Source organism: Sander lucioperca, chromosome 18, assembly GCF_008315115.2.
Source record: "Sander lucioperca isolate FBNREF2018 chromosome 18, SLUC_FBN_1.2, whole genome shotgun sequence".
Taxonomy (NCBI): domain Eukaryota; kingdom Metazoa; phylum Chordata; class Actinopteri; order Perciformes; family Percidae; genus Sander; species Sander lucioperca.
In genome coordinates this window covers 14,878,521-15,021,581 of record NC_050190.1, presented here as the reverse complement: position 1 = coordinate 15,021,581, position 143,061 = coordinate 14,878,521, and the positions used below count along the sequence as shown (strand labels likewise).

General features: G+C 41.6%; 8 protein-coding genes across 21 annotated transcripts; 2 read left to right on the top strand and 6 right to left on the bottom strand.

The window, feature by feature from the left end:
- Positions 1-4,434: 4,434 nt before the first annotated feature.
- Positions 4,435-41,077, bottom strand: akt1 (v-akt murine thymoma viral oncogene homolog 1). 2 transcript variants are annotated; one of them, XM_031279116.2, is made up of 14 exons: positions 40,818-41,077; positions 35,524-35,709; positions 20,335-20,463; positions 18,645-18,756; positions 18,205-18,331; positions 17,510-17,641; positions 17,315-17,380; positions 16,715-16,783; positions 16,446-16,571; positions 13,294-13,422; positions 8,563-8,777; positions 8,283-8,370; positions 7,981-8,083; positions 4,435-6,357 (listed from the first exon to the last, which is right to left on the bottom strand). In XM_031279116.2, the coding sequence occupies exons 2-14, from the start codon at positions 35,567-35,569 to the stop codon at positions 6,278-6,280; spliced, it is 1,422 nt and encodes a 473-aa protein (XP_031134976.1). In that variant the 5' UTR covers positions 35,570-35,709; positions 40,818-41,077; the 3' UTR covers positions 4,435-6,277. The 2 variants fall into 2 exon arrangements, with proteins under 2 accessions (XP_031134976.1, XP_031134977.1); XM_031279117.2 differs by lacking the exon at positions 40,818-41,077 and adding an exon at positions 40,761-40,780.
- A 6,548-nt stretch (positions 41,078-47,625) lies between these two features.
- zbtb42 (zinc finger and BTB domain containing 42) lies at positions 47,626-54,907 on the top strand. 2 transcript variants are annotated; one of them, XM_031278930.2, is made up of 2 exons: positions 47,626-47,881; positions 49,179-54,907. In XM_031278930.2, exon 2 carries the CDS (start codon positions 49,193-49,195, stop codon positions 50,786-50,788), a length of 1,596 nt encoding a protein of 531 aa, XP_031134790.1. In that variant the 5' UTR covers positions 47,626-47,881; positions 49,179-49,192; the 3' UTR covers positions 50,789-54,907. The 2 variants fall into 2 exon arrangements, with proteins under 2 accessions (XP_031134790.1, XP_031134789.1); XM_031278929.2 differs by lacking the exon at positions 47,626-47,881 and adding an exon at positions 48,528-48,776.
- Positions 54,908-58,726: 3,819 nt separating this feature from the next.
- siva1 (SIVA1, apoptosis-inducing factor) lies at positions 58,727-64,561 on the bottom strand. The gene is made up of 4 exons (XM_031279169.2): positions 64,310-64,561; positions 63,752-63,940; positions 61,150-61,303; positions 58,727-58,961 (listed from the first exon to the last, which is right to left on the bottom strand). The coding sequence occupies exons 1-4, from the start codon at positions 64,428-64,430 to the stop codon at positions 58,913-58,915; spliced, it is 513 nt and encodes a 170-aa protein (XP_031135029.1). The 5' UTR covers positions 64,431-64,561; the 3' UTR covers positions 58,727-58,912.
- Positions 64,562-64,965: 404 nt separating this feature from the next.
- On the bottom strand, positions 64,966-69,332 carry adss1 (adenylosuccinate synthase 1). Its single transcript, XM_035994697.1, has 13 exons — positions 69,061-69,332; positions 67,922-68,024; positions 67,768-67,830; positions 67,621-67,671; positions 67,464-67,530; positions 67,212-67,319; positions 67,049-67,130; positions 66,840-66,966; positions 66,567-66,721; positions 65,859-65,983; positions 65,578-65,675; positions 65,323-65,472; positions 64,966-65,079 (listed from the first exon to the last, which is right to left on the bottom strand). The coding sequence occupies exons 1-13, from the start codon at positions 69,247-69,249 to the stop codon at positions 65,027-65,029; spliced, it is 1,371 nt and encodes a 456-aa protein (XP_035850590.1). The 5' UTR covers positions 69,250-69,332; the 3' UTR covers positions 64,966-65,026.
- A 401-nt stretch (positions 69,333-69,733) lies between these two features.
- Positions 69,734-82,144, bottom strand: inf2 (inverted formin 2). Of its 9 annotated transcripts, XM_031278912.2 has the most exons (23): positions 81,932-82,143; positions 78,550-78,951; positions 78,001-78,116; positions 77,583-77,742; positions 76,745-76,778; positions 76,358-76,499; positions 76,070-76,202; positions 75,226-75,774; positions 74,630-74,775; positions 74,461-74,522; positions 74,272-74,374; positions 74,066-74,151; positions 73,857-73,957; positions 73,684-73,754; positions 73,489-73,596; positions 73,326-73,396; positions 73,091-73,211; positions 72,824-72,988; positions 72,608-72,710; positions 72,342-72,494; positions 71,227-72,018; positions 70,901-70,954; positions 69,734-70,130 (listed from the first exon to the last, which is right to left on the bottom strand). In XM_031278912.2, exons 2-22 carry the CDS (start codon positions 78,944-78,946, stop codon positions 70,902-70,904), a joined length of 3,666 nt encoding a protein of 1,221 aa, XP_031134772.1. In that variant the 5' UTR covers positions 78,947-78,951; positions 81,932-82,143; the 3' UTR covers positions 69,734-70,130; position 70,901. The 9 variants fall into 9 exon arrangements, 6 of the variants coding, with proteins under 6 accessions (XP_031134772.1, XP_031134773.1, XP_031134770.1 ...); XR_004101425.2 differs by having other exon boundaries at positions 70,518-72,018; XR_004101426.2 differs by having other exon boundaries at positions 70,901-72,018.
- A 4,534-nt stretch (positions 82,145-86,678) lies between these two features.
- dnajc17 (DnaJ (Hsp40) homolog, subfamily C, member 17) lies at positions 86,679-119,598 on the top strand. 2 transcript variants are annotated; one of them, XM_031279243.2, is made up of 11 exons: positions 86,679-86,920; positions 92,375-92,444; positions 94,416-94,474; positions 94,566-94,653; positions 94,921-94,997; positions 95,683-95,794; positions 96,666-96,715; positions 99,056-99,133; positions 100,947-101,027; positions 101,708-101,827; positions 108,632-108,796. In XM_031279243.2, the coding sequence occupies exons 1-11, from the start codon at positions 86,840-86,842 to the stop codon at positions 108,677-108,679; spliced, it is 864 nt and encodes a 287-aa protein (XP_031135103.1). In that variant the 5' UTR covers positions 86,679-86,839; the 3' UTR covers positions 108,680-108,796. The 2 variants fall into 2 exon arrangements, with proteins under 2 accessions (XP_031135103.1, XP_031135102.1); XM_031279242.2 differs by lacking the exon at positions 108,632-108,796 and adding an exon at positions 119,309-119,598 and having other exon boundaries at positions 86,680-86,920.
- Positions 105,841-110,391, bottom strand: LOC116035883 (cdc42 effector protein 3). 3 transcript variants are annotated; one of them, XM_031279245.2, is made up of 2 exons: positions 109,941-110,391; positions 105,841-108,283 (listed from the first exon to the last, which is right to left on the bottom strand). In XM_031279245.2, the coding sequence occupies exon 2, from the start codon at positions 108,117-108,119 to the stop codon at positions 107,496-107,498; it is 624 nt and encodes a 207-aa protein (XP_031135105.1). In that variant the 5' UTR covers positions 108,120-108,283; positions 109,941-110,391; the 3' UTR covers positions 105,841-107,495. The 3 variants fall into 3 exon arrangements, with proteins under 3 accessions (XP_031135105.1, XP_031135104.1, XP_035850876.1); XM_031279244.2 differs by lacking the exon at positions 109,941-110,391 and adding an exon at positions 109,695-109,871; XM_035994983.1 differs by lacking the exon at positions 109,941-110,391 and adding an exon at positions 109,276-109,647.
- Positions 119,599-124,533: 4,935 nt separating the features above from the next.
- On the bottom strand, positions 124,534-126,328 carry gchfr (GTP cyclohydrolase I feedback regulator). The gene is made up of 3 exons (XM_031279246.2): positions 126,069-126,328; positions 125,454-125,548; positions 124,534-124,779 (listed from the first exon to the last, which is right to left on the bottom strand). The coding sequence occupies exons 1-3, from the start codon at positions 126,102-126,104 to the stop codon at positions 124,650-124,652; spliced, it is 261 nt and encodes an 86-aa protein (XP_031135106.1). The 5' UTR covers positions 126,105-126,328; the 3' UTR covers positions 124,534-124,649.
- Between the last annotated feature and the right edge of the window lie 16,733 nt (positions 126,329-143,061).

Sequence of the window (143,061 nt, the reverse complement as noted above, 5' to 3'; positions counted from 1 at the left end):
TCACTGATGCATTAACATAAGCACCATTTTAATGTTGAAGTAGAGATAACTGTAACTGCTTTATGATAGAGCTGGAGTGATAAATCAGCCGGGCCGATATATCGCTGGTATTAGCTTATAAAATATCTCGCTCAGTATGTAGGCCTATTGGTCCCAAAAAAAAAATCTGATGGATCCATATCAAGATTATTTTATGTTATGTATTTATATTTTTAAAAAAATACTAATGACTGATGTATTGTTATTGACTATTTAACCCCCCAAATATTGGCATCGGCTCAAAAATCCAGTATCAGTTAGTCTATACTTTCTCATTTTAGAAGTTTATTATATGTTTTTAAAGAAAATTTAGGCTAGTAGGCTAACTAGTCCATAATGTTGAGAGCCTCCATCTGTTTGTGTGAATGGGTAGAATATATTAAAAAAAAATGTTAATACTCAAGTAAAGCTCAAGTATATATCAAAACTGTACTTAAGTGCAGTGATTGCGTAAATGTACTTAGTAAATATACTTTATGTAGTAAAGTACACTGTATGTACTCATGCAAGTAATCTTGTAGAACTCCATTATATCTTGTTTTATCTGGTGATATCTGATAAGGAGGTTCTTAAAGTACCCGTATGTGCCGATGTATAATAAGACTGGTGTATGCCTGCTGAGGATACTTTAAGTGCAAATATGGTGCTACTGACAACATCCTTACTAAGGAGATAGGTTTTAAAATGTATGCTGTAATATCTCAAAATCCGTGCACGGAAAGCTGCCTGGTAGGCTTTGGGCTCCAGTAGGACTTTATAACATTATTTTAAAAGATAAAATTGCTGATGTAGAGCGCATGCGTACGAATTACAGAACACTTGTGCAGACCGTGCTAGAATTTTAACCATTTGATTCATTGCCCGTATAGACGATCTTCGCCTCTATTCACGGCCATAGGACTTTGTTTATCTTGTGTCTCACGCTGGCTCGGCCGAGACAACAGAAAGGGAAATAAATAATCTTTAATTAAAAGAAAATTAGTTAAAAAATAGTAATTGCTACTTCGTTAGGAATAGACTGGCTTTGAGATTCAAAAAAGTTGATTTATTGTTGTTGAAAAGTGTGTAGGGCCTAGAGCGAATGAGGCACCAGTAGCATAATTACATCCCATTAAAATATCATACCCCGAATTCAACATGCAGAACGCAGTCTATATAATCATTTGCTCTCAACTAATCAAACAAAACATCTGGTTATTATGTGTGGATATGGAATATTAATCCAACGGAAATGCTTTTTACATAAGCCTAATGCCCGCTAGATGGCGCTCTAAGTCCAATTTAACGTAGGCCTACTGAGCTCCAGTAAAACTTCCATTTTTTATCACAAGATTAATTCAGGATGTTAAAGGCAATTTCAAGGAAGCCACAATGTCACGATGTTTCCCTGTGTTCATATTAGATACACACCAGCATCATTCATTCATTTCTCTTAACACACACTGATGTAGAAGTAAAACAGGAGTAGAATGATTACCTCCTGTCAGTATCCACGTGAGGAAAGGCATCTCTACAACGTGTTAAAATAATCATCCCACATAAAACATGGCTTGTATTGCTTACAGTACATACGAGAGCTATTAATTCATAACTATATCATTCTAAAAAACAAACAAACAAAAAAACGTTTATTTTACAAATTAAAAGGTCCTTACACTATGTTTGTGTGTGTTTTCCCCTCTACTTCACCACTTCTCTAGTGTTGATATGAAGGGGCTTGTAGTCAACAGGTTGAACCGGTTTCCAAGGGCCCTGACCTTATGGAGCTAGAACAGTGACAGTAACCTCTGTCACACCCTCATTATGAAGAAAAACAATGCTCCTTCACCCAAATCATGACACCAGTTTCTTCCACCAAGCCCTATAAAACAGCAATAAGACGTTTTCCCAACGAAGACACAGGCACACTCTTAATGTTTTGAGTAACAACTGTGCTTTCCTACTATGACAATCTATTAAGCCTAGTACTTTTAGTCCATGTTTAGATTTATAGGCCATTGGCTGTCCTGGGACCTCTCTCTCTCTCTCTCTCTCTCTCTCTCTCTCTCTCTCTCTCTCTCTCTTCCTCTCTCTCTCTCTCTCTCTCTCTCTCTCCCTCCCTTTCCCTCTCTCTCTCTCTCTCTCCCTCTCTCTCTCTCTCTCTCTCTCTCTCTCTCTCTCTCCCTCCCTTTCCCTCTCTCTCTCCCTCTCTCTCTATCTCTCTCTCTCTCTCTCTCTCTCTGTCTGTCTCCTGGCTGTCAGAGCCTCATTCCAGATGTTTGGATCTGGATGTTCAGCTTTCAGGAGATCCAGCCGCTCCTATTGTCTCTCTTTCCCCTCCCTGTGTGTGTGTGTGTGTGTGTGTGTGTGTGTGTGTGTGTGTGTGTGTGTGTGTGTGTGTGTGTGTGTGTGCGCGTGTGTGTGTGTTTGTTTCCTTTCTCCTATCTGTGTGAATGGTGAGCTTGAGTTTTGCCTCTTGTGTGTTTACGTAGTTTGTCCTCTTCCAGCTCTCCACTGTGGAGAGGAGGTTGTGTAGCTCAGGCCTGTTTGGCAACACCTGAAGTTGCTTGACGTCCTCCTGGATCCTGGATATGTTTGCAATCAATCTATATTTTTGTTATCGTTCTACACTGTAATTTTACTATGTTGGTCTATTTTGTACACACATCTAATTGCATGTCCGTCTTTCCTGGGCGAGGGATCCCTCCTCTGTTGCTCTTCCTGAGGTTTCTTCCTTTTTTTCTTCCCTGTTAAAGTTTTTTTTGTTTTTCCTTATCTGAATCGAGGGTCAAAGGACAGAGGGTGTTGTAGCTGTACAGATTGTAAAGCCCCTTGAGGCAAATTTGGGATTTGTGATATTGGGCTATATACAGGTATATAAAAATTGACTTGACTATCTTGTCCTGTTAGCTCCTCATGCTTTCACTATATCCTTCAGTTTTTTATGTTTTGTTATGTTTGTTTCTGCAGTTGCAGAGCCGTCACTAAGGAGAATGCAAGTTCAGGCCTGCCTCTGCAGCTCTCACTACTGAGACATTAAGGGACAAAAAAGATTTCTATATAGTGGTACATATTAATATAGTTTCCAGTAAAGCATCTTATACTGAGAATTTAATCAAGCAAAAATTGGCAAAATAGTTTATTAGTATATTGCATTGTAAGTAGAAAATAGATGTAACATCCTCTTGATTTAGATTTGCAGCTGCTCTTGCATCTCTCATGTCTCTCAAAGCTTCAACATCTTTATATTTGTCTGCCTCGCTACAACTTCTCATTTATCATTTTCTAAAGATTCTAAAAGCAAAATATATATGAGATAGTGGCTTTTATCTGGATTCACTTCATCACTGCCCTCCTAATATTCCATACACTTGAATATCAATGGCAGCCTCCACTGGCTCTATATTTTGACATAAGAGGAACCATGTTTGTCTGTAGTACAAAGAGGAGAGGAGCTCTGGCTTGTATGCTGTGTGAGTGACACTTTCCTCACACAGCACAACACCACATCACCCAGGGGAGTCCTGTGACAGAGCCACAGCCCCAGCTCTGTGGTGTGTTTTGGGCAGTGCATGCTCGAGTTAGGTGAGGGATGGTTGTCAGGTGAGCGCCACACTGGGCCAAGCCTCGGTCTCGCTGTGTGGCGCCGTGTATTGCAGCTGGCCAAAAGACAGACTGTGAGCCCTGGCTGTCAACATCTGCTCCAGAGACTGTACCATCTGCCCGAGGCCCGGGGGGACCATCTCTTCTGACTCAGACCAGCTGCAGAGCCCCAAACGTGGACCTGAGCAGTCCTGCAGAGGCAGAGAACCCGGCCAAGACACCGTCAGAGCCGCTGTGTGCTGGAACATTTGTCTCACACACTTAGCCATGTTGTATCTGTAGGGTGCGATCACAGTGAGGTTTAGATAGACAACGTTGCTGCTATTGAATATTCTTTTACTATTTAGTGGCAGAGAGTAAAAGCACAGCCTACTGATGTATTGCAACCTAAAGGAACTCAAAAGTCATATATCTTGGATAGCCAAAAAAAAATCCACATTGATGTGGGAAAATTTTCATGAAACTGAAGTAACCTTTTATGAAAAGTGCAAGATTAAGAAATCAGGGAGAAAAACAAGTAATATAAGACTGGAAAGGACATTTGTGTGAAAAAACAATAGACGTTTCTTAAAATTGTAATCAATAAAGAGTATACTGTACATTATAGAAATGTAGTTAAATTATAAAAATGAAAATATAAAAACTTCTCAACATTGTCATTTCAATAACAGTGGGAATGTTTAGACACATTAATCCATATTTCACATTGTTTATTTAGCCAAAAATGAGATTAGTTAGTTAATTCTTGTTTATTTGTATGCCTTTGAGGACAGAGCTGTAAGATTTTGTAACAAAAGTCTGAGTCTACACAGCTTTTTGTTAAGACCTTTTATTTCATCAATTTGAAAGAAACAAGTAAAAACAGTGTACAAAGTTTATATTATTTGTTTACTAAAGCTGGTGTCCTTAGTCTCAGGAGTAATGGGAGGGCAGGTACAAAACAAGTTGAAATAAAAAATAAAAAGTATAAAAATGAATTTCCCTATTTTTAGAAGGTGACAGCAAAAGGGTGAGCGTGCATAGGAATAAGTAACAATCAAAAACTGAACAAAAGGTTTGCAAACGACTGAAGTGAAAACAATATCATAAAAACCATTACATTCAATAATGTATGATGCACTTTTGAAAAATGATTATCTGTCTTAAAAAAAAAAAAAAAATACTGAAGCGCTTTTGGATACTTCTTAGTACACTTTGAAATAGGAGTTTCAGTTCCCAAGAGTCTCAGCTTAGCCTCAGCCGTCTGTAAGGGGGGGGGGGGGGTGTAATCATTTAAACAAGAAATTCTTGTTTTATTTGTATGCACAAATTGAATTTATATTATAAAATAAGCTAATTTAGTCTTTACCAACCATAAAGTACAAATAAAAGTCCAAATACAATCATTTTGAGGCAGCAAAGTACATATCATTGGCACAGTAAAACTCATTTTAGTCAATGCTGGTCTCATATAAATAACTCAGAAGCTCGTGAATGGACAGAAGTCCCCTAAAGTAGCATATCAAAGATGACTCTTTGTGTGGGTTTCCCCTGAAGCCCAGTTTGTTTGCAAAGTATTCCTAAAGAAGTGCATTATGTTAAAGTGACCTCATTGAGGCTGCAGTGAATGCACTGGGTGGAAAACACCCAATACTTTACTGTACATGGAGGAAAACCCAGAGAAGAGAAGAGTTTCTGATGGGTCAGCAGTGACTGACCCTGATCAGAGGGAAACCAGGAGGTGTCTGCAGCACAGCATCGAGATAGGAAGGCATCAGGAACTATAAGCACTTACTTCAGGGGGGATGGAGGCGGTATGCATTATCCAATTGGTGGTCTCTCAGTGACCCTAATGTACAAGAGGAATCCACTGCTTTTACCTTAATGATTAATCGCTCTGCATTTTTTTTTTTTTTTTCCCATTCCTTATATCAGACTGTATTGCACAATTGATTCATCACTCATTGTGGTGTAACATTATAATACAACAGACCGATTTGTGTCAGTTTTCCATCAGGGTAGTAGAAAAGTGATTAAAAAAATCCTCCAGAAGATGGTTTTTCAGTCTTAGGAGAATCAGCCATGTGTTAAAACACGTACGTATGCAGAAAGATTGACTTTATTTGATACGGTACATTCACTTTTGAAGCCAAAATTGTCTCGAAGTCTGAATGGTATTTGAATTGTTCAGAAGTCTTAGAGAGGAAAACATGGATTTATTACCCACTCAAACAACACACTCTGCTCACATGATCTTTTTGGTCCACAGTATGCCTATTTCTATTTGAAATGGTTGATTCATTTTCAGTTGTATGTTTTCACTACAAAATTCACATCAGTGGCCTAATTTGTGCACAACATAACTACATTTCCCCATTCATTATGGTGTATGGATGCCTGCTCAGTATACAACATAACAACTAGGAGATGCAGAGCAGTGTTAACTCTCTCTCCGTGGTCAGTCTTCAAAGGCCTCACAGAACAACCACAGTTATCTTTGTTTTGTCTTGAATTTCCTCCTTCCTGGAAAACACAACTTGCAGATTGGAAATGTTACATCCACCAACGGCATCTGCAGACAATGCTGGGAGGATGGGGCTGTGGCCCCGGTCTTTTGAGAGTGCAGTCGGGTGGGGTGAGGGGAGATGGTGGGACCGGAGGAATGTATGAGAGTCGTTTAGGCCGTCCCACTGGCAGAGTAGGAGAACTGGGGGAAGTGGGGTCTCCGCTCGCTGTCGAATGACTCCATACTGTCATCTGAGGATAGAGGGCAAAGAACTGCTTATTTCTTGTACAACTTAGGGGTGGGCGTGTGACAATATATACTGTGAGACAAATATACATTTGTCTACTGTCAGAGATTTTGCCACACCACTTATACATTGGAATCTCCCCCTTTAATATCTCTGGGTGTATTAAAACCATTGTGAGCAATGTTGGCATTTAATTTCCTGGACAGACAAAAACAGGCTTTCTTGCCTGGTTATTTTATCTATTAACAGTCTAGATTAACAATCTAATATTTTATTCAATCATTTTTCAATTGATTCCAGAAAATTTACAATATTCCAGTAAATGATACATACTCTGATATTGGATACATAATTACATATACAGTTAGGGCTGAGTGATATGATGATATATATATTTTGTCATTTGGATGCCGTTTTACGTTGTGATCCTTGCACGTTATGTTCGTTTTTATATGATTTTATACATCCTTACCGAGATATGAAATGATCTATATCAGGGATAGAAGATTTCGGCCGTATTGCCTAGTCCTACATACAGTAGTGTGACAGAGGATTTTAACAATATCACCAAGTAGAAGTACATATGAATCTAAGTATTCCTATTGCTGGGAGATATAATGTTGCATTGTAATATCAGACCAGTTATTGTCTTAGATGTTGCTTATTATACTGTTGTAGTAGGATGTGGACTTTTCCTAGTCTGCGTTAAAGTAACAAGTAGTGATGCACTTTCTGAGCGTGTTTTAGTGTCTTTGAAATACTCTTGCTTGGCCTTCATATCCACATTGCTAATCATCATTTCTAAAACTTTTTTTCTCTGTACCTTTTAAAAGCACCACGTTTTCACCCTAATAATATCAAAATATTCATTAAAAAATATAATTTTATTTGACTTTGTCAATATCACACACTCCAAATCCTATATACTGTAAATCTATTATCTTGCTATTTCCCTTATACAGAGTCATATTTGCATTTACACACTGGCTGCAATTTTGATGATGATTTTGATGACTTTGTGAAGCATGATCATTTTAATGGCACTGGTTCTCCAGGAGAGGGGAGACTCCTCTCAAGGGAGCTCTGTATGCTGGCAGAATGATTTCTTAACTCACATTTATAAACTCCCCAAAACTAACTCAAGCCTCACACCAAGAATGCAGCTAAAGTTCTGTACAGGGGAAAATATGCAAGATAACCTTTCTGACCAAATTAATTTTTCTCTGATATGAACCTGACAGCTTATGTTTTAAATGAAAATGAAAGTGTTAGGGTTTTCACATGAAAATTGATTCAGTAACCTTTTTTTTTTTTTTTTTATAAAAAAGGATTAGTAATTCAGTAACCCTTGGGGAAAAAAAGTCTGCTTTCATCTTGAGTAAATTGAAAGTATAATTCTTCATTCCTAATAAAGTCTCACAGGAGGTGCAGGGAAATTTATTATACAAGTTAGGTGGCAATTCATCTTCTCTCGCACAGTCCACAGCTCACATCTGCCTTACTGCCACATTCAAACACTAAAGCTCCACAATAAAGGACAGTCTGATGATTTGAAGTAATGTTATACCACATAAGCAAAGTTGTATCAAGTATACAGTATCTGTGGATGTGTATCGTTTGGTGCTACCTTGTCCGGGTGGCGTAATAGTGATGGTCTGTGCTGTGAACTCCTCGTCAAAATATCGTGTGTCCGTCTCCGAGGTAACTTGGGGCTTAAACGGCGGGACCAGCTGTTGGAAAGGAGAAGAGATACAAACACATCAGCACATCAGCGGCGTCAGTCAGTTTGGTAACAGTTGTCCTGATGACAATCTACATCTTTTCTAGCTGGTGGCCCTACAACCGACGTAAGTTTATTGATCCCTGTGGGAAGGAGAGAGGGAAAAAGAAAGCAACATGAATATTTGAGAAAACATTTTAGAAACTGACCTTCTTCTCATAAACATCTTGCCATTCAATTCCTGCAAAGAACTTGTGCTGCATGATTTCCTTGGCATCATCAGGCCCTCCACCTAACCTGGAAGACAAGTATAAAAGGATGCGTTATGACAGAAAATAAAATTTCTTTCCACTTTTCCAGTTATTCTATCATAACAAAAGCGCATAAGTTTGTGTCTGAAATACATGTTTGCATCATAAACAACTTGAGGACACCCACTTTGAGATTCACTAATGTAGATGATAGGAGGATAGAGTAAAGGCTCCTCACCTCTGAGTTGGTTCTTTCTTTAGAAGGCCAGAGAGCAGAGAGCGTGCCTCGGGGCCGAGTGTCCGAGGAAAGCGGATGTCTTCCATGAGGATGAGCTCAAACAGCTTCTCATGGTCCTGGTTGTAGAAAGGCAGTCTGCCGCACATCATCTCATACATCACTACCCCCAGACCCCACCAGTCCACAGCACGGCCATAGTCGTTGTCTTCCAGCACCTAGGGGATGATGAAGGGGGTAAACATTTATTTAATGCAGCTGGGGGGATGCTCATGAGCTATTTTAACTCCTTGGAGAAGGGGTATAGTACGTTATATTCTTTAATAAGACACTTAACTGTCTTATAATATAGTAAAAAAAAAAGTATAACTTATCTACCTTTTTTCACAGAATAATTGTACAACAAGCTAAAGAAAAGTTTAGTTGCTACGTTTGTGTGGCTACAGTTTAGAGTTCAACCAATAAGGTTGTTTGGACATCGCAACAACAGAAGGCTGTGAAGACAGCAACTCTTTAGCCTGTACTGTACATACAGACCCTAAAGCAACTGTCCCCCCATCACCCCACTCTGGTCTGGGCTTTTGAGGCAGGTCCAGCCAGCACTGACTCACATCTCACATTTGGAGCAAGGATAGAGTTTCCCCTGGAGCCCTGCATATTTAATCACCACAGGGCCATCCACACATACACAAACACATGTACAGACCAACAAGCAGCAGAGGTGTGGGTCGCTTAAATAAGCAAATGTGTGGCAACAAACACAGACCAGTCCTACAAACAAACTGCTCAATGAACACAACCAGAGTCCAACTAGAGAGAGGGAAATATTTAGTCTTATTATTTCCATAGGATGACTTTTCTTGACAGTTCTTAATGAGACAAACTCTTCCAGTGTTGTGCTCACTGAACAGCGCAACCTGTTGCATGACTAATGTGCTGCTGAGCAGAGTTGTTCCAAGGTCTCAGGGGACATGTTCTGGATTCTACCTCGCCAGGCGGATGTTGAAGGTGAAATCAAGACAAGGAGAACAGTCTGTTCTCTCAAACCTCGGGCAGCGTGATGCTAGGCAATTCAGACCTAAGAATAGAAACTTCGGTAAAAAGACGTGGGCGGATTAATAGAATTAGATATGGACACAGCAGTGCACAGGCAGAGAGAGAGTGCCCTGGAAAACAGATGGACGGATGTGTCCGTAAAAGGAACAAAACTACTGTGTGTGTGCGTGCACGCGCACGCAGCTGCGCATGTGTCTGTGGGCACTCCGTCTGGCGCTGCGGTGAGTGGTGAGCATCGAGGAGGAGGATTGGGAGGACAGGGGGAGTAACGTGAAGCCGGTGTGGGGCTAGGATTACTGGGCCGTCTCTATTTCCAGCGCCGCTGTCGTGTGATTCACACCGTGCGACAGCTGGGCCCGCAGCTGCCCCATATATGTAGAAGAGCGCCACAGCTGTGAAGCTGCCAGGAGCGCAGGAGCCAAGCTCATCCCTCATATACGTAACCAGGACTGCTGGCCTGCCTGCCTGCTTGGGCCCCAGCCCCAAACTAATACTGTTACACTGCCCCAAAGGAGCACAGACAGGGGGAGGAGAGAGCAGATAAAAGCACAAACACTTGCTGCTTCTCTGGAGCTCTACTCTGTATACTGCTTTTTTTTGCTCACAAAGTTCTGCACTGACAGCCATTAATCTTCCAAGCTCATGTATCCAAATCAGTTTCAGTGGCTAGATTAAACCTGTCCAGTTTGTTTTGTAGATATTCCCTAAAAGCAAATTCCCTCAGCCAATAATGGTTTTCTTCTTGTAACAACTTAATAAAAGTGACAAAGTGAATTTGTCCCACTCCTTACTCCAGAGACAAACTGGTCAGGCAGATTGGGTCTCTCCTCCCTCTCCCTCCCTCTCCCCCACTGCTCTGGGTGGAATATTCCCAGACGTTACAGCATTCCTGTGCAGCATACACAACAAGGTCATTGTTTACTGCAGAACAACCTGTAACACTGCCTGGCCTGCACTCCATAGAGACACTCGCCAGCGACCCTGTTTCCATGGTAACGCCCCCTGATGTCTCTTTGCTCTCCACTGCTGAGGCTGGTGCTGTCATAAACTGTGCTACTCTGTGGAGGAGCGAAGTGGGCTCGACAGAGTTTAGGATGGACAGGTGGGGAACTCCATAAAAAGGTTTATAGAAGTACAGAAAATAAACATTTGTCCAGGTGTGAGTAAGTAAATATTCAAATGCTAGCATAGCCCAGTCCTTTGCCTTGATGCTCATGGTTAGAGGCAGGTTTGGTCTGACTGATGAAGATAACTATGAGGGAGCCTGATGCATAGTGGGGTATCGTGATCATGACAGCTCAGGCTCTCCCCAGGTCAGGCGAGGCATCCAGGTCAGAAGTGGGGCTGTGGCTCCCCTGGTGACACACAACAGCTGTAGCCAATGTGGTCCTTTTGTTTCCAGGGGCGGAAGCTCACGTTTCCTGAGGCACTGCCAGCCAATCACCCATCCTCCTCCCCCAAGCAGAAAATTCCAAATGGAGGCTAAAAACAACGATACAGCAACTGTGTCAACATGGGCACCCTTCTCCAAGAAAAACATTTTTACGGGCAACAGACAAGGGCCTAGCGCAAACACTCACGTACTTACTCTCATACACACACTGTCAACACTCACAATGCAATATCGGGTTACACAGCCCACTCCAACACTTGTCATACCTGCACGCAATAGGGAGCAGCCACACCCCTCCCCATACAGCAAATATGAGAGCAGGCTGCCCAACCCTGGGCACACGGTACACTCATTAACTCACAGACTTCAGCTGGAGATTAGATAGGCATTTTGGGACAGCTGCCCTTTCTTCCACATGCTTTTCATCCACTGATGTCCAACAATACATGTAGCACTTTTGTTTGGAATATACTCAAAATGACCTCACTTTATTTTTGTTTATTAAGTAACAGGTAAGGTAAAGAAACATATTGAATGCACATGCTTCCTTGAAGGGCTCAAAGGGTCACTTGATGGTTTGATCTCAACCAATTCGAAGTCCTATGTTAGACATTGAAGAATGGTGTTCATCCCACCACAGTGTTTCAGAGACTCTGGCAGCTCTAAAGTGACCTGAAAGATTACTTCATGTTTGTTTTTCCTTTAAAGGGGTGATAGAATGCAAAACCGATTTTACCTTGTCATAGTTGAATAACGACAGTTCGGTGGGTAAATAGGACATACATAGAAGCTCAAAATCCCATTGATACCCCTTTACTATGCAAATGTCACATTTTGAAACTTCCACTGAAAACGGGCGAACCTGAACAAAGCTAAAAGTTTACGTAAGCATCTCAACTCCTAGTCTTTGTCACGCCCCAACATTTGCATAGGCTACACCACTGACCTGAGGTCAGCTTAGTCTTCTGAATCTAGCTAGGTCATGCAGATCTCCAGAGGTCCGCTATTTAATTACTAAATTCACTTCTGAGATTTTTTTTTTATGCTTGAAATCAACTATGTAGAGGTCAAATATGGGCCGTTTTACGAAAATTGATGGCTAATTGCACATTTTGTCCGACTGTGTCGCAGTTCAGCAGGAGCTCAGCAGGCTACGTGACAGCGGCTGGTGCTGCCTTGCCGCCTGGCATGTCCTACTTCATAGACTCCGGCTCGCTGTGAGCTAGCTAGATCTCCGTCACGAAGGGAAGCCCACTGCGCTCCATACCCGCACAAAGTCACCGTTTCTGGGTTACTGGACTACAAAATGCCGAGGCCCTGATGGAGCTCCAGGGCCTGCAGCTAGCCGCGATCTTTACCCATAGGATTGAAGGGAAAGTAGCAGCTAACGAAATCCCTAATGTTCACAAAAATGCATTAAATTGAAATCAGACACCATTGTTAGCTTTTATAAGACCTTGGGGTAGATGTTACATAAGTGGCGTAACAAAATTCAAACTGTAAATATACTCTAATTATGCCGAAAGTGAAGCTAACTAGCCGCGATCTGTACACATAGGATTGAAGGGACAGTAGCAGCTAACGAAATCCCTAATGTTCACAAAAATGCATTAAATTGAAATCGGACACCGTTGTTAGCTTTATAAGACCTTGGGGTATATGTTATATAAGTGGCGTGACGAAATTCAAACTGTAAATATACGAAAGTTATGCCGGCAGCTGGCAGCCAGCCAGCTCCGCGGAGCCCCGGTAGTCCAGTAACCGAGAAACGGTGACTTTCACTGAGTATGGAGGTTGCCGTTTTCTCGTCAGACTGTGTGGAGCTCCTAAAGTCCGACACGTCTTACCACATTTGCAATTAGCCATGCATTTTCGTAAAAAGGCCCATATTTGAGCTTTATATAGTTGATTTCTCGCATAAAAAAGTCTCAGAAGTGAATTTAATAACGAAATAGCAGACAAACCATGTATAACTTTGCAGTGTCTGAAATATGAGACCTGCTGTCTAGTCTCCAATGGATGTGTATGTGGTTCGCTCAAACCAATCAGCGCGCAGCTCATATAAATATTCATGAGCATACCATATTTGGAAGAAAAGCTCTTGTTACAAATAGGGCCATATTCACAGGGTAGTTAAGGACCCATAAAATAGTATTCAAGCAATTTTCAGCATCTATCACCCCTTTAATTTGTCATCCATCTGTATGTGCCTACATGAAACTAACTTTGTTGCAAGAAAGGGGGAAGTCAATATTTTAGGTAGACAGAATTACTGTAGTGATTACCTCAGGTGCTAGGTACTCCGGCGTCCCACAGAAAGTTTTCATGGTGGCACCATCTTTGATCCCCTCCTTACACAGGCCAAAATCTGTGATCTTTATGTGTCCGTCTTTGTCCAGCATAAGGTTTTCCAGCTGAGGAGTAAACAAATAAGACAAATACTAGCATCATCGTAAAATGACTCAGGAGAGTTAACAAGCAAATAATTCTGGGAGGTGATTGGAATATTAATTCATAAATGAACAAAAATACAGGCATCAGTGTAAGTTATGTTTCTATCAAATTATTGGGCAAGTATTGAGTGAATTTTTGAAATTTTGGCAAAAGTAAAATCTCAATCAGTGCCTGCGCTTCCAAAAATGATCTTTATGCAAGATAACCTAATCAATCGAGCACCAGTAAGGGACTGTTCGGTATTTATGGAATGGACCACCGGAGGAAAATAGGGGAGGGTCATGTCTTTTTATTCTTTGTTGAGGGGAGGGTCATCCAACATTTTAAAGTTCATGAAAAGAGCAAAATTTCAAAGTGGCTTGTTTGGTGCATATTTATCCATGTAGCTCTCAGTCTCGGCCCCCTAGCAGATGGTCTGACCGCATAGGCGGAGTTTGCTGGGGGGGCAGGAGGAGCACTGCCCCCCTGGTGGCTCAAACGGGTAATTGCATTGTTTAAAAAAATGAGTGGAATAATTACGTCTGGCATGACCAGATATTTTATAAATATCTTAAATAACACAAAACAACTAAACGGTGGTAGATAATACATCAGATTTCATATACTGCTTTAGTAAAAAAAATATTACCTGGCTGATGATGGGAGCAGCAGGACGCAAAAAACGAAACTTACTGTTGCGCTGGACATCTTGCCGTGCCAACCTTGCAATAAAGGTTTCCTAAATGCCATGTATATAAATGTGATGTCAGCTTACTAATTGATTGCGTTTTTTGTGTAGATTTGGACTTTATAGGTTTATTCCACTTTGTTTAAACGGCGAAGTGGAGAGGCTTCGTTCACCTGTTTGGAGCTGGCTGGTGAATGTGACGCTCGTCATTGGATTACAGCAAAATACGGATCTTTTTTCTTAACGTGTCTTAACGTTTTATGGTGAGTTTGGAGAGGCATCTCAACAGACTAGGTCGAACACTGATTGTTCACTGTTAAATTTTAGTTGAATTTATCGTCTGTCTATTGAGTTCCAAAACAGCCGTGCCGCGATAAGGGCGAATTGTTAAATTGTTACAATGTAATTTAAAATCTGCTTTAAAAATAAACATATGTGTTTTGGAATATAATGTTCCGCTTCGGCACCTTTACCTATGTGCTAAAATATACAATGACGAAGCCTAGTGACAAGTCCATAGCAACCAGTTTTATTTATAACCAGGTTATTTCCCAGTGTCATTTGCTGAATGGTCTCAATGTTTTATTGTTTTATTTCATATGAATACTAGTTTACTAGAGGAGTAACTTAGTATTCGAAGTAATGCAGTAATGCATGAAGTGTGCATTTAGTTTCCATGCTTATTGTGTTTCCACAACAATATTAGTGAGTAAATCTACCGAAATGGCCACCACACCATAACAGAGGAGTGTGATGTGTAAGATGAGAATGCAGAGGTTAACTCCTGTACGTCATGGCTGTAAAAATCAAATGGCATCTGTACTTCTTTGCTAAGTGCGAACTTGCACGCAAGGGGAAGGTCGTGCCTCTTTTTCAAATTATTTTGGAGGGTCATAGAAAAATTATTACTGACGAGGGGAGGGTCAAGTCTTTTTGGGTTAGAGGCCACAAAACTCCTCCGGTGGCCCCTTAATTAAATAACGAACAGTCCCTAACTTTGATGACATTTCATTGCTGCTTACCACCCAAGTTGTCGTTTGCGTTTTCTCCCTCTTTTTTTTTTAAATTAATGAATTAATTGGTCACTTAATCCATGTGTACATTGTGTTTTTATCTGCTGCTATGATGATAGAAAGAGGTGAGATGCAAGTTCAATTTATTCTTAATTGTATGGGCTTCTTAGTGTAGCTGAGGCATGTAATAATGAATGGTAACATGTTATGAATGCCTTTTCTGTAGTATAATAAATTGATGGAATTACAATGACAAAGGTCAATCTGAAAAAATCTGTCTATCAGCCTTTATCACATCTTCACTTTTTCAACATGCCAAACTTTTCCACCGCAGTCAAGCATTAAAACTTTTATGCAAAAGTTGAAAATTCCCTAAACACAGGTGCATGGAAACATACCTCGAGATTACATGTACAGGTAGACTGACCTAAAGGCCCTAAGGATGTGCATCATGCAGTGTCATGACTTAAGGCTGCATGGCCTTTTAATATCAGTGTGTCCTCCCTCCCTCTCTGTCTCTCTCTCTCTCTCAGTTAAAGTCACCTGGCAGCTGTAGCTCACACGTGGCCAACAGTGCCTGGCCAGAGTCAGCACATCCTCCAATCCTGCTACCCTGGCATTTTCAGGAGAACCCTAGCAGGCTGGGAGCCTGCCTCATAAACCCAAGGGAGAGGGAGGGAAGGAGGGAGGGAGAGAGTGCTGACCTGGCTGGTATAGTTTTATCAGCTGGAAGTAGTAGGGCTACATATGCCCACTGCAACACCGATAACCCCCCACAGCCCTCCTAAACCCAAACATTTCTCTGATCCCATCTCTGGAGTATTAACAGTTTTGTTTTGCTTGTGAACGCATATATTAAAAAAGGAGAAGCTAAAACCTTGCCACGTCTTTCCTTTAGGATGACTGACATTTTCTTGTTAACCAATAGTGCTGTACTGCCAGCAAATTACATCAATCACGCACAAAGTGCACAAAAATCACCCACTGAGAACACTGTGCTCATACTGTAACAGGAGGCGGCGGCAATGTGTTCAAAGAGACAAAAAAGACTGGTGGTTATTTCTGTCTAGCTGCAGTAAGCGTATGGACCGAGCCTTCCTCCAGCTGCAGTGAGGTCTGGAGACTGATCTGGGGGAGGCAGATCAATAAGCCCTGGCCACTGCCACTGCTCTCAATAGAGGCAAAAACTATTTATATCCTGCCAGGGGAGAAATGAAGGGAAGGGGGGAAAGGAAAAAGAGAAAGACAAAAGAGAGGCTGACAGCGAAGATGAGAGAAAGTGAGGACATGTTTCCAAACCTACCTTTAGATCTCGATAGACCACGTTTCTTTCAGCATGCAGGTAGTCCAGCGCTGACACTATCTCTGCACCGTAGAACCGTGCCCGCTCCTCTGAGAATACACGGTCCCTTGACAGATGGAAGAAAAGCTGAGGGGAAACAGGGGAGATTGACAGTAAGAAAGCAGAGGACAGACAAAGAAAAAGTTGGTTAGTCCAGGGAAAATCTGATCAGTAACACTGTTCAAAAGTATTCCAAAGGTGCAGATTTAGTGATGGTTAAAATGGTTTACCTCACCACCGTTTGCATACTCCATGACGAAGCACAAGCGGTCATGTGTCTGGAAGGAGTATTTCAGTCCCTGCAGAAAGAAGCGAGAACGCTCAAAGCAGAACTTGATGATGTTTCCAGCTAATTCAAGAGGAACCTGGCATTTAAACAGCTGATTGTAACATGAAACATCACAATGTACTTTGCAGCTTTGACCCTTTAGTTACATTTTTAAAAACAAATGTCTAATGAGAAGATAATATAAAAAATACAGCATAGTGTATCCAGTGTGTTGAGGCTTTTCAACAACTGTGGAAAACATTGGTCCCATTCATTGTACTGAGTACATCACATTATGTGTTGCCTCCACCCACCACTTAAGCTCCTTCAAAATGTCTTTCACTACAACCCACCTCAGACTTACAGAGAAAGAGTTAACTGATAAAACAAAAAAGAATGTCCAGCGTTGCTATAAAAGGCCCAGCTCGACTGCAGGCTTTGTAAAAACAGCTCTTCAAAACATTCCTGGTAAAATTCTGAATGGATGCTGCTGAGTTGGATTGAAGAGGATCTCTGCGAGTTAAAATAAGGTTTGGTTTAGGTATATGGAGGGGCTCCTTACTGTCAAGAACGGATGCTTTGAATTCTGGAGGACTCTGTTCTCTGTGAGTGTGTGCGCCACTTCATCCTGGAAAAAAAAAAGCCACAAAGAGTGTTTGTACAACTCTCACAATGGCTAACCATTTAGGTATCAGTCATTGCTCCACTGCCCCCAGTGTCTTTTCCCCACTTTACTTGCTCATTGGCATCCACTCACTTTCGCTACGATGACCTCCTTCTTTAGGATCTTCATGGCGTAGTAGCGTCCTGTGGCCTTCTCCTTTACCAGGATAACTTTGCCAAAAGTGCCTTTTCCCAGGAGTTTGAGGTATTCAAAGTCGTGCATAGTCTGGAGAGCCAGAGGAGAGAAAGTGGCGTCTGGTTACAAACAGAAGCATTAACAAACTCATGCTCTAACTAGCCAGGGGACACAATCCCGCTGACAACAACACAGAAGCATTTAAGGCACTATTTCACCCACCATGCAATTTCCACTCCTCTAATGGTTTGGCCTATATGTGGTTGTGTCTCAGTTAACCTCTGACCCCGGCGCGGATTGGATGTCCCCCCCAATGGTTGTGTGGGGGACATCCAATCCAGTAGCCTTGGACCTTTATGTCATGACACATGTGGGGGTTGTGAAATCTGGTGGACATACTATCTGGTGCTAAGCCACCCACGGCTGATGTTGAGAAAGTAGAAAGTAGCTTGGAAGAGGCAAAGTAAAGTGGGCTAATGTAGTGTAAGTGCAGAGCTGCAGGAGCAGAGTAATGGTCAACTTGGAAGACCAGGATATACTTAGGGTGGGGAGGAATGAAGGTGGGTGACTTAAAAGTCTATGGTAATGCTGAGGTGTGTCAATGTGAAGACAGCAGGGAGTAGATGATACACAGCAGTGTAAATGGGCCTTACCACTTTCTGTCTGGGTTTGGTCAGGTAGACCTCCATGTCCATGGGGTCTGGAGAGGAGTCCATCATCTCCTCCTCTTGTTTCTGCAGGCCTTCAGCCACTGCTTGGATGGCTTTAGTCCATTCTTCCCTGAGAGAGGCACAGGCAGCAGAAAGATTACATCTGCCCATTTGCAATCATGCAAGCCCCGCAGCCCAATCATGTAATTGTCTTCTTATCAACAGGAAGGCAATTTCAAGCACGAGTTCTGCCAATAGCCAGTGGACCTTGTGCGAGTGCAATAACAATGATTAAATGTGTACGTTTGTGTGTGGTGCTTCTTCTACATGTTAGAAAGACAGAGCTGTTAAACTGCTTTCTAGCAACAGGGGCAAATTCTCGGAATGTAAATGATTTGTGTGTTACTGCTCTGTGAACTGAGAGGTGTGTGCTTCTTGCTTGCCTCTCCTCGGGGGTCTCCACGTGGAAGGTGCGCTCGATGACAGTGGTCCACTGCAGGCAGCGGATGATAAATGTGTTGGGCTTGGGCCGTTCCGTCTTCATCAGCTGGCACTCTGACCACAGCCAGGGAGGGAGGGAGGTGAGGGGGATGGCAAGAAGGGCCAGTGTGTGGGGAAGCAGAGGAAAGAGACAGACCCACAGTTATAGCCATTTATCTTTATCGCCACCCTAACAGACACTGTCGGCCAATTTGGAAAAGAACAGGTGCACTTTGGTGGAGGAAAAGAACTCCAATCATTAACTTGTCAGCTGCTTTAAAACTTAACATTTGCTAATATAGGTTTTGATAATAATTGGATATTGTGTAGTATAACATAAATCCCAAAACTCCTTAGAATTATTATAGCACTTATACATTTGAAATTCTACAATTAAACACTTGTTTTTTCCAAATATGAAATCTAAAAATGTCAGAAAATAATTAAAGTGCTAGATTTCTCAGACCAACACTTCAATGAGTGATGTAAAACAGCAAAATAGAAGTGCACACTGAAAATGTTTGGCGTGTACAAGTTTGACTTATTTCTTTAAGGATTTATTAAAAAGCAAATCATCACACCCTTTTCCTCCGTATCACTAAATTCTCACACTTTTGCAGCAAACAATTGTCTTGTAAGCAGTTTGCAAAACAATTACTCACAACAGTCTAATAACTGAATTTAGAAAGCAGAGATTTCCATCTGCACCTCCTTCACATTAACATCTGTTCCCAAATGAAACATGTCAGCAAATATGTCAGAATGTGACACAAAATGGCCTCTGTCTGATAGATGGAGGACAGGGAAGTGGACCACCACTGAGATCCAACATGGTTCCATCAGGCTGAATATGCAATCCAGCTGCAGCAGCCCCGTCAGCAGCAATGCACCATGTGTCCTCTGTGGTGGGGTCGCAGTGGTGACAAAAACCAAAGCCACCGCTGATGGAGACAGAGCCTCAGAGCAGCGCACAGATAAATACTTGAAATCAGGCAGCTAATACCCACGATAAGTCAAGAGTGTCGGAGAGGAAACATTTAGTTAAACAAACAGTATTTTGTCTAACTGCTGTGTTCAGTCATCTGCACAGCTTATCACAACAACTTTCACTGATTTGAGATGGAGTGGGCTGGCTGCTCTTGGCATTTCTTGTTGTTGTTATTTTCTGTCACAGTATTAAAACTGAGTTTGGCGTAGACACACAGAGAGTAAAGGAATGGCATCCGATGTATTAATGTCAGGAGCAAGACATCTTGCATGCATGTTCAGTGGCAGAGCTTGCTTTGCCCTGGAGCAGTGCCCCCATTGAAAGAAACTTGCAGTGAAGCCATTGAGATGATACTAGAGCCAATTTGCCTCTATTCACAATCATTTACAGTGACATACAATAAAGGGATACTTGATTATAATATTAGAGTATTAGAGGACTCGCTTTCGTACCTTTACCTCTCAGGCACCTGGGCATGCTTTTTTTCCTGTTAATAATTACTTTTCAGAGAGGATAAGCCAGATACATGTAAAACCAAAACAAGTATGTGAACATATTTGTTACAATGCAAGTAAAAACAAGAAAGCAGCAAACAAAAAAGGGTAAAACAAGCTGCCAAGAAACAGGGGAAAAAATGCAGTGGTTTCTCTCAAGCAGATACTCACGTGCGACAGAGAAGTTATTTAAGGGGGTTTCCAGCTGGTCAACATCTTGCGGTCGCTCTTTGTAGCCAATGAATGTACCATCACTCTTCAGAAGAAAATACCTCGGCCTCCAGGTCTTGATGTATTCTCCTGATATGAGAAAGAGATTAAAATGACTGCTGAGTTATATGAGACAAGATAAAAAACAACTTGTGACAAAGTAATAGATATTTTCAGAGGGTTTCTGCTCACCTACAAACCAAAGGAACGTCACATACTTTCACATTCTCAGAATGCTGACCAATGCACAACCATTTTGTTTACACTGTAGTTTCATGATTATTGACAAAACAGTGTTCTTTCTCTTTCGGTTTTAATTCCCAGAGGTCCAACCCCTTTCCTGCAATCTAATTGCTATGCTGTTCACTAGTGCACCTTAAAATGACCACCTTGTCACCATCTTTCTTTTAGTGTAGGTCAGCTGCAGGACAAATGGTGGCTTTAGTAGGAGTCGGGACCCTTTCCCCTGTCCCGTCTGCCTCCTTTCCAGCGGTCACTTGCAATGTAGACTCTTAGGGAACATTCAAACTGTCCAAAAACTTTTCTATCCTCCTACCATTTCTTTGAACTGGCAAGCTAAAAAAAAGGTCTGTCTGTCTACTTTATACAAAAAACTAACTTATCCTGTATACTTAAAAGAGTACTATTATCTTAATCAATGCAGCAGAACTAGAGATGGGCGTTTTTATGTCACACAATCTTCTTCCTTGTCAAAACTTAAGGTTATATTCATAACCCCAGTTCTTTGAGTAATATGATTGAGATGTCTCACTATGGGAGCAAGCCTCACTGTGACCCTCACAAGCACTCTCTGCTGTCTTCTCTCATTAGGCCAATCCTGATTGGCTGGTAAACGCATGTCTGTCTGCACCAATCTAGTGTCCAGCAACCTGCAGGAGAGTCACCCTGTTCCAGCTAGGACTCCAACACTGCTTGAACAGACCTAGTAGGGATCTTACAAGATTTTTACTAGATTTTTTTTCCACAGCGACAGATGTGGGCCCCAGAGTCTCAGTAACCCCTGGCGTGTGGAGTTTTGGTCTCCATCCCAAGCGAGCTGGAGTGCAGGCAGGAGCGGAGCAGCTAGCTGGTATGCTAACTGAACAGCCTAGAGATTAGCTGGGATGCTAACTCTCGGCGACAGTCGAGCAACCGTGGAGAGAAGCCGAGATAAAAAAAAACAAAAACACTGTGTCCGATATGGTGTGACCGGAGAAGCAGAATCGCAAAGTTAGCTAGCGCCCGGTGACAGAAGCTAGGTAAGATCCGTCTGCGGACAGTTAAGCTAACTAACCTTGATGTGATGCGACATATGCTCCAGATGAGAAGAGGTTTTTGAATGACGCTGTGCCATCCGCACACACTATTAGGTGTCACTACCTGGTGGAGGCAGATTTTCAAACTTGTAGCCTTCAGCCCCAACCAACGTTGCCTCAGTTTACATCAGTTGAGGCAATTTTGTGCAGCTATATCTGACTGGAATCACAAAAGGGTTTACACAACTGTGTAAGCTTTACAAATGCTCCTTAAAACCTGTAAAAAGACATAAAATCAGTGGAGTTCCCCTTTGCATTTACACTTGGCATCTATCATTTTATTTATTCATTTATTTTATAAATCACAACCACTGTTCTGTCTCTTTCCTATCAATCATTTTGTAACACCAGCATCATGTTTGCCAAAGCCTCAATTCGATTTTCAAATAAATTAAAAAAACTTTCCACAATTCCAATTTTCTGGACAACACCCATAACCTCAAGCCATGCGTGTGCATCCCATTCGCTTAGACACACTAGCATCACACAAATGAATCTCTCGTAGGCAGACAAAACTCAATTTATTCCGGTGATGCTTCAGGAAATGTCGCGCCAGATGTTGTGCAGACGGGGGGAAAAAATAGCTTACATACCATAACAAGGCAGTGGCACACAGTCGAGAGGGACTTGAATATTTATACAGGAAAAGTGTAATTTATTTTTAATTACGGAGCTACATATTAACCCCATGCAGAGCTGTAGCAAGCTGTCCTTAATTGCCCCATTTCCTCTAACACAGAAGTGTGGTGTGTGTGCGAGAGAGAGAGAGAGAGAGAGAGAGAGAGAGAGAGAGAGAGAGAGAGAGAGAGAGAGAGGATGTGTGTGTCTGTAGGGAGAGGTAGGAGATCTGTCAATATGAGCTTCTGTTACCCTCCTTCAAACAAACACTTTTGACTAATGAAACTGATAACAGATCATGTCTGAGACAGTACAGACCAAACTGCTGCTAGTAATGTCTCCTCTGCTTAGTGTGCGTCCTTAAAAAATATATAAGGAGAGGACAAGAATTTACAACACTGGCTAAATGTCACTTTTCGAGATATGTCCCTTTTGACATCTCAAAAGTATGAACTTCCTCTTCCTGCTATTTTTTTTTTTTAAACTTTATTTTAGGAAAGTGATGACATGAGCAGCAAACTTGAATATGACACTTCCCATATGGCTTTACTCTGTCAACATAAAAAGGTGAGGAAAAAAGGAAAAGGACACTTTAGAAAAGCACAGTCATTCTAGTTGACTGCAAACAGCAGGATGAAGCCTTGTAAAGCAGGCTGTCTGTACATCACGTTCCAGCAGAGCATCAAGCCCTCAACCCCAGAGCAAACATTCAAGTGTAAAAACACCTGATTTACTACAACTGTGGTGGTGGTGGCACCAATCACCACAGTAGAGGAAACATCTGCCCCAGAGCACAATATACTGTACTTTAGTCTTCAATCCACAGCAGATGTCCAATATGTTATTACATTTTTCATCATGGCACAGGAGATTTTTCATCTGGTTTTCTGCAGTGTAAGTGTTTTCACACCAAACATAGCTCATCTAGAAATTAGCTCAACTTTAGATTGCCAATCTTGCCACCTTCCAACAAAGCCACTTGTACTAGCTGTCCTAATTAAAATACACAACGGCAGGGATCCGTTTGGTGGATTTCCCTCATGACTGTTTCAATGTAACCCAATTACCGTGATGAGTCATTTGTTTTAAACTACAAGCCTCACCAATCAACTTCCACATCAGTCACCCACCTTTCACGCTGGTCTCCAGAGAATCCACATGCCTAGCATTATTTATCACAGGCCTTCAAGAGAACTAGACTTCCATACCTCAGCATAAAATCTAAATAATCAAAGCACAGAAGAGGTGCCATTTCGGAGTACATGTAGCCATACAAGTATCAGATGCAAGTTACCCCAAGAGCCTGTTCAATCCAAACGTAAGTTGCCTAAATCTTTCACACAGCGGCCAGAAAGTCTCATGAGCCGTACCGACCCTTGTTTTCCTCAGCTGGGCCCCAGCCCCACCATATGTAATTTTTTCGACCGGATATCTTTTACCTAACGCTTCCTTTGTGTTGGTGTGTTGGAATTCTAAACTCCGGTGGATTTATGATGACTATGGTTAACTGCTCCTCAGATCTCTGCAGGGTAAATCGAAACGTGTACTTACGTACACAGGTTCCACCAAAACAAGTTCCTTCCCGAGGCTATTTTCCAGCGGCACGGGGCTCCGTGCAGCGGTTAGCGCCGCCCATGACGATTTTGATTGGTTTAAAAGGTGCCGTATAGCCTAGAAATCTAGACGCACCCTAGTGGCAGCAAATGTAATTTGTATGTAATAGCGTCAGTCTAGCAACTCTCCGTTGGCTTGCGGGCTGGAAAAACCAAATTCTGGTCAGGCCAATCACATCGTGTATAGAGTCGGTGGGCGGGCTTAAGATAAGGACGGCAAAGTTGCGACGGTTTCGCGTGACTTCCCTGCTACTTGAAAACAGAAGATGGCTGCTCCTGGTGAACAGCGGTCTTTCGAATCGGCTTTGGCCGCGACTCTGGAAGACTTGGAGTTAAGCTTTTCTTTGAGAAAAGAACAAAGAACGGCATTGAAGTCATTCTTAAAAAAGGAGGATGTGTTTGGAGTTTTGCCGACCGGATACAGCAAAAGTTTAATCTATCAACTAGCGTTGCTCTGGTTGGCTATGAGTACAGAGGGAATTTGAAAGACAACCATTTATCCCGCCCCTCGGATTGAGCCCTGCCAATGGTGAGTTCCAAGACCCAACATCTTGATGTGGGTCTGGCTTGTAAGGCTAGGTGCCATAGGTAGGATTGCGAAGATCCAGGACTTAGCCAAAAAATTTGAACATCAACAACTTCTCAGTCCCTCCCCCATTTCCGCTAAAGCCCAAAACGGTCCCCTAAGCCCCCCCCCCCCCCCCCCACAAGGGAGAATGAATGCGTGTGCATGAGCAGTGACTGACACGCAGTTAGACACCCCCCCTGTCTCTGATTGGTGCATCTGCAAATCACTTTTTGCAAATCACACTACAGGCTTTAGGTGGTGCCAGAGGAGCCAGATTTTTTTTAATTACCTGCTTCATGTAGTTCTACTCGAACATAGGGTCAGTTTCAGCAAATATGACAGAAAGTTAGTTTTATAAGTCTTACCTACTGCACCTTTAAAGAAATGCCAATATAGAATATTAGACTCAACTTTAAGTTTTGAACTTTGGGTTTGGCAGCACAAATGCAGCAAATCACTTTCAGACTGAGTGAAGACATTTCATACATTATAGCATTCAGATCCTGACGGGCAGAGACAGGTGTTTGTGTACGCATGCATGTGCTTGTGTGTAAATACACTTGTCTGTGTACACTGACCTGTAAGCAGTGAAAGGTATTTGTGTGTTAACAGATTACAACAATATCCAGTTTGGATGGCTCTGAGCTTTCCCTACCAGCTCCACTGACGCACATCACCCACCAGAAGTAGCATGGGTGGTCGTACGTGATGCAGCAGCACATGGCATGGTGTGTGTCAGCAATACATTCTCCCACACTGAGGTGGTCTTGGTCACATGGATGTCGGGAAGATGACAATGTCAGCTCACAATTCTCAGTCACTAGACTGTAAACAACTGACTTTCTTGAATTATGTAACTGCGATATTAAGGACATCATGACAAGTCTACATGGTCACTAGTGCGAGGCCACAGAAAACACACAAAGAGGTAAACAAGCTTATGAAGGAATGTGACACTTGAGTCTAAACCCTTTCTGCGATTAATGAAACAGCTAATGTAATACTGTAAGTGTAAAAACTTAAATCACAACTTTCACAGGTGGATGTAAAAAACAAAACAAAAAACAGCATTGTTTGTGTGAGGCTTTTGTCATCTTTTTCTAAACTGACACATCTTTGACTGTCACAGAGATGGGGCACCAAGAAATGAAGTAACTTCACATCTGCAATGGACATCCTTAACTAGTATTACATGCTCTTTCTAGACAGGAGGACACTACAACTTCCTCGTCTGTGACCACAAACCTCGTCACATGACATGAACAGTGGAAGCAGCTATATCCGGTTGTCTGTGTGTCTGTGTGTGTGTGTGTGTGTGTCTCCACCACTCTGCAGCGCAACCCCCCGCAAACAGTCTGCGCTCAGAGCATAAACAACAAAGATGACCCTTGTCAGCTTCCTATTTACACCCATTTCCCCTTCTACTTTTATTCAGTTCTACTTTCCACATTGTGGCCTTTCTTAAACACAGACATGACGAGAAAGTGAAACTGACAGCCATTATGAGAGTAAGTGTGGAAACAGCATATTATACATGTAATATAGACCAGCAAATTAATCAAGAAAACACTATACTACTAACTAAATATTAGCCCTACTTTTAATATTTTATGACTTGACTTTAATGCTTTACAGAGTAAATACATCCTGTGTACAGTGAGAAACAGTACAGACTGCTGACAAAAGACAATGGGCCTCTTAACAACACAGGAGAGCCTTTTGCTTTTAAGTTGGTTCTTCATCACTGATGTAAACTAAACCCCTTTGAAGTCAAAATTTTCTCCAAAACAGGAAACTGGCCGACAGACAGACTGACCACAACATAGATAAGTTAAAACCTTCTTCAAGTGTCAGGTCCTACTCTAACTACCGAGACAAACAGACACACTTTGCTATGAGGAAATCCATGAAAGATCTGCATCCCAGAATCAAAGATTTTCTAATAAAAGTCAAGTGCAGTGACAGCAGACATGGGGCTGAACTCAACCAAATTAGGGGAAGGAGTTGACACCAGATGAGAGATGAGGGAACTAGAGGGGATGAGAAAGCTACGCAGTGTGCAAAGAGTTGTGCTGAGCGGAGTGGTAGTGAGACAGATCACTACATATGTTCCCCACATATGTAGGACTGTGAGTGGGGGTGTGAGCTCAAGTGAAGTGTGTATGAGCCATGCGTACTGTGTGCATGGGAGGAGCTGTCAGGGCCTGATAGAGTGTCTTTACATGACAAGCAGCTGCTGAGGTCTGGGATGCGCGCTGGGCAAAGTGGAAAATAATGAACGGAGAACCGCTGCCAAATACAACAGAATTCATCTTTATTTGCCAACTGCTGCATGGCCCTGTGTGTGGACAGCTCCAGCCTGCCGCGCACGCACGTACGGACAGCTCTTAAACATATTTTAAAAGTGAATCAAAGTAAATCATTGTATTCCAGATGCTGACTGTGTGCAACTTTACAAATCTAAAAAGGTTTAACCTGAGTACTCAAGGACTCGCACGAAAAACAGACCCACTGTGATTGAAAATGTACATTCACGTTTTCTTTCGGGTCTGAAGCCATTTGCAAGACAACTTGGCTTATGAGGCCTTAACAGTAAGGGCTGGCCAGGCAGGCTCATTGAGGTGTCAATAAATAAAAAGAAAAAGAAAAAAGTGGAAAGTTTTAGACAGAAGGGGGAGAGAGAGAGCGACAGAGGTTAGTGGCTGTTTCCGAGGAGCATCCTGTACTGTCCGTCTCTATGTGACAACGACAGGAATGTTGAGGTCCCAGCTGCAGTGGCTTGTTGGCTTTTAATAAGAGACATCGTGCAGCATTCATCGTGCTGCCGCCAAAAGGAGAGGCCAGTGTCTTAACAATGTGTCCAAACTAACAGCTCTTTCGCACGTCATCCCTTTCTCTCCCCTGTTCTATCTAGTTTGTATGATTTTAATAACATTTCAAGAACAATAATTTAAACAGTTCGTTAACATGTTTGAAACAGGATTATATTCGGGTTAAGGCATTACCCCGGTTTCTCAAACGCCATGTAAACACCTCACTCCAGCTAAAATCTGAGTTCTCATACCCTGGTTAACAGACCTAGATAACTCCTTTGGTAACCGGGGTATTCGTACATGTGTACACATTAACCGGGGTAAGATTGGGTTACACGTCTGCGTATGCTCCATAGGTTATAACTGCCCCTCCTAACTCCACTGCAGTGGTTTTTGACCCGGAAGTAGAAGAGCGCAGTTGGAAGCAACGACGCCAAAAACAACAGCAACAACACAAACTCCCGTCATTCTTCCCGGCTCATGTATACAGGGAGAACTAGCATAACCTGGTTGTTCGCTTAACTGGGGTAAGACCATAGCCCTACTGTGCATGTAAACACAATGACAGAGGCCCACCTTAGTCATCTGGCACTAGATAAACTATACACACACAAGCCTCTCTAATGTGGTTGAGTGTAAGCACACACACACACACACACACACACACACACACACACACAGAGAGGAACCAAGAGAGAGGGTCAGACAAAATGCGCCTCTCAGTGCCTGTACCCAGTGGTTGGACTTCCTGAGAGGGCTGCTGTTGGGTTTTGTCCCCGTCTGGCCATTCATGGCTTGGGGATGGGAGGAAGGGAGCCAGTGGTAACTGCATGAACTGTGCATGTGTATGTGTTTGAGTGGTGAGAATCGGATGAGAACGGGGGGTAGGCGGAGGTTGAGGATTAGGGAATTAGAACTCCAAAGCGAGGGAGGAGGGGGGAGTGGGCTGCGCCTTTTGTTGGTTTTTCCTCTGCCCCCCCCCATCCCTTCAGCCCTTTTCTGCCGGGTTCTGCCTGTAGGCTGCAGCTGCGGCCTGCCACCCTGTGCCCTGCATCTCAATGAGCCATGGGCCGCCCGCTCCAGAGGAGAGGGGGCTCCCTGATGCAGGGGTCACCACTGAGCCCCAGCAACCACAAACTCCACCCCACACCATCCAATGCTCTGAGCCACAGAGCTCTGGACTGGGCTTCTCGTGCTGCCCGGACACCGATATAACCATTTGCCCCTTTCGCTGTGACCATATAAGGTAGCACAAGGCTCACATGGCATCCTAAAGTGTCCAGGAGTTTGGGCTCCTACATCCCCCCCACTGCTTTCTCTTTATGTCTTCCTGACATCCCCCTCCTCTCAAAACCTCTTTTGTTGGCCCCTCTCTCTCTCTCCCATGCAGCTGGATGGGGGACTGCATTGCCAGGGCTTTGGCAACAGCATCAACAGGTTGCAGGGAAGGGCCACCCTGGCCTCCAATGTAGCCCTCTCTGTCTCGTCCCCTTATCCCTCTCTCTTTCTCTCTGTCACTGTGGTTGCCGCTGCTAACCCAACAGGGAAAAAAGCACGGGGTGGGGGGGGAGCAATGGAGGCAGCCTCTCTTTCTCACGCTCATAAGAAAGCCCTCACTTCTTCTCCATGGTGAGTGACACCTGCTGATTACCATAGAGACACTGTGGGAAGTTCCCCCCTGCCACACTGGGGCTGAGATTTGCCCCCTCTCCCTGGGTAAACAAGCAGTCCATGGATTAGTTAACTGGGTTACTGCATGGCAAACAAATAAACACACATTATTTAGAGCAAATTAGTGCCAATGAACTCTCAATGACCAGTGTAAGATCAAACACCCCCAAACAACCATGGAGTTAATCCAGAGGATCCATTTTTCCTGGAGATAGGCAGTCTCCAGCTGAGGAAAATTGTCAAGACAAACTTCCTTCTAAAAGTATGACCAACTTTTCTGTATGGCATCTGAATAACTTGTGAAATATGTTCTGAGCAACACAATAAAGCTGATGTGGAGGATATGTGGACATATCTGAGCATACGGTCAACTCAGTCTGCAGACAGCTGAGCATCCCCTTCATTTCTCTGTCTCCCCTGCCCTCCCTAAACTGGAGATAGGTGCCAGTTATGTGATTGATGCCGGAGACTGGGAGCTTTTCGCTGGTCCATAGCCGCTTCCGCCATGGGTCTGAGTTGTCAGCAGGGTCATTATCCTAGCAACAGGATGGTGGGGCTGTGGGTGAGCAGTGTGCGCTGGAAGAGGGGGAGGACCAAGATGGGGTGAGCTTGTGGGGGCAGACAGAGGCAGAGAGAAAAGAAGTGAGTTAAAAGAGACAAGGAGAAGAGGAAGAATGTGGGAGTAAGAAAGGAAGAGAACAAGAGGAAGGACAGTTTAGAGGAAAGCGTGGAAACAACAAAGACAAAAAGGGGAAGAGAGTAACTGAGATGGAGTGTGCTGCTGAGCACCACAGTTGTGGCGAGCAGGCGGACTCTGCACAGCAAAGTAAGCACACAGCGGGCTTGCCGTGAGAGGAGGCAAGCGGTGGAGGTGCCACCTCCCTCAGCCTCCTGCTCCCCCCACCATGCCAGCCTGTCTGCAGACAGCTGCACCCCAGTAATTTACTTCTCTCCACCACATTTAGCAGGAAGACTGCTTCCCATTACCCAGAGCAGGGGGTCCGCGCTGACGGCCAGATACCCGGCCAGAGCGCTGGCTTCCTGGTGTGACACCCTCTGCTGCTGGACGCTGCCTACAGGGGCTCCATTCCCAAATCTGCCTGGCACTGCTACTGCTACTGCTGATGATCAACTAGGTAGTGTCTGAGTATTTAATCACCAAAGTTGGAGTTATCTGTTGTTACTGTAAGTTAATCACAAGAAGTTTATGAAGAGTAAAACATGCTACATCTATTAGTTTCAGTCAAACCACTAAATGACCCATCATCACAGAATGATATCCCCCAGTTTACTCAGTTTTTTCCTTCTACAAAAATCCCTTTTACTGTATCTCTCACTTAGCTTCTATGGTTTGTTTTCCACACACACATTGCCCTTTAAGATTGTTCACTGGTTATAATTAATATTGTCTGGAAACTCAGGCGCTGACCTTCCAGCTCCTAATTTTGAAGAAAAACTATTACATCTTTAACATGTCTCATAAGTTATATTTGTTACAGTTATTTAATGTACTGTTATTTAATGTTTAGTGCCCATCTATCAGTTAAAAAATGTGCAGCAGACAAAAGTCTCTTTAATTTGTACTTAACAACAACAACATGGAGATACACAATAGGTTTAATTATGCATATAACTTTATACATAATGCGATCACATTACAACAATTAAGTAGTAAAGCACTGCATAACTTTGTTTCTGATTAAAGTAACTTCCTTAACGTGACATATTATCCACAAGATTCAAGATAAACATTTTGTGACCAACTTAAAAAAATCTCGTCATTCGAGACTTGTTTATGTGTAAAAGCCTCACAATATAGGTGAAGATATTTGCAAATTGGATGAGGTTTTGCTCTAGTTCTGCAGTACGTAATGTGTGGGTTTGCGTGTGTGTTGCTGCAGCAGTGTGTGGCCCATGACAGCCATAATGAGGGGATGTGTAGGAGCCTGGGCGAACCCAGCAGCAGAGCTGGCAGCCAGTCAAAGTCCTGAGACAGTCAGCATTGCAGCATCATGAGACATTCTTAAATCAGGTGGGCCTGCTTCTTTGAAGAGCATTTAACTGTGCAGGAAACACCACATTCCCTTGCTGAGATCACTAATACAGAGGGAAAACTAAAACAAATGTGAGAAAATGTTGGCTGAATTACTGGACGCCTGTTCACCAGATGCACAAGGCACAGATATTCAAAAGATGAAAAAAAATGTTTCATCTACACTGACTACTGTGTCTGGTGTTTCACAAAACCCATGCATGCTTTTCTCCTCTCTTCCCCCTCTCTCTCATTCTCACTTTGTGTCTCATGCACTTTCCTGGACCACCAACAAGGTCTCGCTTGGGGGAGCAGCTCATGGGTGTCCTTCAGCCGCACGACCAGCAAAGGAGCCAATCATGAGCTCCAAACCAAACTGCGAGAGGGTCTCTGTGGCATGTCACACACAACATCCATCCACTCCTCCTGAGGCCACCTAGGTCACTGAGCAATGTTCTGGGAACATCACAAATCTCTCTCTTTCTCTCGAGCCAGCTGAGAGAGCTACCCAAATCCAACAGTTGTTGCGGCCTTCGTTAGCCTAACGAAGGGGCCAGCTCTTTATACTTGTCAGGGAGCAAATGAGTCAAACAAACAAGGGCCATGGAAGAGGGGAGGACAAGCGAGCGCTGTTCTGTTGAGCTTCACTGGGTTCTTGGCCGCAGCACTTCCCTGGAAACTAGGGAACCCACAATCTGCCTCTTTGATGTCTGATGATGATCTGGCTTTGATGGAAATTTTGGAAAAAAAAAACACACTTGCAATAAGAAATAACATGCTGCTCGGTCTCTGTGGCCACTAGAGGCCGTAGGCACATTCAAAGTGTGTGGGTGCACTCTGTGAAAGATCTAAAAGGGAAGTACCATTTGGGGACGCATAACAACTGGTTATGATAGTAACAACAAAGTTACAGTGTTTTTGCAAGCCTGTACTTGCGATGTGGTCTGTGCATAAGGGCACTGGGTAATGTCCTGCTGGCAGTGTAACTTCTGAATAAATATGCTTCACACTGTCCATTCACTCACACATTTGCATAGCCATGTCCAGACGTACGTACACACTACTCCCGTCCTACTCGGCTGCTTTGTCTTGCATTCCAAAACTGTCCTTCTATAACAGACATCCAAGATAACAGTCACACACCAACACATCCCAGGCAGGGTCGACAATCCAGACACATTACTGCAGCACAAGGCTTAAGGAGAAAGTATGAAGGTGTGCCCTTCAGAATGAGATCATTCCATTGAGTGCAGCCTGTCTGGAACAAATGTACAGAGCACTCCAAGGCTGAGAATTTGCAGCTATAATGACAGATTAACTCTACTGGGGGGTTTACCATAGATAGTTAAAGGAATTGACCAACAGATCCCGTTGCTCTGGACAGAGACCAGTGAAGGATATTAGAAGCACTTTTAGGGTGAGGGCTGAGCGTTACTGCACAGCCTCCAACTGAGCTTGAAGATGTAGATGTGACGTGAGCAACTTGTCTGAAAGTTGTAAGTCTTCTGGTAGCTGTGCAAAGAGAAATCTCAATCATTCCCAATCTTGCAGAGACGGAGAGCGTAGGTATACGTAAGAAGATAACATAGGCACAGGCTAATTATTGCCAACTAAAATGCTAGTTAACATTAGTAATTAAACTTAAATAGCTAATGTAAGTCGAAACTGCCTGCAAGCTTCTCCTGTACTATATGGTAATTCCTCTACTATGCGACAGTAAGTCGCGGTTATGACACAATCATTAGCCTATTTTTACAAAAACGTCTGCTACAGAGCCATAACGTGAGATACAAGGTAATGGAGCCTTTTATACATTGTCGTGTTTCTTTAGATATAAACAATGGACAAATGAAGTATTTAAACGCTTCAGATGTAAAGTTATTCGCTGTCAAAGTGACGTCAAAATGAATGGCAGTCAATGGAATGCTAACGGCAGGTGAGTGCTTGTTAGCATCAAAATGGCGCCATAGGAGCTACACATTGTGGAGCGAGGCTTACCCCCTTGGGGTTTACAGGCTACTAAGGCACAATGCTTGCTCTACTTTCATTCAGGAGCCTCCAAACAGTTTACACATGCATGCTGAACATGACTAATCAGACAGGAATCAAGGAGCGAGAGTCAGTGACATTGATGTGTTCAGCTGACATGCCAGAGCTGCTGTGCTCTGTGCATGTGACTGGCCCACCATGAAATCCATTCATTATGTAGCACCATTAATTGGGCATTACTGGAGGAAAAGGCCACACTTTAACTGTACCTGCTTTTGTTATGTCCAATACGAATGTCGTTTGTTACTAGGCCGTGTCCATGGAACCCACACAAAATGTTGATAGAAATATGGAGGGCTATCTTTTGTAAAACATTAAATTGGTGTTTTGAGTGCACACATGGGAGTAATGAGCATGCTGAACACACTTGGAAGCGGTATAAGCCATTTATTATTACGCCCACATGGAGATGTGAGTCACTTGGGTGGCGCCACCACACAAAAAAACTCCACTCAAGGTGCAACATGGGATGATAGTGGTTGAGTGGGGGTTGCCTGGCTGAAGGTGATGGACAGCAAGACAGGGCTACTGCAGGTTCACCTTCTGTGCAGTGGCTCTGGGGCAAAGACTGCATGACAGTGACGCGACACTAAAAGCCTTCCTGTCAAGGAGGCAGGTGGACGCCCTCCAATCAAAACACAGAGGCTCTGGGTGACATTTCACAGGGCACAGCTGCTGGGCTGCGACAGCATGCCAACTCACTATTCCTGAAGGGTTGTTTGTTTAGTGTGTGCATGTGTGCAACAACTAGCAGGGTGTCACTGCTACAACTCTGTGTGTGTGACGACCTGACTGTTTTTCTACCTGTCACTATTTGACTACTTTTAAAGTTATGTTTTACACTGGCTCTCAATCAGAATAGTCCATTCTTATCAGCACTGCTGAAGGTGTGGAAAAATTGACCTGGGCTGTTTTGTGGCACAAATAATATACAGAGAAAGGAACAAGCACCAGGAAATAACAGTTTACAAATTTATAGAATAAATGACACTGAAGCCCAAACCTTTGACTGTCATGACTAACTAATGTAATTTTACATGTTCCTTTCTCAAGAAAGGACGTTCCTGTTGTCGTTTTTTTCCCCTAAAGAGAGACACAAGATCTAGAAAAAGCTAATCAATTACAAGAGTTTTGCTTTATAGATTTCGACGAAGAGCTGTAGGAAATAAATTCAAGATTGGGGCTAAGATAAAACTATTTTTTGTCAACTACTCCCTAACTTTGCTATACTCAACAGAGCTTCTGCAAATTAAACACTATTAGCACCCAACATTTTATTCTTTCACTCACTGGAAGGACCAGGGTGTGTCTGCCTGAGACCAACTGAGCCAAACCAGGCTGACCCTTTCCTAAAACAGCAGTCTGTTATGCTCTTAGCCCAAGCCTTGAGGAGGGGGAGCGTGGGCTAACACACCACAGCAGCACACTGTTCCCCCCAAGAGTCCCAGGAACTCTCCTGGTGACCTGCTCCCATCACCTTATCCCCTGAGTCAGAGTCTTGGTTTCCCCTGTTCCAGTAAAAGCTTGGTTGCTTGACACTAGGCCTGGCAGCCTTCAGTGGTTTTAGAGAAGTTCCTTATCCTATTTTGCCCCTGGTGGTGGTGGAGTGGGCTCCGTGAGGCAGCCACATTTTGAAGGCAGAGTTAGTATGCACACATAAAGCTGCTCAAAGCCAGCAGGTATGTGAGGAATGCCTCTTCGTCTAAACAACAGGACTCGCGCCCGACACAGAGCCATGCCACGCCACACAGCACTGTCAGAGCGCCTAAATGGGGCCCACTAGGGACTCTGCAATTGGATGGCTCTTTACATTAGATCTGGCGTACAGCCTGTTTAAATACAGTTACCCGGTAATCAATCACCTTGCACATATGTCATTCAGTTCAGCCCTTTCTGCAGTATTTAGAAAACAAATCTGTCAATAGTGTACTACAGTAAACTCTTGCTAAAGTACTTCAGGAATGAAGGTAATGTGGATTTGTGAAATATTTGAACCATTGGAGTAAAAATATAATTTTAGTGTACACCATTTATGCCCTCAAAACACAAAGTAGTTTGAGTATATGAAAACTGCCATATGCATGTATTCCATGAAACCCACTACTTGTTTTGCAGTTTAAATACATTTCCATTTATCAGGGGATTTTGAAATATTTGCATAACTAACATATTTGGGGCCTTTGCATAGTATGTGTTCTTTGCCAACTTGGTTAACCAGAAAGTTTGCACAGTTGGGGTTTCTAGTACATGAGGTGATGATAACTATACATCTTAATTGAATTGTAAAAAATACACAAAAGAAACAAGAGCACATAAATAATGAGGTGCATACAGAGATGATCTTATTTCACTTTGGTTTTCAGCACAGCAAAGGTTCAAGTGCAGTTAGATTTGAAACAATCAATAATAAAACTGTTTACAACTGATAATAAATACAACTTTATAGGTCAAACTTTATCTGTACATGTACCTCTTTTATGCAGCCACCCCTCCTTGACAATTACCACATTGGTCATGTTGGTGGGCAGGGTGGAGGATCCAGGTTTCCCACAGGGAGAGAGACAGCTTTGTTTCCGGAGTTTCCTTCTCTTAGCTCTGTGCAGGAGCCTGGAGACAAGGTCCTGGGGTTCACAGCCTCCTTCTCAATGGTGGTTACCTATTAGTTAAAGAAAAGTAAAAATTAGTCCCATATTAGGGTGAAAGATTTTTTCCACTTGTCTTAATATTAACCCTCAGGTCAACATAGTAGAGGAGAGGCAGTGGAATCGAGAGGATTCTAGTGTTTTATGGCCCAGTTAGTGGAGGAAATGCTAAAACCAACATAGTCCCTTTCACACTACAACATTGCAAGGTTCATATATCTGTGTAAGGCCGTGGTTTTTGGCATTCACAATGAAGCCTCCCCCCTATTGGAAAATTCCATGCTGTTCACACACAACCATTCCTAAAACAATTCTCACACAGGCTGCCTAAATAAAAGATTTTAAGACTTATTTTGCAGTTGCATTGGCTGTTTATCCTGATGGTTTAGCCAAAAGTATGTGTTTGTGTCCCATTTAATCATATGTGCCCATGATGATTTTTGTAACTTCATTCATTTTGCTGGGTTTTTATCCTGTAAGCAGGTAGCAACAGAGTTCAAAATGTAAGGGCTCTCATTAAGCAGTTCGATGAGTATTATGTTTTTGTTTGTGCTAAACATACTGTAGGATGTGAAATTGTGAGGGTGTGGCAGTGATTATTATCCCACTTGTAGATTTGCTTTTTGGCTAAAACTGAATTGGATGTTCTGAACAGAACATACCCTCAGGTGCTCTATTGCCTACCACAGCGATGTTCAGCATGAACGTGGAAGGTGATTAATAACAATTTCTTATATTATATTAGACACTGATGATTAAATTCACTATATTATTTATGATGATTTGTAATCATTATCACAGAAAAAAACTTGAGAACCCAACAACAATCAGATACATCAAGGTAAGGCTGGGCGATACAGCCAAAATCTTCTATCCCAATATAAGTAATTTCATATCTCGATAACGATAAATATTACAATATAGAATGTTTCTGGTAATTTAATAAATAGTCAATATGAAATAATTACATGGTAAAGCCTATTTTAAGAACTTTAGTGCAAAATGACCATAACATGCAAGGATCAGAACATAAACGGTTATCCAAATGGTGTATTTATTGCTGTAACGCAGTTCAGCCGCTGGTTTTTCCGACATCACGATAGAAACGATATAGAAAAATATATAAAAATTTAGGTCGTTTTGACAATATATATGGTCATATTGCCCAGCCCTACATCAAGGTTATCAACCACAGACAATATAGAGAGAGAGAAAAGATCAGTGAACCAATGGACATCACAACATGTTTTCACATCTCCTACTACTTGAAATCTACTCTTTACATTATTTTCTTACTAAAGTAATCTAGATGTAGGCTATTTAATTTCCTTGTGCTTAATACTTAAATGTGAAATCCATTATAGATTTGCTGTCTTGCAGTGATTGTGCCCTCAAAAATCAGAAAAGCCCTTTGTGTGTGGCATTATCCAACCAGATGTTTGTTTAAAAAACACAATACAGTTGACATTCAAATATCATATCACATGATGAAGACTGATGAAGATCATGTGATATGATCAAAAGCTCCAGACCAGCTACCAAATGGGCCTCAAGTTGAGGTTGTTCGGTTAACAAACTAAATATGTTGTGAGGTGAAGGTGCACTGCATCTGTGGGTGATGCTGTTTTTATTCACACCTGACCTGTGGTGGAAGCAATAGGGAAATGTTACTAGTTCCTGGCGAGGCAAACTGCCATGCTGATGTTAACAACATGGGCATCTATTTACACATAAAACAGGTATGAAAAACAGCCTGCAGCAAAGTAAGTGAAGCAAAAAAAAACAAATATGGGTAAAAGATCAAGCTAAACAATAATCTTACCATGTATGATAGAAGACAGGATAGAGATAAGAAACCAAATGAGGCTGAATTACATCACAGACTTATCCGTTATTCATCAATGGCACATACTAAAAAACTGCCGGCTATCACAACTAAAACACTTAACCTTTTGATTCATACAGTACTTTTTCATTTTACAAAGACGGCTTTGAATGCAGGGCAGAAGCAAAAGAATGATCAATTGCCATGCTTGTTCACACAAATGTCACATATTGCACCAGGCAATCTCTGACCATCAACTGAAATCAATTTGTCTGCTGCTGCTCCGTCAGAGTAAGGCCATCAAAAGAGTGCTCTGTTTGAGTGGCCTCATCCAGCTTACTGGTGGGGACAACAACAGGAAGTGGATGTGACTATTGACAGACTTTGAGTCATATCAGTACAGCCCCAGGCTCAAATACATCTCTCGGTGAATGTGCAATCAACGTGCCTTTTACTGCCATTCTGCTCGCTTCCATCAATGAGCAAAAGTGAGTTTGTGAAAGCACAGTTTATTTTTGCTCAGTGTTTTTGTTTATTGCACTGGGGTTGTGGTGCTTGTGTCACACAGTCGACGTTGGGAGGATCTTGGAGAGGGATTTGAAAAAGCACACTGAGTGCTATTCAAACTAGGGATCACACAAACTGTTGGATCTCTCTGGCATCTTAGTGTGTACTCTGTGACACAGGCACACACACATTATATACACATTGGGATACATCACACAAACAAACTTGAGCGCACACACCACAACCAAAAGAGCAACACATGCACAAGACCGGCTCTGGAGCCACAACAGAGCGCTGCTGTTTTAATGGGAGCGACCTGTTGCTACTGCGGGCTGTGTGGAAAAGCTGGGCTGCTGCCAGCGCTGCAGCCAGCAGCCAGCAGCCACTGAATGAACCCAGTACCCTGACAGTGGGTCACATGGTCCTCAGGCCTCTGGGCCACCGCCTGCATGCCTGCCTGCCCTGCTGTCAGGGCGGCTTTCAATCATTCATCTTTCTGGCTCCAGCACCAGGGGCCATCCCATTCAATGCAAATCAGTTTATGCTGCAAAGATGCCACACACTGAGCCCGTCACTGGGCCACAGAGGACAGTCCCATGTGTTTATGGCAGGAAGCAGAAAATCAGGCAGACATCACCACACTACTTCCTTCATCATAGATAGATAGATACAAGTCTGTTTTTGCTCTATTTTCTGCTGCTGCTTAGGTAAACAAGAGAGTCAGCAGCTGGTTTTACATTCCTCAAAGATAGAACATCACACTCAAATATTTAAAATTAAACAACAGAATGGGAACATCGAATATGCTCACCTAGTGCTGGAAAACAGTCCGTGAAGCAAAAATTGGTTTGTGTTCAAATGCCACAATGGAACCAGTAGTAGTGTGATCTACTACACAGTGCCAGGTTCCTCTTTCAAGTTCCCTGAAAACACATCACTAATGATAAGAATATTATGGGTAGGTGTAGCGGAGAACCAAACCACAGCTACTGTAATTTTGAAAGCCAAGTAGACTCGCTGCTTTAATCCTGCGATGACATGAACAGCAACTTCTTTTATGACTCATGTTGAAAATGTATTCATTTCCATTCAAGACAAGACATGAACTAAATTATAGATAGATCACGCAGCTGGATGTATTCAAATATATACCAATCATACTCATTCTGTCCTTAAAAAAAAATGTTGATAACACGCAGAATGAAACATTTGGTCTGTTGCAAATCAAATGACCTGGCTGTTGATGTGAGTAACTGACGGGATGAATGAAGCAAAAAGTATGTTTGTCTGGGTCACGAAACTGGGAGCACTCCAGCCTGAGAGGAGTACTGTCATGTGACGCTGACAGTGGGCTACCATCAATAGAAGCGCACCCTTCTTGATGATAATACATCTAAACTCCTGTGGTGCAGACAGGGTGACAGGCACAATAAGTTTGCCTGTGTACAGGGGCAAAATTTCAAACATTCCTCAGATTCTGCATGCAACTGGTGGCCCTTTTGCGTCAACGGGGCTGCGAGGGGATTGGGTGGGAGGTGACTGGTATTTTCTAAATAGAACAGGGAGAGCCAAGTAGTCACTGGCTGCATCATTACGCCAGCTTGTTGCGTCTTCTCCAGTCACATGCCAAGTCCCCCTGCGTACACACACTGGACAGATGTAGTCTCATGACTAGTAAAAACATTTTGACACTAAAAGCGTTACGGGTACAACATGCCTGGGGACAATGTTCTCTTTCCAGACTATACAAGTAACTTCTGGGAGGCAAACAGACAGTAACATCAGTAAAGTGAGACATTTAAGCTTTGCATCTTGCATGTCCATTAAACTTGTGCTGACAAACCTTTTCATTTTTGACTCCCACATCAGTATGCTTCACATCACAGACTCTTCAAAAAATAAACCTTCTTGACAAAATGACTGTAGTTAACAATGATTAAGTAAATAAATGCATAACTGTTATCATTGTAGGTGGGTTGATAACAGTGAGGACAGTAAAACCTATCACCAAAACAGCTACTCACATACATTTTGCAATTGTACAGATTACAGGGAAAGAAAAATAAGAATATAACTCTATTATACCTTTCCTTTATGACTCCCCTGGTGTGCAAACTGTGGACCTAAAAAAGTCCTTGGGTCCCATTTTTAAAACCTCTAAAAAGGTGGCATCTAGTCACAATAAAAATGTACTACTTTGGATCACTGAACGTGAATGCAACAGTTACAACAGAACAGCAACAAGCTAGCAAAGCTAACGACTGTACAATTATTGCCTGGCCATAAAGTCCTCACTCAAACACGTAAACAAACGCAGTGGTAGTTAATAACAATGAATGAGCTGCTCTCCTGTTGAGCTCATTTGTTTTCATTTGCCTCCTGGGTCATTAAGTACAAGCGAAAACAACTTTCTCGTAGAGGTGAACCGTTTAAAGTATCATGACTGCAGATATTTTGGCCTGAGGGCTGTGTCTCAAAAGTGGTCATTGTCAAAAAATGAATGGTTAACTGAAGAACACTGGCTGTTGTTTGTAGAAAAAAAATAACAACGCATTATTTACTACAGGACGTTCATAAGCCCTTGACTTTACGACTAAATAACTTCTACGGCGAAGTGAAGTCAGGAAAGCAGCTCATTTCAGGTTTGCTTTTAGCGATAGAAAGGATATGGGGCCTAGCAGGGCAGCTTGGGTGAGAATAACCGCATCCCATGTAAGTACAATGGGGACCTACCCTGTCTAGCTGTCGACCTCTTGTAGTTAAACATGCGAAGGAAACGCGGACATTTACCTGGGCAGGAATTCAACAATGTGTCCGTCTCATTATAGTGAGCTGTTTCGGCGGTATATTAAGTTGATAAGTCCTTCAACAATCTGGACAAAAGTGCTCTCATTTACTCCGTTTCTTTGCCTTTCTTCCACTACACCTCCCAAACGCGCTGTCTGCAATGCCTCTGTGGCAGCCTGCTCTCCCGGGTCCTAAAGCCGACCATTTTAAGAGTCCGACTCATAGGAGGAGCGGTAGGATGTCAGCCGTCTCATTGAAAAAAAAACTGCGTGGCCTTGCTGAACTCTGCGTTGTTTTATCTGTGCCGGTGGTTTCCAAAATAGGGTCCTGGGACCTACAGAGGCCCTGTTAGGGTTCCAGGGGATCCTCAGTACAATGGGGGTATCTGTTTTTTCCTTCCTGAAACATTCAGCATTAGATAATGCTACAAGACTGACTTTTTTTGTTACAGCTGTTCATTAGTGATTTAATGTTTGTACTACCTGCTGTAGCCTACAATGAGCTGTAGTTAATTATCAATTAATCTGCAAATTATTTATTTGGTCTGTAAAATGTCAGAAAATGTTAAATGGAAAAGATGCTCATCATCATTTCCCAGGGCCCAAGTTGGCATAGGTTATTTATATTATAAATTATTATAAAATCCCAAAATATTCACTTTACTATCATAGGTATAGAAGATCAAGAAAACCAGCAAATATTCACATTTGAGGAGCTGGAACCAGTGAACGTTATTATTAGTTATTAGCTAAATTAATTTCCAATACTTTCTGCTCGAGGCTGTAGACAGTTGTGTAATACCCCTTAACATTTTATTAGAACAAAATCTTATCGATAGTAATTTAATCATATAAATGTAATTTAATCATGTAAAAGTAGTGATGTAAAAATAGTACAAGCAGCAACAAAATTCCGTCAAATTGTACTGAAACACAAATACTCTACATTTAAATACACAAACTAATACAAAATGTCCACCATAAAACAGTGTAGAAAGGGGAATTCCCAAAATGTAAATATATATATATGAAGTGTGTATACAGTGGCTATAGTTTGGTCAATGCCACTGTGCAGACTGCCTAATGTCATTTTTGTGCTATCTGCCTTCAAAGCGTTATTTGTGTGGCTTACCACTTTTTGAAAAATCAACAAAAATTATAAAAAATAAAAGATTAAAACTCAAAGTAAACGATAAAGGATAAAGTAAAAAGTAAAATATTTCTGACAAACACTAGGCCAAACAGGACTTCTAACTCAGATTTAAATAAGGAGGCCTGGCTTTGGTTCTTAAAAGTGTTTCAGACATGTAGCTCTGTATACTCTAGTAAAATTATTTTGAAATTAATTTGAAAAACTAACAGGTTAGTAGTGTAGCATGAATGTGATGTTACTAGTCTTCAGTTGTTTGTCAGCACTCAAGCAGAAGGCTTCTGCTATTGGTTTGTGGCCTATTTTTGGAGACACCTGATTGGGTAAAATTACAGTAGTCATGTTAAAAAAAAGACATTCTTTCACTTTGAAGTCCTGTCAGGTGGAAAAGGCCATTGACATTTGTAATAAAAGGCACATCAGCCATGAAGTGAAGTTCAGATTCGAACATAACCTTTAGATTTCTACTGCATCACATGGTCATCATCAGTGAATGGCGTAAAAGCATAACTACTGAGCTTGCATATGAACAGATCCATCTCCATGATAAATGATCCACCCACTTATGAAAACTGTGTGGAAGCTTCAAAAAAGCTAGCAAGTGGACCTTGAATTATCATGGTTTTGTCAAAGAATTATTTCCAGGGTCAATACTATACTCTCTGGCTTAATATTTAAAAATGGCATCAGTTGTGTCAACAGAAGATGCAGCATAAACCTTTATCTGTGAGGTTATATCAGATTATTACCCTGCTTGTTATACCACATTATATTTAGATAAACAGTCAAAAAAACGGCCTACCAGAGAGGTAGGAGTCAAATCAGTTTGGTACAGGCTCAGTCAGACTCAAAAGAAGTCAGGGATCCTCTGTATCAAATGAGGCCCTCATATGACTTTGTGTAATATATTTTTAAATTCACATTAAATGTTTAGATAACCTCTCTCCATCCACACCATGTCTGTTATTCCTATAACCTTGCTCTATATACAGTTGTATTTGTGATCCTTTCACAGTTTACATTCTTTAAAGACACATTAAATATATTTTTTATCTATAAGCACATCTTCTTTATCAGCGTTGGTACACTTGTAGTGAACTACAAATGTCTGTGATATAAAAAAGCAAGACAATGCTTTTGAAAGGTTACGCAATAACCGATAAATAATGTTACAAGGACAGGAAAGCAGGGACAGCTGCCAACTTTCTCTCCATGATGAAAAACGTATTGGCTTCTGCCCTCTGTCTCTCAGCCTCCTCTGTTGTCATTTCCCCTCGTTGTCATTTACACTGTAATGTGTTCCTCACTGCTACTATGTGTCAGCCTTGCCAAGCTGTCCCTGTCATACAAACGGAGCTGAGTGAGGGTATGCCATACTTTCTGCTGCTGTTATTCAGTGGTGCTCTCCTCCTCCTCCTCCTGCTCCTGCTCCTGCTCCTGCTCCTGCTCCTCCTCCTCCTCCTCCTCCTCCTCCTGCTCCTGCTCCTGCTCCTGCTCCTGCTCCTCCTCCTCCTCCTCCTCCTCCTCGGCTGTCTCTGGTCCGGTAATGGGAATGCCTAGCCTGTTGTTTGGTCGGTTCAAAGCAAAAGTAGCAAGATCAAAGAGTCAAAGTGAGTTAATAATGTTTTTCCTGTCAAAGACTCACCTGATCTCTTTTCTTGTCTGCTTGCAGTATCTGTACAGAGTATAACAAACAGAACAGAACTTATTGGGCTGTTGAAGGAGAATACTATAATAGGGTCAAGTGGTGGGGGGGTCTGACCAATACAGCATTTCCCGGCTACAGCAGTGTAATGTTGCTACTGTCACATTATTTTATAGGATGTATTACCACCTGTTATGCAGCTTTGCCTACAGTGCCAAATATTCAAATATTTAATGCATAGAGAGTTTGTTGCATTGTATAATGAACTTCCCAGCTTGCCTTTCTTTAAGTTTGCCATACATAAAAGAAACCCTTAAAGGTCCCATGACATGGTGCTCTTTGGATGCTTGTATATAGACCTTAGTGGTCCCCTAATATTGTATCTGAAGTCTCTTTCCCGAAATTCAGCCTTGGTGCAGAATTACAGCCACTAGAGCCAGTCCCACAATGAGCTTTACTTAGGATGTGCCATTTCTGTGTCTGCAGCTATTGAGGAGGAGAGAGGGGGGGGGGGCAAGGTGGAGAGTGGGGGTGTGGCCTTGACCAACTGCCACTTTGCTTATTTGAAAGCCATTATGCCTCTCTCTCATGGGTGGGCCAAATTCTCTGGGCGGGCAAAGCAGAGAAAGGGGAGATAACCTTGCTCCTTATGACCTCATAAGGGGAAGATTCCAGATCAGCTCATCTGAGCTTTTATTTTCTCAAAGGCAGAGCAGGATACCCAGGGCTCGGTTTACACCTATCGCCATTTCTAGCCACTGGGGGACCATAGGAAGGCTGGGGGAACGCATATTAATGTTAAAAAACCTCATAAAGTGAAAATTTCATGCCATGGGACCTTTAACATGCAGATGCAACAATTGATTATTAGCAGTAATCACAGCTGAGGCTGATGGGAATTTCAACCATTTTGCAGGTATTTGGTTACTAACCAAATTATTGGACAATAAATTGTTTTAACCAGATTATGGCGGGAGAGTGCAAAGTTGTTACAATACATCCTGAGGGGGACATGAATGTGTGTACAGAATTCATTTCATTTATATAGCCCAACATCTTTACAATCTGCACAACATATGTCATCTTCTATCCTTTTAGACCCTTAATTCAGATAAGTATTATTTTTTTAAATGTCCCATATTGTAAAAAGTGAGATTTACATGTCTTTTTTTGATTATAAAGCAGGTCAAGATGCTTTAAAAATACTGTAAAAAGTGTTAAAACAATACTCAATCCATGAGAAAATGCAGCCCATATTCAGAAACTGTGTGTGGTATCAATGCATTGAGATATAAGTTTTGTCCACACAAAGAAGAGGCAGAGCGACAAATTTTGAAGATTGGGTCGGTCGTCTCTCCAGATATCCATGGGTCTGTAAATTGATGCTGAAAACTCTGATGTAATAAATCTTTTTATACCAAGAGCAGTGTCTACGAAGTTCCTTCTCCATACAACGGCAACACAGTGCTGCAACTACAATATACCACATGTGCCTTTAAACAAGCTGTCAGAACTTCCTTAAAGTTGTGATGTCACAATGGTAGAAAGTGCTGCTACAGTGCCCCAGCTGCAATGACAGTGCAGAGATGCCAAGAGCGCAGATGCGGAAGACCCAAAAATGCTGACCAATGAGAGCAGGCTAGGGTTTTTTGTAAACATGTTCTAGTAGAAACCCAAAATACAGTATGAACCTGAAAATGTGTATAATATGGGACCGTTAAATACTTTATAATTTTTTTTTATTAAAATGTGCAAAGTAGTGTTATATTGTAAAGTCCAACAGTTTAAATCTAGCATAAATCGAGTGTGCAACGATGTATGAATACAGAACAGTACAACACAGTGTATGTGTGTAAAGAGTGTAAAATACAAAAACAAATCACAAACCAAGAACGAATATAAAGGGATACTCATGTTATTTAACCTGTACAACAGCTGTTGTGATAAATCAACCAATCTTGTTGAAGATTAAACCCACTGACCGTCAGTCATTATAACCTCATGCTGTGCAGCCAAACATTGTTCAAACTCACAACATTTTATTTCAAATTCTTTTGAAGATCCAAAACTTTTCACACATACTGAATATGTCCGGCTAATTTTTTGTGGAAAAGTTTATAAAATGATGTTCATGACATCAAAGATATTTCCATTTGATGGAATGGTGCAGCTGTTGGGTTTAAATATTAAGAGCTGGAACAAGCTGATACACAATGCAGTCAGGAAGTGTGGCTTCTTATGACTTTAGGGGGGGAAAACAATGGAGGAGCTGCATGTTGAGGGGGTTTAAGATGATTTTCGATGCATAAGGATGCATTACAAGCATCCTCAGACAGCCATCTACAACACAACTCAAGCCCACCCCTATGGTGAGACTTGGTCCAGTGGGGAGAGTGATGTGGTTCAACTGTGGCTGGATGGCTGGCTGGTTGGCTGGTCAGGCTACACTGGAATGCAGGGTCTTTTGTTTGTCTGAGAGAGGAGTGGGTCAGGGGGAGAATGCCATTGATGATTGCAGAGAGGAAGAAAGAACCTCCAGGAAGTGTTCTCTCTCTCTCCCCGCTCCCCCACTCTTATTCTCTCTCCCTCTCTCTCTCTCTGTTTCTCTATCTTTTTCTGTGTGTGAGAACCTTCACCGTGCTGAGCCTCTCTCTCTGAGGCCATGGTCCCCAGGCACAACCGCTGCTTTGTCTTGCCCTGTGAACACACACCCCTCCTCTACTGGGTGCCTACGTTTGCCAGGGAAACACAGGGCCACTGCTCCTATTCTTATCCACATCGCTGCTCCTGCATGGATGGTGTGTGTGTGAATGTGAGTGCTGAATGGTAAATTGTTTTTTTATGTGGCACACTCATCTGATACGTTAGTATAAACATTTAGCTTACTGGTGTTTTGTCAAAAGTTCATCTTTTTGTTTCTTGCACAGCACCATTGAATTTTTTAGACCAAATAAAGAGAGTTTTTATTTAGAGAGCATGACACTATCTTGCTTTGTGATCATCTGAACATGACTAGAGTGCAAATATCCACCCTCTGTAACAGTAACAGCCAGACTAAAAATGGAATAAAGCAGTAAGTGGATAAGAATCTAGCTGGTGGCCCCTTCCGACCAGTGGCTGCCGCCTCCTGTCACATTGCTCATTCCCCTCTGTGTCAGAAGGCTGTGAGGAGCTGCAAATGGCCCTTTCAAAACACACGGCAGCTGGAACACAGGGCAAAGGTGACTGAAGCAGTTGGGGGAGCACAGGGAGGGACAGGAGGGGGGGGGGGGGGGCATGAGATGAGCAGCTGCAACCTCGAGCCCCTGTTTCTCCACTGTGCCACCATCAAAAACAGAACACAGTCCGGAGACTGTTTTTTTTGTTGTTGTTTTTTTACAGTGCCTGATAGTCTAATCAAATGTGTGACTTTTTTTTCCAAACGTAGTTCACATAAACCAGCATAATTTGTATCTTCAGACAATTTAGGCTAAATAAGTCACAGCCTGGAGCTGGTTTGGTCTGAGAAAACAAAGGCACTGGGTTGTGGTGCCAGGGAATTCCACAACCCAAAGCAGGATTAGGGAGAACAGCTCTTAAAAGTTCCCAATAGTCCATTGACCCTCCAAATTAACAAAGCATGATTTATAATTCTCAGTTTTGGATACTTTCAATATCAATTATTTGTGACAAAAGGGTTTCTTTTATCCACAGCAGACATTAAAAAAGGCAACATTTTGGGAAGCTTGCAAATCCAATTTACATTCTGGATTGGAACTTTTTAAATCATATGATCTTCAAACATATCTGGATAGAAAAGGAAAGAGCAGACAGGGTGCGTTTTTTTCCAATCAAATAACACATTTAAACACGGAACTTTGATGATTAGACTGTCTACTTGAAGCCATATCTTACAAAAGTCATCAATAGCTCTATTTGTCCGTTCCTCTACTTTGCGATAGGCTACTTCCGGATTTATCACACTGAAAGTCATGAAAGTTCATGGGACAGGTATTGTAATAAGACAGCCAATTGATGTTCCCAGTGTACTCTGCTACTTGCTGCCGCTGTGTGAGTTCACGGAGTAGTACAGAACTTATTGTGGCCGCGCGATATCGCGAGACTTGTGCCATTATCAACCTGCTTGACACACAGCAGCGCTGAGTGCAGCCTGCCTTGCCAGGGTCGGACTGAAGCTCAAGAAACGACAAGGAGAAGCGAACATCTGGCCGGACATCATGAAAGGACGTGGGAGCTTCTAGGAAAGAACACGACGAACCGGGCAGAAATAAATGTAAGTACAGTGTTTGTGTGCTTTTAAAGCGAAAGTTAAAGAGTGTCCCCTCGCCTCTTCGTTCAGCGCAGTTGCTGTGAGTTCCTCTGCTGTTTAAAAGGCTCCTAGCAATGCGTTGCCCAACACGGACATGGAGCTCGGTTTACTGCGTCCTTGGCTCTCCTGTATACTCTTTACACTTTTCTTTCTCTTATTAAAATAACTACTCCGCGCAAAATTCTACATATGCACATTTTTTTCTCGACAGCATCAAACTTTAATATTCAATTCACTCGACTTTTTTTCTTACCATCTGCCTTTTTTGCTTCGAATTAACTCCTTTAAACAAATATTTCACAGTTGTGCGCGTGTGTCTGATGAGTGCGTAAAAGGGCCACAAAGCGTTTTTATTCTCCTCCGCGGTTGTCGGCTGCATTTTTTCTTTGGTGATAAATTACCCGATTAGAAGAAGTTGGAAATTCCGTGTAATCTTGTGACACTTGTGAGTCCATTCTTTTCTTTTTTTACAAATCGTGTGTGTAGTTTAGACCGCCTAGCACAAAGTTAACATATGGCTTAAAGAGGAGCACAGCTGGAGGTAGCGTTTCCATTGCGGTGATGTCAGAGCAGCTGACTCCACAGCTTGCAGTGTAATTAGCAAACAGAGCACCAGTTTACTCACTCTGCACTGCTCTTATTTTTTTCACGTTAGCCTCCTTCCCCCGATGGACGAGTGCTATCATTCCCAGTCCCGCTTGCTTGTTCTGTAAACACCGCTGTTTTCGCGTGCGATTGGGAACGCGCCTGTGCGTCACTTATCGCAAATTTTGGAAGCTCAAGAAGTAGGCTGACTACAAGAAACACGGAATACTTCGGTTAATTTGGGGAGTGGATCCGTTTACACCGTAATACATGGGTGGGTGAGCGCAGCGTAGCGTATCCTGCACCACTGGAAAGAATGTGGGATTTATGTTCTCAAGTTGGATAAAGTTATTGCTGTAGACCTTTAGGGGAATTCATTCTTTCTGAATAAAGTTTTGTATTTGTGAATGATTTCGCGAACTTATATATATATATATATATATATATATATATATATATATGTGTATGTATATATATGTGTATATTTTACAGGTTTATTGTCTTCCAGCCTATGTTTGCTCATACTTTTAAATTATTTGGCTTAAGCTATTCCTTACATTGGCTCTGCTTTTGGTTACTTTGTATCTGCCTCTGATATGCGACGGCAGCTCCGCTGTACCCTCTAAATGGCTTCATTTCGTTTATCCAGTATCCTGTTTTTCCTGTTTTTCATCAGGTTATGAAGGAAGAATGGAGTTCCCAGACCATAGCCGCCAGTTGCTGCAGTGTCTGAGTCAGCAGCGTCACCAAGGTTTCCTCTGTGACTGCACTGTTCTTGTCGGGGAGGCTCGATTCAAAGCGCACAGAGCCGTGCTGGCCTCCTGCAGCATGTACTTCCATCTCTTCTACAGGGACCAGCTGGACAAAAGGGACGTTGTGCATCTCAACAGTGACATTGTGACAGCCCCGGCTTTCAGTCTGCTCCTTGAATTTATGTATGAGGGGAAGTTGGAATTCAGCTCTCTCCCGGTGGAGGATGTCCTGGCAGCAGCCAGTTACCTCCACATGTATGATATAGTGAAAGTGTGTAAAGGCAAGCTTAAAGATAAGGAACTCTCCTCTCTGGATGAAAAGATAAGTGAGAGTTTGGGACTCGGCTGTCTGGACAGGGAAAATTCCTCCGAAGGCGAGCTGCACAGTAAGCAGCTCATCCGGCGACAGGCCCAGGCACAGTCTCAGGGGCTTCACAGACCCCCCCCGGCAGACGAGTTTGACATGGACAACAGCGAAGTCAGGCTGGCTGTCACAGATTGTGATAGGTCTGCATGGAGCAGGCAGAAGGCAAACGGTCACTCTGGCAGGTCCCCGGACCTTGTAGGTGTCAATTATTTGTCAGCAGAGGCCGAGCCCTGCGTCCAAACAGCTGGAAAAACAAAAGCTGATGTCAGTAGTTCCACCGTATCGCTGTCCCAGAGGTCCCGGGCTTCAGATGACATGGACTGTGCACTGGATTTGTCTTTCAAGCCTCTGTCTAGCAGAGATCCCTTACACCCCTCCTACGTCTCGGGACAGCTGGCCCTCGACAGCCAGCAGCAGGGCACTGAGCCACTTGTTAAAGACGAACACGACTTGCTGTCAGAGCAGGAGGACAGTGAGCCGATGAGCCCTGAGAGCCAGCGCTTTGGGAATAGTGCCAGGAGCTCAGTGGTGACAGGGTTCGCTGCCCTCTTCCCAGGCAACAACGGCTCCACAGCCGCCCTGCTCTCCCAGGAGGAGGACCTGATGGACGAGGAGGGGGAGGCCTGCAGAGGGAGGGAGGGTGCCCCAGGCAGGGAGGTAGAGGAGAGGAGGGGTAGGCTGCTGGGGGACAGCGAGGAGGAGGAGGAGGACGACTTGGCCTCTTCAGACATCTCCACCTCCAGCGGGGTGCTCCTGCCCCCGGGGCAACAGGTGTGCGTGTGCCCCCTCTGCAGTAAAGTCTTCCCCAGCCCCCATGTGCTGCAACTGCACCTCAGCTCACACTTCCGTGAGAAGGATGGCGCTCGCTCCAAGTTGTCCCCCGACGGCTCGGTCCCCACCTGCATGCAGTGCAACAAGACCTTCTCTTGCATGTACACCCTCAAGCGTCACGAGCGCACACACTCTGGCGAGAAGCCATACACCTGTGGCCAGTGTGGCAAGAGCTTCCAGTACTCCCATAACTTGAGTCGGCACGCTGTAGTTCACACACGCGAGAAGCCTCACGCTTGTAAGTGGTGCGAACGGCGCTTCACCCAGTCTGGGGACCTCTACCGCCACATCAGGAAGTTTCACTGTGGCCTTGTCAAGACTCTCGCCATTGGATAAAACACTTATCACCAGTGCCATGACACAAAGACCAAATGTTGTTTCATACACTGAAAACTACTACTGAACACTTTCCCCATTAGTACACACATGTTGGCAGTTTGTTGGAGATGTTTTTGGATTCTACCACCCCATGTGGCATTTCTCAGTTAAGGATGTAGCAATGTTAAAACTGGAGCTGTTTTCTGTGTCATAGGCATACATGATGGTCAGAAGAAGACAGTTGAAGGTGCACAGACTGTTAGGATAAACATGGGTGATGTGAAACCCAAGCTGGATCTGTGTGGACGAAGGTGAACAAATCAGATGATGCACTTGTTTGTTTCTCTTTTGTTTGTGTCAATCTGTTGAGTTAATTTAAGGAGTATATTTGCTGAAAGAAAAAGCATCCTATGTTCGTACCCTATGGGCAAATGGGTGATAGCTAATGCTAACACACGTTAATACAATCGTCAGAGTGAGTGAGACTTTTATTTGTGCACGTGGGACATCAGAACCGTCCGCAAGTAGCAATATATGATTTTTAACTCTTACATTATTATTATTATTATTATTATTATTATTATTATTATTATTTATTTTATTGTTTAGTCCTTAACAAGTAAACTACTATAAGGCAGCAAAACTAATGAAGTTTGACTACTGGAAGTATAACTATTTTTTTCATGGAAGTAGAATGTTTGTTTGGTTGAAATGAAGTTGGTTAGTTTTTATGTTGTTTATAACAAGAGGCAAGCAGACCATCATATCACCATATTTCCTTTCTTTTTTTGTTGCCTTGGGGTGAGATACCAGCTCTTTAGTTGCTAATGTATGTGAGCACATATCGATGGAACGGCCTTCTAATTTGCTACTTAAAAATAAGTTGTATAATCAGAGGAAGGATGGAGAGTAGTTAAAAGCTAATGCCTGTAACACTGGTGCCTACTAAAATTCTTATCACTTCACCTAGTGTACTTACTTAGACAAGAATGAGATATATCACTATGCCTTCTTGTAAAGTTCTGTGAGTTTTCAGGCCTTTAAAAAAAAAAAAAAAATCTGGAGTACACTCCACATACCAGGCGGTAACAAAGGTAATTGTCTACTCTGGAATGCTAATTGATCCATGAGCGACCTTAGTTAAATCATTTACAAGAATGTCATAAAAGTGCGTAAATCAAGCTCTCGTCAATTAAATAGTTATTGACTTGTTTGGGTTAAAAAAACAGTTGCCAGTAAATGACCTTGTTATTTCGTGGTATGGCGTAAAGGGTACACTGACACGGTGTTTAGGGCAAACCCTCAGCAGGCAGGCAGGCAGGCAGGGAGGGAGGGAGGGAGACAGGTGGATATTCAGTACTCTGTTGGTGTCATCAAAGCTGTGCTCCAAGTGCCATTCAGCTGAATCTACTGACTTTTCGTTCTTTGAATTAACCTTTTCACATCATAACATCTTCTTACTGTACGTGTGTACGTTACTACTGATGATGAAGCTGGAGCCTTTAGAGATGCTTCTCCTTGAAAGAATCTTTGGGCAGGAAATTAACTGCTTCTGTCTGTTCACATAGATGCTATCTGGATTCTTAGCAGGGGGCGTATTTGTCTAATCTGTCCTGAGAAGACTTGACCAGAATTTATTTATTAGTTTGACTTGGTTCAGGGTTTACTGTAGGTGTACTTCTTATTTCTATAAGCTTGAAAGACGCCGCGTCTTGCCTAGCGATCTTGGTACTCATTAACTGGTATTAGGGCTGTCTGTTCGTTTTCTCTGTGCAAATCGAGTTAATGTAATGGTATTTTAATATACCGTGTAGAAATCTCTGCAGAGTGTTCAAGATTTGTCACATGGAACATAGAGAAGCACTTGTTTTAAGCATGCATATAGTTTCAACACTATTGTCTAGGCTGCTATTTCTTACTATGTGTATATTTAATGTAAATATATATTCTATTTATCAAACTGTTTTTGTTTTTCCGTGTTACAACATGTGTAAGGTGGAGAGAGTCAGGTGTCTTATCAAGACTGCAGTCTCTTAAAGTGTCACGTCTTCCCCAAGGAGTTTGGTTCCTTCTCCGTATTCAAGAATTGATTGGACTCACTACAAATCAGAACAGTTAATACGCTAGTACCACTCTGACTGCTGTTCTGCCACAGGAAACAGTTGTTCACAAGCACAGCCACACTGATACGACATTGGCTACCTATAGAAAGGAGACAATACAGGCATTGTGTGTCTCTTCCCCCCCCCTGACCACCACCAAATCCCAGGTAATTCTTAAGGGATCATTGTGTATCTCTGTGCTAGCTGTGGGGAGAAAAGGCAGCGCAAGTCTCTCTTTGCACTTTTCTGTATTGAATGGAGCCATTGGAATGTGAGAAATGTATTTAGCAAAGGGAGACCAAGGACACTGTAAACAGGTGTATTGTTTTGGAGGCATCAAAGAACAGCCCCCCCTCCATCCCAGCATGCAGTAGATAAATGCTTCATTGTTCCTCTACATGGAGGAGATACCACAGTGATTTGATTGCACATCCATCCGGAGAATATCAGAATTATCAGAGAATTGTTTTCCAAGTGCTAGATTTAAAAAGACTAAAAATATGTCTGGCAACTGTGACAATACAGGTCAAATGTAAGTGCTGACTACCTATCCATTTCAGCATAGCACACCCTAAGGTGTTTTTTTATGTTAATCATCAAGACTTCTTTCAGGACACGGAAATAAATTCACATTTGCAATGGTTTGTCAACATTTCTAAAGGAGGAGCCCAAGTCGAGAAACGAGTCAAAAGCATTTTCTCTGAGAATTACCGCAATCTGTTTTCATTCTACTCCCTGACCTGCAGTCAGCGATGGGGCTTGAATGAACAAGGCTTGTGTGTTACTTTACAAGAAATGTGATCTGGCTGTTGCACTAACACTCGTGCCGTTCGCATACCCTGAGAGTTTAATCACTTCAGTAAGAACAATAAATGTCAGATACGTAGCTGTTGTGTAGTGTTAATAATGTCTATTTCAATCAGAACACAGGAATGTAGATTTTGTCACTGTTTCAGTTTTTTAAAGGAACGTTTCTTATATGGTGCAAGTTAAATTGCTTGATTCTTTAATGTACATGTGTACAGAGGTAGAAAAACTAACGATATGTGAAGAATTTCTTTTCTTTTTATTGTTTGCCGTCTTTATTTATACCTCCAGAATGATCACCAAATGTGCCTTGTAGACACGACTAGGTGTTGCATCTGGAGAAGCCCTTTTTCTATATTGTACATTTTTGCCCTTGTCTGCGGCGGTAAAGTTCACATCACAGCAACAAAAACCCATTGAAGTGATTCACAAGTGTTGTTCCTATTTTTTCTATCATGGTCAAAAATCTGAGTAAGTTTTCAAGTCCATTTCTTTTTTGCTGCTTTGCAAGAGATTACATTGAGATTTATTTGACCATTCTTGTGAATAAATCTGTATGTGTTAAACTGAAGACATGCATTTTTGTGATTTGGCTTTTAGTGGCCAGTACTACTGGGAACTAACAGTATGTTTATTTAGTTAATGTCACTGTTGAATGTGAAACACTTGAGATTTTGACTGTTGACTTCTATGGAAACATCGCTACTCTTGATCGAGGGCTACGTATGTTTGCCTAACTCATGCTGTATGATCTTTAAGTCTAAAAAAATTACTTTACCAATACTGGAATTTTGTCCTCTGCAGGTTACAACTGTGAAATTGTGTATAATCATGAGAAATATTTATTATTGCATTTGCTTCTTGTGCAACGTTTGACTGTCTCAGTTTTAATTTGGTAAAGAAAAAAAGCTTCTAAATGTCAAACGAAAGTCTTTTTTAATAGAATTTGTAGAAGTGCCATTAGAATTTAATATAATTTTTTAATAAAGGTATATTTTATAGTAATCAAATGCTTCAGTGTTAGTGGTGTAGAGATTAGAGGACAATCTTTATGCAGAATTGACATTGCTTAGATACTGAGGCAATTTACTCTTGATCTATAACTGTATGTGCATTTTCTTTGTTTTGCGCTTTTGGAGTGTGCTTGTGTGCGTGTGCTGTGGAAATGTGACAATCTTGATTTAGATCTTTCTTAAGATTATGCATAGAATTAAATGGAACAACTTTCTCTCTTTGTGTGGATTTTATTCATTTACTAATCTTTTTTTTTTTTTTTTGCACTCACACTAGTTTTCACACCAGTCAATGTATCAATGTCAGACAAAATACTTTAAGCAGAAGATGAGCTTTGAATTTAATAAGAAAAGTCAGAGTAGACCGATACACTAACAATGACATACAGCAGCAACTATCGGCCAGATAGCGTGTGTGTGGGCAGCACTGCAATGTGTACAGAGACAACAGAAAGTGATAATACTGCTGGTCTTACAGGCCCTATCCCTCTGAAACCATAAACTCAGCTCAAGGACGGAGCAATTTCAAGCTGGGCTCCTATTGTTCCTGACCTGTTGCCAATACTCTCCAAAAGAGATAAACCTAAGATAACAAAGCCAGCTGACTTTGTTCTGTAATTATTACTAAAACTTCACTTCATTATATTTTCTACACACACACACACACACACTCAAACACATCTATATGTAAGTAAACAAACCTACCAAATGTGTGTCTACTTGAGGGATTCATGCCCATTCACTGGACATTTTCAATGGCGAGAACTTTTAATTATTTCCCCGCAGCACCATGAAAGAAATCCAGCTGCTCTGCTACGTGATCCCAATGGGGATGTGCTTGGGTTCCCACCATCCTCCCCCAATCCCAGCTCACCCCTTCTGGGAACGCCATATAGACAACTGCCCCTGCCCCCATTTATCCTACCTCCACCCCCACAGCCCCCAAAACCACGGCCCCAAACCTCGGCCTCATCCCACCACTCTATTGTGTGCGTGGGTAGTAGCTCAGCCAGGCTATTGTCTGGCCCAGCTCCACAGCACGTACTTTATGCACAAACAGACGACACAGCGGCGCTGGCCAGGCAGCTCCAACATAAAGAAAACAATGTCCTCCCAAGATCATTCATAAACACCCTGAACAGCCCCAGCCAGCTCACAGTAAATATGGGCCCTCTGCAATGCTGTGGCCACCTCGCACTGTAAACATCCACAGCAGCAGGCCTCAGAGCGCCTGCTGGCACCAACATCTCACATCTGCCTAACGGGATCCAGGGCTTAGACTGCCTGGTGTGTGTGCTTTTCTTTATGGATCCAAACCTTCACATGGAAAGTAGGGGCCATGTGATAGGGCTTAGCTGCAGGGTGACGAGCTGCGATATGTGCAGTGTAACTCGATGGTGTAATAAAACATTCCTCTTAAGAGGCTCAAAGCCTGGCTCATTTGGCTGTGAGTGGTTGTGTGTGTGTGTGTGTGTGTGTGTGTGTGTGTGTGTGTGTGTGTGTTTAGAGGTACTTGAGAGAAGTTGAGAGGAAAGTTGTAAGTGTCCACCACCTCAACAAGGCCAGCGGTGGGAGCCCTTGACCTCTGAAGGGACGGACTGCCAGGGACAGCTGGTGTGGCCTGTGTTTATTTATTTATTTCTTAACAAAAGACAGGTGGTCACACTTGAAAAGGGCACACAAACAGTCACACATGCACTTGTGTACAGACAATGCACACACACACACACACACACACACACACACACACACAAACAGGTAGTTTTCTTTTTCTCTCTCCGTATGAACACATGCATATGGTTATCATCCACTTAATTTTGGAGGTGCAATTCTTTTGACTTTCAGAAAATCACATTGTGCCCAAGAATAAAGAATAATAATTTAATTCCCAATTAATAATAATAGTGTGGCGTAAAAAACAACCTCAATATGTGACCATTATTGCAAACTTGTAAGGCTGCATTCACATTTGAAGCAGTTCTTAATCACAATCTAAAGCTACAATCAATTGCTACAAGTGCATAAATACATATCAACTAGTGCTCTCACACTGGGTTTGCCTTTTTTGGAGTGGCTCGCCCTAACAGTGCCAAGACAGTGTGTCCTTGGTCCACTATACAGCTGTCACTTACTCACACTCGTTGACGCATATTTATAGCAGCAGCATCACTGGGCTTGACGCTCGCCACACTCAGACCACAGCTGGTCCCCACAAGAATGGGTGAAAGACAAAGCCACGTGCTCCCGCTGGCCGACTGCAGTTGGTCCTGTCTGGAGCTCCGTGAGTGATTATGTGGCCCCCTTCTCCTCACAGACACCCAGCCCATACATGCACCAGGGAGAAGATGAGGACCATTCGTGGGAGGGCGGAGGGAAGCACACCGTGACCTTTTTTTTTTTTTTTGAATGTCACGGATGGGGATGTGCTGAAAACCTTGACAGCTGTGCTATGTTGTTTTGAAGGTACATAAACACATCATTATGGGGTTAACAGAGATCAGGGAGGGGAGCCTGAGCATCAGCATTCTTCCCTCTAATAAGTTAACAATGAATATGGTAAATGTTTTGGATGACAGACAGGCGAGTCATGTCTAAACCACTTCTGTAATGTTCTGTATCTGAAGTCCAAGTGACATTTTTTTTTTACGCCTTATTTTTCAGATTTGGGAGACATACAAGACAAGGGATACTTGTATCACCAATACTGTTTTCTTTAAATATTGAGGCAATAGCTGAGTGAATAGTAAATGAATCACAAGACTGTGTTCTTTGCATACACCATTTTATCCGCTGGCAAGATTTACATTACTCCCCTTTCTTCTAGATACAAGGGTACTAAAGGGAGGTCCCGTGCAATAATGCAATCACAGGAAACTGGCTGAAACAACTGGATAATGAAGTGACTTTCTGATGGTCGACACAGGGCTTCGGAACAGCGTTTCTCAGCTGGTAAGACAAACCTACATTTGAGAAGCCGGAAATAACAAATATTCAATAACTTTACTCAATAAACCTATATGAAATGTTCTAGATCGTTTCAGCCATGTAACTCAAAAGTATTACCATTAATAGGCTCAAAACACATCCTCTAGCTTTAGAATAACAGACATCTAGGTAGATTTTCATGAGGTAATGATCGTTTTATCTTCAAAGCAAAAAAAAAAAAAAAAAAGTCTTCTGTACAAGTGTTTGACGTCCACTTGTGAGTTCCTTAAAGCTTTATCAAGAAATGTGCAGACAACTTGACGCCTTGTCTGCCAGCAGCTGTCTGTTCATTCAGCCAGAAATCAAGCGATGCCCTCGAACACCAACTGCAGAGCCACCCAAAGACTGGAGCCACAACTGGCCTGCTGAGCAGGGGATGTGACTCAACAGCTCATAGGCACACTTGCAGTAAGCTCCAGGAAATGCACTCATCCAATCCAACATCCTTAACACAATGTCATGTGATTGATGTCTATAAAGTAGTGTTCAGGACATCTGCCACCAAGAACAATTACTCAGTGTACAATACCTGACCCTGAAAGCAGTTATCATTAGTGCCTGAGCCAACACAAAGTGATGACTGCCCCTCAAGGTCACATCCAGAAGGGAGAATTGTGGCCAAACTGTGCTGCAGAAGCCCTGCTACTGTTCAACCGCTGGGTCTTCTTTTTTTTTTAATAAATACATTTGATTTAATAAATACATTTGATAGCAGATTCTCAAGGTCAGTTGTGACATGCTGGATTGGAATTTAATTTTTATTGCCAAGCCAAAACTTCACTCAACTAAATGGCTGAAAATATGCTTAATAAGCATAGTGATAAATGTGTTCATCCAGCGAGGAAGCAGGGTTTATGTATTACCCTGAACATGGCCCAGTCTGAAAGGACCTCATCCCTCAGCTGATACCTTGAAGTGTGCTGCCACCTGCTGATGTATCTACACCACATTTGGTTGGGTAACTTTTTAAACTAATTGGCAGATTTTTTTTATTTTAAGTTTCCTGCATTATTCAACAATAATGTTACTGTGCCCCTACAGATCACAACTTAACTGTATACAAAAATTGTTTGTTTATTTGTCACTTTTGGAACGCAATACATATATACAAGAAAACATTTGGATTACATAAAAAAGAAAGAAAATCACAGGTATAAAATGCAGTCTTAGTAATATCATGTGAGGCAAGTACATATGTTCGAGGATAAACTCCTGATCACTCCGTTGATCTCTCTTTACGTCGAGCAACTGCAGCACAGTACTTCATCATATTGTCCGCTGTAACTGTGGATTAAAGAGAAAACATTACAGTTACATTTATTTAGCAAACACTTCAAAAACATTTTCCTCACCATACTACTCACATTGTGAGCAATTTGAGTTTCAGTGTCTTGTTTAAGGCATGAAGTGGAAAGGATATTGAACCACCAACTCTTAATAAAGCTGTGTTCACATACAGTCAGGTGGTCGCGAGGCGGTCCGGCGAAAACGCAGCGTTCTGCGGCAAAAAGTTGAGACCGATTCAACATTTGAAGAAACGCTAACCAGACATCACCCTGCAGTGTCTGTTTGGAGGCGGTGTGAGAGTCCCATACAGTAAACCTCACTGCCTCCATCACTGCCACAAGAATGCTTTATAAAAAAAAAAAAAAAAATAAAAACTGAGCGTAAAAAAAACAAACAAACTCCTGGGCAGTTAAGTACTTTTAACAGCTGACTTTTCCTGCAACAAGTTCCAGCACAAAGCAGAGTCGCACGTCTTTTCTTTCTCTATGTGAAATGTAGCTGCCTTCAAGTGCGGTCAGAAAAGTTGAGATCTATGAACGAGCTGACGGAAAGTCTACTTGTGCTACTTTGGGGTTTAAAAGAACACAGAAACAGGACATACAAATGGGCGGCGAATCACTGGACCGACTGGTCTAGTCTGAATGAAGCCTAACGGCTGACCTGCTCTACCACCTTAGCTAAAGTTTAAAGCAAGGCAAACTATTTCAAAAGGAACACACACATGCTGCACCAATGCAAAATGTGTGTTCAATGGAATGGTAAACCCTTTAGGGAACAAGGCTTACAATGATAATGGAGCCTGCTTAGACACGAGTAACTGAATAGAAATTATTCTTTAACAGATTACATGCTTGATAAAAATAACTCGTACCAATGTCCCCACCAAAAGTTATTTAAAGCATCAACTACTCACCCAGTTGGCTTGAAAGGTGGCTGTAGAAGTGTGTAGTTTGCTTCTTCATACTCAAAGATGAATAAGCAGCTATTTATCTGCCTGCTTCTGTTGCTTTTTGATGTCTTAACATCCAGCAAATTCACTTTTAGGAGCTCCGTTTGCAACTTACTGGCACTACCACCAAAACTGATTAGAACCCAACAAGGTTCCGGGTTGAGTGGGGTCATGGTTTTGGCCTGTCTACAAGTTATTCAGACATCCGATTTTCTTTGTCAAATACAATAAATCTATAGGACATTTTTGGTCCACTGACATTTATGCATAAAACCCTACAGCACTGCAGTCTGCTGCCAGAGAGGAATGCCTTTCCCAGAACAGGTTAGAAAGAGCGTGCACCCCAGATCTCATAAGCATGTCTTTAATAACAAAGAAAGTGATTTTCCAAGTGACACCTAATCAACCGCACAATGTACAGTCTGAGTTTAAAAAGGGATCTAATGATACTTTACTAACGACTAGAGAAGGAAAAACACTGCAGCTGAACTCCAGCTAGGGATGCACTGAAATATCTTTAAGACCAATATTTTCCTGCCTACATTAACTGATAGAGATATTGCATTTTAATGATACAATAACACAAATGCAAGTCCAGCAGAGACGAAGCTTTGCACACATGCCTAGTTTTTTAAAATATAAAATCTATAACTAATTTGACAGTTGTATCTAGGGCTGATTAATCGAACATTTATCAACATCGAAATTCTGAAGCTGTTATCGGCGCATTTTTCCCATGACTATAATTCAATAATTTATTCCTTTTGATGGGCCTTCTTTCTCCTTAAAAACATTCTTCCGTGTGTGTAGTCACATGACTTCGCCCGGACCTGTCAGCCGCATGGATGGAGGGTTACTCAAACACCAAGTCCGAGTCAACTGAGTGACTTGTGCCCCCCCCCAAAAAAAAAAAAAAGTTCAGTTGTCTGGAAACATTTTGGCTTCAGAAAAGATGATTAAGAACAACGTGATTGATTATCATTCATTTATCGTTAGAGGTAGAATGTGCAATTTATCGTGATTTTAGGTAATATTGTGCTGCCCTAGTTATATCAAAAAACCAAAAAAAAAAATTACAAAAATGGCACTTTCACAATTAGCCATACATAAGGAGTACCAATAACCCTAATGTAGATATGGCTTTTTAAACACATTAATAGCTTGTAATACATGTAATATGTCTGTGCATTAGTATGTGAGTGAACTGATAGAAAAGGAAATCAAATTTGGACTTACTCTATGATGGTGCAGACCGAGCAGCAGAGGCTGGAGCAGCTGGAGCACTGTCGAGTACAGGAGGAACAGACTAGACGGTCACATTGGGAGCATGGTGTCCTGGACCCCTGGCTCTTCTGACATACACAGCAGCCTGTAGGAGCCCCTGGTGCACCTACACAAAAAGCACACATCCATACAGCACACCGGGTGAGCATTTAGCATAAAAAGTAACCAAACCGAGTATCCAAATCTGCGACAACCCTGACACCTGCTGGCGAAGCGCATGAACTGAACTAACCATCCACTTAAAGTGACCTCTTGTACTCTAAGACAAAAAGCTACTGTAATTGCAGTTAAGTGATCTCTCTGGTCCAGTTCTGAAAAACAAAAACTGTGTATATGTGCTTTGCGGCCCTCAGTACCCAATGATGGTGTGTCAGATCCTTATTACTCAGTAAAATAGGGAAATTTGACCACATAAAATTCAGCATGTATTTAGATGGTCATTAAAGGGTAACTACCGTTTTTTTCAACCCTATATCCCTATGTTTGTGTCTAAGTGACTGATGGGAACAACAATCTTTGAAATTGGTCTTAAGTATTAAGCAAGATCGCTGCAGTCGGCAGCGGCGAAACAAGCTACAATGTATATATTAATGGGCAATTGTCCAGCTTGTATTTACATTCACAAAAGTGCTTGTTTTGTAACTGACAGGCTAAGATTAATATTCTAAGTGTCTGACAACATTATGGAAAGGATTTCTAAAGAGGCCGACCTTTCTGTTGAAGAGTAAGATCCTTTTTTAAAAACATAAAAACATCCGCAAAATTGCATTCACTAAACCCACCAGACTCCATGTAAATAAACAAAAATAATTTTAGCATTGTAAAATACACTTCAAAGTCTAACACTAACTAAATAAAACTATGAAAAGCCGTTTTGGGTCGTCTTTCCACTTTTCCAACCATCACAACTCTAGTTTTGGTTGAAATAAACACAGTTCACCGATTTACATGTGAAAATATGTTGGATTTATAGACGCTACAAGTATTGCTTTTTTTTTTTTTTTTTTTTTTTAAAAAGGGAGTGTGGTGGGTTTAGCTCTAGCAACCAAACATCTCAAAAGAGGTTTTATAGGTCTATATCTGAAGGGATCCTTTCCACAATGTTGTCAGTCACTAATTATAATATTAATCTGAGCCTGTCAGTGGCAAAACAAGCACTTTTGTGAAGGTAAATACAAGCTGGACAATTGCCCTATTGACCTACATTATAGCTTGTTTCGCCGCTGCCAACTGCAGTGATCTTGCTTAATACTGCACCAATGTCAAAGAATGTTGTTCCCATCAGTCACTTAGACACAAAAAACATAGGAAAATCGGGTCCGGTTGAGAAAAAAAAAAAAAAAAAAAGAAGTAGTTACCCTTTAAAAAAAGGGCAGATTTGATAAACTGTGAACCTATCTTTAATTGATAACGCACCCTCAGTTTTGGACTTTGTAAAGGTCTTGTTTGGGGAGTGCTTCAGGTACTCTTAAAAAGGATCCACTTTTATCGGTTGCCTTTAGTATGCTTTGAAGGACCAAAGTACTGCTCTGCTTACATCAGTAGATGTCACTGTTCTTACATATTTTTAGACTACTTTAGTGTCAATCCCACCAATGTTTTCTGTTTGACTACCTGCCCTGTCATAGTTTGTGGACCTTGCCCATTACCATACCACATTACACTACCAAGACCTGGCCCTGCATAGCAGCCCGATTGGTTGAGGTTAGGCAATGACCTCGAGTGGTTATGCGCAGGATAGCCCATTGGTCAGGGGATAGGACCTGAACAATTCAGGTTAAGGTACGTTGCACAAGCATGGATGCCTGGCCAATCATAGCGCTTAACTGCTATGCAACTTGTTGCTGGGGGGTACCCATTTGAGTAGGGTTGTACAGTGAACTCATTGTCATGTTCAAGAAAACATTTTGAGATGATTTAAGCTTTGTAACACATCTGGCTGGAAGTAGCCATTAGAAGATGCACTGTGGTCATAAAGGGAAGGATATGGTCACCAATAATACTCAGGTAGGCTGTGGTATTTAAACAATGCTCAATTGGCAGTAAGGGGCCCAAAGTGGGCCAAGAAAACACCTCACACACATTACACCACGCCAGCAGCAGCAGTCTGAATCGTTAATACAAGGCAGGATGGAGCCATGCTTTCATGTTTACACCAAACTCTGACCCTACCATATGCATGTTCAAAGTACCTTAAATCACCTTTCTTCCCCGTTCTAATGCTTGGTTTGAACTTCAGCATGTCATCCCGACCATGTCTACATGCCTAAAGGCATTGAGTTGCTGCCACGTGATTGGCCGTTTAGACATTTGTGTTAATGGACAGCTTGACAAGTGTACCGATTATATTCCCTGTATACTATTCTTGAAATAGATGGATGAATGCTTGGCTGGCTACTGTGATTGCTGAAGAGGCCACATGCATCCTTTTGACACATCAGAATAGCTTTGTCATGCGGTCTTGCCATTCCTGAGTGTGATAACATATTTTTCTCAAAATATATCTGGAGTGTAACTTCGTGATCCTTTCGCCTGCCTATCAGTTCAGGCTCACCTTGTGCAGCGTTTGCTCTTGTCAATCTCCCATCATGTCCAATCAGTGTCTGTCCTCTCAGCAGTGTCTGGCTGCATGCAGGTGTCTCAAAAAGTCCAGTGGGCTGCGGGTCGGTGCATCTCTCCTCTCCAGTCCATATTTTGCCCACCACAGCCTTGGCACCGTTGAAGAGCAAGTTCTTTGTCTTTGCTATAAGAAAAAATAGACGTGACTAACTAAGCTGACCGCGCCGGGGAACCCTAAAAATGATGTTTACAGCACATTAAAGTCAGGCAGCATTGTGACGTTAGTTGTGTAACGTTATGGCGAGTAAACCAGGACTGTAAGTCTTAACGTATGTTTTCAATGTCAAAGGCCCAACTAATAAGGCCATATACTAAGTATAGTACACTACCAATCTGTATAGGCACACGAACAAATGCACCAAAAGTGACCACCGCAACCGTTTTATGGCTGTATATGGGTGATTTGTAGCCAACGACTACAACGCAAGCAAAGACAACTAACGTTAGCAAACGTGTACAACGATGAAGCTAGCATTAGCGTAGAGTAACTTACCGTAGATTTCTTGCCTGTATTTGTTACCAAACACACCATAATTATTCAGCTCCTGTTGTCCAACATGTATTTTGTATTGGGAAGAGAAGGTTTCCGGAAAAGGACAAGCGCGTTTCGGCATTTTCTCAGCAAAACAAAGTCCCGCTGTGGTACTACGGATTTCACACTTGTTTGTTGCGGGAAAATAGCAATGGAGACAGCAACGAGCCAATCACACACAGCTTTTATTGTCACATGAAAGCTCAGAGCCTATCCGACAACTGTGTTGCTGTCACGTGATGTTTGGTTCTAAATTGACAACCGTGCTGCCTTCACGGGCTGCCGCGAATGTTGTATATCCTGTTTTTAATTAAGAAGAATAAATAGCTGAAGATTGGTGTCCTAATACACACAACTCTAACAGTGTGTGGTTTATGGATTCTTACATCAACTGATCATATTTTCAACATTTGTGCTGGTGCTGGTTTAATTTATGATACATAATAGACTGAGTTACCTTATAATTAAATCAAATAATTGTAATACAAAAGAACAAGAATATTTGACTGCAACAAAACAAATATAGCCAACACTGCTTAAAGGTGACATTGTCTTTATTTTTTGTTTATTAACTAATGAGGAGAAAATCATGATGGTCATTAGATCATTAGATGATGAAAAGATGAAAAGATGCCACATCGTCAGTGCTTCCATCAAGGAGGGATAAAGGTTTTCCTGTTAGAACATCTGGATCATGCACTCTCTGGATTTTCCAACACCAACCCATTTGACTAAAGAGAGACAAAGAAAAAGAGAGACAGATTAGAAAAGTTGATAAAACTTTAAAAGTAATATCTATCCATATGGGTAAAATGCTATTTTTTAATACACAGTGCCTGCATTACTGTTTATTTTGATTTGGAGGCCTTTAGGGAAAGTGTTGACAACAGTTCTCTCAATTCTTTTATATTCATTTGTGTGCTCTGCAAAGTAAAATTAAGATATGTAAGTTTGTCATTTTGTGTCAAACATACTAGGAACTCCAATGTGGTTCTCAATGAAGCGGATGTAGTTTTGTGCCTTGGCTGGGAGGTCGTTCCACTTCCTGGCTGCAGACGTGTCCGTCTTCCAACCAGGGAAGGTCTCATACTCAACCTCTACTTTGTGCAAAACGTCCATGTTTGCTATGGATTCAAAAAAATCAATTAATACCAATCTTAACTAAATGTTATCTGTCATCAAACAAAGCAGATGAGTTTGTGGGTCTTATGGCTTTTTTGTTGAATTACCTGGGAAATGGGGAATTCTTTTTCCGTTGAGTTTGTAGGCGACGCCAACTTTAATTTCATCCAGCACATCCAGAATGTCTAGTTTTGTCAAAGCAATGCTGTTGGACAGGTAATATGCAATAGGGTTTAACATGTGCTGTTAATTATCATTATGACGTGATTTATGATTATATTATGGTGGAGAAAAAAAACATATGCTTTAAAGGTAAATGTGCTTCAATATTCAAACATAACAACCATAAAACACCCGATGATTTGCTTAAACTGTTGTAGCCACTCACGCAGTGAAGCCGTTAATCATATGAGCGTATCTGACAATGACAAGATCCAACCAGCCGCAACGCCGCTTCCTTCCTGTGGTTACACCCACCTCATGACCCCTCGTCTGCAGCAGCTCTCCTACTGCCTATGGTAAACAGTGGGAAAAAAACAGCCCTACATGTGACTTTATTATTCATGAACTTAAATGATGTCAGGAATTTCATAATTCTACAGAAACCTATACATATGCAATCACTGCACTAGTTAGAAACACAGCTGAATACAATAAAACATTACGTGGGCTGGAGGGATTGATTTTTAATATCTTGACCTATGTTCCTATGGTCAGCTCCCGTGACAAGTAATATAACTCTAGCTCACACAGTAAATATATCCTGAACCCGGACTCTGGTCCTAAATTTATCCCTGTGTGAATGTGAGACCTGAATAGGAGGTAAAGAGTGTTTGAGTCCGTCTCTCACAAAATTTGACAGCTGCACTCAGCCAGGGAACACCCATTCCCCCCTCTTCTCCACCAGCCCTGCTGCCTGTGTGTCAGCCACATGATCTCAAACAAACTGTACATGTCAAGTTCAACATCAGTGAGTTACATAACACGTCATGTGTCTGTTCTTCATACAATATGAAGGCCAAGACAGCAAAAACGCGACAACGTCTACATGTCACAGTAATCTTAGTATTTTCCTTAAGTAACATCAATATTTTACATTGAGTTGTTCTGTTGGGAAGGCTCCAATTCCCACTCGGGTAGTGTAGGCCTTTGATACACCAAACACATCACCAATATTCAGCGGAGGGATGCCAAGACCAGTGCATGCCCCGCCCACAGTGCAGTTTGATGACGTCACAAAAGGATATGTGCCTGAAGAGAAAAATGTAAAGGTCACTATAGCACTGACTCCTTCTCAGATCCAGCAACAAAAACACATGCTTTTAAAAAAGCTACAATCAAAATCAATTTTTATCGCTGCTGACCGTACCAAAGTCAATGTCGAGGAGAGCCGCATTAGCACCTTCTACCAAGATTTTCTTTGGAGATCCATGAAGAGCTTCGTACATGTAATAGACCCCGTCTCTCACCATCGGCCGCAATCTCTCAGCGTATTCCTGCGCCAAACAGGGAAAACAGAAATATATATAGTTGATGGAGGTTATGACAATAATTCCTCACTGTTTCATCAATATGTACCTTGAGTTTTTTCAGTTGGTCCTCAACATCAACTGTCAAGGCTGGATACATGGATTGAAACTGGTGGACAAGGTTCTTGAATCTGAAAAGAAATCATGAATCATGTCACAACTGTATGTTCTAGTATTGGTCTCGGTGTTTGGCATAGTCCCATGATCCCTACTTCATAGAGAAGTCCTTAAAGTCACCCAGGAGGTCACACACACGTAGGCCGGTGCGAGATGCTTTGCTGGAGTATGCAGGTCCAATGCCCTTCTTGGTTGTTCCAATGCTGTTATGATGAAACAAAAGCCAAAGTGAGTGATGTTAAAAAAAATGAATGAATTAAAGTAGATGAATTTGTTCTGACTGCAGTGTACTGTGGCATAGTATCTTTTGGCAAAATGTTGGCAGGGCTGTCCTCCCCTATCCTTACTTCTTTCCTTCTTGTGCTTGTCTCTCAGTTTCCTGTAATCCATCGACAACCTGGTGGAAATCAAACACTGCGGAGAGAAAGCAAACAAGGCCTCATGCGCTTAGGCTGTACTTATTTGAAGTAAACCTCTATAAACAATTGCATATACTGTACATACCAATGTGAGCTCTGTCTGAGACAATTAGTCTCTTCTCCCAGCCTTTCAGACCTGGTTAGAGAATAGAAATTACATCTAGTGTGAGTACACACTAATGTTAATTTACACTAGCGCATTATGTGTGAAGTTCATTCTTTCTTAAAATACCTTTCTTTTCATTTTTATCGCCTTCTTCAAACAGGCCGGGTAGATGTATAACCACTCCATTGCCTACAAGAGCAAGGAAGAGGAATATGTAGACTCAACTGCACTAATATTCTTCATCATGCTGTCTCAATAAACTGAATATTAAAGCCATTACCGATGAGTGATATGCTTTTGGAGTTGATGATTCCACTGGGGAGAAGGTGGAAGTCGTACTCCTTGCCGTCCACTACCACTGTGTGCCCTGCATTGTTGCCCCCCTATTAATCAAAGCAGTGTTCATATTGTGATACTTTATACTGTCATTGTTTTGATGACGATATAATCGAATACAGTATGACCTTAACATCCAAGACTGCCACAAAAGATTCAGCCACATACACATGTCTCATCTTATTTTCTTGAGACTATGATAAGCCACCCTCTTCCCAATTCACAGAGCTTTTCCAGCACCTATTTTAATAGACTTGGCTGCTGCTGGTGGATTCACCACTCTGTTCCCCCTGGCTAAGTCCTGGCCTTCTCACGTATCAAGCCACCCTGAGAATGTGACCTCTCTCTAGCCCGGTGGGTGGGGCTCTCAAGCCTTCAGAACACAGGGTGCTAGTCCTGTCAGTTGAGAGAACACACACACACACACACACACACACACACGCACAGCAACTGTTGGCAGGTTTCTCTGCCTCCCAGTGCAGGAGTGACCTCTGATTTCGGACCAGAGGGTTACAGAAAGTCACCTGTCTGGAGTTGTTTTTATTATGAATTCAATGCATCCTAAATTCAATCTCTTTGTTATCAGCCGAATGAGTCAGTCAGAGCAACTTTACACTATATTTAGAGGTGAGTACAAGACTTAAGAGAGAAATCAGGCTTAGAAGTTGTAGCCTATACTTGATATACTGATATACTATACTAAAATGATAAAGACATTTGGCATCTGACATTTGGCAATGTTTTGAAATTTTAGATTAATGGCCACAATTCCCCTATCCCATCATTCAAATCATTAAGCCCACCATTATTAAACTGCTGTACATACTCAAATATTAGTCAAACAGGTTTTCCAGCTAATAATTTTGCACAGCAAAATGAAACTTTCCAGGAAGTCACCACTTATTGGACTTATTCTGTTAGGTATTCCCCAGATCACAGAAGAAGCGTTTTCAATCTGAGCACCTGTTGTGCTTTAACAAACTGCCAGTTAGGCTACAGCAGTGACAGATAATGACATTCAGCACTAATACAAGGACACGCCCCTGTGAATGCTCATCTGAAATCACGGATCAAAACATTTACCTGACATCTGCAGACAACGTCAGCGTCAGTCGCCAACAAATCGACAACTTTTCCTTTGCCCTCGTCTCCCCACTGCGCACCGAGCACCACCGTCGCTTTGTTCCCCGCGTCGTTGCGCGATCGTTTCTGCCCGGTCGCGGCGGGTTGATTCATATTTTTGTGGTCTTTTGCTGACCAGTTGAGCGACATGATGGTGGTGGCTTTAGTCTGCCCGTCTCAAGACTAAGCGGTCTCCAAGAGGGGCAATGCCATATCTGTAACTTCATAGCCGATGATGTCAGAGCCAGACGCACAGAAGTGCGTAGCTGTGCTCCGGCGACTTGTCTCCAAGGCTGTTAAAGCAACGAGAATAAGTCTTCACACAGCACTCATTGGGATGGATGAAGGTAGAGTCACCTATAAAAAGCCCATTGTAACATTTATCGTACGCAGACTGCATAATAGAGCTTTTCTAATTGATTGTTTGCCTCATTACCGCCATCTGTGTAAATGGGTTGATTGAGTTAAAATGATTTAAAAAACAAACAGCTGAACAGTAAAATTCACTTTTATTAAAATATATTTAACATTAAAAGTTACAATCCATTAGATTTTGTCCTAGTATCCTCTTAAAGAGCATCTGGGTAATTTATGAAGAAATTAAGACATGATTTTCAAGCAGTTGTTTTGATGAGTTAAATTAAATATCTTGCGTATTTTTTCTTTTTTACAGGTGCTTAAAAGTAAATAGAGCATATAGCAAAAACATTCATTGTATATTACAACAATTGTACAAAACATAAGAAATATTCAACTTTTTTTTGAATAGCTTTGAATCCAAACCACTCATGTACACAAAAAAAACTAGAACTCATTCCTTTAAATAAAGCCACATGTTGACATCCATGCTGTGAAGATCCCTGCCATAGATGTGTTTACCCTTCTTGGACTTAAGACTTCTGCATCCCTTTGAAGGAATCAATGCTCATGTAGTCTCACACAATTAATGATACTGTAGTCCTTCCAGTTCACAACTCCTGCGTGAAATTAACATTTTCTTTTTCCTCTTGATATCCTTTTTCTGGAGTCACCTATGGAAACAAAGACTAAAATGAATTGATGGAATCCAAATATATCCAAATAAAATACTTTAATACCTTAAGTATTTTTTATATTTACATCAGGATAAAATGATTGTCTCAAAGACGTTTGGCAGAGACATTTTTACAGGATTGTTTGACTTACAAACATGACTACATCGGCTTTAAAATTTTAAAAGATTTCTTTTAGTGGTGAAAAACATCTTTAATGCATCTCATATTGCGTCTTTCATCAAAGTCAGATTAACAAAGCACAGTTTATAGGAAGCACACAAGACTGTTAGTAGGTTGAACAGTCCCAGTTGCAGATTTGGGGAATGGACAAGAAAATATGGAAGAAGAGACACAAAAAGTGGCGGCTTTCATGAAATAACTCACTTCACAATGACTCCACAAACTGCAAGAATGCTTGAGATCACAAACTGATGTGAGATCACTTAACCACTTCTTAAAGAGGATTATTTGCTGTAAATAATAGTATTTTCAAGGTTAGTTTTCCCCAGGTTTGATTGACATTAGAATCACCGCAAGACACATGTGCGTTTGGTCAAATGCTGTTAAGATTTGGGCCTGATAATTGAATTGGAAAAGTGTTAAAGAGAGAGCAAGTGTTAAAAGCTGGACAACAGATACAAATGAAAAATCCAGATTCCAGTTAGACCAACAAATGACGTGTTATTTGGGACAAAGCTGCGATGGTGATTGAGTTCATTAGGATGATGTTTCTGCTTACAGTTTTCCATCCCATCGATTTGACCTACCTCACTGCAACACACAGCCTGTTTTAGGTTTAGTGTGTCCATTCCCACTGTTACCTTGTGTTTCAGAGAGTCAGAATGGAAAACAGAGCATTCAAACAAACTGTCCATAGCTTCAAATCCATATTAAATCTGCAAATTGCATCCATAGTCTTTAATAAAATGCATGTTGTCATGCAAAAATACTTAATACACACAAAAATAGACCATACATAAAATATAAAACGTTAAATGCAGTAAAAACAAAACAAATAAGGATTTCCCTTTAAGACACATCAAGAGACTAGCATTCCAAACGTGATCTTTATTTAAGTCAATGGATTGGTTACCTTGATTACTCTTCTTTTTGTTTCGTTTATAGAAGCTCTGCTTCTTCTTTGGTTCGGGCTTAAGGGATGGAGGCTCAGGCACTGCTCCAGACACTGATGGCAGATCTTCTGATTGCAGTCCATCTGGGACGTCGTACCCCTCGATACCCTCACCGAGTGCAGTCATGGACGTATTTACAGTAATGCATTTCCGCTCTTCTCGACCCTCCTCTTGTCCTACAGTCTCTGCTAAGGGGTTTATTTTATTACTAGTTTCACCTTTCCCATCTCCCATTATACTGTCTGCACTACTCTGTGTCACTGTGTCTGTATCAGGTAAAGGACTTTCCTTTATCTGAACATTCACACTAATGTCCGCTGGCTCCTCAGCCATCAGCTTCTCAGACACCAGGCTGGAAGTGCCATCTAAGACAGCCTCTAACAGGTCAGAATCAGAGAGGGAAGATGGGCTGAGGACGCTGGTTTCAGTTGAGTCCAATGAAAAGCCACTTGTGGGGAGACATGGTTGACATGATACTGCAGGTTTCTGTGAGTGTTGCTCCTCCTGCAGTGACGCAGGTCTTTCCAGGGGTGTCTGCGTTGTCATGGCTGGCTCTCCTGGGAGTGCCTCGGGGGGTACAGCTGGTCTGTCTTGCATCCCACTCTGTGGTGCTGGCGGAGTGTCTTCTGATGGGCTGATGAAGCCGTTCATTTCGCTTGTGCTGGCCTGGTGACCCTCTGTCTGACGTTTGCTGGATGCGGATATGGCGGCTATTTCTACGGCTTTTTCGTCTACAGGCGTCACACTTGATCCTGAGGGGGAGAAGTAGGTAGTATTGAGACAAAAAAGTATTGAGAAAAACAAATATTACCCCATTTCAAAGCTATTTTTAGCTTTTTTTTTTTACTTTTTTTTTATTACAGTGAGCAAAGCTGCATGAAAAGAAAAATGCTCTGCATGCAAACAAATGCTAATATAGCTCGAGTAAGCGACGGAGTAGCTTAGCAAGGTGGCAGTGGTGTTCAAGCACAAATAAAATAGATAAAAGCAGCAAGGCTGTGTTTTGGCTCGCAGTTAAGCAGCTCAGGAGCGGAGCGAGGAACTGCGGATGGAGGCCACAGTCTCTTGTCCTTACCAGATGAGCAGGTATCCCTACGCATTTCACTAGAAGGGAGGCTTGCCGAATCGCACCTTGGCCTGGTCTTTCTTAGGCTGAAACCTTTCTTGATATCCGCCAGGAGGTGGTCGATGATGCAGCCGTCATTTTGTGGCACGAAGCCTTTCTTGACTGTTAACAAAGAGGTAAAAAAGAAAGAGGGCTTAAAACACATGCTATTCAAATGATTTTGGTTAGGAATGTCTAGTACTCCGTGAAAGAAAGGAGGGCTGTTCACAACTTACAGATTTTTCCATTCTCTCCTTTCTGTCTCTTGGACTCCTCCTCTGCTAGCTGCTTCTTCCTTTTCTCAGCCTTAACTGCCTGCTCTCTTCTGGTTTTGTTTTCCTGTTACCATGAAAGTAAGGATGACACACAGAAAAAAAGTCACACACACACAAAAAGTCACACACACACACACAAAAAGTCACACACACACAAAAAGTCACACACACACACACCTTCAGTGCCTTGAGGAATAGTCCCCTGAAAGACCTGATGGTTCCGAAAAGTTCCTCAAGCGACAGCTGATTGGCATCTTCACATAGGTAGACAGCCAGCTCACTCTTCTTCTTCTCAAGCGCAGTGAACCTGTCACTTAAAGCTTGACATGCCTCCAGACCTTCCTGCCACAGAGAAAATGGGGAGTTTGGATTCAGCTTCCAAAACACTATTGAGTAATCACATTTTGGCACAAATTGTAGGCAAAGCAGAGATCATCACCTTACCTCAAGAACTTTAGCATATTGCTCCTTCATCTCTTCGACAGAGTTGGAAACCTTCTTGGCGGTCTCATTAAGTCGTTTTAGTAAGGCACTGGCCTCTGACTGAGCGGAGTCCAGATTAACTCTGAGGACAAGGTGTAAAACATCTTATAAAAGAAAAACACTAGGAACCAATTTAAAAAAAAAAAAAAAAAAAGGAAGAATGTGAGCTAAATTAGACATGAAAAGGTTTCTATACCCCGCTGCTTTTTCACAGATCTCTATATCATCTGGCAGGGTCAACAGCTCTGGGTGGTTGGTCTCTGCTTCCTTTGCAAAACAAGCCATGCAGTGGTTAATTAAACGGGTTCAGAACAGAGGGAGAACAAATAGTTATGGCAGCTGTGAGCCACTTTGTGTACCTCCAGGATGTGATGAAGCAGCGTAATGCGGCTCTTGTTGGCCTTGGTCTCTGTAAGCTTGAGCAGAGAGCTGAGCTTGAATCCCTCAGCGTTTCCTGTGTGACTTCCCTGGAAGTAGACCGATGATTAAAAATGCAAGCTCTGTCTAAATGTCAGCTTAAAGTAAAACATACATTAGACAGAAAAGGTTCTTACATAGTTGAGAAAATTCCCAACGTCAAGGATGAGCTTGCAGAAACTGGGCACGAGCGTGCTCTTTCTGAGAGCTGAGAGATTTGTTACATGGTGTTAATTTGATTATACACAAGTTGAGAAAGAATGAATACTGCATGCATGTGAATACAGTTGAAGGCCTAGGGTTTACTTACACTGGCAAGCCTCCTCCACCAGCTTGACTTTAGGTTTGAGCATATCCACCACTGATGAAGTCTCCTCACAGAGCAACATGCACTCAATCCTCAACTGATAACTGAGGAAACGAGCCAGAAAGTAAATAAGGAGCCAAGTATGAGAAGAGCAAGCACGCACATAATTAAAAAGTTAAAAACAGAACTGGTGCAAAAAAAAAAAATGTTACCATGGCACATTGAGAAGGGAGGTGTAGAAGCGGTCAACATTTGCCAACTTGTCTTTTTCTCCTTGGAAGGACTTCAAATTTTCAATCTAAGTGAAAGCACAAGACAGTAACTCAGACATTTGCTATTTTAAAGTGGGCCCTTGATAGCAGATATAAATGCAAACAAGTCTCTAGGTAAAGATGGAGAATTGTTAAAGAGTACAAACCTCATGCTTCTCTGGTAGGAGCTTAAGAAGCTGTTTCAGCACCTCTACATCAAACCTACTACGATCCCCATTCTGAATCATGGCTACAAAGTCCTCATTTGTGCTGGACAGAGAAAATGAAAAATATTGAGCTGGAAAATGGAACAAACTATATTTAAAAGAAAATCTAAATAATGTGCAACATCTTACCATCTGAACTGCTTTAGGAATATGTTCAAATTCAAGTTTTTCTTTGGATCAATGAATGTAATCTATAGGACAAAGAGAGGCATATTGATTATTCAGCTTTGATAATCAGGTGCGTTTGTTCTGAGTGCTACAGCTCTGAGGAGCAGCGTCGAGTGTTGACCAAGCACACCTCTTTAGGCTCCTTCTTGACAGGAGCAGCTGCCCCCTTGTCTTTGTGTTCATTCACCGGGAGACAGAACAGCTGCTCGATACTGCCGTAGTTCGGCTCCCGAGGATGAGGCGCTTTTTGAACTGATGACCACATGGAGTGACCATCTGTGTGCGCGCAGGAAAAGAGAAAGAGAACCTGTTATGAGCTCATGTGGCTCCATTTTGTATCAACATCCTATCATGGCTAAAATTCATTTGACAGTGATGTTCCCTCTTTCAAAAGTCAGGGGACTCCTCTGCCAACACACATTTGTAATAATGGTTCTGTATATATCATAGCAATGTACCATCCCCATCAACTATTCTCTACACAGATGCCTTCTGCCAATGTCCTCACTCACATTTCCCATAATGTTCTATTTAAAACATACAAAATGGCCTGAAAAGAGGTTAGTAATATCTTGACGGATGCAGGCAAAAAAGATATTTAGCATATTCAAAGTCAGCTTGACACTCTTGAACTTAGATTCAGCCAGGGCTGCTGCCTTCGTAATGTGAATGACAGATTGTGGTTGAAATAATTTCAGCCTTCGCAAGAATGTGTTATACACTCACCAGTAACAGTGCGGAGTTTCTGCCAGTTGAGCTTTTTCATCCTCAGGGTAGGGCATCGGTTTGCCTTTGTGGGTGCAGCACACCCCAAGCCCTGGCTACTCTGAGCCACTATCATGCCTGGGGGAGGTGGAGGTGGAGGTGGCATGCCAGGTGAGGGCAGTGGTGGTCCGCCACCCATCCCTGGTAGCGGTGGTGGTGGTGGTGGCATTCCAGGCAAGGGAGGAGGTGGAGGGGGTCCACCAAACCCTCCAGGTAGCGGTGGTGGAGGAGGAGGAGGAGGTGGGCACTGGTTAAAAGGTTGGTGCGGGGGACCTGTCATAGGGGGTAGAGGAGGTGGTGGTGGTGGGGGTGGAGGGGGAGGTAGAGGAGAGGCACAAATTGGCTTCAGAGAGGATGTTATGCTTTTCTCCTTCTCCTGATGTTCCAGATCAGTCTGCACGGCCTTATCTACTTTCACAAGCTGCCCGTCCACCTCATGATGACCGCCAAAGCTCTTGCCTTTGGAGAACATCAGCCGCTGCATGATCTTCTCACAGGATTCCATCTGAGCTGAAACACACACACACACACACACACACACACACACACACACACACACACACACACACACACACACACACACACACACACACACACCATTTGAAAATACTTTTCTCACTAAAATAAAAGCTTTCAGCCACCCTGTCAACAGCTGTCTTTCATTTTATTTCATGGCTGTGATCGTTTTTTCTTGGATAACCACTCCACTTCACACATGAATCACTGAGGAAGCCATTAGCTAGCCATTAGCCTCTCCAGAGAGTCGACCTAAAGCGAATGTATTGCTGCTTCAGTGCTGACTCACAGTCCTGGGCCAGCAGTATGGCTCTGTTAGTGATGGCCTCTAGAGCCAGCCAGATATCCGAACGGCTGGGCCCCAGCACCAACAACGTCTGCAGGATGGACAGCAGCTGGAGAGACGCTGGAGAGCTGCTCACCTGCACAAATTAAGAGGGCTTGTCATGTTTACATACTTAAGTCTAGCACCACAAAAACTTGATTGAAACGGTTTCAATCAGAAAGAGGTATAAGAGGTATTTTCTTTACTGTAACCAGACATTGATTCATGATAATAAAGCCAGTCAGGTCTCACTTTGTTAAAGAGCGTAGTAAAAACCTCCATGTGATCACTCATGTCAATGCCCCCATAGACCCGCAGCAGCTCCTCCTCATCTTCAGCCATTGTCTCTTCAAAAGTTTCACATTGAATGATCAAGTCTTCATCCTCCTGCTCCCTGCACACCACACACATACAGGTCACTGGTGGGGACATTTCATTGCATTTAAATGGCATTTTCAGTTTTTAAAAAGCAATGACAAGGGCCTCTAATTACTGTCAATTAATGGACACAAATAGCATCATCCATGATTATGGACTTTAAAATGACTTCAAATTTGAACTTCACTTGTTGCATAAAATCTGCTTTAGAGACTTAAGAAACTGACAAAATGAAATGTGAACAACAGAAGGAAGGCTCACCTTAACTTTGGCAGAATATCAAGTAACTGGAGCCCTGCAAGACAACAATAAAACACAGCTCAGAGTGTTACAAATATCAATAATTGTAGCTTTACCTCCCAAATGTGTCACACATCTCTCCACAGTGGCATATCTAAGTTTTTGAAAGAATTGGCAGGAAGTCACAGGTGATCAATCACGCAAGAGGCGTGGCCAAACAAATGGCTGATTGGTCCAATGTGGTGGGTGGCATTTTATTGAATTTAGGATGGTTTATATAGCTGCAAATATGACATATTTGTCAAACTATCTTGACTGTGGTGATCGGCAGGCAGCTTTGTAGCTCAGTGCTTATCACTGATGCCTCATAGGAAAAGCCTAAGTCCAATGTTAATCCTGTTTTAGTCCAGGGCTGGGACAGACTCCACAGGCCATAAGAAAGAAAAATCACCTATAAATAAAAAGGATGGATAGTGACTTTTATTCAAATGGCCAACTTTCTCACAAAGATTTCATCAAAATCTCATTAGGTCAGTGTGATTTAATTAATGTAAGAGTGATGACATTTTCTTCAAATTGCAACTTTTGATAGTCACTAGTTATGGTTTAAAATGCATGAATACACAATGTATACACTTAAGGTTTGCTTAGTTCTCAGGCGTTTGGTCAAAGTGAGAATGAGGCCATTAGACCTATTTTTAGACAGACCCAGTGACAAAGATATTTGTAATAGAGCTCCTGCTGATGGCCCGCTTTCCCATCTGCATTTACTTTCAGGGAGACCACAGTGTGACCTTACTTATGATGGGACTCTAGACTCCTGATTCATTGTTAAGTAGCAGCTGAATGGAGAACCAACCGATAAACTGCTTTCTCATCTTATCTCTCTGCCTGAGGTCATCTGTCCCGAAGATGAGGGCGTTGATGACACTGAGGAGTGTGACCATGTAAGGGACGTTATCTGTGGCCTGCAGCTCGTTCATGATCACACTGAAGCGATACTGCTGCGTCTTCACGCCCTGAAGGGGAAATCAAAGTCGGTTTGAGTCATCATCTTCATTGATAGGTGAGGAATGATGAGGAACATTGTGATTTCACAGGGTTATGATGCCTGTGCATGCAACCCACCACTAGGGGGCAATGTTATGGTATGTATCATTCAGAGTGATGATGTAGTATCATGTAAGGTAAATACCACAACAACTTAACTTTAAAAAAAAAAAAAAAAAAAAAAAACAATAGTTAGAAGTATGACTTCTACATGTTCATCTACTTGCCTTGTAGTGGTCCAGGGCATCCAGTGCCAGACGATGACCGTCTGTAGAGAACATGCTGAGGGCAGCAAGTAGCTCAAACACCTGCATTTTCACCATGATGTTGGAAGTGTCCAAAGCTGCGGAGCATCATGATCACACACATCAGTACAGGTTGAGCGCTCATATTTTCCATCAGTTTCTCTTAAAGCAAAACCCCCTATCTCTATTCTTTCCCCTTTGTGTGTAGACCCAAGCAGGATGCTTTATTTCAGCCACTTAACTTGAAATTTGCCCTCTGAAGATATCGCGTTGTACTGTATCAACATGTGTTTTTTTTGTTTTTGTGTGTGTGTGTGTGTGTGTGTGTGTGTGTGTCAGAGGTGGGGAAATATCCAATATTCACAACTCACTGTGAAACAAAATTTTTAGGGATGTTGCGAAGCAACCCTTAATAATTCACCTCTGTACATAAAGCTGGAACTGGAAACTTCAGCTCAGCACAGTGAGTCAAAGAGACTTATGTGAGTTAAGCACACGGATAATTCTTCACAAAAATGAAGGGTGGCCAACCTTGGGAGAGCTTCCGAATGTATCCCTCATTGTCTATAATGAAGTGGATCCCTGCAGAGGAGTTCATGACTGCCCGGACGCAGCTGACACACGTGAGTTGCAGAAGGGCGTCGGCAATGCGAGAGCATCCCCGGCCCGAGAGCCGGTCCAGGGCCTCCAGGAGGAGATCCAACCCACTCAGCTCCAGGAACTGGACCATCCATGTCTGGTCGCTGCCCTCCAGGCGACGCCTTAGCCCGGAGTAGTTGACCACAGTGGGAACTTGCAGCAGTCTGATACACAGCTCTGGATCAGCACTCTCTAGGTTGGCCTCTGGCTGTGTATCTGAGTCCTGCGAGGAGCCCAGGCGTCCCCTGACTGCCTGCCACTTCTTCTTCCCATCTGACTTCCCCGACATGATGGCTGTGGAGGAGAGATGGGAATCATGTTCAGTTTTTTCAGTATTAGTGTGTATTTTTCAGAAAGAAAATTCTGCTTGTTTGGACTGCAGATGGTGTCTGTTTGCAACGATATCCAATGATTTTGCCCAGTATACAGTGTTTTCGTTGCTATCCAGACAAGAGGAAGCAGGCCATAAAAATGCCTTATCATAAAGGAAAGCAGAATAGGAAATGATAGCTCTGCACTTTTGTGGAAGAATAAAAGATATGTCAGCCATCCAGTCACCACCAGCTCTGCCAAACATTCCTATTTAATCCTGCTTGAAAGAGAAGATACTCGTTGTCAGCTCTCTGCAAAGCCGGGTTCAATGTTGTCTGGACAGTGCGTATCGCAATTTACTATATAAGTACATGTATTTTTAAGCTCATTACTGGGATATAAACACTGGAAAACATGCACAATGTACACTTGTGAAAAACGAATACACAGAAGCAACTGTGCAGGAGGAACATTTCACAAACATCATACCATCATATCTGACATTGACATGATTAAACACGTTGATTCCACAAGTGCCCTTTTCTGGAGAAACTTCAGAGCACAGTCCCCTCTTTTACCAACATGTTTAACCACCAAGCTTCTAAAAACTATCCACTGCAATGCATGCTACTAGTATAAACATGTCCCCACTCTGAAAAAATCAACAGGATAAGGGTGCAGTCCAAAAAAGGGGGAATTCTTCTCCAGAAGTCTAAAAATATGTTCTCTCTGTGCTGGAGTTGTGATATTAGGTGGTTCAGCGTAAAAGAACAAGCGTGAGTGGTTCTTCTGTCTTCTGTTGTTGATTTCACACTTGGCAAACGTTAAGATACAGATGAGGCATTGAGTGATGAGCATGAACAAACACAATGCTCTGTTCACAGTGCCAGCCTGGAAGGAATTATAGCTTTTACAAGTCCTCTATTTTACCATCTAGACAATGTAAGGCCCTGCTCAGAAATCTTGCTTGTTTCCGCTTCATTTTGGTTCTCTTGTTTTAGGAGCTCAGTAAACTAAACACAGTAAAAATCTAATTTTGGATTTCTCTCTTTTCAAAAGGTAATTCGCAGAAGTAATGACTGTGAAAAATCTGACGAATTGTTTTACTATTCGCTCGACAGATTGAAGGTAAAATTAGGCTTTTTCTTTTCTCACATAATCTGGCAAAGCATTTGTCAGCTCTGACTGCGGTATTTTAGTCCTGCTGTGAGTGTGTTACCGTAGCAGCAAGCAGACAGACAATGGTGTTTTACAATAGGCCTTCTCAATACTCTTCAAAGAGCTGTGTCAGCCACAAAATGGATGGAATGATCCCTGCCCCTCCTTTCAGGCTAATAAGAGTTGTGGCCAGCAAACCAGTTAAACACTTTCTTCAGGAGTACATTTGGGCTTCATGTTCAGTGTGAGTAAGGAACAAAAGTTGCAAGTTGACATTTGTAATCTAGGGACATTTTTCACAGTCATGGACACTTGTGAAGCTACTGAGGAAGAATTGATTCATGCCTTGCAAAGCCATACGTATGACTAAGACATTGTGAGAAAATAGTGTGCATACACCGGACTCTCCAGTTTATACACTTCATACAGGAACTTTTCATAAGGAAGGAAAGGACTTTCCCAAGACAGGAAACTTGGCTTGAGATACACATGCGGGTGTGACAGCTCATGATCCTCTTTTGAAATTGAAGTTTAATTTTATCCCAAGATATTTTGTCCATGTGAAAACATCTGGGTTACATGCCAAGCAGCTTCAAAGTAACTGTAATGGAAAAAAACATTTGCCCATTATTTCATGCATTTCTCAAATATAAGCAACTTTCATTTCCCGACCTTGTCTGCCAGATCTCCCACATGTACCACTAATAGCAGGCTGATTCACTGCAAACAGGACAAACCTACTCATCTGTCCTCTGGTTAAACCGCCCACACAGCAGCCCACTGTTCCTGTACAGCATCAACACTTGTGAAAATGCAGAAATGTCTCCACTGATTTATTTCATCTGAGACATATGCAAAGCTTGCATAATTAATGTTATCTACTCTCTACAAGTCAGCAATAATAAACAAGTAAAGGGAATAAGTTAAATGGATGGGTTGGATATTATAAAATTATTTTTTCTACCTTTTGAGCACTGAAATTATAACAGTGGATTTCATGGTACAACATGGTAACACATGTAACATATGATGCTTGGAGAGTGCATATTTACAGATAGTAAGCTTTATCCATGCCATAAAGTCATAATATTTGCAGAGCAATTAAAACAACATAGAACATCTGGTAACATTTAACTGATATCCTAACCTCCTTCTCTTCCACTCTGCTATTTAAGGGAGTGACCGACATGCCTGCAAAGTCTACAAGCACATTTAGCAGTTGCAGTCATTTTAGTTGTAGTTTTCTGTATTCCCAGACTGTTTCTTCAGCCATTGTCAGAGTGATATAACATCTGCATATTAACAAAACATTGACAGTGACAGCCCATATGTTCCAACACACAGACTTAAAACTGGAATCCAATACAAGTGGAATTTGGCAACACAGGCTGTTTTTTTCCCACCACCGCCGTCTTCCTCTTTATTCTGTCCGAGGCAAGGAGGTTTGAGGGAACAGTCGATTACCACCTCCAGGATGGATCGACAAGACTGTGACACCAGAACACAATTGGCGATTTGTCGTTATGCATTGGTCCATTATGATTAATAAAACGGATCTGAAATAGCGACATTATGAATGCAATACGATTACTTTGCACTGAGATTTTCCCCACATAACGTTACCAGGGGACATGGCATAACGGGACGTATATGCTACCGGACTAGTCACCTCACACTGTGACGAGTAAAAGACAACAGAAAAACAAAATGATAACGCTTATGATTAAGTACTTTCTCTACTAGACATGTCACATCTTAATGTCCTGTTGCATTGATCACCTATAAGCTGACTATGACACCTTACCTGATTTTATCCCATAAATATGAAGACACTTGAAGAACCGCGTCTTCTGGTGTGTTTCAGATAGGGGAGCGCTTTGCAGTCATCCCTTTTATTCTGCCAACAAATTAAACTTGGACCGCTTCAAATTTCGGCACAGCGTAGCACCTCAAACCATGTGTGGTATGCGGATGGTTCCAATCGATACGGCCCTCTAATACTTGAGATCTGACCGTATCAAGACAACAACATTACTGAGCTATAGACATCCGGTCAAAACTTTCAGAATAAAAAGTAGCCTGTGCGGTATGCCGACAGGATTCAGTTATCAAGCCTAAACATAAAAATCCACAAAATGAATTAAAAAGTTTGCTAACGTTACATAACGTACCCAGAAGACACGTAGGCTACACAAGCTTAATTAACATTTAGTAGTATGGCTAAACTAACGTTAATCACAGAAAAACTCATTTAACATCTCAAACACAAATGAACAAAAAGCTATTATAAATGGAGTACAGAACACGCTCCAACGAAGGTAGGCTATGTGGTTACAAGATGTTAATATTCGCTTATTGGTCACATTTATAGGCCTATATATATATATATGCCTTGCTAACAACTAGGGGGTTACTAGCAACAGGTCATTAAACTGAAAATAACTGCTGCTGGAGGAATGACATATATCAAAGCAGATATATCCAAATATGTTCCATTACACATTCATACTCAAAGGGGTTTGTATGGTCAGCGGTTTATTTTAAAGGCAGTTTTGTCTGATTTCCGGTCTTAATGTGCCTGCTGTTTTCTGGCTTGTAGCTGTTTGTGACGCTGAATGCAGCCAGTGGTTGTGGGCCTTCCTCCCACACTCCCCATCCCATCAGCTGGATCTGACCTCGGGCTACAGTCCCTGCTGGCCCGAAAATTAACTTGGGTCCCTTATTCTCCGAGTCAGTCAACATTTTTTGACAGTAAACACGATGCCTGTCACAGTGTTATCTGATAACTACAGACACAATGTCCAAACCATCAGGGTGCATGGGTCTGACTGCCCTCAAGAGCCTTGTGGGGAATTAGAACATACTCCCAATTTTTTAGTTATACATTAGACTTCAGTTCTCTACAATCTAGACCAGTTCTCTTTCTTTTTCTCAGTGGAATTTCACATCTTTACTTATAACTAAATCCAAAAGTGTCCTTAGAATGATCAGAATCCAAGATCCACAATCTGATTTTGAACACACCCAGGCTTCATCATTCATCTATTAGTCCAGTCATTTTATGAAAAAAGGTTGAAGAAATTGCAACAGAAGCAAACTCAACTGATTTTGTATCCTCAATATGTCCTGGGTAAGGAAAAAAAAGCCCCAAAGAATCCCATTAGGGGAAAGTTTCGAAAAAGACCCAAGCCTATCCAATACGCCTATTCATTCTTTTTCTCACGTGAATAGGGTAACAATTTTAACCTTTAGATATCACCATGAAAATTACTGAGTTGATTATGTACACCAAGACAAACAAAAAATGTATTACACGTTTTTTGAAATTGTTTGTTAACATGGGCAAACGGTGCATAATCTAATTATGTATGTGCTAATTTGCATAAATACCACAACAGATCTAAACATTGGGTATAGCCAGGTGAAAATGTCTTGTTGAACCTTGTTGACATCTTACAGTAAAATACTTAATGTTAAGGTCTGAATGGTACCCATTTAGGCTAACCATGAGCATTAATATACATAGAGGCAGGAAGAAGTACTTTAAACCAGCCTTTATTAATTATTATTGCAGAGATGGGGTTTGGGGCTGGGTCCATGGGACTGTTTCTGGGGGATAAGTCTGAGGGAAGAACAGGAGACATGGGTAAGGAGAATGCAGAAGACAAAAGGCAGGTCCTGTTTAGATCTGTTGTGGTATTTATGCAAATTAGCACACATGTAATTAGATTATGCACCGTTTGCCGATCTTAACAAACAATTTCAAAAAACTTGTAATACATTTTTTGTTTGTCGTCATGTAAGTAATCAACTCAGTAATTTTTATGGTGATATCTAAAGATTAAAAATGTGACCCTATTCACGTGAGAAAAAGAATGAATAGGCGTATGAATAGGCTATATTTGGGTCTTTTTCGAAACTTTCCCCTAATGGGATTCTTTGGGGCTTTTCTTACTTAGTACATATTTAGGATACAAAATCAGTTGAGTTTACTTCTGTTGCAATTTGTTCAAGGTTGACCCCCATTTTGGCTTAAAATGACTGGACTATATGATTCATCTACATGGCTTTAGGAGTTTATTGATAGAAATAGGGGATGAGAGGGCATACGGCAACATGTAGCATATACATGACAAAGTAATAATAATTCAGTAATTTCTTAATTATCTTGAATTTAAGAGTCAAAATGAGCCTAAATGTTCCTGTGACTAAAAACACTAAAAGAACACACAAGATAAGCATGTTGAGATGAAGCAACAGATATAGCGTGGTTATTGTGGCTTTTAATTAATTCGCTTTTTATAATTATTTTTTATTTTTTATTTCTCTTATCACTGTTTGGTATATGCATATAGCTATGAATTTAGAAAACCTTTACTGTCAGAATGACAATACGGCATATTGTTTGGATCTCTGGATATTTTGTTAAGAATTTGTAGTACTGTGACCTGAGGCTATTTAGCTTGCTAGAGTTTCACTACCTCCGAGAAAAGCATAGCTATACGGTAGTTGTATTGTCGTGCTGCTTTAGGTCCCCTGAGCCAAAGATGTTTTGTTTATCCAGAGGAAAATGCGGCTTCTATCAGGGAGAGCACTGAGAAACAAGCAGCATGGGTACTACTAAGTTACAACACCAAATAATATGCAGGATATATAGCCTACTGTTGCTGCATTTCCAGCATGTCAAAGTGAAAATAATGGCTACATGTGAGACTGCTTTGTTTAAATGGAGCAACAAAAACTATTGACCAAATATCATGCACTCATCAAAGTCCACAACTCTCTTGCTGAGCTAGTTGAACAGGATCATGTTGGAATCAAGCTCCCAATTCTTAAAAGTCAAAGTCAACACGATTTCCATTTATTGTTCTGAACAATTGTTCTGTATACATTTATACACAACAAGGGATTTCTGATTGCTATGGTTTTAAGCACAAAATAACCCTTAATCTACTGGTCCTGCTGCGAAACCTTTTACCATATGGACCTCTAGGGTGTGTCGTAATTATAAGATTTAGTTCTATGTTTGTCCAAGGTATTCTGAAATGAGGTCATTACAAATTACCCAATGGGCAGGACGTAATGTGGACGTAACACAGCTCTTCAGGATGAACATCTTTTTGCACACACCCTGTAGTAAACGTTTGCAAATTACATAGAGCTTTTTCATAACCTTTAATTTACCTATTTTATATATATATATAATGAGATGAACTGGTGTTTTTGTTTTCCGGTCTGTGGTTTAATGATAACTCGGCCCCTGTTGTAGCATTTCCTGTAGGCAGTGGGATCTATGTGGGATCTATGCAGACAGGACATGTTCCTGATTCTGCATCACTGTAGATCCCACTGCCTACAGGAAATGCTCCAATAGGGGCCGAGTTATCACTAAACCACAGACCGGAAAACAAAAACACCAGTTCATCTCTCTTTTGGAAGTTTCATTAGGGTTATTAAATGAATATAGAATAAAAATTGCACACACCCTGTAGTAAACGTTTGCAAATTACATAGAGCTTTTTCATAACCTTTAATTTACCTATTATATATATATATATATATATATATATATATATATATATTAGAAAAGGAGAGCTGTTCTAAGACATGTCAGGACATGTTCCTGATTCTGCATCCCTATAGATCCCACTGCCTACATCTTATAGCTACAACTAAAAAACTCAAATGAAACACAAATAAAATGGTCCTGGGTGAAAATGTCTGAACAGTAGATTTTTCTGTTTACATTTTACAATTGATACAAGGTGTTGTCAGGTTTAGTTAAGTAAAAGCAGACTACACCATGATTCAAATGCAAACAAAGGTGTAGCCTGGATCATCATATATGTCTATGGCCTGGATGCCCCAAATTGTCGTAATATTTCCTGTAGAACTAGAAGTTGACTGATCCTTCGCCAGGCTGCTGTTATAAGCTGATATTGGCTTACCACAGATATATGAGAATTGGCATTTCTGTTGGCAGTTTTGCAATAATTACATGTATGCAAAATAGCCTACTGAAAGCCTAGGTCATTTTTAGAGACAGTGCTGCTGTTACATAATTTGTCCACCAGAGAGCACTCTGTATTGCCTATAACATTCCTTAGTAAATATGTGTTATTGTAAATGGGTTTATGAGAGAAAAAAAGCCTAATAATAAAGGCCAATAGGCTACATAGTCCTTTTTACTCCCAATTATAATTGTTTGTTAACAACTTCAAAAATCAACAGCATCATGATGCTGAAAAGTTTTTTTTTTTTAAATACATTTGAGACGACTGGTTCAGAAACACAATGCAGATCTACAAAATCAAAAGATTTGACCTTTAATGGCAGAGATAAAACATACTGTAAAATCATTTCACACCTGGAACAAATTTGAAGCAGCCCACAAAGACAATACAAATAAGTTAAAACGAGTTAAAACGGTTAAGACTTACAAAACATTTTTTCGATATAAATGCTATGGTAAATGCTCAAAATCTCAAAGATGCTCAAATGTATTTAAGCAACAGCAACAGAGCAGCAGAACAGCAGAATAGAAACTACATTTCCCAGGTTGCAGTGCACTTCCTAGTTTAAAGGTCGAAGACGTTTAACGCATGCTGCCTGGAACGGGAACAACAACAAACCGCTGAATTAGCCAAACGTTAACATCGCGTTTACATTTCTTATTTTTCTGTGTTGGTACCGTTGCTCATTATTGACAGAAATGTCCGGAAAGGCCAAGGATATCCTACAGATGGACCTGTATGGTTTACTTGGTATTGAAAGCACTGCTACAACAAAAGAGGTGTGTAAATAAGCTAGCTGTCAAGCTAGTTAGCTAGATAACTAATAGTATAGCTAGCCATGCCTTTACTTTACAGGCTGGGGGATGTTGTGTTGGCAGATAGTTTATCCGAGTGTTAGCTACCGTTAAATGTTGAAGCAGCTGTGTTTGCACAAGGAAAGACTGTAAGTAACTTAATGTTATGTGTCATTTTGCCTGCAAACGGGAGGCTAACTCTATTAGCTTGCTACCATGGAGCTTGTAGGAGTGTGTGTGTTTGTATCGTGTATGCGTGTATAATAGCCACCAAGTATTTTCTCTGTAAGGAGAAACGCCAGGTAAGTAAAGCGAGGACTGACATTCTAGGTCCAGTGAGAACCCAGGTAGCAAAAGACAGAAACACCGGTTGTCTGAATCGCAAAGGTGTGATACACCGAAAAGGCCACTTGGTAGCGACGTTGCATAACTCTTCTAAGGCTGCAACTCGTTTTAATGATCACTTAATCTGCCAGTTATTTTTCCCGAATAACTGAGTGATTAATCGTTTGGTTTATGAAATGTCAAATTAAGTGAAAAATGGCAGTCATAATTTTGCATATCAAATTGCTTGTTTTGTATGACCAATAGTCCAAAACAAAACCCTAAGATATTCCACTCAAATAATGTAAAACTGAGAAGAGCAGCGGACGATCACAATGGAGAAGCTAGGAAATTGAATGTTTGGCATTTTCCTTTAAAATATTACTTAAAACAATTAATGGCTTATCACAATGATGGTCAATAACTTTTCTGTTGATCGCCTAATCTTTTAATAGACTAATTGTTTCAGCGCTAATGAATTCAAAATGGTATGGTTGTGGAATACATTTTTGGTTTTGAGTCTCCCACCTCAATGTATATTCTTTATCTAAAACTAAACCAACGTATCTGATCGCATATAAGCTTGTAGTGTTAATATGATTACATCTGATTAGGCCTGGAAAATGATGTAATACTATGGACAGCCTATTTACAAAAGGTTACTGCAAACTGCAAACAGATTTACAAAAATCTGTTTGCTCACCTCTGCACACTGCAGACAGAATTTTATGCCTGCATGGATTTTAAATCAACTCCTTTACATTTCATTTCCCAGCCCAGAGCGGTTCACCATGATGTGATGTCCTGAATCCTGCCTTTTCCCTACCACACCTCTCCTCACAGTTTCCAGCATGTAGAATCCACAAGCCCGAAGGGAAATTAAAATTGCGGCCAAAACGAGGGAAGAAGTTAATTTCTTAATTGGATTTCCAAATCCTCTCTTCCCCAGAGGATTATCCTAGAGGAAGTTAGCAGTTGTGGCTTGGATAGAATTGAGACTGCAACATTTAGACGGCTGGTTCTGTGAGGTCTATTGATGTTCAAGAGTGATAGCGAGGGTTTGTGTGTGTTTAGTGCATTGAGTCTGGGGGGCTCAAAAATCAGTCAAATGTGTGAAAGCAGATGTCACCAGCTGGGCTACTTACCTCAGTTGTTTTACCCACTGCTCCACCACCACTATCCGGCATGTTTCTCACAGAAAGGGGGAAGAAGCTCATCCCAGAGCCTGTTTATGTGGGCTAAGCCACATATGTCCTGTATCTCCTCCTGGTTCTATTTAGCATCTCTTTCTCTTATCACTGCTGTTGACCTTCTTTTGAGCTTGGCTGATAAATGCTGGGGGAAATGGCATTTCACAATCTATGATTTAAGGACTATGGATGACTGGGATTTGCTTTATCCTTGTAGTGCTGAGGAAGACTGTTGCGGAAGGTTAGCCACCATTTAACAAGTTATGCACATGCATATCAGCAGGGCTTGAGTAATAACTGCCTTGTGTGTTTTACCTACCACAGATTGCTTGGTGAGACAATGTCAACAGTCAAGACCGCACAACATTTCTTGTAGTGTATTCAGCTACTTAAATTGTAGTGTACCTGATGTGTTGCAGTGTATCCAGTAACTACATGCCTGCATGATTTACTTCTGACAGAGCATCCAATGACAGGTCAGGTGATTGCATTACATTCTAAAATTGCTTTTCCAATGTAAGCAAAATTATTATTGCATCCGAAGGTGCACTGGGGTACATCATCAGTGATGCAACCTGGGGTCATCAGGTGTTTCAGGTTGTTTCATCGCCTGGGCAACTTATGTTCAATGCATTGATCTGACAGACCTCTTGACATGTGACATAAACCTGAATAACAGATTTGTTAGTTTTCCATTTCAGCTTGGAATCATTAATTTGGTCAACAGTATTTAAAAAAACAAACAAACAAAAAACACAAAATGATGTCATCATGAATCAAGATGAGAAGATTAACTTTTAATGGAAAAGTATCAAAATTCTTGATACCTTTCCATTAAAAGTTAATATAGGATAATACTGAATGAATGCAGAGTTTGACTCAAGGGTTGACTGTCAGGTTCACAAGCGCACAAGCACATAGAAAGTTAATCACAGTCTCGCTGTTTCTCTTTGTTACATCCGATTTTTCTTCTTACTTTTTACTCTCCTTTTCTCAGTGTAGTCATGTCCTCATTGCCCCTGTCCTTGCTCCTCTTCTTCCTTTGTGCCTGTTATTATTTTCCTCCAGTTGATAATGTCCCGTAAATAGCAGAGCGTTGTAATTAAAGAGGATGGACCCATGGCAGATCAGGCAGCTAATCAGCCACTCAGGCTAGGGGCCCTACCAAGGCTGTGCCGAGGCTGCACTAGGACCAGTTTGTCAACTATAATTGGCACCAAAGACTGGTGTAATGAGGAAAAGATGTGGGCATGCAGTTAAGACTGTGGCAGGCAGGGATTAGGGAGGCACAGAGTCTGTTTTCCGCCAGGCACTAACCATTAGGCTACTGTTGGCCTTCTGCTGCATGATCTTTCTTTGATTCCTTGGTTCCTCCTTCTGCAAACTGTAGCGTGGGAAATAGTTAGCATTTCTGCAGCTCAGTTTGTCTCGCCTTTGAGACAAGAAAAAAAGGCATGTGTCAGTCCAGTTTGCTCATCTCTAAGCACAAGGGACAGCGGTTGGTTTCAGCCCAGGAGTTCTTATGGTTTTCTCTTCACATGGTCTTACTCATAATGGATTCAGGAGCCAATCCTAGAAGGTCATGGTGAACTGCACAAAGATAACTGGGACAGTAATTGACTGGATTAGTCCTGATGGAAGATGCCACTCGATCTGAGAGCTCTTATCCACACATGTGCTAACCTCTTAAAAAGTTGGCATGCGTTGGCTTCTACTTTGTAGGACCAAAGGGCTTCAGGGTCTTCCAGCATCAATTAAGGCTTGCGTGTTACGGCATTGATGGGAGTAATCATGTATTATTTAACAAAACAGCACTGGAGGCGCAGTAGAGATGAGATGTCTTAAAGGATGCTAGAGAGTGAAAAGGAAAAGCAAGAAACCGGAGCTAGAGAGAAAAAAAGCAGGTAGGATAACTCAAATGTAGAGACGTGTGTGTGTTAACTAGATCTTTAACTGAACTAAGACAAAGGACAGCATCAATGATGACAGGTTATACTTGTCAAAAAATCTTTGTGTAGGGCAGGGAGTTCTCCAACTACCTACTCATTGCTCAGGATGCATTGGCTTTCATAATGGCCTTTCTTGCCTTTTTGCTTCATCTTGGTCCAAGAGAGGAACCACATTTTGTTCAACTGTACCTGTATACGAATGACAATACATTTGAACTTGAGTTTGACTTTTCATTTCCTTTTTTTTGTACTTTACCAAAAATAGAAAATTGGACAGAGCTATGTTAGCAAGCAAAGACAAAAGAAAAGGGAGAAACAGACAGAAGGAGGATGAAAAGGGGAAGTAGGCTTAGGCCAACAGTAAGCATATGTGTTTGGCTACAGTCCACAGCCCTGTGTGTCAGTCTAGATCTGTAGGAAGGCTCTGTGTGCCAAGCAGCAAGACTTAATATCTCTCAATGATGACTAGTATCTTGGAACCCTCTCAAGGATCCAAGCTCTCATTAACTATTGGAACTACAACCAGAAAAAAATCTGATGTTAACCAAGAAAGAGAAGAAAAGACTTGTGACATTTAGGAGCTGTCTGAGCCACGATAAGCTCCAGAGGGTTCACTGGAAGCTCGTTGCTTTCATGTAGTCATGTGGAGTCTTAGCTCTTGTATCTTGGACAATGGGCATCCAGCCTAATGTGCCTAAGTTGACTGTCATGGAGACTCATTGGAGTTGCTGTTAAAAAGGCTTGGACACGGATGGATTACACCATTCTGCTTTGTTTTCCCCCCAGTAAAGTCTGCTCTGTATGTTTTGGCGCGTATTCTACAGATACAGTTGTGCAAAGCAACCCACAGGGAAACATTGAATATGCCAGAGGACAAGGCGTCAGATACAACTGTTTCCCAGGCATGAAGAAAGGAGCTCCCATATTCTGTGGCCCGTAGCATACTGGCAGAAGATTTGCGCCTATGTTTAAAAAATAAATAAACATGCAGAACGTTGGCATGGCTGATAAAGACTGGTGAGAAAGTGTATGTCAGTGTGTGTGTGCTTGTGTCTGAGCTTAGATATACGGGGGATTTCTTTGCCAAGTCCTTAGCATGCAATGCATGAGCGTGTGTTTTTGAGGTTGTGTGCCGAAAGCTTCTGCGCCGCACTCTTCAGCCCCCTCTGGTCTCCACCAAAAGTTTTCCTGCTTCTCTTCTTTCTCCAGGGCAGAGATCTAATGAAAACCACCTTGTCATTAACTGGTACCTAGAAGGACCAATGAATGGTTAACATTCCAATCAGTGACACAGAGTTAAAAAATCAGCTATAACTAAAACCTCATATGACATTACAATACTCCAAAGTATTGTTTAGTTTTTCCACTCTGGTTCTCTGAACCCCCCCAAAAGTTTTGGCTACACGCCTAAGATATTAATGGCGGCCTTCTCAGATTTGTTACGGACAATGGCACTCTGTTCGTGTATGTTATTGTAAGATTTTTTTAATTTTTTAAGTTTGAATAAAAATGGACTAATACTAGGTTGCAACTCAGGCACACTGGGCAGTGGGCCTGAAAATAGTTATGAATTATTGTGCGGGTAATTCACTGTGGAGTATGTGCCAAGGTGGTTAGATTCCATTAACAACGTGTCGTAAGGACACGAAGCAGAGGATCAGCTCAGGTGTTGATTTGATCCAAACAATACAATCGCAGATTTTTTTTATTTGACCGCAGACCTCATTTCACCCCCAGTGCTTTCATGTCAGACTGTTACCATTTGTGCCATTATTTCAGTGGGACCATCATTTTTTATTCAGACTTTGGTTTTCTGGGCCAAAGCTGACAGGATAAAGATAATTGGTACAAAGAGTAAGAATTCAACTTTCACATGGCCAAAATCTGTGCTTAAGTGGATAAATTGTTCCCTTTGTGTCCTAATCAACATGTTCCACTCTACATAACTCTAGGGGTTCTTCTGTTTTTTCTCCTAGATCAAGAAAGCTTATCGACAGAAAGCCTTGACATGCCATCCAGACAAGAACCCAGACAACCCAAAAGCAGGTGAGTTAGCCAGCAAATATATATTGTTCTTAAAGTATATTATTTCTTTTCTTGGTTGTCAAGCAATTCTGTTATGTTTACGTTCTTGTCTTTTTATAGTCATAGTTAATATTTAATAATAAGCTAATGCACTGTTCAATCCCTGCACTGTTCACTTTGCACTACCACCATTGCACACACTCTACCATAGCACCTTATCATGGTCATTGCATCACTTGGTCAGTCCATACCAGACCTTTGTAATCACTTCACAAATTGTTAACTCTGAATTTCTGTGAGTGATTTTTATGTATGTGAAATAAATGTGTGTGTTTGTTGTGTTATGGTTGTCTAAGCGACTGGATGCCTACAATTTCCCTTGGGATGAATACAGACCTCTGTCAGTCACCTAGTAGAACTGGAACAAGAATTTATTATTTGTTTTATTCAATGTCTGCATTGTTTTCTGAAGAATTAGGGTTAATTGTCTGACTGAACGGCCATCAAGCTCCAGAACCAAAAATAAATGCTCTAGTAGCGAGTAGCGCTCTCAGCAAGTTGTACCCTGCCAGACAGCCGAGCCACAGCACTCTGTAGGGAAATCTAACTAGCGCCTGTCTCCCGTCGACTTTCTAGCCAGACAGAACCAGCCAAACACCAGCAGCACCATCATCATCACCACCACCAGCATTTCCACACTCCATCTTCTTTGGCTTAAGTCCTTCCGCGGCCTGCCGCCAACCAGCATGTCAACAATTAGACCAGGAAATCTCATTGTAGCTTTTTATCGGAAGGGGGGGGGGCACCTTGGACAAAAGACTGGTCATGAGGCATATTTTCAAGTGAGGTTTATGTGGTTGCTGGATGGTTCAGACAATTCCTGATTATGTCAGGAAAAAAAACTGGGAAATTGGTGGGGTTGAGAGGGATAATACAAAAGCAGGGGGTCGGTTTTCCCAGAAATGGAAAAGAAGTGGTTTGGAGGGCCTCAGCACTTGAACCCGCACATGTACAGACTTTGCCTCTATCGCACGAGAGCGGAGCAAGTCTTGGGATTTGCTGCTCCTCAGGGAAAGGTTGTATGCATGGAAGAGGTGACTTGGGGGTCATGATTCCTCACTAACTGAAGACGCCCCCTCACTTTCCTCAACCCCCCATGTTGTGACACTCTGAGCTGCCTAGAGGGCATGGCAGGTCTCCCCCCAGTTGGATTTCATTCCAGCCCATTACATGCGTGTAGGTAACATGACCACCTCTGCTGGCAGCATGATCTCCAGAGCCTCCTGTTAGTGTGCACTGCCAGTCCCCACAGGGAGTAACAGTATCGGTCCGTTAGGCTTCCCATCAGTGAATGATTAAGCCTGGCTAGTATAGTGCAGTAGTGTGGCGGTTGTGTGATGAAGAGTGGGATTGTGGTCTCCGTGTGTGTGTGTGTGTGTGTGTGTGTGTGTGTGTGATGACAACTGGGGAGGTGGGCTTTTGCGTGGTAGTGGTGATTGCAGCAGTGGCCCCTTGAGGTGCTGTAATGGATAATAGATGGAGAAGCCAAGGGTTTGTGTAGGAATGCACGTCTGTGTCATCAGAGGAAACAGGTTTCGTGAGACCTACGGCACCTTTTTAAAGCATAAAATGTCTGTCTCAGGCCCGTGTCCCAGCTTCAGCTTAAAGATATCATGATGAGCACACAAGGCCTTTTTTTAGATGTCATGTTCCCTTTACTTTATTCACGTCACATCACCTTCTACTGTATCTCTTGTGTATAAGGTGCCAAATTGACAAAAATGAACAGTTATATCTTATTATCATCTTATTATTATTATTATTATTATTATTATATTTTAGCCACTTTTTTGTTTTTATATCTCATATTCCACATGTAAAACATTGGTTCCTGAAGCAAAAATAAAATTAAAATTAAAATAAAAAGTGTTTCTGTGTGTATCCAGTAGCAGAATGTTCATAGTTTTTGCTTCTCTTGTCCCTTTCTTCTAGTGGAGCTCTTCCACCAGTTGTCCCAGGCTCTCGAGGTGCTAACTGATGCTGCTGCCAAGGTAAGACGACTGATGCCTCTCAACCTGTCAAGTGCTGATACACACTCACACAGAGACATGATTCATCCTGGTGTCTTAATACTGTTTTTAGGCTGCCTATGACAAGATTTGCACTGCTAAGAAACGGGCAGAAGAAAGAACCAGGAAGCTAGATGATAAGAGAAAAAAAATTAAGCTTGGTGAGTACTTTTCCAAATTGTACAGCATCTCAAGGCTCTTGATTTTAGTGTTTTTGTATTGGTATTGTAAATAGTAATATTAAAATCAGTTTTGTTGTCCTACATATTCCAGGAAAATAACTTTTAAAGTGCTGGGGACTGCTGCATTGAGTGTCTAGTATAGAATTAAACAAGCAGCTGTTAGAAAATAATCAATTTATTTAGCACAGTTTTGTCTGTTTTCTTGTGGAAAAGAGATACGGACTTGTGTGTGTGTTACTTTGACAGACTTGGAGGCCAGAGAGCAACAAGCAGAAGCTCAGAGTCAGGAAGAGGTGCAAAACACTAGAACACTTGAAGAAGAGGTAAGAGAATTTATAGAAAACCATATGAGAGATGATACTGCACCAAACGTTGCCTGGAGAGGATGTCGAAAATACAAAATAAAAATTTCACTATACTACAGGCCTCAGCAGTGATCTGAAAAGAAGGTATTTCAGTGCATCCAGGAAACTCTGAAGCACACCCAGGTGCTTTTATTCTGGTTTTCGTCAAATACTCCATTCTAAATGAGTTGAAATCTTCCAAAGTCTTGGGTCAGGAACAAAGGCTCTTTCTGAGAGAAGCTTTCTTTCACTGCCATATCATAATTATCAGTAAACCCATAAGGTGATATTGCATGACTTGATGCACTTTGTTCAGATAGCCAGTGATAAATAAAAATGTTGTGCGTGCTTCCAAGGTGCGTCATGGCATGTGCTCAGTGTGCTTAATGCATGTAAGAATGTGGCCAGAGGTGGAGGAGGTAACCAGTAGGTGGCACTGTTCCATTTCTGTCTCATCTCAAGGGGTTATTTTTCTTAACTGAAGAAACAAGGTGGTCGGAACACTCCTGGAAACACAGAATAGCAGAAAGGGTGTCTTAGAATGTGAGAGTCATACATACATCAGTGCTTAATGAAGAGTTTAATGAAAGATGCATACTTTGCTGTCAAAACCAGTATGTCTGTTTGTGTACATAATTGTATTGTATGTGTCTGTTTCTACCAGATAGCCCGTTTGAGAGAGGAGGGATCCAGGCAGCTTGAGGAGGAACAGAGGCTCATCAGAGAGCAGATCCAGAGAGAAAGAGAAGAACAGCAGCTGCAAACAGGAGTCTACAGTATGTCCATAACAAGATTTAACCTAGTACAGTCTGTTCCAGTCCATGTTTACCAAACCAGTTCAGTGCAGTCCTGTTCTACCTGGATAAATCCAGTGTGATCCAGGGAAGTCCTCTGGTGAACCCCTATGTTTCCCAACTGTCGTACTGTCAGTCCAATCACAGCAGTCACTAGGTTCCTTGTGGTTTGCCAAATATTATGCACATAAAAACAATAACTGAATGTATTTTTTAATTAAAGATTTGCACTTTGAAGAGGTCTATTTTAGTTTCTTGGCAGAAAGACAACTTGGCAAGATAACATAGGAATGCCAAGCATCATGCATGCATGTACGTACACACACACACACACACACACACACACACACACACACACACACACACACACACACACACACACACACACACACACAGTTATCTATCAAACTTTTAACCCTTTGATAATACTGTTGCTTTAAAGTTTCAGTGTCTCCATTCTGGAGACATGAAAAAAGTGAGTCTTGTAAAATAAGACTATAGAAGTTTGGGTATTTAAAGAAAGTACTGGTTCTTGGCCCGAGACTTAGACCCCTTTTTGTGGCTGAACAATTACTCATGCATAGTCAGCACGTCTTGAGTCTTTCTTTCATTTGCACGCAGTCAGGCCTCCCCAGCCCTCCCCTGGATCCGCGCTCTGTCTGTTTCATCTCAGTGGATCATCTGACTGTAGCAAGAGCCATACATTTACCATCTGACAGCCAAAAATTGCTGTCCATCTGCATGAGTTTACTGCTATTTTGAGTGATACATTTATTTCCTTAACAAAACAATTGTTTCCTTGTCTTTTCACTTCACTGTCCCATCTTCCCTCCCTCATGTTTTTTTTTCTCAGACTCAGGAGTGGAGAGATGTTCCAAGAGCAATGTGACCCCCAAATTGAAGGTAAGGCTTGCACCTATGGGGGTTTTAATCAAGGGATGAGACTAGGAAGGGAGGTCAGGATGAGGGTTGCAGTTCTTGGAGAGTAACACAGGGAGATGGAAAAGAGGAACTGCTCCATCTGAGTGAAAGTGCCGGCAGAATCTCTGCAGGGATTTTGATAGAACCTTAGACATTTGTAATTAATTATTCAGAGACCACATACGCTGTCTCACCAGTAAGCGCACATTTAACGCCCATTCCTCCGGAGTAGTTCCAACGTCGTCAGGAGACCTGTAACTATGCCAGGAGAGGGCTTATTATATTTCCTCCTGGAAACTGCCCAGCCTGTGCATATTAACGGACACTGGGGATGTTAACAAATGTGTTTTGACATTAAATCTGGTTTTAAAATTTGATAACCATCTAGTGCATTTGTGTATTCAGTTAGAAAAACAAACGGCAGCCGTAAGACTGACAGTATCACGGGTCACGTTGAAGGACATGGGAACATTACTGCATAAATATATCTCAGAGACTGGCTCTTGTCATGTTGACGTTAAAAAAATAAAATGTTCTGTTTTAATTGCATCCATTTTTTTAAAAAATTTTTTAATTGTCTGTCTTGTGTTGTCTCTAGACTTGAAAACAGCGTTTTTTTTTATTTGATTTCTTCTGTCCTGTCTTATATCTTTAACCTGATTCAAAATGATCCTTGTATTCAAGATGAAACACATCTCTGGGACTATTCGACAATTGATGTTCAGCAAAATTATTGACTGCGTTGTGGGCATTTGCAGTGACTCTGACGTCAATCATTCCTAAAAAATTAATTTCAGCGACATTTGACATTATTCCACTGATATATTCTGAGATCTAGTTTTAGTGATGCAGAAAGCCATTTGGTTTGGTTCCACTAATATCTTTCCTATCTGTATATTTATTTAAACTAGGAGCAAGTTGTGGGCTGAAACCGCAGACATCACATCATGCAAATACTTTTTTAACATCTTATTCGAAGATTAATGGGTAAGAAGGTTATCAGTGGGTACAGGAGACTGCTCTTGGAAGGAGAATGTACATTGTCAACTGTAATTGTTGGTAAAAGAACGCTATGTAGACATGGAAATTCCCAGAAATCCTGTTCTCTGACAGTAAGCAGAATGTTGGAGCTGAATCAACACTTAGTGCTTGCCATTTATAATTCTACTTTAAGCAGTCAGTGTGATATATTGGCTAGACTGCTGTTCTTTCTACATGGATAGGAGAAGTTGCACAATATCTCTTTTCTAGGAGTATGGGAACTCGCATCAGCGTTTAGTGACAGGACTCCAAGCAAGTCAAAGAATTTGATAAATGATCTTGTTATCTTTTGTGGAGGTTCATTGGAGCTGTTCAGCTCTTATGCAGAACATAGTTGTACTATATGGTAATTTCTAAAACAACATTTACACAGTGCAGTATGGCAAGTATCATGAATGAAAAATTGTTGCACAATCATAAGTTAACCACAGTTCAAACAAAGACAACACATCTCACATCTTTCTGCCCATTGCAGAGTACCTAAGGTGACCTGCTTTGGATTATTTAGTCATTATTGTGTCTGGTGTCGTGCTTTTTCTAATAAGGGACGAAGTTCCACTCTCGTTACTTACGGCTTCTGAACTGGTTGCAGTTCCACTCTGGTTCCATATAGGGGGCGCTCACAGGCAAGTGCAGAATGAATGGTGGTCTATGGAGCTATACCCCTCAAAATCCACTTTTCTCAGGATATAATTTTTTGTCTAGTAATTTGAATGTTGCATTTGAAAGGGGAGGCTAAGAAAATACACACTGCTGGGTGTTTTTTTTTAAAGTGGCTTTTTTGTTCTAAAAAGCCTTTTAAAATGTCAGTGACGTCCTACACATCATACGGCCAGAGATACTACTTAACGGCAAGCTCTGAGTCACTTCCTTTTTTCTCTCGAGGCATCGACAACAGGCTCTCCTTGTCAATACACATGCTAGAAAGAGGTTTGCTAATGTTTTGAAGACCACGCCGAAATATTCACTCTTGACATTCTCGTTCCGCTTCGGATGCCATCAAGTGGGGTCTCTGGTCGTAATCAGTCCTTCACTGACCAACAGCATTCATTAGCAGAATGCTAGCGTGTTATGGGCAACAACGACTCAACCTGTAAGAAATTGAAAGGACATAAGTACTCGTTCATTCAACTTTCGACCTATAATCCATGTTGAACTTGCAAAAACTACAATCAAATCTGAGATTTCTCAACGACAATCAGGCGAAAGAGAAAAATTTAGCCGTCTAGCTCCATTGAGTCACATCAGTGTAATCAGTTGTATTCTTCTTTCTCATTTCAGTTAAAGTGGAAGTGTAAAAAAGATGACGAGACGAATGGAGGCTACTCTCAAGACATTCTTTTCAGACTTCTACAAAAGGTACACATCCTAAAAATTAAATCATTGTTCCACAATGTTACAAGAGGAATCATTTATACAGCAAAACACTTAACTTGTCTTGCCTTGCGTTTAGAACTCCTTATCTTTTCACATGACACATTAACAGTAAGCTACCATTTGGGTTGGGTAATATAATAAAATAAACCTTAAGGCTACCGAGGTAACAATCCTTTTAATATATCTATATTAGGACATTGCAGGCAATTTACTATCGCAATATAAAAACAAATACATAAATTGTATAATGATAAAATTTGATCTCTTTATCCTTGGTGTCCCAAAGCAGAGCTCCATGGTAACAAACTTGCCTGCAGAGTCCGGCCACTTTTGAGGTCTGCATGACATCAGCGCTGTAGATTGTTTTATTCTTCCCCTTAAACAAGGCTCATTAAGTTTTGTTGCAGTGAAAGTGCTGAGGGCAATGTTGGAGTGCCTTTTTAAAGCCATGCACGACATTGTTTGTGCCCCTCTTACCAGGTGATTAAACAGTGCTGAGGGAGGCATTAGGAAATGTGCTCTTCTCATGCAACCCAGTACCACCTAACGCCATGATCGTCACAAGGGGTTTTGGTAGGGCATAGGTTGGCCTTAAATGAGGATAGGGCAAGTGTCGCTGACGTCAAGATGTCCATAAAAAGGAGTATGAATTTCTCCTCTGCACGAACTCAATCAATATGGCTCCAGGCAGAAGGGCTGTGTCATAATAAAGACTGTGGGAACAAAAGTGTTACTCCTTTTTTAAATTCTTAAGCAAAGGGAATACATTTTAGAAAAAAAGATTTTGTTTGAGATGGCAAGCTCCAATGAGTGACAGTTAATAGTTTGGGCAAGTCAAGCCACCACTGTGTGGGAAAGTATGGTATGTGTATACTTGTGTATGCATACGTGTGCAGACTTGTGTACTTTGGCTGCTTGAAATAATACATCTTCGTTTAAGGGGGGAAAAAAAACATGTTAAGATATTTATTTTCTATGAAACCGAGGCCTTTTGAGAGTCTCCTTTGTCACTGTTGGCTTGCTCCAAACTGTCCTTCGTAGACCTTAGCATTCCTGGACTTTCCCCTTTCCCAGAAAGCTATATTTTCACAGGATGAGATTCCCTAAAGCCACGTCCATCCTCCTGCTTTAGGCGGGGAGAGGTTAATGACAAAATGCCTCAGTTATACATAAAAACCCAGAGGATTAAAAAAAATTGCTCTGCTAATGGCTGCCTATAATAGGGATCTGTTTTGTCTAATCTGCTGACGTGTTTCTAGCCTTCCTCCTCATCTCTCCATCTTCCTCGGACAGATCAGGGAATGTCTGAGATGCTCTTTGCCCTGTTTCCTTTTTTGGCCAACCTATTCTCCCAGTTCTGATTTGTGGCAGGGAGTTGGATGAGAGCCATTTCTAATTTCAGCTCATTGATGCCAAAAATATTGTTTATTAAATGTAGTCATTGCACAAGGAGTAACTAAAATGATCCAATATCACCTCTTATCTCTTGAGAAATTACAGTGGTTTCACTTTTGTTCATGATGAATGTTCTTTGCAGTGTTACTGGCTCGGTCCCAAACACGTGAACCCTATCATTAGAGATTAAGTTTAATAACCAAACACATATTCAATCCTAACTTTTATTCCAGAAGTCTGTTATATTCACCTGTGTTTTCAGTTCTTCAGTCTGCATAAGCTTTGTGTTTGCATGGTTATTGTTTGTGCCGTGAAAGAAAATACTAATTTAATTGTTCTGCATCTCTTCTCTTCCTCTATTTGACTTTTCTTTTACTCTCCCATTTCTTACCTTTTTTAGTATGGGGATGTTTCAAATGTGATTGTATCGAGAAAGAAGAGAGGAAGCGCTGTGGTTGAATTTGCAACAGTGAGAGCAGCTGTAAGTACCTAACTCTTCCCCGGTCAGCGTCCTCATTCTGTTTGTTCAATAATGGAAATCTTCAGCAAAGCAGACATTTGCATGGAGCCACATTTGTTTACCACTCACTTGCCTCGAAGTCTCTAGTCACCTGCTGAGTTTGATTATTACTAAGAATGACAACTGTCAAAGACTTCCCAGCCTCAGGGCAGTTTCGCCGACCTAAACGGATGTTTTAATCATTCCGTAGTGTAGAGATCTCTGTGCTGATGGGAACCATTGGACGGAAGAACTTGAGCCGCTTCATTGTTCCACACTGTCTGGATCCTCAGGCCCTTTGTCGTGATGTTGTACTATTTTGTTGTGGTTTCCTCCCCACAACGTGTGGTTTCCCTCCAGAGAACATGTCTGCCAGTCCACACGGATCTGGGCACAGGTTCTGTGGTCTCTGCCTGCCCATCTCCAGGTCCCAGCCTAGCTCTGGGAGTTGGCCCAGTTACAATACACCTTTGTCCTCGTCTACACCTGTTTTTCATATGTAGCCTATATAATACCCAGGTGTAGGATGGATACAACACAATTTTTTTACAGCTTTCAGGACAAGGAGAATGGTTTTTTTTTTTTTTTTTTTCTTCTTCTAATAATATACTGGTAGAGAAACCATCCGAAGATCCACTAACAAACTTTTTTATTTTTTTTAGGAGCTGGCAACTAAGAATGAAAGTGGCCTGAGTGAAAATCCTTTGAAGATTTCATGGCTCGAAGGACAGCCCGAGGTTATTGCTCCAGCATCTCAACCTGGCCAGTTCATGTCTTTACAGGTACCAGTATAACCCAAAAGTGTATTGTTATAATTCTCTTCCTCTCTTGTAAAGCATATCAGCTGTATGTTACAAAATCTTCCCATGTACACAGCTTCCAACACAAATACTATTGCCTAAACACTGTCCCACAAAGTGAAGTATGTAAACCTTCTGAGGAGTGGTGCTAATATTACCCCAGTGCTTGCACTCCCCTCGCCTGGTCTAGAGCAATGTGTTTGGTTAAATGGGCCTCAGTTTATTTGCTTTGGAGTGGTGAGGCACTGGCCCAAAGCACCCGGTCAGCTACTCATTAACAGGCCTGACCTGGGAGATCCTAGGAATGCTGTGCTTTACATAGCAACCAAGAAGAAGCAGTGTGCGATAATGGTAGCCTGGCACGTAAGACCTGGGTCTCTATATTGCTATTAATGATAAAATAGTATTTTTTCTTTTTAAATTTTCTTTTTGATTATTGAACATTTTAACATCTTTCTTCTGAGGGGTCGGGGTCTAATTTTGAATTTGAAGGATTTACCTTCTTCCAAACCTAAAATGTTTTATTGAGAAAAATTATCTTAAAACATTTTCCCTCTGATGTGTTGCCTCTTGTGATTCGGAAATCACAGTAGTCCGTACTGCAATCTCGACTTTTTTTAATTGATTTTGCATGCCTAATATTTTGTCTTTTGCTGCCAGACCACATGCAGACACCAAAGGCACACTAACTCTTTTCCTGTCCATGATAATCTCATTTCAACTATGTCCACTGAGAATCTAAGTTTTTCTTTCTTGTCATTAGATTAGTATGAAGTAATGTTTTTCCCTGTGATGTACTTTTCCTATATTGTGATCTTTACCTGTGAGAGATTGGCGATCGGTAGACTCTCTCCGTCTACTTATCTGGGTCTCGAGAGCTGCTGCTGAACTGGGTTTCACCCCTCAACTCAGTGCGGTGTCTCAGTGACCCCCCCCCATGTGAGACTCTGCATGCACACTGGGACTTGTCACACTAATCTCTTTAAATGTTATTATGGTAAATCGGGTTGCCTTACAGATATCCAAAGCTGATTGCTTCATCTTTTTTTTTTGTCCTGCACTCTAGAATAAAAACATTACTATGTCCGGGTAATTTTCGCATTAGCTCTCAGCGAGAATACTTCTCATTAAAGAGGCCCCACATGACATAATGGGGTGAACCAGTGTAGATATTAGTAATGTTGTTCCACATCTGGCCTGGGGTCAGTGGACATGGGGGGCATTTGAGAAAGAGAGATAGAGGTAATAAGAAGCCAAAGCATTGGAGGTCCTTCTCCCCGGACTCTATCTGAAATCTAAAAATCAGATTCCTCTCCTGTCGTCTACCCCGCCATTGCCCCACACCATCCAGCTGCAATCACATAGGAGCAGCTTGGGTGAGGACTTGCTTCTTTAACCTCATCAATCCAAACAGTGCTCAGAGAGTCAGGGTCTCACTACAGGGAGCTCAGAGTCACAGATGACTCAGCCTCAGCTTCAGTTCCAGCACTGCTGTACTCACTAAATGAATCTGGGGCCTAATTAAGAGTGGGGAGTGGGTGGTTATGACAGCACATATGACATAATTTATACCAATCCCACTGCATTCACCTAGTTTTACCCACCATGGGTATTAAACATTTCAAAATAGGGAAGGGCCACATCTTCTACACACCTTGTGGTATTCCTGACTTAATTCAGCCCCATCTTTTGGGAAAGGATCTAGTTTCATCTCCAGACTGTTCTTTGTTGTGTCTTTATCCTTTTGACAGACGTAAGTGCTTAAGTCATTCTCATTAACGCTAGCATTTCTTCTAGCATTGTATTGCTGCAAATCTTTGAATTCTGAACGAGTCAAGGTGCTTGACTGAACCTGAAGTAAAGATAATACACTGTTTTTTTTGTGGTGTGTAATTATGGCCCGTGTGGGGTGCAGGGCTCAGATAATGTTTAATGAGAGCTGTGAACGGCTGCTGCATCAAAATATGATTTCACGTGTGTGGCTGATTGAGTCTGACGAATGATTCATATCTCACCTTCCAGACTGTCTTGGATATAGAATCACTATCTAACCATTTGCTTTGTCTTTGCCAGACGTAATGTTTGTGTTTCCGTAGATATAATACCATCGTTAATCACTGTGTCTTGATTCATGGTTTATTGCGTAGTTTAGCGTACCCACATTTTTAACGGAAATCTATCATAAAGGATTTTAATTTGAGCTTTCTACGCCTGCTTCTTCCATCTAGAGCTGAAGAGGCTTGTCACGACACAAACCAGATGCAGCAGATCAGCTATTCTGGGATTGTTTTTCCAGCCCGCCAGTGTGCTAGTGCTCGAAAAGTGCACTCTCACCTAAAATAGCCCCTAAATCTGGATAAGATGCTCTGTATGTGGCCATGCTGTTGGCACATTCAACCTTGGTCTCCCCCCCTCTCTAAGTGCAGATAAGGGACTTCTAAGAAGGAGACCAGCAGGCTTTTGTATTTTGCTGTGATCAGACCCAAAAGGAGGAAATTATATTAATAATATTGTGTATCACATTTGAATGGATATAGGAGAGAGATGGGCAGTATATCTCATTATGTGCATTTGGAGTTATTGGTGATGTATAGTGTACATGTAGTGGGACCCTCAAGGAATAAAAGACCATACAGTTCATAGAAAAGATACACTGGTTTACAATAGCTATGTGTTTGAATTTTTTTCATCAGACACAGAATAAATTGCCCGGTGTGATTATAATGTGGTAAGATTTTCATAATTATTGTGTGTACACCCAGTTCATCATGCGTGTCATGAGAGGGAATAGCTGTTGTGGATTGGCTTGGCCCTCACCATCTATAGCCTGATAATACGTTCTGACATGATACAGACAGCATAAACAATATCAGTTTAAAAAAAATCCCCTTTTTGTGTGTAAAACCATGCAGCATATTTCATTAGCATTGGGTTGTACTGGTAGATGCAATTACAGTAGACGGACACATCTCTTATTTCCCAAAACAATATTTTTAGTTCTTTAGTTAGTACCTGACAAAATAAATAACTCATAAATGCAACTCTTTAGTGAGATGACAGGGTTTCTTGGTATTCGGTATGAAGTTTAGATTTTTGGAGGGGGAGAAGTAGTACCAGATGTGATCGGGATACTTCACAGCTCGGGCCAGTTTGTGCTGCGCAGACAAGATAATTTGTCCTCCATTACAGACTCTTTCTTCTCAAATCAGTCATGTGGCTGAACACTTTTTGAGCACAAGTTTGTGATTCTTCACACTGAGCACTCTTGTGTAGACAGAGTCATAGCAGCCAAGGTCTATTGTCTGCAGGAAAAGTTCATTCTTGAAAGTTATAAAGAATAAGGATGGGTTTTCATAAAATGTCTGTTTTTTATATCAAGAAGGGCTGAAGAGCATTAAAAATACGTTGTTGGTATTTTTTTTTTTAAATATTGTTTTTTATAGGTTAACGTTTTTTACCCTTACTTAGTATTCAAAGTGTCTGTCCGACATGGCACAATTTTTCTTTCTTTTGCGAATAAATGAGGCTTTGATGGTTAAGGGCCATTATAGCAGACAGGGGAACACTGTCCAATGGAGAGTCCGTCTGACTGAATAGCTCTTCTCCTGCTTATCTGGAAAAGGCAGGCTGTATAGAAATGTCTGACAAATTGCAGACACACCCTGGTTAGCTATTAAATGTCACCTCTTCATGGTACAGGTGTGTCACAGAGCAGGGCATGTCTAACAACTCAGCAGTTGCTTCAAAGCTCAGTTTACTGTGTTACAGTATTTGTGACTAGGTGAAATCCTGCTTGACATGTTGAAATAATGTTGTTGTGGTGGATAATCCAACGCTATAATTTCTCTAAAAACTGTTAGGCAAGGCTAATTGCCTCCACAGTGACAGTTGAAAAGCCAACTAAATGTCTGTCCATCAGGGTGTGTAAACAATCGTATATGAGCTTTCTTAAAATGTTGACACAAGCAGTTCTATCCACGAAACCACTAATCGTGGAATGTGAAAGATATTTTTCTTTACTTCCCCCAAATACAAAACAGTACATTTTTCAATGCAAAAAAATGTTTCACGATGTGTTATTGTCATAACATATACAAGGAAAATGGTCAGTGATATCCACTTTAAAATGGGAGATGGCAAAACAGATATACAGTGTAGACGTACCCACAAACATGGCTGTTTCTGTTTAGACATGCATATAATTCTAAATCTATTGCTAGAAGTAGGACACTTGTGGTTTGTATATATTTTGCAGCATGACCCGTGTGGAACTTAGGAATTTGACTGGTTCTGGGTTTGCCCCACAGCCTTTCCTGGCAACCCCCCACTAAGGCAAAGACTGAGGCTCTGTCCTGACTCTCCTCTCCAAACCTGAGGAAAGTGGACCTAGGTTGTCAAATATAAATTGCACAAATCTCAGTTTGACGAGCAACTGAGAGTTTTGCGTGCTTACATGTACATAGAGTACATATATTTGTTTCTCTTTACTTTTGTGCCAGTGTATATGTGACATTCAAGCGTGCTTTTTTCACATGTTGGCGGACTGTTTGGTCAGAAGGTAGTGTTTAAACCCTCATCAGGACCTTTGCTGCAGTAATGGATGTCTCTGGTCCTCCTCCCTCGACACCCCCTGCATATGTGGAAGTATCACATTACCCTTTACCACTTTCCTTCTCGTGCGCCACTCACCAGAGCATTGGACTCTGATTTGCAGCTAAGAAAACAGCCTGTTCCGGCTTTTTATTTTTTTCCGTCTAAGGTCTTAGACCTGTGGCCTGGCTTGGTCTGGAGCCCAACCTGCCACCACTGGCTGGCTTTTATTGGAAGCAGAGCTAAGTGTTTGTTTTCACTGCATTGTTGGGAATGAGAGATGGGGGGTACCTCGGTCTACCTTTGAGTGGGGCCTCTGGGATGCGTGCGGAGGAAAAATTGCCCTCTGCACACAATAGATTGGCAAGCACGCCAAGAGCCAAGACATCACAGCTCGAGGACCTTGGATTCCAGCCGCAACTTTTCTTTTCTTAAACACAACACTCTTAAGCCTTAACAGCCGTTTTCAGTGCTGTGCTGTGTGGGGGATTACATTGGCAAAGGAAGAACGTTAAAGAAGCTCGAAAATATGTTGTGCTTGGAGTTTGACATCCGATTCGATCCGATTCGATTATTAACTTAACCATTGTATCACCTCTGTAAGGAGTGATTTTAGGGAGAATATTAACTTTGTGTAATTGTATTTTTTTTGTTTAACCTTTTGAGATTATGTTTATTTTTTAACAAATGCTGTGGACCACACAATATCTGGTGCTCTATAAAAGGGTAAGCTTCTTATCCTAGAAATTTACTGTATCAGCTACAAAAAGTAACATCTTTTACTGAAATAAACAAAAGTCCTGTGTCCTGTGTATCCGTATTGTCATAGTAGATTACCTCCATTAAAATTTAGGTGAGGCAAGTTCTCACCAAAGGTTATTTGTCTATATACTTGTTGCCCAGGGATCATAAAATCAGATATCTCCAGATTTATTTCCACAATAACCATCACTTTAGGATATTGGTTTTCCATAAAATCAGGAGTGTGTTCCTAAGAAGGGTCTCTTATTGTTCCAAACGTTTAGTAAATCTTTGATCTAACACCTGGCTACTATGCTGTCTAATTGTGGTGTTTGTCCATCACCTGGAGAACATCATCCAGGATGGAAGGGCCCAGGTCGAAGCTGAATGAAAAGCCACTGTCTTCCTCCTTATGCTGTCCAACAGTTTTGTCACAGGTCTCTGTGGAGTCTTCATCCTTGTCTGAATTCAGGCTTCCCCGTCCAAGGCTGTGAGCCAGATTTGGAGCGACATTATTCCCTCTTTGGTACCCATCCTCCTTTTCCATCTCTGCTTCCCCTTCCTCACTGTCCAGCAGTGGCATAGAGCTGCATTTCTTTCTCCTCTGGGAGGTGTTGTGCACGTGGCCTATATGCAAGTCGGGGCTCTCTGAGCCCTCGGCCTCATCCAGGTTCAGACGAGGGGGCTTTGGCGGTGGAGGGCAGGCCAGGAAGAGATTCTGCTCGCTCTGGGAGCTTCGTAGAAGCAGATTGTGGCCCATCTTTAAGAAGGAAAGGTCTCCAAAGCTGTCTGTGTGGGCATCGTTACCAATATGTGAGATGTGGCGGAAATCAGCCAGTGGTAGGCTAATCATGTTGACAGACAGCACCTCCCTGCGCTTGAAGTTCCTGCTGGACCAACGACCAGAGGATGGCTTTCTGTACAATGATGTTCTAAGTGGCATCTTGGCAGATCTGGTTGAGATAGACCTAAATGTTTTTATTTATCCTTTTTTTTTTTTTTTACTTATTCTTAGTCTTTGTATCCTTTTGTATTTCCTCTTTTGTTTGACACTGAATCCTTAGTGTTGAAATGTGAAATGGTGAATGCTAACAAGCATAGTTCCATCTGCATCAAAACACAAGAAAAGAGAAATTATTTAACAAAAAAAAAAAAGTGTTATATCAACTTTATAACACTGCATTATCAATTACTTTTTGATAATCCAGGCTTCCCTCACATCATGCTAAAATATGGAGCAGGTCTGGAATTCAACACCAGATGTAAGTATTGGACTGATTCAGTCTGCTTGATGTGAATCGGCAGCCATTGTTTAGAGATTGCACCTGCTCCACTTGATTTTGATTTATTAAAGTTCAATATTATTTGGCAGCAGAAGGATTTTCCAACAATGCTTTGAAGCTTCCATTTCTAAATATTTACTTTTCAAATCCCTGTTTTTTCCCATAAATGCAGGTGTGGTCTGCTGCCTATCCTCTAAAGGAAGTCTGTCAGCCTACTTAAGACTTCCAGTAACAAAAGCAACAAAAAGGCAGAGTCCCACATGGTAATTGTCCTGCGTGTAAGTGAATCATACCTCTTCACATTTTGTTTTGGGAGAACATGAGGTTTTACCGTAACGTCTGTCAGAAATCATGATAACTTCACTTTTTGGAACACATGTTTCTGATTCTGTGAAAAATACAAATAGCTGGGGTGCAGTCAGTTTATTTTGCTGTCGTGTGAGAGTAATGCAGTGATTCTGGATGTGGAAGTTAATAAAATTAGATTTTTATTCAACATCACACTGTAGGCATTACATTTCAAAATAAGTAATTTGTTTTGTAATGTAGTTTGGGGATTTCATATAAAAGATTTACATCCACCAAAAACTTCTTGGTCCAATTGAAACAATAACACTTAAAATGAATGCTTAAGTTTGTCAAAAAAGAAAGTAATTTTGCCTTCCGTGACCTGTAATCATTTTATTGAGTAAAACAGAACTCAGTTCATCAACGCTGGCATGTCGATTAGATAATCTGCCCAGTGTCTGTGATTTTTACGGTCTCTCAAACAGCTTTGCCCACATTAGATCTGTGTTCGTGACTTGAAACACTCACTCTGTAAATTTGTATTCCGCTACAGCAAACAGGTTTTGTAGGCCTGTAAAGGTTTTATCGGCACTTTAGTAGCAGCGGGAGACTGGAGAGCGTGGACACAACAGCATTCCTTTCCAAACATGTCAGTTTGGCCAAGGAGGAGTTGTAGGATTTCTGCCATGAGTATCATGTCCAGGAAACACTTCATGGCCAAGTAAAAATTAAAGAAGCCCATAAAAACAGATTGGCCAAGAAACAATTTTTAAATGATCTTCCTCATTGCTGCCATAAATGATCCATCTTTGAGACGGATGAGGAATCAGATGGAAACTACAACCACGAGTTAAAACAAAAATGATTCCAAGGATTTTCTTTTCTTGGAGTTATTTGTCTAGTAGGATAAATAACAGTGTGGTAGATACAGATTTATAAGTCCTTACCTGTCTTGCTGAGCAAATACAGGAAATTTAATCCAACCCATTCACACACGTCTCTGTCAGGAAACTAGGCAGTGTCTACGTGCACACCTTGACAAACTCTCCCTCGACATGATAGGGCTTGTTCAAAGGTTACAGAGAAGATCTCATTGTGCAGCCTTGAGACAGAGTAAGTAACTTTTTCAAAGTGACACAACCAAGTCAAATTTTACATTCAGTTGCAGCATTTAGCTGCCAAGTGACTCTTACCTTTGTGTTTTCAGTCCTTGGACATTTAATCCTTTTTTTAAGCTAATCCTTCCCAGTGTAACCTCCCTCTTGCATTGACGAGCTCCCCAGGGGTGTTGCTGGTGAAAAGCCTTCTTTGCCTAAGAGATAAGCCAGGTGAGGTCAGAGTACAAGAGCTTCTCTTAAAAAAAAATCTTACTTTATGTCTGCAGTCATCCCACTGTAGAATGGTTGCAAGCCATCAGATGATGTCATCCTGATTGCGGTGTGAGTTGGCCTTTTAGTCATAAGTATTAAAGTCCTGCTGGTTGGTTCGCTTCACCCATTACCTGCCTGAGAGTGGGTGCAAAACAGGAGCTGCTGATTTAATTCCTGCGATATTGCGAAATGTAGGAAAAACTATGGTGCACAACTCCTTTCAAGAGCGGTTTGTGAAGAGGGGAAGAGTAAAAGAGGATGAGTTTGATTAGGTTAGTGAGTGTACAGCAGGTTGTTTGAGTGTGTGTGTGTGTGTTTCACAGATTGTGCGCTTATGTCTAAAAGGAAGTCATAGTGAGCAAACAGGTCAGTCACTCAAAGGAGGGGGTTAACTGATCTCTAATCTCAATGTCATTGTCCCTGTGCTCTGCTGATTTCCTGATTTCCTTCCTGCTGTTGGCATGTCTAAAGCCCCAGAGTCAAGCCCACTCCACAGGCCCTTCTGCCTGACTGGAGGCCTATAGCTTATCTATGTAATCTAAGCACACTATAACACAAAGACATGTATGTACAGGCACGTTGCACAAGAGAGATAACTTGTTGCATTTCCAATTCTCACGCCTCCAGCATGTTGTCTTTGCCTTTTGGAATCCTATAGCAACACAGGAATGGAAATTGTGTCAGAGCAGCAAATTTTTTTTTTTTTTTTTTTTTTTGTGCTATGGAATTTGTTTGTGTTACAAATGGCAGGGTTAAAGCATTTTGTTGTGTTCTCAGAGTCAGTAATTGTTACTTTCGTTGATCATGCCCTTTTCTTTGTGTATCGGTTTGGAAAGATTATTTTTTGAACCATATAATCTTCTGCAACCTGTGTCTCTGTGTTTTAAGGAGAATATATTAAAACCAACACGCCAGCATGCTTTGATATCCCAAACACGTCTTTATAATGAACATTGTGTTCCAGCAGAAAGGAGGACACAGCTGTGGATCCCTCTGTCAAGAGTCTCAATGCTTCTCCTTGTTTACTAGACATGCATGGTGGAAGGAAATGGACAAATCATATATTTCACTACTCCTCCAGTCCTTTTTAAATTGATCCAATAAACAATAGGCCTGCCGCCTGATTCTCACTTGTTCTCCTGCTCTGCACACCAGTGCCAGACCAGTCTGCAAGACCAGACACAATTACTCACGCAAATGAAATTATCATAACATTTACTCAAGACTGAAACGGAACATTTTTGAACATTTCTCTTCTGAGAACCCCCTTCCTTCTTCCACCTACAACCACAAAGCTGCTTTCATGCTAGAAGACAATCAGGGTGAAGAGTGAGTGTTATACGCAGTATTGCAATGACCTTGCAAGACCTTCAGTCTGACAAAGGTTGGGCTCACTCTTGTGTTGTCATGCTATGTAGCCGCTGGGCTTATGCGTTTAGCTGGATTTCTGTGTAAGCCTCTTTTCTAAGGCCTGACCATAGCGGGCAGTGTGGTTTGATGCAGCTATGCTGGGCCTAAATTCTGGGATGCTGCATGTTTTTGTTGTTGCAGGATAAAAAGTGTTTCCAGATATTGCTTTGACTGGCGCTAGAAGCCCAAACTGAGGCTTTGGTGGATATTCTTCTGGCCCTTTGTTGTGTGTTCTCCAGCTTCCGCTGTATCACGACCCTCAGACAGCCAGCATTTAGACTAGATTTACAGCAAGAACTGTCTGATTCTTTTATATGAAAAACATATTTTGATAATGTAATAATAAAATAATAACATAGGACATAATGTACTTTGATACAATTCAGCTTGTAGTACATCCATTACACAGAGTATGAAAGGACAAAAGAGAGTCAATTCCGTGCTTGAAATTGGGAAGTAATTGAAATAATGTAGTCCCCGACTCTATCTGTATCGGTCTCTAACAGTCTCTAGCAGCTACTCTTTGTAATGCCCTTTCATCAATCCTGGTGAGAACCTCAAAGTTTCCATTTGTCAACATCCCGACAGTTGTCGTCAGTGTTTGTCTCCAAAGTTATGACTCAATGATGAGCTTTTTGAATGCGCTCCAACAGAAACTGTCTGGTTGCTGAGAGGAAGTGCAGACACTGTATGACTGCCACATGACAGAGATCTGACACCAGTCAAAGTCCAGGTGGTTTGCTATTGAATACTAAGTGCAGACTCATTAACACATGACAAAGCAAGTAAAGTCACGTGAGGTCCAACACAATAACGGGATGAATAGGCTGGATAATTAATGGAGAAACATTGGTGCGAAATATTAAAAATAATAATAATAATAATAATAATACAACCGCTTAATTATTTACATGTAGGTTTTAGACATAAATGTGTTGTGATGCCTGTTTTTGCCTTCTAGCACCATCACACAATGTTAACCATTTACAAATGAGCTGAGGACTTTGTACTATAATTGACTTAAAGCAAGAAATCACAGCATCTGTTTATCTACCTGAGATGTATTATGATTTTTAGGGGAATTCTAGGGGGCAATGGGTGTAAAATACATACTATAGAGCTGTAGTGTCTTGCGTTTTTTTTAATTGTCCGATAAAGGCAAAATTGACATTTTGTGCTATTATACAGAGAAATCTTGTATTTGTTTTGATCTTTGTGTTACGCCAACAGACTTAGTAAATTTATTTTGTCTTTAGAGCTGTTAAGAGAATAGTTTTTGCAGGATTGAGTTAAAAAATGCAATGTACATATGCATAACTCATAACATACTAATTCTTTCCAGTGGATGTAGGTGGTCAGTGTAGGCTGGGAATGTACTGCAGTGTCTCCTGGCACTAAATCATTAGTAATTATGTAAAATCATGGTTGGGGTATTTAGATTACTCTGAAGACTAGAGTGATGATGTGAACAGTATACAGCATGATACATTCAACTCGCTTTTTGTTCTGTACGTTAAATATAAATTATAAGGACCCACCCATGTTAATATGGGAACCCGTACGTGCATACACAGAGAGCACAGACATTTGAAATGTTATCCTCCCCCCCCCCATAATGCCTGAGTTCTTTTTGACATCTTCAGTGTTCAGACTGCATTCTTACTAGTCCTGTGGCCACTTTTGGTTTAATGGGAAATCTGTTGCCAGGATGTGAAAGACATAATTCAGCCTTAACAGCGATGTATTGTTAGATATTAAGGAGGCCAAAACCCCCACATCTCCTTATTCTAGGATCCCTGAACTCATCCATCATAAAGAGAAATGCCAGGGCACCAGGAGTTCAGGTCTTTGCTGCCATTTCTCTTTTTCACTGTTTATTTCCTTAACTTTAACAGTTTCCAAAGGCGCTCTCTGTCTCCGTCCAACAGGCTTCTATTCTGTCCAACACTGTGACCACGTACACACACACTTGGGCTTGGACGACGATGGCGAGAGATTCACTTACTGTGGGGGGGGATCAGAGAGAGCAGCCACTAGCTAATGGCTAATCAAGCAGGGTGGAACATGGGCCAGACGTCTCTCTCTCTCTCTCTCTCTCTCACTCTCTCTCTCTCTCTCTCTCTCTCTCTCTCTCTCTCTCTCTCTCTCTCTCTCTCTCACACTCACACACACACACACACACACACACACACACACACACACACACACACACACACACACACACACACACACACACACACACACACTTACATGGCACCTCACATCCACTGCTGCCTTTCCCCCCTCACTTTACCTTTTGAGTGTTATGGCTGAATCTGCAGTCCACACTCAACTACCACTACTGCAGTGTTCATTCACACACTGTACTGCATTTTTATTTTGTTGACACGCTTTAGAAATGAGTTTTGTCTTTTTATCTCAAGGCTTTTGTCACGAGGACTATCTGACTTTTATTTGAGAAAATAAGGCAATATGTCTCTTTTCTATTGCAGCTCGACTTTGTGATTTAAATTTAAATCGAATAGCTTTATTTTACATAAAGGAAATATCTTTCCTTGTACAATTTAAAGGAGGGATGTAAATTCTGCAGCGTTTATACAAAAACTGTCGCAGTCAATGATCTGTAGATGTATTCACTACATTCTGTTCAGACAAAAAAAAATCACATTATTTGGCTTTTGCTGTCAAATAAAAGGAGGTCTTGTCTTGGAGTTCCATTCAAAAACCAGATGTTCACATCACAGTACATGTGCATTAAATGGGCTAAATCCAGGAAGTAGATTTGGGCCTTAATCTCTATGTAGTGTTTGTCCTTCACTAACAAAAACCGTATAATAGACCTTTGGGGTTGTATGTCTGCTGAGTCTTATAATGAATGATGATTAATCCTCCACCATTTACAAAGTTTGAGTTTTGTCTACAGAGGAATTTCACCTTGGCTCCAGTGTTGCATGTGTAGTACGTCTGCCCACTGCCTGTTTGTTTGACTTAGCAGGAGAGGCCCCCCCCCCCCGAAATGGTATGGAGTGGTAAGTATATCAACCAAACATATTTAAAAAGTCACTACAGTGGGGTTTAAGTTTCTTGAGTAATAGAATCAGCCAAGAGGCCTCGTTAAACCAAATGTTCTCAGAGTGGTGTTAACTTCAGGCTTTTAATATCCAGTTAAATACTTTGATGGCTTCCTTGTTTATCCGGTTGCTGCAAAAGCATCTCTCTCTCTCTGTCTCTGTCTCTGTGTCTGTCTATGTGTGTTTCTCCGTTGTGTTCATTCACGTTCACATTTTAGGCATAGAGCTGATGATCCTGGCCAAACTTAGACAAAGTAACACTTAAATTTTAAGGGACAACGTCAACAGCATTGACTGACAACGCGTACAAAGTTGTGTGGCTTCCCTTTATGGTGCATCAATGGATCTACAGCAGGTGTCTTCAACGGTTTTTAAGCCAAGGACCCCTTAACTGAGAGAGACGGATCAGGGACCCCCTACTACATATATTGTATAAAATGAAGTTGCATATCAAACTGGGCCTACAATAACGCAGCATGGGCTGCCTAAAGCCTTTACACATACCTTTTAAGTGCATAGAATACTAAGCTATTAAAATAATTATTGTTGGCATGATTTTATAAATCATGTTTTAATGTTAAACATTGAATTAAAAGCACAGTAAATCCTCAGGGTTAACTGTCTGTGGATGGCTACCTTGGTGACTACCTTACCAATAGGCCAGTAAGCCTATCATCAATGTGTTTTTTTCACAGAGGCTGATATATATTTGCCAATAATATGTTGGATTCATGGTAAATTGAAGAAAAAAAAACAACTTTATAATATGGTGTCCCCCCTGCTGTAACTCTGAGGACCCCCTAAGGGTCCAGGACCCCCTGTTGAAGATCTCTGATCTACAGAGGACAGGGACTGATCTTTATGTGTATGCAACAAATTAAATAGAAACCTTACAAATAAATGCGTGGAGAAACATGAAGGAGTAGGGCACGAGGGGTCACTGAATGATTTCATGAGTATGAAAATGATGTGAAGAAAACAGTTCTTGTTGTTCCCAACCCAGTTAAAACATTTTTTGGAGATTTTGACCTGACGTGTTAGACACGTCGCCACCACCATCATCAAAACAAAATATGGGAATATTGTGTTCTTCCCTCCAGTAGAGTTCCAGAGACTTGTTGAATCTATGCCAGGAAATACTGAAGCTATCCTGGAGGCGCCAGGCAGACCAACACCTTACTAAGACAATTTATGAAATTTGTCTGCATTTGTGTTTGTGTCCAAAATGCTTTTCTTTTTTTCCATTTTGTAGAGATAGTAGGCTCGTTCGAGATGAGCCAGATCTGTGCAGAATCGATCACCAGCGATCGCCGCCCAATGCATGCCGGTTAGATTTGTGTCCGACTTGATCCCGACTTGCTCTGACGTCATGCACACGTGGGCAATGATAACCTCACGAGATCAAGGCGGCCGCAGTTGCTCTCCACCGACTGCAAGACCCAGGTGGACCCAGGGCATGCTGGGTAACGCCGCCCTCTCAGCTGATCTTACAGCTGATTGGTTCAGAATCGACTCAACATGATGACGTTTTATATAAACTTTTTATTGATTTTGATTTGGAGGGATTTTAACTGGTATTTGTCTGATTTAAAGGCTTATTCTGTACAGAACACATGTGTGACTGATAGTTACTTTAGAAGTCAGAGAGACTAAATCTGTTCAGATTACAGATCATCTACAGTGTGTTGTTAATTAAAATCAGCAACAGATCGCATGTAGAGCATTTTGACAGCTACTCTGTCATAATTAAAACAACTGGAGACTGTGTAGGAGCTGATATATGGGTCTGATAACATTTTATTAAATCAGAATCGGACCACAGTGTTTCTGTGACTTCCTGTTCAGCCTGAAGGCTGCTGGAAACGGCTGGAAACTGTCCAACTTGACAGCGGATTTTTGTCACCGCCGCCGGCTTCTGCCGCCTGCTCTCGTCCACATTACAGGCGAGGCGCAGTTCATCTCGAACGAGCCTAGTGACATCTTGTAGCTGCACCAGTTCACACGTTTCCTTTTCTATCACACACACACACACACACACACACACACACACACACACACACACACACTTGTTTCCTCACACACTCATTCACTCCTGCTCACATACTTACACACACGTCTCACACACACACACATAGAAATAGGCATGGTGTAATGTGCAGCTGATCTGACAACTTGTGCCGGAGGAACACAGTGGCCACCTGCGCTTTGAGATGCCTCCTGCTGTGTGTGGGAAGGAGTGTGAGAGTGTGTGTTACACTGCCTGACTCACAGTACTGGTGGTATTCATGATGTCATTACTGGCCCGGGGTCAGGCTGGGGTGTGCTGGTTGGAGGCCTAGTTTGTTTGTTTGTGCCCGTGTGTGTGTGTTTTACTACCATCCTACCTCTGCGGTGGCTCTGTGCCCTTCTCTCTTGGCTTAGTACGGGGGCCCATTGTTTGTGTTCTGTGGTTTCCTACTGACCCTGGGCCCCAGTGTTACTGCAACACACACACACACGCATACATACACAACCAAGTGTTAGTTACAGAGTGATGCACTGGCTAAACATGTATGTTTTAAGTTAACACCCCCAGGCAAGGAAACATCCCTCATTCTGAGAAGAAATGCGTCACCCTGCCCATAAAGCACCTGCTAATGCTCAGAATTCCCCTACATCATTAGCCTGGTACAGTCCGCCCTTGACCACACTAGGTGGAGAATAGGTCAGGACCAATTCTGACTTGAAATGTCTTGCTGCACTTCAGTTTAGTGGCCAGTAGAGGGCAGGGCAAAGTGGAGATATATTTGCTGAAGAAGAGGAAGCTTTCTCACCAGCTTGCTTGTATACTTGCTTGTGTTTTGTTTAATTTGAAGATGTAAGAGTTGTTTATTTACCTAATGGCGTTTGCGTGATATTTCAGAGTTACGTGTCAGACAAGAGCTTGAGCTCACATTACTGGAATGATAATAGCAGCTTTCCTCAATCCAGGGGTGGAAGGGGGGGGGTGGGCGGGCGGCCAGGATAACATCCCCTTACCAACCCTCTCCTCTCTTCTTCCTCCATACTTCCCCTATTTCTCTCAGCACATAGATGCTGGAGTCCCCGTGATGTTTTCCAGATGCTCAGCGAGCGCATTGACAAAAACCTACCTCCTCCTGAAATCGCTCTCACTCGGCCAGTCCTTCATGGACACACTTACTCACTCTCTTCTGAAGCTCACTGTCTTGTTAAAGAGACACTTCTTTGGCCCCGCAGACTTCCTGGATATAATCCTAGAAAACAATGGCTCACTCCATGGACACATGGCCTCCCTCCGCTTCAAAGTGTTATGCCGGTCTCTGCGAGTGCATATGTGTGTGTTATTTGCCTTTAAGTGTGTGTGTGTGTGTGTGAGTGTGAGACGTCTGGCCCATGTTCCACCCTGCTTGATTAGCCATTAGCCAGTGGCTGCTCTCTCTGATTCCCCCCCCCACAGTAAGTGAATCTCTCGCCATCGTCGTCCAAGTCCTTCAAAGAAATCACACACACACAGAGGCCGGGCGACTGCCAGGCTTAATCCCAGGCCTCATTTTGGGGTTTAATGACCTAAGGCAGCGGAATTACCCTGTCACAGTTGCTCTGCGGGCTGCTGCCTCATGCATGTTCACCCTGCCGTCATGCTGATGGTAACTGAGATGAGAGCATCTGTACGAGCCCGCCTCTCCTCCGCAGGCCCTGTCGTGAAAGCAAACATACTGTGGACGGTGACAGTGGTGTCATTCGCTCCGTGTGCTGCCCTGAGTCAATGTTGTCATGATATAAAATACAGGCATGTTTGACTTTGCTATGATTCCCTTCCAGTGTAATGGCTCACTAGAAATTTTCCTTAAATATTGAAAGGCCACTCCACTGAATTTATACATCTAGATCAGTTTACTCGTGGGGAGTGTTACACATCCTGTGAACACTGTAAATGTGATGTCATCAGGGTTATCTTGGCTTGGGCTCAGAGACTACACATGTATACTGATGCAACAAACTGCAGTTTTAAGGCTTTTACCAGATATAGAGTGACTAATGAAAAGGTGCTAGTGGTTACAGTTCCACAGTTCTGTGGAGATAGGTCTGGCAAGCGGTATTACATTATGGGGAATGCAGGATCCAGGGGATTTGGAGCTTGACTAAAAGTCTGGATATCTATGCCTCTGCTGCTTAGATTTTAATCATTACATTTTTAATCTAACTTGTGAGTCACCCAACTTTATGGAAGCGTAGTGCTAAATTGCTGGAGTACCAAGACTAATGCAATGAAAGATAAAAGTAGACCTGCAAATAACAATTATTTTTATTATCGATTATTAATCTGTTGAATATTTTTCTCAATGAATTGCATAAAAACCATAAAAGTCAGATAATATTGAGAAAAAAAAAACCCCATAAACCCAAGCTGATATCTTCAATTGGTTGTTTTTTTCTTTGACCAACAATCCAAAACACATTTTTGCTCGCCTATCCAAGTAGTAGAAAATGTTCTGCTGCTCAACGTATCTATTAATCAAATAATCATTTGTTAATCTTCTCTAAAAATCTATGAAATCTTGGGCTCAAATACATTACGGTTACATTTTGTCTGTAATAACAGACAAAAATTACATAGATTACAACATGTGCTTTCAGATTATATACAGTCTTTGTATTATTTCCCATGTTGTTATAACCTCTCTCCATGTCTGTCTGTCTCTCCTATAGGGTGCCCTGTCAAATGAGCGTGACTATGAGAGCGTGGTGATGATGAGGATGAGGCAGGCTGCTGAGCGGCAGAAGCTCATAGAACAACTGCAGAGAGAAGATGACGAGGATGCTGCGGGGTCATAGCACAGCAGGACCCAGCTCGGTACCATCCTGCAACTATTAAATGAATACCTGTTTCAGGCTTTAGTTTCATAAAGCCTCTTATGTGGTTTGTTAAAATTTTGTATGCAATACCTTGTGTGGCAAAATAAGTCGTTTTAGTAATTAAAAAGAAACTTTTTTTTTTTTTCAAATCTGTGGTTTTAATCAGGGTGTCATGTCTTTTCCTTCATTAAGAACAAAGGATGACTGAGGGAGATACAGAGTAGAGAAGAAGTGAGGGCTCCTGCAGTGCGGACCCAGAGGTAGGAGTCCTAATACTAGCTACAGGGATGAATCAGTACTGCACACTATCTGGTGTTATATTGTATCCTAATGCGTGGATACCAATGATATTTTGATATTTATTCAATTACATTTCCACATGGTGTTAATAGTTTTCTGATGATTTTGGTGATATCATTTGCAGTCATAAAAGGAATAAATTGCAATATATCTTAACACAATACTCTCTAACACAATCACAAATCCTTAGGAATCTCAAACATATTGAGCCCTAGATGATGCATCATTATAATATTGTACTGTGGTGCATCTGGAGAGTTTAACATCTAATCAATACACCTAATAAATTAGTTGATTAATTATTCGAGATTTGAGGCTCCCAGTGAGTATTTAGTCTTTATTCATCGTGTTGTAACCAGTGACTGTAGGTTGTAACCATAGACTGTTAATGTTAATATACAGTCTATGGTTGTAACGGAGCCAGAGTTAGATTGGCCATGCAACACCACACGTAATCAAAATGGAATAATGATGTCATTTGCATTTGTCTGGTTAGATGTGACAACTCATTATTATTACCTCATTATTGTAGCCATGAGTGCAATGGGACAATCTTTCTTTTCTGTTGTCTGCAGACTGCAATACATGTTCAGTAACTCTGTCAAATGAGTTGAAAGTTGCAGCAATCCAAACCGCAGACCGTGCGATGTGACTACGTGGATGTTAAAACCAGTAATCATGCTGAGATAGGAACAGTAGGTCGGCTTTTGTGGGAATTCTTGTGGCCTCACGTGATGAAAAGTGAACATACTCTGAAGGCCCTCCATGATAGATCTGGTGGTTAAGATGATTGTTCCCTGGGCTGTGTATACACTGTCTAATGCTCTACTCCAGACTGAATAGACCTTGTGGACTACACACTTTCAAAGCTGCACAATGCCATTCATTCAGTTTTAGGTTTTTGTTCAGAGGTAGATATGCAATCTAAATGCAAACCATTTATTTCATAATACAACAGGAAGTTGGAGCCAGGAAACGTTTGGTTTAGCTTAGCTTAAAGACTGGTAACCTGGGAAAACGGCAAGCTTGGTTTAAAAAAAAAAAAAATCCACCTACAGTACCAGCACCTTTAAAGATGTTTATGTTTTGTCTAGTTTTTTTAATCTGTTCAAAAACAAAATAAGACACTTTGCGGTTTGACCGGGTGAGGGTGAACTATTTCTTGGCACGGAGGGGTGACTTTCTGGAGTCTTGTTGTCAGGCAACTAATGTAGACTCCAGGAATTGCTGCTGCCAGCCAAGAAATTGCCTGGCATGTAGCCCCTCCTCCAATACAACCACATCTGGCTCCGGCTTAAAATTAAAAGGACAGACATGAGAGTAGCCTCGATCTTCTCATCTAACTCTCAGCAAAAAACTACTGCTTTAATCACCAGCTGAAAGACTTTCAATGAAATTATTTCTGAACAACTTCTACTATGTGATAACTGCTACACTAAGCATGAACAGTGCAAGGACAGCCATTTTTCCTTCACTCATGATCTGCAATATCATGAGTGAAGGAAAAATGGCTGTTAAAGGTGTACTTGTTTTGGGGGCAACCTACCCACCTCAGTGTTTCCTTTTCATACACTTCAGTCCACCCGTGGTCCTGATGGATCATTTCACAGGCCATGGACCAGCTTAAATTTAAAAATGCCTCTACCTTCAAAAACTGTATATATTCTTTCCCATAATACTGACCACAACAAATTTAAGATATTATTGTTCTAAGCTGTTTCACACGGCTTATGTAATGTATACCTAGAAGATACTCTGTATTGCTTATTTATGCTCTCTGAAGTGACACGCTACCGCTCTGTGACCCACATTAAGTCAGACATTACAGTGCCAAACAGTTGCGGCCGCCCTGCGTTTTGTAACAAGGTCCTCTGCCTGTGGAACATCTTTCCATCCAAATAGTCTTATTTTCCTGTCCCTCGGGGGACTATGGCGTAATGCTGTGTCTGTGTTTGTGGGCCTGTGTGGCGACGCTTTCTCCTGTCTTTTTGTTATTTAGGAGCCACATGGCAGCTTTGCACCATCCAACCCAGTCATCCATCTCTCTTACCACTCCTGCGCTGCCTCGCCATGGTTCTGTTACACAATGTCCAGCTGTGGAGCAGAGTGGTGTGGTGGGAGACATCTGCTCCTCTCCTCCTGCAAAATCCCCTCATCACATGGTTTTGTTTATGCGTAGCCTTTTTCATATCCTGGCAATGTGAAAAAAAGCCCAGAAACACACAAACTCTGTCCAAATGACAACAGAGGAAATACAATTACAGGAAACACATTCACCACCAACCCTGCCATGAGCCTGCAGTGGCTTGTGCTGCATGCAAACCAGGATGGGAGGATGAGCCTGCTGTATGCTCTGTCTTATCAACAATTACAGCACAGCCTTGGAATCTTCGTAGTATCTTCCTCTGCCCCATTTTTCTTATTTTTCCCAAGTCCAAGATGTCACGTTGGTGCATGCAAACGGCTTCTGGAATCTCCATGGTCACAGAACTGGGAAGCACCAGCACCTTTTGATCTTTAGTGTGGAGGTAGAAGCGAAGTCATGTGTGAGGCAGCAGGACTGGTAAGAGTTTGGCTGTGAGCTGGTTGGCAAAGTTTCTGGTTTGTGGGTTAGTGATCCGGGCTGGCCCCAGACATGTGTTGGCAGACCTGGGGCTGTACTGAAACCGCCCAGTGGTTTGGCTCTCACAGGCTGACTGCTGCAATCTGTGTGCCTGCAGTGCTAGTGCCTCATCCCTGCATGTAGCATCCCTGTAAGGTGCCACAGAGCTGGTTTTAAGATAAGATTTTTCATAGACTGCATCATGTTTATACAGTTGTGTTCAAAATAATAGCAGTCCAACATCACTAACCTCATAAATCTAATTTTTTGGTAGAAGTGATATTTCTACATGGCAAATAATTTACTAGTAAGAGTTGTAGAGTCATAGAAAACCAACAGACCCAACAGTCATGACATGCATGCTGCTCATTCTGTGTAATTGAATCTGTAATTGAAAGGGGCATGTTCAAAATAATAGCAGTGTTGGGTTCAATTAGTGAGGTGATTGATTCTGTGAAGAAACCGGTGTCAATTATGGCCCATATTTAAGGAAGGAAGGAAGCAAATGTTGTGCATGCTGGTTATAGTGCATTTCACACTGAAAAAAAAAAGTTGATTGGAGAGGGGAAAACATATAAAGAAGTGCAGAAAATTATAGGCTGCTCAGCCAAAATCCTTTCAAATGCCTTGGAATGGCATCCAAAGCCTGAACGACGTGGGAAAAAAACGGTCAACTACCATTCGAATGGATCGAAGAATAGTGAGTACTGAGAAGGCTATGTGAAGCAAAGCTATCAGCTAGAAGCCCCCGCAAAGTCCCATTGCTGAAAAAAAGACATGTACTGAATAGGTTGAAATTTGCCAAAGGACACATTGACTGGCCAAAGGAGAAATGGCGCAACATTCTGTGGACTGATGAGAGCAAAATTGTTCTTTTTGGGTCTAGGGGCCGCAGACAGTTTGTCCGACGACCCCCATGCACTGAATTCAAGCCACAGTACACTGTGAAGACAGTAAAGCATGGTGGTGGAAAAATCATGTTATGGGGATGTTTCTCATACTGTGGTGTTGGGCCTATTTATTGCATACCAGGGATCATGGATCAGTTTCAATACATCAAAATACTTGAAGAGGTCATGTTGTCTTATGCTGAAGAGGAAATGCCTTTGAAATGGGTCTTTCAACAAGACAATGACCCAAAACACACCAGTAAGCGAGCAAAGTCTTGGTTCCAGATGAACAAGATTGATGTTATGGAGTGGACCTCAGAACTTGGTGGTGACATCAAAAAATGCTGTTTGAGGCAAAACCCAGTAATGCAGAGGAATTGTGGAATGTAGTTAAATGGTCCTGGGCTGGAATACCTGTTCACAGGTGCCAGAAGTTGGTCCACTCCATGCAACACAGATGTGAATCAGTTCTCAGAAATAATGGTTATGCAACTAAATATTAGTGCAGTGATTCAAAGTAAAGCAAACCCTTGAGACATTTCTTCAGTTTATACAGTAAATGTTTGAGTTTGTAAAGAAAAATACAAATACTGCTATTTTTTTGAACAGCCTAATATTCCTTTTTCTTCACTTTTTGTAAAGGTATAACACAAACTTGATCAATTTTGGTCATGTTTTGATTTGGAATTGAATGTGCAGTGTTCCCAATGCATTGATATTATGGAATTAAAAGCTATTCTAAGGATTTTGAGCATTATTCACTTTTTTTAAACACACTATTATTCTGAACACAACTGTATGTCTGTTTAATGGATTGTCAGAAGAATATATCATTTGCAGCGGGATTGCAAATTGTTTTCTTTTATTCTTAAGTACACAAATACACATTACACCATTTAATCATAAGCATATGATACACTTACAAAAACATCTTTACACGCTGCTGTAAGTACAAAACTATCTAGCATTGTGTTTTATTTATTGGACAGAAAAGAGGGACAACTGGGTGAGGTCTTTTGCACAGGATGACATGCCTTTAATTAAGTTGTATTACCAAATGATATATTAACAGTTAGACTGGCCCTCACTCCCTACATTCCCACTTGGTCACCTGTAGTAAACAGCAAACAATATGAGCAAAGGATCTTCTAAAATATCTGGAATGTAGTTCAGTATGCCCTTGAAATTGGTGACCTGTCACTTATTTTATGTAATCTGAAACCTTACATCTGGGATAATCTCAACATTAGGACTTTATTTTCACTTGACAAAGGGCTGATTTTGTAGCTGTCACTGTGTCGAATGTAGAACTTTAAAGTAAAAAAAAAAAAGCATGATTCATTCATCCTTTTAACGGCTTCTAGAGGCATTTTGATACAGTCAACACTTGCTCCATGACCCATCACTCCATCTCCTTGTGGAGGCACCACACCAGCGTCTGTCCCACCCCCGTCATTGTCAGCACGCGGAAGCCAATCTGCTCCAGCTTGTCCAACACCAGGCGAGGTGGGTCGTCCACATGGTACTCGGAACTAAATGAGCATAAACACAAAGTCATTCTACTTTCCACAGATGTGGGATTTCTGGGTCTTTTAGTAAACTTTGCTTGGAAAGTAGAATGCTGTTAATTGTTCTGGTGCTTGTTCACTTCCTTCCACACCTTGGTTCATTTCCCAGCAGCATTTGAATCAGATTGCCAATGACAACACTTCCCTGATCTGTATTCCATCAGCTTGAATGGTTTATTCTAAATCTGCAAAGCAGCAGCCTTCCTCCATGTGACCTGATCTCAGCTCTGTCGTCAATATGTACACGATAACTGCCAAAATGAAAGAAACACCAGTGTTAAGTGCCTAAATATGGAAATATTGCCCGGTGTGAGCACATTTACGGTACACCTGGGAGCCGATTCTGCATGTGTGTGCAGAGCTCTGCATCGGAGCGGTGCCATTACAGTTTACTATTCCTTGTTTGTGAGATGGTGGTGGAGATGGTTTCATAAAAAGATTAAATCCGGATAGATCATCCTGTAACCTGGAAGTCTAGGTGCTTTTGTGGATGACGCCCTGAATCGAACTATGCCTGCAAATCTCTCGGGTTACTTTCTATCTTCAGACATTGCCCTAATTTGACTAGTTATGTGCCACATTTACTTCATGTCCACTCTCTGACCATCCCTATACTCGTCATATACCCCAATACTCACAAATTGTTTCCCAGCATGGTTGTTTTCCTTGCTCCCAGGTAATTCATCACAGTTGCATCAGAATATTCATCTCCCACATTTGTTGGACCATTCTCCTGTAAGAAGTAATAAAGTGCATTAACTATACAGCTGATAGTTTGCTCTGGATTAATTGAGAAATAGTTATTTTTGCTAAAACAATATCTGCTATTGCTGCTATGGTTGCATATAACTGGCTACACCTGCAGCCCTCTGGCAGGTGCGGATCATAATCTCTAATAACAGACTAAAAATAGATAATCAGATACTCAGAGGCTATAGAATTAGGTTGCTCTAGTCGTGCAGACAACAAAATGAACATGCAGGCCGACAACTGTGCAACATGTGTTATTAATTTAGCACCATGGCAACAACAACAAAAACCACAACCACACGCACGTTGCTTGCTCCGCTTGTAGCCTTGACTGTTTGTTGTTTCCAGCATGCGTACTATTACAAGCCACTGTATAACTATAATCGGCAAGTGGCGACACTGATTGATTAGCTATGTTGCTCTGCCAAATCCCTGAATCTCCAACTCGAGCGCGTCTCTTCTAAATACACGACACGAGTCATTTACAGATGCGAGATACACACCAATCGGATCTGTGTACTGATGAACATGTAGGGCATCCCTGCTTCCTGGCGGTGGATCGCTATTCCTCTGGGAATGACTGAGGAGGCTCCTTCACAGACGCGACGGTCCCCTCTCCAACTCGCGCTTCTGCCGACAGCTCTTTGCAGAATGCGGAACACCCACCGCGACGGACCAATCACAGCTCTTCTCTCAGCATCTGTCAACAGCGTTGCTCGCTCAATGCATGAAGTCTTGCTCAACTGATGTGATCAGTTGTTTGTTGACATGAGAAATGTTGGCTAGTGTTCATGTTCTACAGGTAATGCGTTTTATGCGGAGTTCACAGTACATAAGTCCACTGTAAAATAGCATCATTCTGTGACTGAAGAAAGGAAAGTGTAGATCTTTTGTTTTCCCCTGCATTGATGTTGAGTAGGCGTCTTTGTTAGACTTAAATTTGCAAAATGACAGTCCAACTATAGCCAGATGCATGAAGCGTTTTGCTTTTATTCTAGGCCACATTTTCTTGCTTTTTGCAAAGAAATACACATTTTTTATGCATTACTCTGCCTATAAGTTCACAAGAATAGGCAATACATTTGCTTAAAAATGATATTTGTGTGCATGTATTACACTAAACCCACACTGTTTGGAACTCTAATTTCCTCCTCAGAGATTTATTAATTTCCTCCTTAGTGCAACAATAATTATTTTGGATAAGTCTTGTGACTGAGGCGGGAAATGAAAGACATAGACCCAAGGCAAACAACAATGGTGAGGACTTTGATAAAATCAGCAATATGAATGTAATGTCCCACTGATGCCAGAGGAGCCCGAGAGACATTCTCAGGCTTTGCATGTCATTGTTGCTGACACAGCTCTGCATTGTGAGAATGCATAGATGTTGTTTGTTTACTGTCGAGTGTCTGCCATCACAGTGTCATTACCGCCTCCTGAAATGATCTAGAGGCTGTAATCTGTAGCCCCTTCATTCAGAGGGACACAGGTGTTTGGTGAGGATTGCTGAGAAGATTGCCACCTACTGGCTTCCAAGATCAATGCCATCCGGTTTGTGTTGCTTGTCTCTTTGATTTTTCCATCACATCTTTCACATTGGTCAAAAATGTTTACATACTGAACATTTAAATTAATAAAAGCTGTCACACTGCTTTCTTTGGAAAACAGACACGACAGGATAAAATCTGGGTGGGGAAAATGAAAGAGCATTACCACCACTGAGGTGCCCTTGAGCAAGGCCCTTAACCCCAACCGCTCCAGTGGAGCTGCTCAGTGGCCAGCAGATCAGACTGTGGTTGTACCGGGCAGCTTCCAGGTATGAATGTGTAACTGTGTGAATGTGACAGGTCGTCGTTGCAAATCAGAATTAGTTCTCAGTCGACTTACCTGGATAAATAAAGGTTAAATAAAAAACAATTAAAAAAAAACATTGTTGATTCACAAATGATTGTTTTGGTTTTCAGTAGTCTAAGAAATGAGTTTTCATTCAAATTCTTCGTGGTGTGAAAAAAAGAAAGGGGTGCTCCTCTGGAATGTGTCTTTTCTTCTGTTTTATTTTTCCCCGCTAACCTGAGACCTTCTTCAGGAAAGAAAACAGGAAAGCAGCAGGGTTGTCACCAAGGCCCCCAAAATAAACCAGAGACCCCCCCTCTTGCCAAAAGAACACTCTCTCCAAACATGTTCCTACCCGAGCCACTTCCTGGACTCCCGCGGTATCTTCCAGCACCGGCTCATCTGCTGCTGGTTATTGGAGTGCAAGGTCACCTCTTCTGTGACCTGTGGCGACAGTGGAGAGCACATCCCTAGTGGGCCCACAGGAAGCAGTTTGATCTTTTGATGAGGCCTTTGCCTTCACCTTCTCGGCTAAAGTGTGATGGCCTGTTGCCGGAACGCTTCAGTCAAGTGAGCCACTAGTGTCATATAAAGAAACTTGTGCAACTAAAGAAATAAAACCTTACAGAGTTCAACATGTACAGTACATGTCTTTTTTTTTTTTTTATAACAATGTAAATCTGGCTCTAATGTGTAGAGCCCTCAAAAAATGGACAAATGCAAAAAGCAATATCCACTGAAAATACTGCAGAATTCTTCATATATTATGATATACTTATTTAAATGAAAGCACAAACTCAAGCTTTTCCTGCAACAGGTTCAGGAGTGAATAAAATATCATTCTTTACATACTATAATGCAAGTTGTAATTGAAGAAGAAAAAAAAAATCCCACTACGAAAAGTTATTTGACTGTATTCCAGACAGGACAACCTGTATTTAACATTTGGTGTTCAAATTAGAAAGACAAATTATTCTCAATTCAACACAAGAAATACACTTTATGCTTGGTAATGTCAAATGCGCAATACCTCAGACATGCCACACACAACATCAAGCTTTCTATAATAAATGTGTCTGACGGATTTACTGTGAATGTGTGTGGGTGAAGACCTGCACTGGATAGCTGCGCTGCTAAAGCAATTGCTTTAAATCACTGAGTGGGGACTGAATGGAAATGAATTATACAGCAGGCAGTATGTGTATGATGATGATGATTTACTGTATGTGTATGTTGGAGTAATATTCCATTATCCAGCAAATAGATTTAAAACTCTGGAAGAGCAGAGACAACAAGCAGCTCTCTGATAGATTGGGTGTTAGGGTTACACTCTGTATAGGTTTACATCTGCTTAATTGTGATGAATCGCTGTATTGTTGAGCCGTGTATTTCTTCGTGAGACTTTTGCATTTTTACTTGTGTGTCTGCATCTGTCTGTGCAGTGCAGTTCCCCTCTGAGGAGCTTCACAGTCCCTCCTCTGCAAAGAGATACATCATTGACCTCCTTTCCAGATTACACCCAGCAGTTTACATAATGTGTCTCCAAGCTGCAGAGATATTATCCAGCAGCAAGGTTAAATTCTCCTTTCCTCCTCTCTTTGTCTCTTCTTTTTACTTCGCCTCACCTCTCTTCCTACTTTGTCATGCTGCGCTCACTGATAGCTGATACCGCTGGCTTTAGGAATTACACAACACAGCATAGCTGTACGTACATCACTGTGAAGCATGTGAAGCGCTGTCACCAGGTTAACATTTTGTTGAGAAACACCAGGATGCGGTTTCAGTGGTTATGCATACTGGAAGGGTTTGTTTAGGGAGACTTTCTCTCAGTGATTAAGAATAATGTCATTAGGAGTTTGGAACAACATGTTCTTACACTCTTTGTCTTTTCTCTCATCACCTCGATTCAGAGCTTGATTTTGTGCTAGGAGCATTTCCCTATTGACAACCACAACTGGGGCCGATTGGACTATTAGTAACAGGAAACAACATGATGCGTAATAAACACAGAGGAACAGAGGAGAGATTTAAGACGCCTTGAATGTATCCACCATATAGCCAAGTTTGTCGCTCAGCATTCCTCATCTGTGTTGCATCCCAGTGAGTTTGACCACAGTAATGTGCATTTAGTAAGACTAATTATTACTACTGAGGCAAAACTGACTCTGGATTCTTTAGTTAGAAAAATAGACAGAACAATTATCTATATTCTTTGTTAAATGTGAATCATCTAGACATACTGTAGGAGTTATTTCAGGTCTTCCAGAAAGCTCCAGAAACAGCTGTTCAAGATAGAAATCCTTTGGGATTATTAGCAAATCAGTGGCTATAAAACCTATTACTGACATTGACATGATTCATTAAATAATAATGTGAACATTTCTGTTTAGACATTAGGTATTCAGCCTAACCTGTGATTTAAATATCAAACCTCTGGTGGAAAGTTTTTTCGATGGACTGAAAGGACGCTCTGCTGTTGCTTTCTAAAAAATCGGAACTATCCCTTTTTAAAGACCCCAGCCTGACCACTTTTCAGCTCATTTATTCACTTTTATTTTCTCTCATTATCAGATCATAAAAGTGTTTATTGCCATTTACTAAAGTCAAACATTTGTTTGAATATCCTGAAATTGCATCAAAATGAAGAGAGAACTAGGTGAACGATGATGATACTGGTAAAAATGTATTACCTCAAATTATGGCTTAAAATTTAGAACATTTTACTGTGGTTAAATACACATATTTCTGACGAATTACTTTTTATATATACAGTAATGCTCCTGTTTTAATAACATTTTTAGATTTGAGGTGTTTTACACTTAACAGCTGTTTTAGCATTATTTAGAACTGTCAATTTATTATCCATCACAGCATGTCAGTAGCTCTGTGAAGTAGTCTGGAAGAACAGCGAGGATGAAAAGTCTGAAGGAGATAGATCATTGTACAGAGAGAGGAATGACAACATGGATGCATACCGCTAGGAGTCACATCATGATTCCCATCAGGCCTGTGGTTACTATCATGTTTTCTATTATATGTTGCAGCATGTGGTTGTTGTTTATGGACAAGTCCGGCAGAGGTAATCTGCTCAGTGTATCACTGCAGCTTCACTACACGAAGAATGGCTACTTCTAGAAGAACAACTACGACAATGAGCTTGGCAGGAGCGAAGGGGCAGCTTGACTTTGTTTAACACGTAACAACAACAGCAAGACTGCACAATAGCTGGCCTGGCAGTTTCCCTATATCATACAAGGAGCTCTGACAAGTGGGTTTACACTTATGTATTACACTTATTTCTATATATATACTTTATATATACATGGCATCAGGTCTTTTTCGTCACCCACTTCTTGTTAATGACGTCTGGTGATCACTTGTTGCCGTGGTTACTTTGCTATATAATGCTTAACTTGACCTAATGTGAGGGCTGAAGTGTTTGTGATTTATTAGGACTGTAAAACCTTAACGAGCGTGCGTCAGCTACAGAAGCAGACATTACATTGTCCAATTCAAAGCCCTAACATGATTTTCCATTAATAAATCAGGAGATCGTTGAAATGAAGAGCCAGACTGTCTGCTAAGTATCCGGTTGGGGAAAGAACTGCTGTATGAACAGACTATCCAGATGCATACTGGTCTTAAATATTGCAGCCCACAGTTAACATTATAATCACGTGAAAGAGGAAAACTTCAATAGCTGCTGCCCTCACTTGCCCTGACAACAAAGAAGGGAAGAGAGCGACGGGCGATGAGAGTCAATTATGTGACAATGATGTCATGGTAGTACTGGTTCTGATCAAGACCATATGTCTTATGAGGTTCCCTTGCTTGCTTCGTCACCTGCATCCTTCACATCACAAACTGGATGGTCAGACTGAGAGTGATTGGAAGTACAGGTGACGCATACAAGTCACGTACAAACAATGTTGCAAACCCCAGACATATCGGTAAAAAGAAGTTATATTAGAAACGATCTGTTGCCGCAATCATGCAAAACACCACTTCAACGCAGAACAACGATAAATTACCATCTAGCAGTGTGATTTTATTGTCTTGTTGTGACAGATAACAAGTAAATTACCCTCTTCTGGTCTGAATCCAAAAAGGGAATGCATCCGGAATCTGACCGTTTAACACGATTTTGGGGTTTTGAGGAAAGCTAAGACTGGCCCGACTATCGTGAGTAACTCAGTGGAAATGTTATGGTTTTACAAGATGATAGATGGAGTTGAGGGCAAAAAGTCACATTCTTAAATGTAGTGTGGTTGGGATGGTTGCTGTGTTCCCAGACCAATAGCTCACTGACACTTATCTAATTCATAATTTGCTGCTTTATTATAAGCTTCAACTGAGGCACGGGGTCACAGGGGAGACATGGACACCCACACTGCTACACACAAGCACACACAATTACATGTTATGTGCTATTTCTGTTTTCATTTTCACTCCTTCTCAGCCTGTCTTTATCGCTCACTGTATTAAACTGAGTGGGAGGTTGAGTAATGAGGCTTAACAAAGACCTCCCTTTTTTATCTTTGCTTGTTCTCCTTCGTTTTCACTCTCACCCTGTCCTCCTACATCTAACTGCTTCTAGGAAAAGTCTGAGTTATCTTCAACACTCCTCTTTCCAGCTTAAACCAAATTGCATTCCACATAAGTCTGATCCTCTTTATCTTCTATTAGCACTGATGTTAGTGGATCACTTTAGGATGTTGGTATGTCCCAGATGGAGCTTTGCATTCTGCTGTGTTGCTCATGAACTCATCTACACTTGGGATGTAGATGGGAGTTTGGAATTACGAGCTTGGAGCTTTTGCAGCTCTAGGATGTTAATTTTGCTTTCAAGAGCAGTAAATTAGTTGACATCTTGAGCGATAGTACTTTACTCGATTTGGCTTTCCTGAGCTGTAAAATGACCCTGTGTTCCAGGCAACTTGGAATGTTATCTCCCTGCTAAGAAAAGTGAGCTGAAACAGCATTCTGTGTTGCATCAAAAACCACCACCATGGGCGGTTGACTAACATTGAAGAGACATGGAGATAGAGAGTTTAGAGAGTTCCATTGCTGGAATAAAAATGTTACTTTCCAAAAGAGATGATTAAGTATGTTTTACTTTTATACATGAGTTTTGGGGAAAATAAATCTTAATTTTTTAATTCTCCGCAAGCACATACATCGTAATTTTAGTTGATAAGTTTTAGCCATAATTTTGCGAATATTAACTAACCCCATTTAGAATTAGCTTCACAATTAAGAGGGCATTATTGTATTGTTATAATAATTATGCTATATGTTAAATCAGATCAACCAACAGCCTCCTCTATATATATATATATATATATATATATATATGTATATTGCAGCTATGTGGGATGGGATTGATTGAGGAGAACTACAACAACATGGAAGAGCGGGGCCGGCCCGGCGAGGTCACCGAAGCAAGAAGCCATCTTCAGACGCGAAAGCATGCAGTGTATGGGTGAGTCAGTTTAACACAGCACAAACCCCTCTAGAGGTAGGAAAGACATGCACTCATCCAGGCAAGTTTAGGCTCATCCTTACGTTGAATGCAACATGTAGGGAAAACAAGGTAGGGGGATTAATGTTGCGAGCTGAGTTAGCCTTTAGTAGCTGTGTGTCTTTGGTATACGAGCCCAGGTAAGCTTAGTTTAACTATATATATATATATATATATATATATATATATATATTTACTATGGTAACTGAGCCCGTGAACCTAACCTGGTCGGGAGCAGGTTTTCTTCAAGAAACCTCGAGTCTCCTCCCTCTGACACAGCGCTCTTTCATTTCCTCATTCATTCATTCAGTCTGTATTAGGCGCATTTTAGCGAAGTTTGTTATCTGCATGAATAAAAAAAACAGTGTTGGTTTATTAACCATGTTAGGCAGACTATAAAACGTTTTTTTTTTCTTAAAACATGGCATTTCCTTTTGTCGACGATCCCGTTGATGAAGAAGCTGCTTTACTTCGCAGGTTGTTATATGTCGGGAGATGATGTTTCAGATAACTTCCTATTTGAGCGGTATCATTTTTCTTCCCAGTCTGCATAACTGTATCCGTCCTTATATCACTAATGTCACCCATCTTGGGCATGCTCTACATCCCAGCAGATTATTTGTGTCACAAACAGAAAAAAAAAAAAAAACAGCAGTTTTCTTTACAACATTGGTGCTGCGGAGCATTTTAGTAAAGCCACTGTATAGCAAAGCGCCGTCAGAAGAGTGTGACTCTCTGAAACGTGTTTTAAATGTTTTTGTAGTGTTCCCTGGACACAAACCAGTAAGAGCCATTAAAAATATGTGCCACATGATTGTAGGTGAATGAGGTAAACCCTTTGAAATAAAAGATTATGAATTATAATTCTATTAATGATGGTGCTGCTGAGTGGGATTAGTAGGTGTAGTACTTTTTCGCCCGCAGTATTGGACCTAAATGAAATAGATTATAGGTTAAATATCCTTTCACCAGTAATATTAGGCTATAGCCTACTTATGATTAAATATGATATACACTATATTGGAATATACGCATTTACTCTAGCAGCACTTTTCTCCCACGCAAATTCTCTCTCTTTTGCAGCAGCCGCTGTGTTGTTTTTTTAACTCGCTGTTTGTGCGCATGAGTATTTTCGTCGACCCGTTTGTTTGTGGTTGTTACCATGGTGAATCGTAGTATCATGGCTCCATTCATGCTGCCTTTTTATTGTGGTGGTGCACGCACGTGAACCTACTCTGAGTTGATTGAACCAACTCAAATCAGCTGTTCTGGAACCTGAAAAACTCAGAGTTTCCCATCTCAGGGTAAATCAACTCAGAGATCAGGGTTAGACTCAGAGTTTGTTAAACCTCCTTCCTGAAATGGGGCCCAGCTGTCTATGTTGTATTTTTCATATCAATACAAAGTTGATCACGATAGCCATGCTATGGAGTTTTACTAAGTTTGATTATGTGATTTTTTGTATGTGGAATGCAACAAAAATGTATGTCATACACAGTTTAAAGTAAACTCAGCTGATATCTGATTGACACAATAAAACAAAAGATTACTGAAAAACAGCTTTAATGCAAAGTATACATGTATTGCCATATTATTGCAGTCAGTGGCTGCATTTCTATTTAGTATTTGTGAATAAATACTCTATAAAAAATACTAAAAGTATACTGTGTTGGCATGAGTTCCCCAAGTGCTGCAGTGCTGAGACAGGATATGAAAACAATTGACAAAGATGTGTGCAAGATGACCTCTGAAAGATTAATACAAGGCATTATTCACTTTTGTGCTGAGTGTTCCAGGAAAGCAGAGCTTGTCTAGGAGCTGTTGACTCAAAGCCACAGAGATCCCCTTTTCTCCTCTCCGTCCCTCCATCTCCTCCCCTATCTACTTCATTCCAACCCTTGTCTCCTCCAGCTTTGCCTTTCCACTCCATCCCTGCCATTTTACCGTCCCCCCCGTCACGGCCATCACGGGCTGCTTCCCATCTTCTCTTTCATCTCTGTGCACACAGCCAGCCTGGGATGAGTGGCTGCTTCTTATTCCATGTCAAAGCCATCCCAACTGGTTCACTGCCTAACAAATCATTTCCTCCAAGATACGGTGAGAAAATCACTTTCAGAGTTTAGAGCAAGCAATCGATGCAGCGTGAAGCTCATATGCTCTCTCCTGTCTGTGGTGGAGCCAGGCACAGTTTGTATACACATGTGCATACAACCAGTCACACACGCACACAAACCAACACAGAGAGGGCTGATGTTGTATGCCTCTTGTTGTATTCTTTATTTCACAGGCAGCTACTTAGGATCCACGAAGCCACGAACTTGGTTAAAATGTTTTTATCCAAATGTATGGCCCTTATTGTAGTGTCTTTTCTATCCTTTCCCCTACGAGAGAACAAATTTGGGTACATACATAATTGACAAAACACACTGCCACTCATCATATATATACATTCATGCAAGAGTGCACAGACTTTATGTAACTTGAAGCACACACATTCACACACAGCCTGCTCTCTGTCACGTACCATCTCCCTCTGGGTTTCTGGACCTCCCTGCAGCTAAAGCTGTGTGACTTGGCTGTACATACCGTGGCGCAGAAAACACAGCGCCCAGGAGGTCATCGGGTGTGTGTGTGTGTGTGTGTGTGTGTGTGTGTGTGTGTGTTTGAGAATGAGGGGAAAAGGCAGCGGTAGAGATACTGCATGCTCTGTGCAGTATACAGTATGTTTTCACATGAGGGTGAGTGCATTCGTGTGTGCAGCATGTTTGTGTTTGTGCATGTAAAGCACCATTAAACAGGTGGCTCCGTATCACTGTGCAACCAGACCCTGATCCCCTCCTCAGAGGAAACACTCCTACAACTCCCAGGTTCCCTCCTGGGTTTTTTCATTTCTGCACTGTAATAGCATTTGTCTCGCCTTGTCCCGTCAACCCTCCATATACTTTATTTGAACTCCTCCTCTCCTGGCTATGGCTTCCTCTTTGCCCCCTCGGGCTATTTGGCTTGGCAGCTTGCCTGCATTAGTACACATTCTGTCCCGCAGTCATCACGGTCATTTGGGAGGACTATTTTCCTTCATGCATGTTCAGTGTTCCCCCTGAAGTTCCTCCATTTACTCCCCCTCATCCTCCTTGTACCACTCCATTTAACTCCATTCTCTGGCACCCAGGCAAAGGAATGAGCCAGAAAAAGAGCATGCCACATGGAAATCTTTATCCGTTTCCTCCCAACACTCATCTGAAAGAGATGTCACAAGCTTATCTAGAGAATTGGGTAAGATTTGCTGCTCCCCTTCCCACATCTGCAAGGCTCAGATAAAGCAATTTTCTAAAGATATGGGTCTGTTTTGTTATGCCTCAAAATACCCTATGAATGTCAGATAATAACACACAATGTTCATCGCAAGCTATTTGACCACATCAGATGGCATGTAGCGGCTAAAAACGGTATCCAAGGGATTTTGAATTTCAGTCCACATGCTAAGAAAATGCCAGCAAAAGCCTTGTTGGACTTGTTACCAGATTCTTGAAAACCATACATATTTCTTCTGCTGGTTCACCATTCTTATATTTCCAAGGTGAGGACCTGCCAAAATGGAACATGCCTCAAGCTTTTTTCTTTCCTTTACCCTTTCAAGTGAGTTACTTCCCTGCCCTGTTCCACAAACCCCTGCCTAGTCAATCAACTGTTTTGGCTGCACAGATTCTTGCGCTGGCATCAAGCTGCACTTGTGTTTAACTGTTTAACTACATCCAGTGATAAATGTCCTTGGCCTTTATGGAATTCCATCAATCCAGCATAGTCATTTCCTCGGTGCGAGTGCACCGTTTCACATGCGTGTTATAGTTGGCATGCTGAGCAACAAGGTCTGCTTACATCTAATTAGCACTCTGACAAATTAACACTCCTCATGCTAAACAAATGTCTGCCTTATTACCAATCACAGCATTAATGAGCACAATTCCCAGAAATATGGATGGTGCTGACTCTCCTTATACTGCACTCATTTCCTGACTTTGTTGTCTGTTATTTTTTATTTTTAAAAATTTATTTAAAAAATTAAATTTAAATTTATTTAAATATTTTTAAAAATTTATTTTTATTCATCTTTTCAGCCTGCTCTTCGTTAAATCCTCCATTTCTAGTGCATTCTGAAGAAAAAAAACATCGCAAATCACTGCATTATCGTTATCCGACTGATCAAGCTGTGGTAGATGTCAAAAAGATTCCCAATGCGAGAAGGCTGGTTTGCTTATTGTACCTCAATACTTTTTAACCTTGTGGAAGTGGCATGGATATTTTCCAAAAATCAATCTGTTACACTTGTTTTATTGAGCGCTGGCCTCTTAATGCCCTGATCACAGTCTGTGTAAGGTGAGGTCAGGAGGTAACAAGGGTGAGGCACAGAGATGCTTTTACTCTCGCTCCACCTCTTCTCTACTATATCCCTCCCATTTAGCCACTAATCTTTTCTAATTGGCTAAATTGACACAAGTCTAAATATTGGACTGTCAGAAAATACTCCCCTAGGCAATTCAAGCCCTATTATATTCAAATTATTTAAATTAGCTGTTGAGTCTAAAATATTTGTTGTTGCTATAATGTCTACATTGTTTGTAGTATTGTTTAATTCTTTTGTTCATTGTATCTACAATGTCTGGAGAGATCTTAAAGTTGAACTTGATGTGTGTGTGTTAGATGGTTAGACTGTAACAGTATTAAGTGTTTCATAAAAGCTAAAAAAAAAATCATCCAATCATGCCCGGCCACAGGATAATGGTTAACATCACTGTCATGCTATTTTAACCACTGTGGGACCACGCAAGCTTTATGAATAAAGACATGGTCACACAAGTCACCACAGACATTAGGAAAACAGATGCATTGTGGGATGAAAGCTAGGGACGATTGTTAGTAGTGATTTACATATGCAGCTCTCTTAGGGATGATTGCAATATGTATGTAGTTGTACTTAATGTAGTCGCTGTGCATTAGGATATACAAACTAAAATAAAAAAATATGCTGGAACCGTAGCATATTTCGTCAGGGCTCATTCAAGCTCATATTAGCAAATATCCACCCTGCTCTCCTTATCACCTCCAGGGGGGTTCTTCAGCTCGCCCTGACATTTAACCTTCCTGGACTGAAGGAGTGGGAAAATAATTTATTTGTGATAATTCTGTCCACTTTTAACATCTCAGTATTTTGTCCTCAGCTATGTGAGAAACAGAATATAAATCCTGTTATTAAAGGTTTTGCGCATATTCTATTTACATTTAGTTACTAAATAAATGAATAATAAACTACACACCTGGGGGTAATCCCCTCCTGCTCCACACCAGCACTCCTCCACTGACACTGGCTTATGCAGTCCTTGTAGGGTTCGATCACACAACAGCTCGATCAGTTATTTGCGGATGGATCCTCACTGATAGCTTCACAGTTGAATTGGTCAATCACCCACTCAAATGTTTTGCTAGCTTACCATGCTTCATAGGAAGACTGGCTTCCATGTCCAACTGTGCTGACTGCCAGGTCGCATCATCGTTCATGAAGTTCAGTGGTCATGCAACTAAATTTAAACATTCTTTTTTTAAACATTGTACACCAACATAATTCTCCAAAAGTGTAGTCACTGTGAGCAACCCATTCCACATTAGGCATAGTCATTTGATCTATTGTTAGTATAAAGATATTGAGAAGTGCAGCTTTAATATTTACGTATTAGAAAATCGGAACTATTTCAGGTGGGGTGCTGTAGTTCCGAAGGTTGGAAAAGAATAGATTATTCCCAGATCCCTGAATTTCTGAGTTGCTGAGTTTTCAAAAACAGTAGTGCACCACAGAGCATTTTCCCATGTCATCCACTTTACATGATGGAATCAGATATGACTGAACTGCAGTGTTACAGTAAGTATACTTTTTCCTGCTAAATCACCTGACGTCCTTTCTTATCTCACTCAAAAGCTCAGCGCCAAAATCGGTACTAGCTTTTATGACTGGTCATGAATCAGCCCATGATGTACTGCATGTTAAAATCTTCACTAGCAGTATGTTATGAAATGAGGAGTAGGTGTGATGTCAGCTCCGGGCCAAACCAAATAGGTGCCATGGGATGTGACTGATGGAATTTAAAGTTTTTATGTTGCGCAGTGTGTAGCGAGGAGTGTTTTCTCAGCTGCTCCACTCAGGAGGACGCAGGCAGCCGTCCCTTTGCACTCAAATGTCCACATGTTCGCACTGGACCCAAAATACAGATGTGTCCATTACGTCAGTGAACATTTACGCTTCAATCCATTCAAGTTGGTCTGCCCCAATTTTGGTGACCTACCACAAGCACAAAGACAGATGTCAAATATGCATGTATGTCCATTAGCTGGTACCAATTTGATACGTGAGCACTTTTAGATCTTTTATTAGAAACTTACTCACTGGATGTAAAAGTCTATAAAATTTGCAGACATAAAAAGACATGATGCTGAGCTAATTATAGGCTAGAGCTGGTTGTTAAGGTCATTTAAAGGCAAAAGCGATGTACCGTTGGGGTTGTAGGACGTCCGGATTTCTCCTTACAACAAATGCTTGAGACCATAATGACATTTATGTGTTGTTTTTCTTTTTTTCCACTCTATGCAGTGATCACATTCCAAAAAAAGAATATAACTAATATCTAAACTGAAATTAGAAAGTCTTGCCATTAATTTGAAAAGTGGCTGCTCAGGGATTAGGGGTTTGGAACAGAGTTATAATTAGACTCGGTTAAAGTTAGGATAAGGATTACTGTCGACTATTTCATTGTTATTGTTATGATTAGTGCCTGAGGTTACAGCATGAGCATGACTCAATTACATGTCCCCACAACTGAGTTTGTATGTGCAAGTCCATCTCAAACTGTATCTGCATGCCAATATTTGTATTTGTTTTACTCACAACTGTGCTAATGATTTTGGCTGGCTCCTTTATAAAAGTGCAACCTTGGACTGGTTCTTATCTGGTAAACATGGCCAGAAGTCCAGATACTCTACAGCCCATGTAATTCCCTATGTCCAACCTAACAACAATAAATGCAACAAGCGGTCTGCTCCTGTGTACATAGTAAGCTATCTCAGGGAACACACGCTGCCTCTCAAACTGGCTGGCCCCTAAATAAATGTTCTTGGTAAGTAAAGTAAATTTATCTCACAAACAGAGGGGGGGAAAAGCCGGGCATAGCAAAGTGTAGCTGTTGGCTGCAGTTTCTGGCAGCTCTTTGACCGCTGTGATGCCGAGGGACTTGTGTTGCTGAGACAGCGAGAGAGAGAGCACAATGTCTTATTTTTGCTGGCAGAGGAGAGAAGTGCTACCTTGGAGGCGGTTCTCTGCAGAGGCCCATACATTTTAGTTCGGTGGGGGGGGTTATGATTGGGGGCCTATGCTGCTGGGGAGTCAGCCAAAGTCCAGGATTCGCTTAATGGGTTCTCCTCTGCTATGTGATCCCAGTTTGTAGAATTGGAGCAGACACCCCGACTCCTGTCTCCCCAGCTCTGCCTACTGTGACAGGGCTTAGCATGTGGATGGTGATGGGTGGGTGAGATGAGGGGTTGTGGATGCTTCTTTCTTTTCTGGTGTCTCCTATAGTCACAGGAAAGGCAGTGGTGGACAAAACCAAAGCCACCTGTGTGCATGTGCAGCAATCTGAGTCATTGGCTGTCCATACCAGGGCTCCCTCTTTCTCTGAGTCATCAAATGGCGTTTACGTACTGATTTAAGCTATACACCTTTTGGTTGAAACTGCTCTTGCACACTTCTTCTGTAGATACACAGAGCCTACGCACTGTCTCCAAGGGCTGGGACGATATGCTTTTGTCCCAATTTGATTCTTTCACGATACATGGGTGCCAATTCAATAAGTAATTGTGATTCAATAGTATTTAGTATTGCGATTTTCTTTTCCTTCTTTAACAAAAAAAAAGTTGAATAATACACTTCTGAAGACAACATATCATGAGATATTTCTAAAAAGTAAATGTTTTCTAAGAAGAATGCACATCACATGTCAGTTAGTCAATCTGACATTTATTTCATTTGTAAAGAAGTACATAACATGTATTTTCTGCTTTCACTGTTTTGCTGGAAACGGATATGATGTAGTTGCCGTCAGCAGTACCATATAATATTTATTTAATATTTAGATGAATCACTGGTAAAAAATAAATACAAAAATAAATTAAATTCTAGAGAAAAGAACTGATTTTAAAAATCGTCGCCAAAAAAAAATCACGATTCATATGATTTTTGTTTTTTTTCCCCCACCCCTGCTGTCTCCACATCTTGTCAGGTGCTGTATCTGGGATTCAGAGCTACACAAAATAGCAAACAGCAGTTTGATCAAATATTTCCTGTTGATTGTTTCCACTTATGGTCAAGCAGCTTCTTGGGCTCCTGTCTGAATGTTATTGTGTGTCACCAGATGCCTTTCTTTATTTTTATAAACTAGTAATTTTCCGTGTTCTAGTCGACACTCTGCGACCACCAGAGTAATGACAGGAAAATCATAATTAATCGTTGTTATGATTCCGTCATTAAGTCGTTTACCTCCTCTAAGGAAATCAGAATCAAATATTTTTTAAGTCATTTTACTGGGTAAGAGTTTGGGCAAGTGGGTACAATTTGCACAAACATGTAATTGTATTTGAAAGCTGAGCTGCAGCTTCTTGTGAGAGGTCCCACAGCCACTATGGTTCAGACAGAGGTAGCTCACTGCAGATGTGTTAACTCCTTCTCTGCCTAAACTGAATTATGTAATCACCAGTTTAGTGATTTAAACAGCTTAAGTTTATGGTTTTGTTTTACTGTAAACATGAAAGCTATTATTATTTCAAAAACATTATACTACCCCACCTCTTTTAAAAGCTTGGCTTGGGATTGTTACTGAAGTAATCAAGTTAAGCGAGCTCAAAAAACTATTTCCAAGTATGGCAGGCAAAGAAGAGGGCTGCGTGCTCAGCGGCATGCACCTGAATGTCTCCCCTGCACACTGTCTGAGGGTCTGGCACAGTCATTGCTGTCTTACATAATGCTATGAGATCACCCACCAAAGATTTAATGCTGTAATATGTATTTGTTGTCATCAGTCGCATTGCATGGCTTTACACTCCAGTAAACTTAGTATCCATCCTAGTGGGAGCTGGAGATGACGTACCTGTATGCAGAAAATCCCCCAGTTTTTTAAAAATCTTAAATATTGCCATGACTTTGACATCTAATTTCTCTCTGGAATACTGAGTGGATACGATGCCACTGCACAAACACTCTGAACATGATCGGCTTCTGTGTCCTCTCAGTTTTTCCCTCCGTGGGATGGAGCTGGTCTCCTTGCGCAGGAGGAGGAGAGGAACAGCCAGGCCAAGTCCTCTAATGCTGGCAGGCTGAGTAAACGGTGTTTCCGGAACCTTGTGTTAGCCCCAGCATTTCGATAAGCACCCTTCATCCCTGTTTTGTTATTCTTTATGATCCGCACCTCCGCTCCAGCTCAAGCCGTCTTCCAGGACCTCTCGCTCTATCCTGAGTGCCCCCCCTGACACACTCAGATGCCTGTTTACAGCGTAGAGTCCCACACTAGGGTCCACCGGATGTGTTGTTCTGCAAACTAACTGATAGCCAGTGTGATGAAACTTGCAGTCACCCACACCTGTACATTTGACACCCTGTCAACAGCTTCTCCAGGAATTGTTGGATACTTGTCTAATTGAATATATGTGGCGTTGTGTGTCCCAAAGAAACAGGCTGTAGATGATTGATTCAATTATTGAATTCTGTTTGGTCTGTTATGTTTAATTTGCAGTTTCAGTTATGGGTAACAAATGTATTTTGTAATATCTGGCTCCTCAACACTCACATGATCAACAGATTCAGAGAGCACTGAGCTAGGTAAGAAACACAGATAGGCAGAAAGAGACAAACTGTCTGTGGGATGTTGAAGCTCTCCTGGTGCATGTGGACTGCTTATGTACCCTGTGTGCTGTCATGAAGCTAACAAGTGCTAAATAAAGCATAGAGTACACAGTGTCTTAGCCTGTCTGTCTGTATGTATGTGTGTCCACATGAACAGAATTGAACTCCAGGTACTGACTCCTAAAGTAGCTTCATCATCAAAGTGTTG

Coding starts and splice junctions, on each gene's coding strand:
- dnajc17 (XM_031279242.2), top strand. CDS start 86,840: ATGTCCGGAAAGGCCAAGGATATCCTACAGATGGACCTGTATGGTTTA. Junction 101,028..101,707: donor TTGCAACAGTGAGAGCAGCT/GTAAGTACCTAA, acceptor TATTTTTTTTAG/GAGCTGGCAACTAAGAATGA. Junction 101,828..119,308: donor GCCAGTTCATGTCTTTACAG/GTACCAGTATAA, acceptor TCTCTCCTATAG/GGTGCCCTGTCAAATGAGCG.
- inf2 (XM_031278910.2), bottom strand. CDS start 78,946: ATGTCGGGGAAGTCAGATGGGAAGAAGAAGTGGCAGGCAGTCAGGGGA. Junction 76,500..76,744: donor GATATTCTGCCAAAGTTAAG/GTGAGCCTTCCT, acceptor TGTGGTGTGCAG/GGAGCAGGAGGATGAAGACT. Junction 73,212..73,325: donor ATCTGTGAAAAAGCAGCGGG/GTATAGAAACCT, acceptor CCTTGTCCTCAG/AGTTAATCTGGACTCCGCTC.
- akt1 (XM_031279116.2), bottom strand. CDS start 35,569: ATGACCAATGTGGTAATTGTCAAGGAGGGGTGGCTGCATAAAAGAG. Junction 18,757..20,334: donor AAATAACTTCTCTGTCGCAC/GTGAGTATCTGC, acceptor GGCTGTGGTCAG/AGTGCCAGCTGATGAAGACG. Junction 13,423..16,445: donor TGGTCTATCGAGATCTAAAG/GTAGGTTTGGAA, acceptor TTTACTCCTCAG/CTGGAAAACCTTATGCTGGA.
- gchfr (XM_031279246.2), bottom strand. CDS start 126,104: ATGCCCTACATGTTCATCAGTACACAGATCCGATTG. Junction 125,549..126,068: donor TCAGTACACAGATCCGATTG/GTGTGTATCTCG, acceptor TACTTCTTACAG/GAGAATGGTCCAACAAATGT. Junction 124,780..125,453: donor ACCATGCTGGGAAACAATTT/GTGAGTATTGGG, acceptor ATGCTCATTTAG/TTCCGAGTACCATGTGGACG.
- LOC116035883 (XM_031279245.2), bottom strand. CDS start 108,119: ATGCCACTTAGAACATCATTGTACAGAAAGCCATCCTCTGGTCGTTGG.
- siva1 (XM_031279169.2), bottom strand. CDS start 64,430: ATGCCGAAACGCGCTTGTCCTTTTCCGGAAACCTTCTCTTCCCAATAC. Junction 61,304..63,751: donor AAGAGCAAACGCTGCACAAG/GTGAGCCTGAAC, acceptor CTTTTTGTGTAG/GTGCACCAGGGGCTCCTACA. Junction 58,962..61,149: donor TCGGTCTGCACCATCATAGA/GTAAGTCCAAAT, acceptor TTTAATCCACAG/TTACAGCGGACAATATGATG.
- adss1 (XM_035994697.1), bottom strand. CDS start 69,249: ATGTCGCTCAACTGGTCAGCAAAAGACCACAAAAATATGAATCAACCC. Junction 67,320..67,463: donor CAAGCACAAGAAGGAAAGAA/GTAAGGATAGGG, acceptor TCATCATAACAG/CATTGGAACAACCAAGAAGG. Junction 65,984..66,566: donor TCCCAACAGAACAACTCAAT/GTAAAATATTGA, acceptor TGTTTACCATAG/GCAGTAGGAGAGCTGCTGCA.